This window comes from Myodes glareolus, chromosome 24, assembly GCF_982192425.1.
Source record: "Myodes glareolus chromosome 24, mMyoGla1.1, whole genome shotgun sequence".
In the NCBI taxonomy this organism is placed as follows: domain Eukaryota; kingdom Metazoa; phylum Chordata; class Mammalia; order Rodentia; family Cricetidae; genus Myodes; species Myodes glareolus.
In genome coordinates, this window is record NC_142049.1 from 48,686,138 (window position 1) to 48,830,316 (window position 144,179).

The window sequence follows — 144,179 nt, forward strand, 5'->3', positions numbered from 1 at the left end:
GTTAGAGCAAAGAGTAGGGGAGTATTCTGGGAAATAGGAAGCTCCCTCCGTTGTTCTGCCCAGACCACCGGAGAGGCAAGACGTAAGCTGCCCTGCTGAGAAAGGTACTGAGCCATGTGGCTAACATAGATAAAATAATGGGCTAACATAAGTTATAAGAGCTAATAAGTAGCCTGAGCTAATGGGCCAATCAGTTTATAACCTTATGGAGTTCTCTGTATGATTTTCTTTGGGGCTTGTTGGCTGTGGGATACCGGGCGGGAGAGATAACCCAATAAGCAGGCCCCTTCATGTTACATGGTTCTATGAGAAAGTCAACAAGATTCCTTTGAGTACCCTTCGGGTTAGTCCCTGCAGTGTTTGGTTATATAAAGAGGAAGTAGGACATCTCTTTATAATCTCCTTAGCTTGTTGCCATGTAATGAAAAACTCTTTCTTCAAAACTTTGTTATTGACGTGATCTTTTAAAATGAAATCCTGAGGCCTGCAACACGTTTCCAATCAATAATTGATCAATTTTTGCATTACCTTGTGCTAGAGGACCTGGCAAACCTGTATGGGATCGGATGTGTGTTATGTACATAGGACAAAGCCTATTCCTGATTATGTCTTGTACCTGAATAAACAATGAAATCAACTAAGTGTCATCTCATATAAATTCAGTGGTTTCAATATGCAAGATAACTCTTTCTGCATATTGTGAATCTGTAAATATATTAAGAGGTTCTTTGAAATCCTTTAGCACCATGAAAATGGCATATAGTTCTGCCTTCTGGACAGAATTACAATGGCTTTGTTCCACCTTACTCAATTCATCTGATTTATAACCAGCCTTCCCTGATTTATTAGCATCAGTATAAAATGTACGAGCTCCAGGTATTGGAGCATCACATACAATTCGAGGAAGAATCCAAGAAGTTCTCTTTATAAGGGGATAGTTGCTATTAATTTCTCCCAAAAAATTAGCACAAGCCCTTTGCCATGTGTCCCACGCTACCATCTCGCCAGCAAGAACGACGCGGGGCACTTAGGATCCTTCTGCAGTAAAGCTTTAATGCCCCTTGGGAGAGCGAGCATCAGCCAACATGGCGGAGACCCAGAATGAGGGGAACCCAGCCCTTATAAAGGAAACAGTCCTCGCTTCTGACGTGTCACTCTTGGATTGGTCCGCTGCCCATTAACCCAGATGATGCCTCGGGAGTAGGCAGGGACGCAGCGGGAGAGAGTTAACAAGCACATGCGCTGGGATTAAAGGCGTGTGCTACATCACCTTGAACTCACAGAGATCTGTCTCTGCCTCCCAGGCATTGGGATTAAAGGCGTGTACCGCCACACCTTGGGGTCACAGAGGTCAATCTCTACTTTTGTTCCTTGAAGCAATGGAGAATGTGGTCGCGGCCCTCCACATATCACCCTTTTTTTACTTCTTTGCAGAAAGGCAACTCCCTCAGAAGGCAAAGATAGAGGTCGCACTTCCCAGAGCGAAAAACATTACAATGGGCTTGCACGGAATCTGCCCCTAGGTTCATGACACCTGGAACCTATCCGGCCTGCCCTCTGCCATTTTTCTGGGAAAGGGAATATACGACAGGAAACCCTTATGCAGGACGACATATCTCTCAGAGAGGGCCATTCTCTGTGCGATGCTCTTCAGCTCGACAGCCTTCAGGGCTAGCTAAGCCAAGCACTCCACCCTGTGCAATGGACCATTGTCCTAGGTGTGCAGGAGCTGGTTGGCATAAACCTTACTGCTTCAGCATAGATAACCACACATCGGTAGAGGCCCCTGTTTCAGGGCAGCCAACGCTTGTGCAATAACCACTTTGTCCCTACGATTTTGGGATTTGAGTCAGCAGACCATCCAGAGGAGAAACACTCTTCCATAGCATAGGACTGTTCCAAAACATTTCCACCCCCACCCATTCTTTGAAGTAGGGGAAAGAAAGACACGACCCAGGACTGGAATCCTACGGCCAAGCTTAAAAATCATCTCTAGGACGGTATGAGGGGCCCCAGAATCTCATTAGTTGTAAAAAATCGAGGAAACACCGCCATCCTATGGCTGACTGGTAACAGCTTCGGGAAAGCTAAGAGTGTCCTCCATCGGTACTCTGTCATCCATCTGCAAAATGGCAGGAGGAACAGCAGCCAGGTCCTCAGGCGAATCCGTGTGTTGTGGATCACTCTTCACTGTTCGGGTCAATCACTCTGGCAGCCAGAATGGGCTTTCTTGATCCTGTGGGAAGACACAAACAGCTCCCCTGGATCTCAATAAAATGGGATCCGGGCCTTTCCATTCATTAGAAAGCATGTCTTTTCACTTCATCAAGTCTTTGGGCCACTGCGGATCCGAACAATGTTGTGTTGCAGCATTTTGGCCATTATCATCCAGATTTAAAAAATTTATGGTGAACAGAGCCATGGCGATGGCCACCCTTGGCGTCGTGGGCAGCTCTGTCAATATTCCCCCTTTCTGTTTAAGTAGATAAGATTTGAGTGTGCGATGCGCCCACTCTATGATACCTTGTCCCTGGGGGTTATAAGGCAGGCCTGTAATGTGGGTGACCTGCATCTGTGCACAGAATTGTTTAAACTTTTGAGAAGTATAGGCAGGCCCATTATCTGTTTTTAAAGATGTGGGCTTGCCCCAAGCATTCCATGTCTCAAGGCAATGTTGAATGACATAAGAGGTTTTTTCTCCTGTAAGTGGCATGGCATGAATAATGCCAGAGCATGTGTCAATTGACACATGCACATACTGAAGTTTTCCAAAGGCAGTGATATGAGTTACGTCCATCTGCCATATTTGCAAGGGCGTAATTCCTCTGGGGTTCACGCCAGTGTGTCTGATAGGAAGAAACCGGCAACAGCTGTGACATTGGGTTACAATGTCGCAAGCCTCTTTTCTGGTAAGTGAAAAACGTTTGCGCAGGGTTTCAGCTGTAACATGAAACTTATCATGAAAAGTTTTAGCGGTCTGCAATGGGGAGGCAAGAGCTACCGCAGCAAGCTGAGTAGCACAATCAGCCAGGTCATTGCCCAGACTCATTGGGCCTGGAAGCCCCGAATGTGTCCTTATGTGAGTGATAAAAAATGGAGCTCTCCTACTTAGTAAGCACTCCTGTATCCTCTGGAAGAGAACTGCCACTGTACTAGTAGGTTTTATAATTCCAGCAGCTTCTAATAATTTAACAGCGTTAACCACATAGGCAGAATCAGAAACAATATTAAGGGGACAAGGAAATCTTTGAAGAACCTCTAAAACCACCATGCATTCCACCACCTGGGGCGAGGTGGCAGAAAAGTTCTTTATGTATGTTTTAGAACCGACAACATAGGCTCTCGTATTCCTTGCCGGTATAGTGGCCTTGGGTTCCAGAGCCCGCCCGCCATCCAAGGGCTGTGCGCGGCCCTGGGCCTGCTCGCTGCACGGCTCCACGTGTCCTAGGCTAGGAAGTGGCAGCTCCACCCCCAGGCGCCCCCGCCTTCCCCGCGGGGCCAGCCCAGTCTTCCGCGGCTGTGGGCTGTGTTGGTGGGGGAGTGTGGTGGGAGCCGACACCCAGACCGAGGCCGGCAATATCTCAAGGTCTGCGCCAGATCTGCTGTGGCTCAAGGGGCCCATGGGAGAGGCGGCGAACAGGGCCGCTTCCTTACTAGCAAACTCTCAACACCTGTGCCATAGCAAAAGCGGCTGTAAACTCTCACAGATCCAGCCAACGACCCAATCATCCCAAAATCCAAGGGCCCTTCACATCCATCTCCCTGCAGAACCCAAAACACCAGACAAGCCAAGCGTATATACAGCAATCTTTCAGGAGGACTTGAGTTCTTAAAATGCTAAGCAGTTCTTAAAAACTTAAGTCGCACTATGTAGATGTAATACGGTACTGCCTGTTTATTGCCTCTAAACCTTAATTGCGCTTTTATTATGATAATTACGACCAGCCCTGCCTGAAGTCAGCATAGTTTAGCGTAGCCAAATGGAACCAGAGCCATTTAAGCCTCAGAGACCCTCACAGTTTTAGGTACATTGCAAGCCTTCTGCATGCCTGGCTGCTTGTGGCACCGCTCTCATTCTCGGTACTGCTGTGACATCCTCCAGGCCAGGCACCAACTGAGCTGGTGCAACGAGCCCCCCACCATAGCCACCGAGCAAAGCTCCGCTCCAGCCGCCCTCCAGCCATAGCTGCACCCATTCCGAGCCCAAATCGGTGTACGGAGCAAAGCGGAATTCAGAGAAGCAGGCTTGCTGCTCTGCAATCATTGAAAGGACCTCATTTAATCTTTTAGGGAATTTGGGCGCCGTTAGTCTCTCTGGCTGCTTCCTGCTGTATTGGGACGCTGCATTTTAGGGGTAAACACTACAACATTTCAGGAGGTCTCGGTGATTCAAACCACATAAATCCCAAGTACACCCTTAGGCTCTCCTTTTCTGTGGAGACGAAAACAGAACCTCTTTTCCAAAACAGCATATCCTTAGCAGTTTCTAAATTTAAATATCTTTCTCCTATCCAGTACACAAAAGACAACACACATAACATAACATAAAGCTTTTGACCTTGTAAATCAGCCTTCTCCCCCATTTTTACTTTCTTAGAATCACTGGGGGGTCCTTTTTAACTTATTTTCTTTTCTGTCTCCCCTATTCTTTACCGGAGGGTCATTTTTAACTTATCTGTGTGCGCGCACAACCTCCCACTGCTGCTCAGTTTCTGATATGCTCTCTGGACTTTAGAGCGTACCTCTCTGAGCATGCATGCCTGCAGTTCTGAATCCTCCTTGTGTCCAAGGGGTCTCCGGCGGTGCGAGTAGTTGTCAGGGTCCCCCGGCGTCCTGGGGTTTCGAGCACCAGTTGTCCCACGCTACCGTCTCGCCAGCAAGAACGACGCAGGGCACTTAGGATCCTTCTGCAGTAAAGCTTTAATGCCCCTTGGGAGAGCGAGCATCAGCCAACATGGCGAAGACCCAGAATGAGGGGAACCCAGCCCTTATAAAGGAAACAGTCCTCGCTTCTGACGTGTCACTCTTGGATTGGTCCGCTGCCCATTAACCCAGATGATGCCTCGGGAGTAGGCAGGGACGCAGCGGGAGAGAGTAAACAAGCACATGCGCTGGGATTAAAGGCGTGTGCTACATCACCTTGAACTCACAGAGATCTGTCTCTGCCTCCCAGGCATTGGGATTAAAGGCGTGTACCGCCACACCTTGGGGTCACAGAGGTCAATCTCTACTTTTGTTCCTTGAAGCAATGGAGAATGTGGTCGCGGCCCTCCACAGCCATGGTTCATTGTCTTCCCATACCTTTTTAATTTCATCAGAAGTGAAAAACACTATAATTTCTGCTGGGTCTGTACCTGCCAGTTAGTTCAGAGACCTTTTCTACATAAGTTTTTAATTTTTTACTTGGTTTGTGTGGTAAAAAGATCCATTCTAAATTAGCATCTTCCCACCGCATTAAAATTCCTGCAGGAGAAATTCTGGAAGGCAATATGACTAGAATACAACTAAGATTTGGATCCAACCTATCCACATGTGTCTCCTGTAATTTTTCCTCAACCATCATCAGTTCCTTTTCTGCTTCAGCTGTTAATTCTCTGGGACTATTCAAATCTTTGTTACCATCTAAGGTTTTATTTAAATGAATTATTAGATCAGGTGTTATCCCATCAGCCAGTCATAGACTGGAAATGTCTCCTAACAATCTTTGAAAGTCATTAAGAGTCCGTAACTGGTCTCCTCTAATTTGTGCCTTTTGTGTTCTAATTTTCTGTAATCCTATTCTGTAACCTAGGTAATTAACAGAATCTCCTCTTTGAATCTTTTCAGGAGCAATTTGTAATCCCCATTTAGGCAAAACTATCTTACTTCCTCAAACATTCTTTCTTTTTTTCTGTGGTTAAATGAGCCTTTATTAAGAGGAGGCAGGGGCGTGTCTGCAGAGGGTTGATGGTCTGCAGAACAAGGGTTTAAATTAAAGTCCCTAACTACTGTGTTGAAGGAAGCCAGGGCTGCTCGGGATTCGACAGCAACCAATCACTGTAGATTGCTGCAGGCCGCCCTGTGTGAGCTGCTTCTGCCCTTTCACCATGAAACCAATTTTTAAAGAGTAGGGGGTGGGAGAGGAAAGAAAATAAAACTAAAGTAGACCTGGCCTTTCAAAGACATCCCTGTGGACTGAGGAGACAGAGGTGAACCCACCCGGCTGACCCCAGGGTAGACAGGTCTGTTTGCGCCTACCTGGGTGCCTATTGGGCACCCTGAGATTGTGCCCTTCAAAATGAAGAGTGAAAGGAAAGAAATTTTAATAAAATAAAGCACAAAAATAACCCAGCAGCCAGCTCTGGTTCCAGCGGTGGGTCCAGCATCCCTCTGGAACCTCAGAGTCTCTGGGAAAGTCTGGGCTGTGATTTGTTCTAAGTGTGGAAGCCAGGGGCCGCAGCAAGCACACCATAGTGGCCACCACAAGGCTAAATAGCCAAGGCCTGAGCTGTCTCAGGCAACTTGTTAGGAGGGCAGTCTGTGTGTCCTAGACCAGGAGCCATGGAGAGCCGAGGGCCTGTCCTCAGCTGGGCTGGCCTCCCATTATTTCCATGTGGCTGATTGGGGAATGGAGTGTGGAGGGATCATGTCCAGGAGGTATTCTCGCCAACGGTCTACAGCTGAAGAGGTCTTGTGCATTGCCAAACTCAGGCTGACAAAGGCAAGGGTCCCACCTGTGCTCAGGGGTGTCTTTTTCCAGTTGGAGGTGGTGCCCTTGCTGGTGCCCACAGCTCTCTAGGAATGTCTGCCAGTCCCGCTTACCAGGGCCGTAGCTGAGGCCGCATTTTGCAGTTTGGGTCACTGGCTGAATGTGTGCAGAACACCACGAGGTGTTGTGGCTGAGCCCCGGGACAGTTGGCTGGAAGCCTGTAGCACAGCCCCGTTACTCCAGTCACGGGCCTCTCCTGAGCGGAGCGCCAATTTACGTCGGGGCTTTATGACCTGCTTCAGAGTGGGATGTGGGGCTGCAGCCTCAGCCTTGGTGCTGGCGGTACCCACACCCTGCTGCAGCAGCCGCTCCTCCATTTCCTGTTCTTGCTGCAGTGCCTTCACGAAGGCAGCCTTCAGCCGACTGGTGTGCTCCACCTTGAGTGCCTTTTTTTGGTTGGATGTCATGCAAGTCTCACACATAACGGCTCCACCCTTCTCCCGCCAGCGGCATATGAAGTCCGTCTTGCACTGAACACACATGTAGGGCTCCCGGGATAACATAGCAGAAGCTGTGCTGGCAGAGATCCTTCCCGCTTGCGTCTCCAGCAAATTCTGCACCACCTCCTCCAGACCAACCAGGTAGATGAAATCGTTGTTGGCAGCGCTGGGCAGGAAGTTCATTTCTGGAGCAGGGGGCTTGGGAGGTGGAATCTCAAGCAGGGTCTTCTCCAGCTGCTTGCTTAGTGCTAGCTTGGCAGCAGCCTGTCGGCTGGCTGGAAACTCCACAGATGCAACCACAGAGGCCACACTGCTTGGGGTGGAGCTGACCTGAGCAGAGGCAACCGTTGTCCCCTTCAGTGAGGCTGCACTGGGCTGAGGGATGTTGACAAGCAGACTGGTATTAGAGACATTGGCAACACGGATAAGTCCCTGCTGGATGATCCTCTGTCCCTGAATCTGCATGCTGGGCACTGAGGCGCGGGGGGCTAGGAGGAGGGGTGGTGGCCCTGTGGAGGGGTGCTGTCTGACCTTGTGAATCTGGGCCCCCCTGACAAGTGGTGGCATGACTACTTGGGAACTGGCCTGTGGTCCCAGCTTGGCAGACACCTGTTGCCCACCCCGGACCAGTGGCGGTGGGATGCTGCTGCCGGGCATTCGAGCAGAAGAGGTCTGAAGTGATGTCTTGCCAGCAGGAATGTTCTGAGTACCCCGGACGAGTGGGGAAGGGGTGGTCACGGAGCTCCCTGAGGAAGCTGCAGGCTTCTGCGCTATGGCTTCCTTTTGTATTTGACTCTGACGTAGCTTCTTCAACAGAACCAGCTTTGCTTCCTCCAGCCTCAAGTCCTCCTTCAGCTGCTTGATCATCCCCTCTCGGTCTTCTGGGCTGCTTTTCAGGAGCGCCTCAGTGCTGGTATCCTTCAAGGATGCTGTGGTCAACCCATTCACCCTTTGGCTTGATGGCTGCTCACTGTCAGAGAGCACGATCACATCAGGAGGGAGGTCTCTTCTCAGACTTAATGTCACTGTGTGAGGTGCGCATGTCCACAGGCCCATCTCCTACCAGCCCTTCGCCTGATCCTGTGGCTGTGGTCTCTGTTGTCCTCAGCAACCCCTGGGCCGGGCCTACACCTGGCTCAGGCATCACCCTGGTGTCTCCGTCCACAGTCAGCTCTGATGGTGCTCTCTCCATTTTCATTTTCTTGCTCTCCACATCATCCTCCGTTAGGTCAGGGTCAAGGGCTCGCTTCTGACTGCAGGTTCAACATGCTTCTTCACTCATTCTGGCCTCAGGGTCCGGGGTGCTGGTCCTACTATGCGGCTATGGCCACAGCTCTGTCAAAAGGCAACTTGTGTGGATGTGCTGGCTCAATGTGCAGGCCAACCGGGCCATGCTCCGACCGGGTCCGGGGGCAGCGCACGTGTCCACGGGGGGGGGGGTGGCGCACCAGCCACGCGTGCTCCCTGTGCCTGATGGGCCACCCTGGCCCGCTGTGCTTGCTCCACCACTCCCCCGCCCGCGCCACCGGCCAGATCTCAGACATTCTTTCTAAAGTATCTATGTTTGAATCGGATAGCAAAATGTCAACCATGTAATGGAAAATTATAGACTTAGGGAATTGCTTACATATCATTTCCAATGGCTGACTAACAAAGTATTGACACATGCTGGGGCTGTTGTGCATTCCCTGTGGGAAGATAGTCCACTGGTATCTCCTAGTAGGCTGAGAGTTATTATAAGTAGCCACTGTGAAGGCAAATTTTTCTCTATCTTTTTCTTGTAAATGTATAGTGAAGAAGCAATCCTTCAAGTCAATAACTATAAGAAGCCATCCTTTTGGCAAAAGAGAAGGCAGAGGAATCCCCGACTGTAGAGGGCCCATAGGTTGTATTCCCTTGTTGACAGCCCTTATATCTGTCAACATTCTGCCAGATTTCTTTTTTTACAGCAAACACAAGAGAATTCCAAGGGCTAGTTGACTCCTCAATATGTTGAGCGTCTAATTGTTTCTGTACCAATTGTTCCAAAGCCTGCAATTTATCTTCAGCTAGAGGCCATTGCTTAATCCATATTGGCTTCTCAGTTAGCCATTTTAAAGGTAGGCCTGTTGGTACCTCTAAAGGTTTTTTTAGTTGCTTTATGTTCTTGTACAGCCTGAATGGCTGGTGACTTTCGTACATAATACCTTACTATATACTTCCCAGAATTATGAGTTCCTGGGACTGCAGGAATGTTAATCTGAGTATTCCATTGCTGTAGCAGGTCATGGCTGCATAAATTTATTGCAATATCAGCTACATATGGCCTTAGCTTTCCCCTTTGACCTCTGGTCCAATACAGTTGTCTTGTGCTTTGTTTAACTTGAGATATGATTCCAATTCCTAGTAATTGAACATCTGCCTCTTGAAGAGGCCAATTTGATGCCAAGATTCTGGAGTGATGATACTCACATCTGCTCCTGTGTCTATCAAGTCAACAATCACAATTTCATGTATACATACTCTCAGCTTTGGTCTCTGATCATTTATAGAAGTTTAACAAAATATATATTTCTTATTCCCTATTTGAATTTCTGACTTACCCTCTAAATTTGAGCCATAATTTAGAACCTTATGATCTTGTACAGAAGCTTCTAGATTTTTTAAATTTCCTGGTGCGACATGTCCTTCATGGTTACTAGGAAAGACTGGACCTCTTTGGGCTTGGGGGCCTGTGAGAGGCCCCTCAAGGAGTTTCCCAATGATTTCAGGTTGCCTTGTCTGTCTGTTGTTGATCTGCATTCATTGGTCCTATGAAATCCTTTACCACACCTCCTGCATATATCTGAAGGCCGAGGTTTCTTATTCCTGCCATTCCCAGATGAAGAGTTATTCCTAGAAATTCCATGCCTGCAATTTCTTCTTAGGTGTCCTAATTTACCAAAAGTAAAACATTTGGCAGGTTGATGTCCCCTCATTGCTTTGGAAATCACTTCTCCTACTCAAGATTCATCATCGTAATTAAAGGTCTGAAAATTCATGGTATGCTGGATCCATTCATACATAGGTGCTGATCTAGACCTTAAAAGCCCAATTATCTTTTTATAAATAAATAAATAAATAAATAAATAAATAAATAGATTTAAAAAAAAGCCCAAGTATCTTTTTGTAGTCTAATTTTGCATTATCAAAGGCCAGTGATTTAAGAAATAGTCATCTAGCTTCTGGGTCTGTTACTCCTGTGTTCAGAGTCTTAATTTATCTTTGCAAGAAGTCATTATAGGGTTCTCCCTGACCCTGTCTAACCCTGGTATGTTACTCAACCTTTCTCTCTTGTAGGGAGCCACCAGGATGTGGCCTTGGCCAGATAGTGCCAGCAGTCCTACAACCTGGAGGTATACATATCCTTTGATGTTGCCGCCTTAGGCCGGTTTGCTCGGAACCTTGTTTTGCATTTCAATAGACTCGGTCTCCTGACCTGCCCTGTGGCCTTGGGCCCTAGCAGAATGGCATCAACCAATCAGCGTTCGAGCCTCTCACCCTAGAAAAGCGGCTGTCTTTGGATTTTTCGCTCTCTCTCGTCATCCCTGTTCCCCATTCCCCCTTTCAATCAAGGAGCTCTAATAAATTGTGATTGAGAAGGATTCTTGATTTTGTGATCGTCCATTCCTGCTGGTCAGGAAGCGCGTCACATTTTGGTGCTGAAAACCGGGACGCCGGATTTGAACAAGCCAAGGAGGGAGCAGAATTCAGAACTCAACGCAAAGAGCGGTGACTGACGTCAGGAAATCCTCCAGATGTATGCTGATTGCTAAGGCTGGTCCAGAGTGGTAATGTTTGCATTTGTTCTTCTCTGTTGCTTTGGGTTGCGCTGTGATTAACCAGGTGGTGAGTGCCTTTGCTGCTGAGACTGCAGTTCTAGTCAAAAGTAAAACTAAGTCCGCAGTAGATCAAGCGGCATTTTTCTAAAAGGACTTCCTTGTAAGTAAAAAGGAGGTTTTTTTCTTTAGCCCAGGGGGTAAGTGCGCATCATGGGCAATTCTTATGGAGCCAGCTCGAACCCCAGGGAGATTTATCGCTCAATCCAGGCATTTTTGTGACAGCGTGATTTAAAGATCTCTTCTAGCACTGTCGCTAACATCGTAAAAGACATTGTTGATGTCTCACCTTGGTTTGCAGCTTCAGGTGACCTAACTTTGCCATCTTGGAATAAGCTAGGCAGGGATTTGGAATAAGCAGAAGGAAATATTGGGAGAGGCACACTTCCTTTTTGGAGGATGGTGCGGGACTGCTTGAAGGAAGAACGTAATATAGAGATATTAAAACAGGGTCACAAGGCATTACAGAAACATCAGGACAGCTTTTCAGAATCAGATCAGAAGGAGGAACAAGAGTGTAGGCCTAGAAAGAAAAAGGAAAAATTAAAAGATAAGGATCCGGAAATAAAAAAAGGAGAAAAGGGGAAGAGAAGCCCCATAGCTTTAGTAGTGAAAGAATTTGTAGATTTAGATTTATCAGAGGAGGAAGAACAACTAGAGGAAGCGGCTGCTAAATCTGAGAAAGAGCAGCAAGGTAGCCGAAGGCGGGGCGATGTTGATGTGTTTACTACAAAGGGCAGAAGAGACGAGGCGCCAGTACCTTCTGCCCCTCCCCCATCCGCCCCTCCACCCATGTACCAGCAGGTAGCTACAGAAGGCCACAGCTTCATAGGAAGGCAAACTTGGTCGCAACTGGCTGCTGCCTTTCCTGTTTTTGAGGAGCCACAGAATTATAATAGGTGGTATGAACCAATCCCATACAGACAGCTGAAGGACTTGGTTGAAGCTGCGAGAAATTATGGAGCAAATGCCAGTTATACAATCGCATTATTGAGAAGGATTGTTACAGTAGCGCTGACTCCTACAGACTGGCAGGAGATTGCAAGAGCAGCTCTTCCAGCAGGGCAGTTCCTGGATTTTAAATCTATAGTCCAGGACAAGGCTTAGATCCAAGAGCGCATTAACATACAAGGCGGCCACCCAGAGTGGACGGCTGATATGCTTCTTGGACAGGGGGCATTTGCTGGAAATCAGAATCATTATCCTTGGGAGGTTTATAGGCAGGTTAGTGAGATTCATTATAGAGCATGGAAATCACTCCCTAATAAAGGTGAAACAGCTGGTAACTTAACCAAGATTATTCAAGGTGCTGCAGAACCATTCTCTGATTATGTGGCTAGAATGACAGAGGCAGCTGAAAGAATGTTTGGGAATTTAGATATTTCATTGCCTTTTGTCCAGCAAATAATATTTGAGCAGAGCACCAAGGAATGTCAAAGAGCAATAGGTCCAGTAAAGGGAAAGGGATTAGAAGCCTGGATCAAAGCCTGTCGTGAAGTTGGGGGGCCTCTAACCAATGCAGGGCTGGCGGCTGCTGTGCTTGCTGCTGCCAGAGGTGTCAGAGGAGATAAGGGAAAGGCATGCTTTAAATGTGGACAGTTGGGGCATTTCAAAAAACAATGTCCCAATAGTCATAATGCCTCAGATTCTTCAGGGCTCTCAGCTGCAACATCGCAGAGGCAGCCAGACACTTGTCCCAGATGCAAGAAAGGGAAACATTGGGCTAATGAGTACAGATCAGTTAGGGATATAAATGGACAACTTATTCCTATGCCTGTTCAGTCATTGTCAAAAAATGGATTGAGGGGCCCATGCACCCAGGGCCCAAAAATATTTGGGGCAATTCAGAACACGATGGCAGTCCCCGAGATGACTCCATCGTCCCAACAAGAAGGGCAGCCAAAGGCTCCGGAGGGCTGGACCTCTGTGCCACCTCCGAACTGCTATTAACTCAGGATATGGGAGTTCAGGTCATAGAAACAGATGTGTCTGGGCCATTAGAAAAAGATACTGTTGGCATAGTCTTGGGACATTCATCCTCAATCATGAAAGGCCTGATAGTCCATCCTGGAGTCATAGACCCTGCCTATGAAGGCTGCATTAAAATTCTTTGCCATTCTCCATATGGGGTAGTTTCCATCGCCCCAGGAGACAGAATAGCTCAACTCTTAGTTCTGCCTTCAGGGCGTAATAAGCTTCCAGCTGAAGGGCTTGTCTTAAAGGACAAAAGCCTTGCTCCCATGGGAGTAGATTTGGCTTGTTTATCCTTGGAGCTTGATCAGCGACCAATCTTAAATTTAGAAATAGAAGGAAAGATTTTTTCAGGCCTGGTGGATACTGGAGCAGATAAAAGTATCATCAGATCCCAAGCATGGCCAAAACGCTGGCCCTTACAACAGGCCTCCCAGTCCCTTCAAGGGCTGGGGTATGCACAAACACCGCATATAAGTGCTAAGGAGTTAGTCTGGAGAACAGAAGATCAGAGAGGGACTTTTCAGCCTTTTGTGGTTGATTTGCCCATCAACCTATGGGGCAGGGATGTGCAGTCTCAAATGAGATTGAGACTTACAAATGATTATTCTCATACCAGTAAGCAAATGATGGCACGTCAGGGCTATGTTCCCAATAAGGGACTTGGTAAATGTCTCCAAGGTAGACAGAATCCTATTGAGACTGTCTCCAAGTTAGATAGAAAAGGCTTGGGTTTTTCATAGGGGCCACTGAAGCTGTAGCTTCCACACAAAAGACAATGCCCATCCCTTGGCTAGTAGATAAGCCGGTATGGGTCCCTCAGTGGCCCCTTTCCTTGGAAAAGCTGGAAGCTGCAAGACAATTAGTACAAGAACAGTTAGAACTAGGACATTTAGAACATTCTGTATCGCGTTGGAATACGCCTATTTTTGTGATTAAAAAGGCTTCTGGAGGTTGGAGGTTACTGCATGACCTTAGGGCAGTCAATGCTCAGATGCAGGTCATGGGCCCAGCCCAGCAGGGCCTCCCATTGCTTTCAGCAATACCAAAGAATTGGCCTGTAATTTCCTTGGACATCAAGGACTGTTTCTTTTCAATTCCCGTGTGCCCTCAGGACCGGGAAAGGTTTGCATTTACTCTTCCATCTGTTAACAATGAGCAACCCAATGCTCGGTTTCAATGGAAAACTTTGCCCCAGGGAATGGCCAATAGCGCCCTCATGTGTCAGTTATATGTAGATGCAGCATTGAGTCCTGTTAGGAGACAATTTCCTACTGTGAAAATTGTTCACTACATGGATGATTTATTGTTATCTGCCCCCCATCAGGAAACCCTAAAGGAAGTTTTCCAAAAGGTTACATCCCTTTTGGAGGAGCAAGGACTCCACATAGCCTCAAATAAAGTACAAGCATCTTCCATGGTGAAATTTTTGGGGACTATAATCACCCCTGAAAACATCAGGCCTCAGAAAGTGCTTATTCGCACCCATCACCTTAAAACTTTTAATGATTTCCAGCAGTTGCTGGGAGATATAAGTTGGATAAGAGGATATTTAAATATACCTCGATCTGAGCTCTTGCCTTTGTTTTCCATCTTAGAAGGCAATCCTGATATCTGTTCACCTAGAGCCATGACCCCGGCTGCAATGCAGGCCCTTAAGAGGGTAGAATCTGCTATTACTACAGCTCAATTACAGCGAGTGAATCCATCCTTACCAATTTTGCTATGCATTCTCAAAACAAAGAATTATCCCACTGGAGTGTTATGGCAAGATGGACCCCTCTGGTGGATGCATGGAAATTCCATAGGAGCAAGATCTGTTCAATATTATCCAGAATTGGTGGCTGGCCAAGCATTAATGGGAATAAAGCTTTGCTTAGCCCACTTTGCGAGAATGCCTGACAAGTTGATAATTCCCTATACGAGGGAACAGGTAGAAGTTTTGACAGCCACAGTAGATGGCTGGGCTATCCTGCTTTGTGCATTCCCTAATGTTATTGACAATCATGTGCCAAGGCACCCCTTAATAAATTTTGTGGAGAAAAATTTGGTGTATTTTCCCAGGATTACCTCGCCCCACCCATTAGAAGGAACCTTAACTATCTATACAGATGGCTCAAAGACCGGAAAAGGGGCTCTGGTGGCAGGAAATGCTAAACCTGTGGTCTTTCAATTTCGGCCTGATTCCCCCCAAGTCACTGAGTGCTTGGTGGTTTTGGAGGTGTTTCAGAGATTTCTTGACCCATTTAATTTAATTTCAGATTCACAATATGTGGTCAATGCTGTGGCCTCTCTTGAGGTTGCAGCCTCAATTCGCAGCTCAAGTACAGTGTCTAATATTCTTTTACAAATACAAAAACATATTTTAAAAAGAGAAAATCTCTTTTATGTTGCTCATATTCGAGCCCATTCTCTCTTGCCAGGACCTATGGCAGAGGCCAATGCTCAAGCTGATGGTGCTACTCGAGCACTCGCCCTTGTGGCTACAGATTCACTCCAGCTAGCTAGAGATTTCCATCAGCTTTATCATGTTCCAGCGAATACACTTCGCTTAAAGTTTAAGATCTCTAGGGAGAATGCCAGGAGGATAGTAAAAGCCTGTCCCTCTTGCGTGACCATGTTACATCCCCCACATATTGGGGTAAATCCCAGGGGGTTAGAGCCAAACTCACTCTGGCAAATGGATGTGACTCACATCTTGGAATTTGGCAGACAAAAGTATGTTCATGTGTCGGTGGACACATGCTCTGGAATAATTCATGCCACCCCACTGGCAGGGGAAAAGGTAATTCATGTAAAAATGCATTGCTTGGAGGCCTGGGCAGCTTGGGGAAAGCCAAGTCGTTCAAAAACCGACAATGGCCCGGCATATGCCTCACAGGGCTTTAAAGCCTTTTGCAAGCAATTGCAAGTTGAACATACCACTGGCCTACCATACAATCCTCAAAGCCAGGGTATCGTAGAAAGAGCAAATAGAAATTTAAAGGAAATTTTGTGAAAGCAAAAAGGGGGAATAGCTGTAGCAGCTTCCCCCAGAGAAAGGATTTCTCTTGCACTCTTTACACTTAATTTTTTAATTCAAAATATTGCTGGAAAAACAGCAGCAGACAGGCATGCCCTGTTTGAAAGCTCTACAGAGCGAGATTTGGTCATTTGGAAGGATGTATTGATTAATAAATGGTGTGGACCGGATCCGGTAATTACCAGATCCAGGGGAGCAATTTGCATTTTCCCTCAGAATCGTGAAGATCCAATCTGGGTGCCAGCGAGACTGACAAGAGAAATAAAGAAGAAAGATGATCCAGTGGATGCTGAGTGTCCTGCTGTGGAAGATTCGTGCGGAGGCAGCAGAGATGGGCGGTGTCAAGAGCAACTGTTTCACGTTATCACCTTGAGCAGCACCCTGTGCAACCTCTTATCTCTTAACAATTTTCTGACTGACTCTATTCTGCCTTTCTCCCTCCTTGGGAATGGGTGGGAGCAGAGATATTCTTGGCATGCTGTGTCTAGGTGGAAGTGCTGTATGTCTTTGATTGGTGTGCTACCTGCTAGCCCAAGTGAGGAGGGACAAGGTCTTTGTGGCACAGGCCTTGGCAGCCTTGGAATGTGTATCCCCAAGTTTGGCTCTCAGCCTCAAAAGAGCTCATAGGCAATTAGCCATGCATAGCCTTTGCACCCTCTAGGGACCAGATAGTCCCATGGCACAGAGGAAGGTATGCATAGGCGGAGGGTGTGCAGACACAGCCCTAGCACTCCCAGGGAAGTAGTTGTCCCATTGCACGGGAAGGGTGTGTCTTGCTTTTCTTTTCTTTAATCAGTCCACACATCATGAGGTGGGGACCAGATTGGAAAATAGTTTTGCCTTATTGCTCTTAAAGACAATAAAAGGAGGAGCTGTAGGGAGCCACCAGGATGTGGCCTTGGCCAGATAGTGCCAGCAGTCCTACAGCCTGGAGGTATACATATCCTTTGATGTTGCCGCCTTAGGCCAGTTTGCTCGGAGCCTTGTTTTGCATTTCAAGAGACTCGGTCTCCTGACCTGCCCTGTGGCCTTGGGCCCTAGCAGAATGGCATCAACCAATCAGCGTTCGAGCCTCTCACCCTAGAAAAGCGGCTGTCTTTGGATTTTTCGCTCTCTCTCGTCATCCCTGTTCCCCATTCCCCCTTTCAATCAAGGAGCTCTAATAAATTGTGATTGAGAAGGATTCTTGATTTTGTGATCGTCCATTCCTGCTGGTCAGGAAGCGCGTCACACTCTCTGGCTCTGGTATCCTATCCCAGGCATTCAGGGCTGCTTTATGACATAGGGACAATACTTCATCATCATAATGAGCTTGGACCTGTGGATCAGTGTATGCTCCTACACCAAGAATTTGATCCTGCGAAACCTCTATACCTTTTGCTCTTCATTGTTGTTCCATATGTTTGGATTCTTCTCTGAATAAACTCCAAACATCAAGAAAGGTCCATCTTAAAGCACTGAAGAAGCTAACTGTGAGAAATCGTGGAGGATCGCCTTAACAACTGAAGAATGCAAGCCATAATTAACGATGGCTTGCTTAATTTCCTTTAGGTCATTTATTCCTACTGGACTCCATCTAGCTTCTTTGGCTCCTTTTAAGCCTTTAGAAGTTGACGCTTTGTCAAAATAAATCACAGGGTATGTTGTTAAAATCCGAGGTAAGCTGGATCTGATAGCTGGTGGTGGCATAGTATCCTGCTCTTGTATCTTCGCACCTGGCTCACCTCCAATAATTTCTTCAATCATTTCAAATCTCTTAATCATTGTCTCATGTAAGGCCTGAATCTCCTGACCTGCAAAGGTTTCTAGTGATTTCACTATGGTATTAATCCTATCAATTAATGTCATATACTTCCATATTGACATAATATGAAGAAGGAACCTGAAACCTAGTAACCAGGAAATTAAAGTATCTCCATAGGCATAGAAGACTCTTGTGATTTCTTCCAAAGTGTCAGCCAAAACCACAGCAAGAGTCCCTTTAAAAATGAAACCTGTCATTTTGCCTGTTAACCAGCAGATGACGCTGTTTCCGAGTCACGACTTGAACTGTAGGCATCATTACAAATCCTGTTTTAAAATATGCTCTGTTCTTTGTTTAAAAACTGGGGGAAATGAGTCACTTGAGAGGTTAGATGTGCGCAGAAGGAAAATCCAGAGGCCGGGCAGAGAGCACAAAGTCAGAGAGCTTCTAGAGGCCAATAAACAAGGCAGCCTGGCCCACCCCAGCCCTGGTGTGTCTGCCCTGCCACTCTGCTCAACCTGTGCCTTTAGGTACCCTTGCTCTTGGCCAGGACACGGGAAAGAGTGGTGGGTGGCAGTGTGCGGCAGGGGCACAAGGTAGTGTGGCAGGGGAAGCCAATGCGAAAATGGCCAGTGACACTGACACAGCCTTTGTGCTGGGATTAAAATCAGTGTTCCCAATCAGTTATCATGAGGATTTCAAACAGCATTGCTGGGACTTCAAAGGGGAATTTTGCCCCAGGGGGTTTTTAGCTCCATCAACTGCTTGTACTTGCACTGTGAGCTCTGTGACTCACGTTGCAAGGGGGGATATAAAAGCCACTCAGAATAGATCAAATTAGGTCAACAGAGACTGTCCAGACCTATGAATACTGGGAGGCATGGATGTTACTACAGACTTAACGCACAGGTGGCAGCTGGGGGTGGGGGGTTGAGCCAAGCTGCCCAGGGGGCAGGCAGCCTAGCAGGGTAGGGGATGGGGGAATGAGAGGCATTTACCCAATGTTGGATGCCAATAAAAATAGTAAGTCACAAAACAAAACAATGTACTCTGTCATCAGGCACCACATGGATTATTTCCTAGTGAAGTTGTGTTATTCTTAAAAAAATACTGATTATTAAAAAAAATAGTTCATTGCCTCTGCTATTCATACAAGTAAATGAGCCTCAAGATAAAGCAGGCTAGCTGGTAATTTCATGCTGTCTTGGATAGCTGAGACATCTGTTAAATAACCATGACTTCCCCACACCCAGGCATAAAATGAATTAATTTGGATCCCCTAAATTATAGCTTTGTGGATTTTGCCTTTGTAATCCTCTGACTAACAGTAGTCAAACCTTACCTAGAGAATTCTCTCTGGTTAGGTCCTTGCCAGTCTATTTTATTTATTTATTCTCAAAGTTTATTAAAATACAAAAGTCTCCGTTTCCGCCCCTCCTCCCAACCCCCTCCCACTCCCCCACTCCCTCCCCTCCTCACTCTCCATCCCCAAGAGCAGTTAGAGTCTCCCGCCCTGTGGGTAGTTCAAGCTCTTCCCCCCTCCCTCCAGGTCCAGGAAGGTGGGCAACCAAACAGACTGGATCCCAGAAATCCAGTATATGCAGAGGAAACAAGTCCCAGTGTCATTGTCGATGGCTTTTCAGAAAGACTCCGGGACAGCCACATTCAGAGAATTCGGCCACATTCAGAGAATCTGGCTGGATCACGTGCTTGCTCAGTCTCAGTCACTGGCCTTGGTGAACTCTCATTAGATCCATTCCATTGTATCAGTGGGTGATCGCACACTTCGCGGTCCTGATTTCCTTTTTCATGTTCTTCCTCCTTCTGCTCCTCATTTGGACCTTGGGGGACTCCGTCCGGTGCTCCAATGTGGGTCTCCGTCTGTATAGCCATCCATCATCGGATGAAGGTTCCCTCTGATCTTGTCTTCTTTGCTCACATTCTCTTTCCTTCTGCTTCTCATTTGGACCTAGGGAGTTAAGTCCAGTGCTCCAACGTGGGTCTCCATCTCTATCTTCATCTATCATCAGATGAAGGTTCCCTCTGATCCTGCCTTTCTTGCTCATGTTCTTCCTCCTTCTTATTCTCATTTGGACCTAGGGATTTAAGTCCAGTGTTCCAATGTATGTCTCTGTCTCTATCTCCATCCATCGCCAGCTGAAGGTTCTATGGTGATATGCAAAAGATTCATCAGTATGGTTATGGGCCAAGGCCAGTTCAGGCACCCTCTCCTCTGTCCAGAGAGCAATCTGGGGATCTCTCCTTGGACCTGGGATCCATTTATAATCAAGTCTCTAGTAAACCCTAAACTGACTCCCTTAGTTGAGAAATATTCTTCCCTGATCCCATATCTATCCTTCCTCCCTCCCCCCTCCCAGTCCCCCGAGCATTCCCCATTCCTCCCCTGCTCCCTTCTCTCTAACTCTCTCCCCTTCCAACAACCCTCCTACCCCCCCATGCACCCGAGGTTACCTGGAACTCTTGTCTATTTCCAATCTCCAGGAGGAAAACTACCTGAATTTTCTTCAGGTTCACCCTACTATCCAGCTTCAATAGGATCACGAATAATAGGCTCAAAGACCTTTAATTATGGCTAGAATCCATTTATGAGTGAATACATACCATATTCATCTTTTTGGGTCTGGCTTAACTGACTCAGCAAAGCGTTTTCTTTTCTTTTTTTATTCTTTTTTTAATTTAATTTTTTTATTTTTTTATTTAATTTTTACTGGGAACTCCTCCAGAATCAAGTCTCTTGCAAACCCTAAAATGGCTCCCTTAGCTGAGATATAAACTTCCCTGCTCCCCCAACCATCCTTCCTCCCTCCCACCCTCCCATTCACCCAAGCCTTTCCCAATCCTCCCCCTCTCACTGACCATCTTCTCTTACTTTCACCCCCCCAACCCCCATGCACCCGAGTTTGTCTGGCAATCTTGCCTAGTTCCACTATCCAGGAGGATAACTATATGATTTTCTTCAGGTTCACCTTCTTATTTAGCTTCTCTAGGATCACAAATTATAGACTCAAAGACCTTTAACTATAGCTAGAATCCACTTATGAGTGAGTACATACCATATTCCTCTTTTTGGGTCTGGGTTGCCTCACTAAGTAAAGCGTTGTCTATTTCCATCCATTTGCATGCAAAATTCAAGATGTCATTGTTTTTTACCGCTGAGTAAAACTCTAATGTGGATATGTTCCACACCTTCTTTAACCATTCTTCTATTGAGGGACACCTAGGTTGTTTCCAGGTTCTGGCTATTACAAATAGTGCTGCTATGAACATAGTTGAACAAATGCTTTTGTAGTATGATAGGGCCTCTCTTGGGTATATTCCCAAGAGTGGAATTGCTGGGTCCTGAGTGAGGTTGACTCCCAGTTTCCTGAGAAACTGCCACACTGATTTTCACAGTGGCTGCACAAGTTCGCATTCCCACCAACAATGGATGAGTGTTCCCCTCACTCCACATCCTCTCCAGCATAGGCTATCGTTGGTGTTTTTGACTTTAGCTATTCTGACAGGTGTAAGATGGTATCTCAAAGTGGTTTTGATTTGCATTTCCCTGATCGCTAAGGAGGTTGAGCATGACCTTAAGTGTCTTCTGGCCATTTGAAGTTCATCTGTTGTGAATTCTCTGTTCCATTCAGTACCCCATATTTTAATTGAGTTAATTAGAGTTTTAGTGACTAGTTTCTTGAGTTCTTTGTATATTTTGGAGATCAGACCTTTGTCTGATGAGGGGTTGGTGAAGATCTTCTCTCAGTCAGAAGGCAGCCTTTTTGTCTTACTGATGGTGTCCTTTGCTTTACAGAAGCTTCTCAGTTTCAGTAGGTCCCATTTATTCATTGTTTCTCTTATTGTCTGTGCTACTGGGGTCCTACTTAGGAAGTGGCCTCCTGTGCCTATATCTTGTAGAATACTTCCCACTTTCTCTTCTATCAGGTTCAAAGTGGACAGATTAATGTTGATGTCTTTAATCGATTTGGACTTGAGTTTTGTGCATGGTTATAGATATGGATCTACTTTCATTCTTCTACAGGTTGACATCCAGTTATGCCAGCACCTTTTGTTGAATATGCTTTCCTTCTTCCATTGTATACCTTTAGCTCCCTTGTCGAAAATCAGGTGTTCATACATTTGTGGGTTAATACCCGGGTCTTCTGTTCGGTTTCATAGGTCGACTTCTCTGTTCTTATGCCAATACCAAGCTGTTTTCAATACTGTTGCTCTAATAGAGTTTGAAGTCAGGGATGGTAATGCCTCCAGAAGTTCCTTTATTGTATAAGATTGTTTTGGCTATCCTGGGTTTTTGTTTTGCCATATAAACATGATTATTGTTCTCTCAAGGTCTGTGAAGAAGTTTGATGGGATTTTGATGGGGATTGCATTCAATCTATAGATTGCTTTTGGTAGAATTGCCATTTTTACTATGTTGATTCGCCCAATGCAAGAGCAGCGGAGGTCTTTCCCTTTTCTGGTATCCTCCTCAATTTCTTTCTTCAAGGACTTCAAGTTCTTGTCAAATAGGTCTTTCACTTCCTTGGTGAGAGTTACCCCAAGATATTTTATGCTATTTGTGGCCATCATGAAAGGTGATGTTTCTCTGATTTCCCTCTCTGCTTCTTTATCCTTTGTGTATAGGAGGGCAACTGATTTTTTGGAGTTGATCTTGTATCCTGCCACATTACTAAAGGTGTTTATCACCTGTAGGAGTTCTTTGGTAGAGTTTTTGGGGTCACTTATGCACACTATCATAGCGTCAGCAAATAAAGAACGTTTAACTTCATCCTTTCCAATTCGAATCCCCTTGATCTCCTTATGTTGTCTTATTGCTCTTACTAGAACTTCAAGCACTATATTGAAGAGGTATGGAGAGAGTGGACAGCCTTGTCGTGTTCCTGATTTTAGTGGAAAGGCTTTGAGTTTCTCTCCATTCAATTTGATGTTAGCTTTCGGCTTGCTATATATTGCTTTTATTATATTTAGGTATGATCCTTGTATCCCCACTCTCTCCAACACCTTTATCATAAATGGGTGTTGAATTTTGTCAAATGCTTTTTCAGCATCCAATGAAATGATCATATGGTTTTTTTCTTTCAGTTTATTTATATGATGGATTACATTGATAGATTTGTGTATGTAGAATCAGCCCTGCATCTCTGGGATGAGGCCTACCTGATCATAATGGATAAATTTTCTAATGTGTTCTTGGATTTTGTTTGCCAGTACATTTTTGAGAATTTTCGCGTCGATGTTCATGAGTGACATTGGCCTGTAATTCTCTTTCTTGGTTGTGTCTTTGTATGGTTTTGGTATCAGGGTAACTGTAGCTTCATAAAAGGAGTTTGGCAATGATTCTTCTGCTTCTATATTGTGGAATACATTAAGGAGTATAGGTATTAGCTCTTCCTGGAAGTTCTGGTAGAATTCTGCATTGAAACCATCTGGTCCTGGACTTTTTTGGTAGGGAGATTTTTGATAACAGCTTCTAATTCTTCACGACTGACAGGTCTATTTAGATTGTTCACCTGGTCTTGGTTCAACTTTGGTATATGGTACTTATCTAAAAGAATGTCCATTTCTTTTACATTTTCCAACTTTGTGGCATATAAGCTTTCGTAGTAAGATCTGATGATTCTCTGAATTTCCTCTGTGTCTGTGGTTATGTCCCCCTTTTCATTTCTGATCTTATTAATTTGGGTGTTCTCTCTCTGCCGTTTGATTAGTTTGGATAGGGGTTTGTCGATCTTGTTGATTTTCTCCAAGAACCAGCATTTTGCTTCATTGATTCTTTGAATTGTTTTCTGTGTTTCTATTTTGTTGATTTCAGCCCTCAGTTTGATTATTTCCAGTCTTCTACTCCTCCTGGGTGAATCAGCTTCTTTTTTTTTCTAGAGCTTTCAAGTGTGCTGTTAAGTCTCCAATGTGTGCTTTCTCCGTTTTCTTTAATTGGGCACTTAGTGCTATGAACTTTCCCCTTAGCACTGCTTTCATAGTGTCCCATAGGTTTGAGTATGTTGTGTCTTTATTTTCATTAAATTCAAGGAAGATTTTAATTTCTTTCTGTATTTCTTCCTTGGCCCAGGGGTGATTTAACAGTTGACAGTTCAACTTCCATGAATTTGTTGACTTCCTGGGGGTAGCATTGTTGTTGAATTCTAACTTTAATCCATGATGATCTGACAAGACACAGGTGGTTACTAATAATTTTTTGTATCTGTGGAAGTTTGCTTTGTTACCAAGTATGTGGTCAATTTTTGAGAAGGTTCCATGGGCAGCAGAGAAGAAGGTATATTCTTTCCTATTTGGGTGGAATGTTCTATAGATATCGGTTACGTCCATTTGATTCAATACCTCCAATAATTCTCTTATTTCTCTGTTGCATTTCTGTCTGACTGATCTTTCCTTTGTTGAGAGAGGTGTGTTGAAGTCTTCTACTATTAGTGTGTGTGGTTTGATGATTGCCTTGAGTTCTAGAAGTGCTTCTTTTACATAAGTGAGTGCCTTTATATTAGGGGCATAGATATTCAGGATTGAGACTTCCTCCAGATGAATTGTTCCTGTTATGAGTATAAAATGTCCATCACAATCTCTTCTGATAGATTTTAGTTAGAAGTCAGTTTTGTTAGCTATTAGAATGGCCACACCTGCTTGTTTCTTAGGTCAGTTTGCTTGGAAAACCTTTCCCAGCCCTTTACTCTGAGTAGATGTCTGTCTTTGTGGCTGAGGTGTGTTTCTTGTAAACAGCAGAATGTTGGATCCTGTTTTCGTATCCAATCTCTAAGTCTGTGCCTCTTTATAGGTGAATTGAGTCCATTGATATTAAGTGATATTAATGACCAGTGGTTGTTGACTCCGGTTATTTTATATATTTATTTATTTATTTTTTGGGTAGTAGAGTGTATGTTTTTCCCTTCTTTGAGTTGTGCTTGTGAAGAATCGCTAGATGTATAAGTTATTTTAGGCATTGTTGGGATTGTTGGATTACTTGGGCTGTGATTTGCCTTCTAATACTTTCTGTAAGTCTGGATTTGTAGCTACATATTTTTTAAATTTGTTTTTATCCTGGAATATTTTGTTTTCTCCATTGATAGTGAACTAAAGCTTGGCTGGGTATAGTAGTCTGGGCTTGCATCCATGGTCCCATAGTTTCTGCAGTACCTCTATCCAGGACCTTCTGGTTTTCATGGTTTCCATAGAGAAGTCCAGTGTAAGTCTGATAGGTTTACCTTTATACGTTACTTGACCTTTTTCCTTTGCAGCTCTTAATATTCTTTCTTTAATCTGAATGCTTTGTGTTTTGATTATTATATGGCAAGGGGATGTTTTTCTTTGATCCAGTCTATTCGGTGTTCTGTATGCTTCTTGAACCTTCATAGGTATATCGTTCTTTAGGTTGGGGAAGTTTTCTTCTTTAATTTTGTTGAATATATTTTCTGGACCTTTGATCTGCAATTCTTCTCCTTCTTCTACCCCAATTATTCTTGGATTTTGTTTTTTTTTGTGTGTGTCCCACATTTCCTGAATGTTTTGTGATGAGAATTTGTTGGATTTGCTGTTTTCTTTGGTCAGAGCGTTTAATTTCTCTATGGTTTCTTCAGAGTCTGAGATTCTTTCTTCTATCTCTTGTATTCTGTTGGTTATGCTTGTTTCTGAAGTCTCTGTTTGTTTACCTAGATTTTCCATAGCCAGCCGGCCCTCAGTTTGTGATTTCTTCATTGACTCCATTTCAGTTTTCAAATCTTGAACTGTTTCCATTACCTGTTTGATTGTTTTTTCTTGGTTTTCAAGAATTTCATTTACAGGTTTACTCATTTCTTCAACCTTTTTGGTATATTTCTTCTTCCATTTCTTTACTCATTTCCTCAATCTTTTTATTATATTTATCTTCCATTTCTTTATGACAGATTTTCACCTCCTGTTTAAGTTCCTCTATTATTTTCATAAAGAAGTGCTTAGAGTCAATTTCTTCTATTTCTTCTGGAGTAGGGTGTTCAATTATTCTAGTTTCGTGATCCCTGGATTCTGGAGATGTCATATTGCCTTTCAGGTTGTTGGAGGAATTCTTGCATTGGTGCCTGCCCATCTCCTCCTCTCTGGATGAAACTCCTCAGCACTCTCTGGTTAGAACTCCTCAGCACTCTCTGGGTAAAACCCCTCAGCACTGCAGCAGGGATAGCTCTCTGGATAGAACTCCTCAGCACTGCAGCAGGGATAGCTGGTGTTTCCAGGACCCAGGAGACAAAAGGGCAGCAGCAGTGGGGGCAGGGAGGGGTCCCGTGGAACACCGAAGCCCCTGCTGCAGAAGCCAAGGGGGGAGGGGCTGTGCTTTCTTTGGGGACAGACCGCCCCTGGGCGAGCACCCACTCACCTCTCTGGATAGAACTCCTCAGCTCTGCAGCAGGGATAGCTAGTGTTTCCAGGACCCAGGAGACAAAAGGGCAGCAGTAGTTGGGGCAAGGAGGGGTCCCGTGGAACACCGAAGCCCCTGCCTCAGAAGCTGAGGGAGGAGGGGCTGTGCTCCCCTTGTGGACATACAGCCCTGGTGAGCACCCACTCACCTCTCTGGATAGAACTCCTCAGCTCTCGCCAGTCTATTTTAAATAAAGAGCCTCTAATTTACTAAAACCAAACTTGAGTCATATTGGTGAACCTTTGAACACTGCAGAACTACAACATCCTGATGAGCCGCTGTGTTCTGTGTTCAAATCAGCTTCTCTGGTACAAGGGTACAATGTGAGAGCCAGGCATGTGCCTTGTGCTCAGTTATAACCATCCTGGTCCACCTTTCTCTTTCAGTACAAATGTCAGTTTGTACAGGGCTATCATTTGAAGAGTGTGCTATTTCTTAAGAGGTCTGGGAGACTCGGGATTTATACCTATCTGTTGTGAGAGGCTGCTTTTTGGTTCCTGGCTTCTCAGTCCCCAAATAATCACACAGAAACTGTATTAATTAAATCACTACTTGGCCCATTAACTCTAGCTTCAATTGGCTAACTTTTACATCTTAAATTAGCTCATCTCCATTAATCTGTGCATCACCGTGTGACTGTGGTTTACTTGGTAAAGTTTCAGCATCTGTCTCCCACAGGGCTACATGGCTGCTCTCTGAATCTGTCTCCTTTCTCACAATATTCAGTTTAGTTTTCCCCACCTAGTCTGTTATATCCTATCAGGCCAAATCAGTTTCTTTATTAACCAATGACATTCACAGTATACAGAGGTGATCTCACATCACCCATCTTAGGCAAATAGATTTTTATCTTACAGCCTCCCCATGGCCAAGGCACACAATAAGCCAACTTTCAACAGCCTCAGCATGCACACATCTAACAGGGGAAGGTGAGAAATGCTGCCTTGCTGAAATGTAAAGTTTACATTGGGACTTCTTCCCAGAGCAAAAGAAGAAAAATCAAAAAGCAGCCAAATACTTTAAGGTCAGAGGAAACCATGCATATGTGAAAAGGGAACTCAATGAGGCTATCAGATAGTCAATTGACAATCCCAGTGGCAGATGAAGGGTCCAAGAATGAGAATATAAAAATGTAGATTCCAAAAATAAGAATATATAAATAAATACAAAGTTCTAAGTCTAGGAAAATTAGAATAGACTGTCAGCAGCTTTCTCAGCGACTTAAGGATTAACCATCAACAGAGGGTTATTCTGCTTTACAACCCACAGATCTATTTACAAGGCCAAAGCATCTGTCTCCAAACTGAGACCCTAACACCCACGGCCATCCTTGATTAATACAGATATGAGTTAAGTTTTAGGAGATAGGTATATGACTTTTGAGTTACGCATTACCCCTGCTATGTGAAACTGGCAGCATCAAAGGGGAGAGCACAGGGCTTCAGTAAATACTACCTGGAAGTACCAAGGAAGACAATAAATTAAGTACAAACACTAGTTTAACTGACAACTGTGTTAATGAAGATTGTAAAATAAGGCAATCTGTATCTGAGTTTTACCTCAAAATTGCAAAAATTCCTTTATTCAGACCTAATACCTGGTGCCCTAATATAAAAAGGTAAGTTCAGAAACTGGTCTTTACCACAGCCTTACAGAATTCATCTCTGACTGTGCCCCATGGAGATTTATTTTATTTTATTTTTCCTGGAATCTGGTCTCTGGAATAAACTTTGGTTCTTGTTTATTAGATTTTGGTGGTCTGTCCCCATCTGTGCGCAACCCCCCTGGACACAACATTAGACATGTTGTTAGCCAAGGAGGTCCTCAAAACCCTACATACCATAGAGGCTACTTGCACTGCTATGTGATTTAAACCAGAAGTAACAGCAACACCGTTTGTTGAAACTTCCACAAGGTTTGGTTAATGATAGGGAGAGATGTAATTGGAGACTGAGTGGGATTGTGCTGGACATTCCCTATTTGCTGAGTGGCATTCACAGTGTCAGGACTGCTCATGTCATGTGCAGGAATAGATTTATAATCAACCATTCTGTTTGGCTGCTAACATTATGTGTGACAGTACCAGAATTCCAGGCAAGACATGCCTATTGTTGCATAGAGGCCCAACTCTCCCGAATAACACCAACATTTTCTGATGAGATTTCAGGTCGGTCCTATAAAGCACTGTAGCAGGGAATTCACATCTGGTAATATATAATCCAGGACAAAAAGTTTGTAGTTAGAAAGATTATAGACCGTAGTGTTGAGTCTTTTGTCACTTTGATTAATGGTTTGATGTGCCTATCAAGCTGCCTTCTCAACATTTGTGCTTTTGCTACTTGCCCTAAAAGGAAACTTAATTTTTGCAGTAGATGGTGTGCTTCAGTGACATTCAATCACTGACATCGTCCTTAAGAACAAGTCACTGTGGCTGTGCCATACATAGGAATTCTTATCACTAACTCTAAGGCTGAGAATATCACAGAAAGAGGGTGGAGAGAAAACAAGAGCCATCAAAGGAATGGAATGTAACAGTTCCTCTAAATAAAAACATTGTCTTATTGAAGAAGCTGCTGAGGCTCAGTAAGTAAACAACCTTACAAGTCCCGGGGGTGCTGAATCAAGAGTCAACAAAAGCCTTCCTCAAGCTTTATGGACTAGCAAAGCTTCCTGGAGGAGATTCTCTAACCTGAAGAGCTTCCTGTATGTCTAACAGAGAGCTCTAAGGCTATAGCATTCAACTGAGGCTGACTTTCTGGTGATATAGCAACATTAGAATCATCATAGTTGATGGGACACTAGTCCACTTCAGCATGTGGCACTGGCAAGTCTTGCCATTCTCCATAATTAATTCTCACTGCCTCGCTAAAAAATGTTGGGTTACATTCCTCAAACTAGTCACCAAGGTCTATTCCCTTACTTGGCCACTTTGTCCTCCTAAGGTCTAGCTATCAAAGTATCAAAGTCCAGCAATCAAAAGTCCTCCTTGGTTCACCCAATTAACAGGCCCCATCAGAATATATCACCGCCTCATTCAGCCCATTCTAACAGAGACCTTACCTTTTTCTCTTTTTAAAAATGTTCCTTCATCTGGCGTTGGATGGCGATACAGATGGAGGCCCGCGTTGGAGCACCGAACTGAGCCCCCCAAGATCCAAATGAGGAGCAGAAGGAGGAAGAAAATGACGAAGAACTGCGAGGGATACTATCACCCACTGATACAAGGGGTCGGATCTAATGAGAGTTTACCAAGGCCAGATGAACCGTGACTGAACGAGCATGTGATCCAACCAGATTCTCTGAATGTGGCCGGATTTTCTGAATGTGGCTGGCCTGCAGTCTTTCTGAGAAGCCATTGACAATGACACTGGTACTGGTTTCCTCTGCATATACTGGATTTTTGGGATCCAGTCTGTTAGGATGCTCACCTTCCTGGACCTGGAGGGAGGGGGGAGGAACTAGAACTTCCCACAGGGCAGGAGACCCTGATTGCCCTTGGGGACAAAGAGGGAGGAGGAGAGGGAGGGGGGGAGTGGGAGGGCGTTGGGAGGAGGGGCGTAAATGGAAACTTTTTTTTTTAGTAAATTTTATTAAATTATAAAAGTTTCCATTTCCGCCCCCCCTCCCAACACCCTCCCACTCCACCCACTCCCCCCCTCCTTCCCCTCCGTCCCCCAGGGCAGTCAGGGTTTCCTGCCCTGTGGGAAGCTCCAGCTCCCTCCCCCTCCCTCCAGGTCCAGGAAGGCGAGCGTCCAAACAGACTGGATCCCCAAAATCCAGCATATGCAGAGGAAACAGGTCCCAGTGTCATAGTCAATGGCTTTTCAGAAAGACCCCGGGCCAGCCACAGTCAGAGAATTCGGCCAAATTCCGAGAATCTGGCTAGATCACGTCCTCGTTCAGTCCCAGTCCAACTGGCCCTGGTAAACTCTCATCGGATCCGTTCCCTTGTATCAGTGGGTGATAGCATCCCTCACAGTACTGATTTCGTCTTTCATATTCCTCCTCCTTCCGCTCCCCCTCCGGACCTCGGGGGGCTCAATCCGGTGCTCCAATGTGGGCCTCCGACTGCATAGCCGTCCTTCGCCAGACGAAGGATCTATGGTGATAAGCAAAATATACATCAGTATGGTCATGGGCCACGGCCGATTCAGGCACCCTCTCCTCTGTCCAGAGAGCAATCTGGGGGATTTCTCCTTGGACCTGGGATCCCATATATAATCAAGTCTCCTGTAAACCCTAAAATGGCTCCCTTAGTTGAAATATATTGTTCCCTGATCCCATATTCATCCTACCTCCCTCCCCCCCCATCCCCGGCCACCAAGCTTTCCCCATTCCTCCCCTACTCCCTTCTCTCTAGCCCTCTCCCCCTCCATCGACCCTCCCACCCCCCCATGCACCCGAGGTTACCTGGGACTCTTGTCTATTTCCTACCTCCTGGTGGATAGCTAAATAATCTTCATCAGGTTCATCTTCTTATTTAGCTTCTCTAGGATCACGAATAATAGGCTCAAAGACCTTTAATTATGGTTAGAATCCACTTATGAGTGAATATATACCGTGTTCCTCTTTTTGGGTCTGGCTTACCTCACTCAGTAAAGCGTTTTCTATTTCCATCCATTTGCATGCAAAATTCAAGATGTCATTGTTTTTTACCGCCGAGTAAAACTCTAATGTATATATGTTCCACACCTTTTTTAACCATTCTTCTATTGAGGGGCACCTAGGTTGTTTCCATGTTCTGGCTATTACAAATAGTGCAGCTATGAACATAGTTGAACAAATGCTTTTGTAGTATGTTAGGGAATCTTTAGGGTATATTCCCAAGAGTGGTATTGCTGGGTCCTGAGGGAGGTTGACTCTCAGTTTCCTGAGAAACTGCCACACTGATTTCCACAGTGGCTGCACGAGTTTGCATTCCCACCAACAATGGATGAGTGTTCCCCTCACCCCACATCCTCTCCAGCATAGGCTATCGTTGGTGTTTTTGACTTTAGCTATTCTGACAGGTGTAAGATGGTATCTCAAAGTGGTTTTGATTTGCATTTCCCTGATCACTAAGGAGGTTGAGCATGACCTTAAGTGTCTTCTGGCCATTCGAAGTTCATCTGTTGTGAAATCTCTGTTAAGTTCAGTACCCCATTTTTTAATTGGGTTAATTAGAGTTTTAGTGCCTAGTTTCTTGAGTTCTTTGTATATTTTGGAGATCAGACCTTTGTCTGATGAGGGATTGGTGAAGATCTTCTCCCAGTCAGAAAGCAGCCTTTTTGTACTACTGACAGTGTCCTTTGCTTTACAGAAGTTTCCCAGTTTCAGTAGATCCCATTTATTCATTGTTTCTCTTATTGTCTGTGCTGCTGGGGTCCTACTTAGGAAGAGGCCTCCTGTGCCTAAATCTTGTAGACTACTTCCCACTTTCTCTTCTATCAGGTTCAAAGTGGACAGATTAACTTTTTATAATTTAATAAAATTACTTTCAAAAAAATGACACCTGCAAGGTCATTTGCTACTGTTTATCCTTGCATCAGAGAGCAGCAACTTTAACTTTTCTTCCTGACTCTACAAAGGAAGGCACTTGAATCCAAAACAGGTTTAGGATGTGGTTTTTGTCAAACTTGGAACCCACAGGTAGCTTCCCTGTGCTGTGGTCTCCTTTTTAAGCTCCTGTAAATAACCCTGACAAACTCATTGACTCCCCAAGTTGGACATGAATGGAACCATTATTTTGTCTACTACTGATCCTGGTAATTGATAGTCTGTCAGGAAGCCTATCACACAACATTTTTCTAATGGTTTTTCATTTTAAGTGCTTAATTTTCGGAGTTTGCTTCGGACCTGTGGCAGGGTCCCAGTGAGGAGGAGCTCGGGCGTTCCCCGACCCCATAGACATCCAGGTCACTCTGCAGTGCTGGCTCCCCCCTCCCGCCTGCCATCCCAGCTCCCATCCAGGTACGAATTCCTATATTTCTCCCTTCCCCCTGGGGCCATAAAATTTCCCCAGCTCAGCTACCTTGCGAGCTGGGCCTGCATTGTAAACACATCCCGGAAATAGGGTAGTGCCTGTGCTTCAATAGCCTGCCTTAGGAAAGGTGGGCATTCTGTCAGTGAAGTCCCTGTCCAAGAAGGGAACCTGACCCAGTACCAGAAGTTCCAATAGAGAGAATTTGAAATAAGAGATGGGCAGACGCCAAGGCAAGACCTCATCCAACAATCAGAAAAACAACATGAAAACACCAGATCCCAAGGACCCTACAATAGAAGGACTTGAACACATTAACCCAGAAGAAGTGGAAAAAAGTGCCATTATGAAAGCAATAGAGTCCCTTAAACAGGATATGAATAACTCCCTTAAAGAATTGGATGAGAAATATAACAAAAAGTTTGAAGAAATGAGTATAGAAACAGATGAGAAATATAACAAAAAGTTTGAAGAAATAAGTAAATCCGTGAATGATACCCTGAGAAACCAAGAAAAAACAATCAAACAGGTAAAGGAAACAGTTCAAGAATTGAAAACTGAAATGGAGGAAATGAAGAAAAGGCAAACTGAGAACCGGCTGGATATGGAAAACCTAGGTAACCGAACAGAGACTACAGAATCAAGCATAACCAATAGAATACAAGAGATAGAAGAACGAATCTCAGATTCTGAAGATACCATAGAGAAAATAAATGCTCTGGTGAAAGAAAACTGCAAATCCAACAAATTCTCTTCACAAAACATTCAGGAAATCTGGGACACAATAAAAAAACCAAATCTAAGAATAACAGGGATTGAAGAAGAAGAAGAACTGCAGATCAAAGGTCCAGAAAATATATTCAACAAAATTATAGAAGAAAACTTTCCCAACCTAAAGAACGATATTCCTACGAAGGTTCAAGAAGCATACAGAACACCGAATAGACTGGATCAGAAAAAAACATCCCCTCACCATATAATAATCAAAAAACAAAACATACAGATTAAGGAAAAAATTTTAAGAGCTGCAAAGGAAAAAGGTCAAGTAACTTATAAAGGTAAACCTATCAGGCTTACACCGGACTTCTCTATGGAAACCATGAAAGCTAGAAGATCCTGGATAGAGGTACTGCAGAAACTAAGAGACCATGGATGCAAACCCAGACTACTATACCCAGCCAAGCTATCGTTCACTATCAATGGAGAAAACAAAATATTCCAGGATAAAAATAAATTTAAACAATTCGTAGCCACAAATCCAGCCTTACAGAAAGAAATAGAAGGAAAATCGCAACCCAAGGAATCCAACATTGCCATCACTGCATACAATAATCCAAGACATCTAGCGACCCTTCACAACCACAACTCAAAGAAGAAAAACACACAAACTCTACTACACAAACACACACACACACAAAATAATAACCGGAATCAACAACCACTGGTCATTAATATCACTTAATATTAATGGTCTCAATTCACCTATAAAAAGGCACAGACTGAGAGATTGGATACGAAAACAGGATCCAACATTCTGCTGTTTACAAGAAACACACCTCAACCACAAAGATAGACATCTACTCAGAGTAAAGGGTTGGGAAAAGGTTTTCCAAGCAAATGGACCTAAGAAACAAGCGGGTGTGGCCATTCTAATATCTAACAAAACTGACTTCTAACTAAAATCAATCAGAAGAGATGGAGATGGACATTTTTTACTCATAACAGGAAAAATTAATCAGGAGGAAGTCTCAATCCTGAATATCTATGCCCCTAATATAAAAGCACCCACTTATGTAAAAGACAAACTTTTAGAACTTAAGGCAGTCATCAAACCACACACACTAATAGTAGGAGACTTCAACAAACCTCTCTCACCAATGGACAGGTCAATCAAACAGAAACTCAACAGAGAAATAAGAGAATTACTAGAGGTAATGAATCAAATGGACTTAACAGATATCTATAGAACATTCCACCCAAATAGGAAAGAATATACCTTCTTCTCTGCAGCTCATGGAACCTTCTCAAAAATTGATCACATACTTGGAAACAAAGCAAACTTCCATAGATACAAATAAATATTAGTAACGACCTGTGTCTTGTCGGATCACCATGGAATAAAGTTAGAATTCAATAACAATTCTAACACCAGAAAGCCTACAAATGTGTGGAAGTTGAACTGTCAACTACTGAATCATCCCTGGGTCAAGGAAGAAATAAAGAAAGAAGTTAAATTCTTCCTTGAATTTAATGAAAATAAAGACACAACATACTCAAACCTATGGGACACAATGAAAGCAGTGCTAAGAGGAAAGTTCATAGCACTAAGTGCCCAATTAAAGAAAACGGAGAAAGCACATATTGGAGACTTAACAGCACACCTCAAAGCTTGGGGAAAAAAAAGCAGACTCTCCCAGGAGGAGTAGAAGATTGGAAATAATCAAACTGAGGGCTGAAATCAAAAAAATACAAACACAGAAAACAATCCAAAAATCAACGAAACAAAAAGTTGGTTCTTGGAGAAAATCAACATGATTGACAAACCCCTATCCAAACTAATCAAACGGCAGAGAGAGAACACCCAAATTAATAAGATCAGAAATGAAAAGGGGGACATAACAACAAACATAGAGGAAATTCAGAGAATCATTAGATCTTACTACGAAAGTTTATATGCCACAAAGTTGGAAAATGTACGAGAAATGGATTGGTTTTTAGATAAATACCATATACCAAAGTTAAATCAAGACCAGGTGAACAATCTAAAAAGACCTGTTAGTTGCGAAGAATCAGAAGTGGTTATCAAAAACCTCCCAACCAAAAAAAGCCCAAGGCCAGATGGTTTCAATACAGAATTTTACCAGAACTTTCAAGAAGAGCTGATACCTATACTCCTTAAGGTATTTCACAATATAGAAACAGAAGAGTCATTGCCAAACTCTTTTTATGAAGCTACAGTTACCCTGATACCAAAACCACATAAACACACAACCAAGAATGAGAATTACAGGCCAATCTCACTCATGAACATCAACGCAAAAATTCTCAACAAAATCCTGGCAAACCATTTCCAAGAACACATTAGTAAAATTATCCATTATAATCAAGTTGGCTTCATTCCAGAGATGCAGGGCTGGTTCAACATACGCAAATCCATCAATGTAATCCATCATATAAATAAACTGAAAGAAAAAAACCATATGATCATCTCATTAGATGCTGAAAAAGCATTTGACAAAATCCAGCATCCCTTTATGATAAAGGTGTTGGAGAGATTGGGGATACAAGGATCATACCTAAATATAATAAAAGCCATTTACAGCAAGCCGACAGCTAACATCAACCTGAACGGAGAGAAACTCAAAGCCATTCCATTGAAATCAGGAACAAGACAAGGCTGTCCACTCTCCCCATACCTCTTCAATATAGTGCTAGAAGTTCTAGCAATAGCAATACGACAACATAAGGGGATCAAGGGGATTCGAATTGGAAAGGAAGAAGTTAAACTCTTGTTATTTGCAGACAATATGATAGTATACATGAGTGACCCCAAAAACTCTACCAAAGAACTCCTACAGGTGATAAACACCTTTAGAAATGTGGCAGAATACAAGATCAACTCCAAAAAATCAGATGCCCTCCTATACACAAAGGATAAAGAAGCAGGGAGGGAAATCAGAGATAGCCACAAATAGCATAAAATATCTTGGGATAATTCTGACCAAGGAAGTGAAAGACCTATTTGACAAGATCTTTAAGTCTTTGAAGAAAGAAATTGAGGAGGATACCAGAAAATGGAAAGAGCTTCCTTGCTCTTGGATTGGGAGGATCAACATAGTAAAAATGGCAATTCTACCAAGAGCAATCTATAGATTCAATGCAATCCCCATCAAAATCCCATCAAACTTCTTCACAGACCTTGAGAGAATAATAATTAATTTTATATGGAAAAACAAAAAACCCAGGATAGCCAAAACAATCTTATATAATAACGGAACGTCTGGAGGTATAACCATCCCTGACTTCAAACTCTATTACACAGCTACAGTATTGAAAACAGCTTGGTACTGGCATAAGAACAGAGAAGTCGACCTATGGAATCGAATAGAAGACCCAGATATTAACCCACAAACCTATGAACACTTGATTTTTGACAAGGGGGCTAAAGGTATGCAATGGAAGAAGTAAAGCATCTTTAACAAATGGTGCTGGCATAACTGGATGTCAACCTGTAGAAGAATGAAAGTAGATCCATATCTATCACCATGCACAAAAATCAAGTCCAAATGGATTAAAGACCTCAACATTAATCTGACCACTTTGAACCAGATAGAAGAGAAAGTGGGAAGTAGTCTACAAGACATAGGCACAGGAGAACACTTCCTAGGTAGAACCCCAGTAGAACAGACAATAAGAGAATCAATGAATAAATGGGACCTTCTGAAGCTGAGAAGCTTCTGTAAAGCAAAGGACACTGTCAGTAAGACAAAAAGGCTACCTTCTGTCTGGGAGAAGATCTTTACCAACCCCTCATCAGATAAAGGCCTGATCTCCAAAATATACAAAGAACTCAAGAAAATAGACAATAAAACTCTAATTAACCCAATTAAAAAATGGGGTGCTTATCTGAACAGAGAATTCTCAACAGAAGAACTTCGAATGGCCAAAAGACACTTAAGGTCATATTCAACATCCTTAGCAATCAGGGAAATGCAAATCAAAACAACTATGAGATACCATTTTACACCGGTCAGATTAGCTAAAGTCAAAAACACCAATGATAGCCTATGCTGGAGAGGATGTGGAGAGAGGGGAACTCTCATCCATTGTTGGTGGGAATGCAAACTTGTACAGCCACTGTGGAAATCAGTGTGGCGGTTTCTCAGGAAACTGGGAGTCAACCTCCCTCAGGTCCCAGCAATTCCACTCTTGGGAATATGCCCAAGAGATGCCCTATCATACTACAAAAGTATTTGTTCAACTATGTTCATAGCAGCACTATTTGTAATAGCCAGAACCTGGAAACAACCTAGGTGCCCCTCAGTAGAAGAATGGTTAAAGAAGGTGTGGAACATATATACACTAGAGTTTTACTCAGCGGTAAAAAACAATGACATCTTGAATTTTGCATGCAAATGGATGGACATAGAAAACACTTTACTGAGTGAGGTAAGCCAGACCCAAAAAGAGGAATATGGTATGTATTCACTCATAAGTGGATTCTAGCCATAATTAAAGGTCTTTGAGCCTATTATTCGAGATCCTAGAGAAGGTAAATAAGAAGGTGAACCTGAAGAAAATCATGTACTTATCCTCCTGGAGATTGGAAATAGACAAGAGTCCCAGGTAACCTTGGGTGCATGGGGGTGTGGGTGGGAGAGTTGTTGAAAGGGGAGAGGGTTAGAGAGAAGGGTGTAGGGGAGGAATGACAAAAACTCGGGGGACTGAGATGTGAGGAGGGAGGAAGGATGGATATGGGATCAGGGAAGAATATATCTCAACTAAGGGAGTCATTTTAGGGTTCACAAGAGACTTGATTATAAATGGGATCCCAGGTCCAAGGAGAGATCCCCAGACTGTTCTCTAGACAGAGGAGAGGGTGCCTGAACCGGCCTTGGCCTATAACCATACTGATGAATATTTTGCTTATCATCATAGATCCTTTATCCGACGATGGATGGTGATACAGACGGAGAGCCACATTGGAGCACTGGACTGAGCCCCCCATGGTCCAAATGAGGGGCAGAAGGAGGAAGAACATGAAAAAAAAACTCAAGACCGCGAGGGGTGCGATCACCCACTGATACAAGGGACTGATCTAATGAGAGTTTACCAAGGCCAGTTGGACTGGGACTGAACGAGCATGTGATCCAACAAGATTTTCTGAATGTGGCCGGATTCTCTGAATGTGGCTGGCCTGGAGCCTTTCTGAAAAGCCACTGACAATGACACTGGGACTTGTTTCCTCTGCATATACTGGATTTTTGGGATCCAGTCTGTTTGGATACTCACCTTCCTGGACCTGGAGGGAGGGGGGAGGAACTTGAACTTCCCACAGGGCTGGAAGCCCTGACTGCTCTTAGGGATGGAGAGGGAGGATGAGGGGGAGGAGGGGAGTGGGTGGGTGTTGGGAGGAGGGGCGGAAATGGAAACTTTCATAATTTAATAAACTTTGAAAAAAGAAGTGCTTATTTTCCCCTTAAATTTATCATGCCAAACTTAATGAGAAGACTTGGCAAGAATTTAAATACAACAGTCTACCCTTAGTTTTGTTTTTTTGGTTTTTGAGACTGGGTTTCTCTGTGTAAAAGTCTTGGCTGCCCTGGAGCTTACTATGTAGACCAGGCTGCCTTCAAACTCACTAAGATCCACCTGCCTTTGTCTCCCAAATGCTGTCACTATAGGTGCGCACTACCACAACTGATCATAGTTCTGTTTTTACTTGATACTGTTATTTATGGTCCCAAAAGAGTTAAAAATAATCTCAATTATTTATTTATTTATCACTTTATTTATTTATTTATAGCACCTTCTAGACTAGTTTAATATGGACATCAGAAGAAATTTGTCTTGTTTAACCAGTGAGTTAATATAATTCAATGAAAAATCATTTATTTACAATCATTCAAATAGAGACAACACACTTAAGTCCCCAGTCTAGAGTAATTTAAAGTTGTTAAGTAAAAATGATAAGAAAAGGGCAGCTCTGCTGGCACAAGAAATACAATTAGGTCAAAACAAACCAAATCAAAATGCCCATCATTTTATTAAGAGTGCATAGCGGGAGACAGAAAAGCAGGGATCCATGCAGACCCGAAAACCACATGTTTCACCTCTGGGGGCTTACTTAAATACCCTGACCCGGGGGAAGGTCAGGATTTGGAGTCCATGCTGGGATTTGGAGTTCAGATCAATACAACTCCCAGGCCTGGGGCTGGGATGGTTGTCAGGGTCTGGGGGATATGTTGCCAACTTAACATTCCAGAGTCCTTGGATATAGGGGTGACAGAAAATTGAAGTGATGGTTATGACAAACATTTTGGCTCTCTTTGTTAAAGGGCATAGACTCAAGTCTGGCTACTTCCTGAGAGCATAGGGCGATGTGGGGAGGGGAGAGCTGGGTCTTGGTGGATACACTTTGGCAGGTGGTGTGGCTGGAAAAGCATCCTGTCAGCTGTCCTCCCAGAAACATCAGGCATTTGTTTCTTGAGGGAGATAAGAAGGCAGGTGTCTAGGAGAAAAAAGTATTGTTAGTACAGGGGCTCTATGAAATGGGGCTAGCCATGGTATAAGACATACTAGCAGATGAAACCAGATTTTAGTTGGCAGGTGTCCATGATCCAGAAAAGCTGGTGTCAATGGTGAAGTCCCAGGAAAGAGGTGCTTTTGATGTTGTCCTGGGAGCATTTTGTAGGTTGGTCTTGGCTTATGCAGTAGGAGTAACCTGAAAAATATGCTTAAAACTGACTGGGGTTAGTGTAGTAGTAAAACAATTGAATGAATTAGAAACCCTGGATTTTACCAGACCTGACTTTGGTGTAGCGATGGAACTTTTTCAGGAACCTGTAAGAGAACTGGTAGAAAGCTATTAGAGGACATTGGGAACTTTGAACCTCTGAAGGTTGAAACTTGTTAATCCTGGACTATGAAGCCTGTTAAAGAACAGTTACCTTGAGTTGTCAAATGCCTTTAGACAGATCTGGGAGGAATAGATGAGCAAAAAACAAGAGAGCTATTGGCCAGCAGGCAATCCCAAGTCCTCTCCTGGTCCTTGGAGAACATCAGGCTTAGAAGCAGTATTTGCCATTAGCTGTTGAGTGTGAGAGACCCAGAGATTTTTGCCTGTGAGGGGAAGAATGTCTTACCTGGCTTGGCAGATAAGCTGATCAATTCCCCGAGAAAAGGCCTGTTTTGCTTTTGCATGGGTGCTTTGCAAACCCAGATGAAGCATGGAGACACAGGTGTTCATCTTCTAGGAGGAGATGCAGAAGAAACTGACATGTCTCTGTGTTAAAAGCTCTTTTAAAATGAAATGCCATGATCTCAGGTCTGTAAAGGCATTTGAGAACCAAGTACCATTATCTGGTACTTTAAACTGGGCATATAAACTAAAATTTTAAAGCTGTTGTAATCTGGAAGCACAGATAAACACAAAACTCGAACTTACATTATGAAAACACAGTTATATATTTATATAAACACATATTGTGGCCACATTATTCTAACAGAGAAACAGGACAGACTTAGAGACCTGTGTCAGCTGACTAGGCATTGAAAGAGAGAACAGAAACATAAGAGGAAATACTTTTGTAGAGTTTAGAGTGGAAGGTTGGCAGGGGGGAGAAGCAGATTTGTCAGCAGGGAAGGGCAGGGGGGACCAGGGAAACAGCTATGGAGTAAGCACCTGGCCTGTGCTGGGCCCAGAAGCTGATGGGCAAATGCGGCTCCACAAACCGCCAGCACATGGGCAAGTGTGCTCCAGGAACTGCTCATGCAGCATTTTAATTGGACTTTGCCGCTTTTAGGGGCACAGTGCGGTACATGGCTTCGGATAAAGGTAATGTACAGGGGCAGAGGGAGGCCACAGAGGGGCAGAAGTCCGGGCTGTATAAAGAGAGGTCAGCAAATAAAGACAGAGAGAGACGGAAGTAGGGGTGGAACAAAGCGCATGGACAGAGATCGAACACACCTAGATGCAAGTGCAGTCAGGACAATGCATGTGGACGACAATGAAAAGAGAATAAAACAGCAGAAGGAGTGGGCAGAAGCACCAAACTTGCACAATGCAGACATGGAGTGTAATTTGGTTTGAGTTAGATTGTTTTATATATATTTGAGATAGGATTTCTCTGAAGCTTTGGAGATTATCCTGAAACTAGCTCTTGTAGACCAGGCAGGGCTCAAACTCACAGATACCCACCTGCCTCTGCCTCCCTAGTGCTGGGATTAAAGGTGTGCACCACTACCGGCTAGATTGTTATAATTAAAAAAGGTTTTAAATACCTGCTTAAGGGCATTTGAATTTGAGTAGTAATTACAAGAAACCCACTTTAAATGCATGCCTCTGACACGGGCCTGTCAAAATGCATCCACCAGAGTGGTGGCACCAAATCAATCGAAATATAATCTAGATGGGGTACATGAGAAATTGGGAGGGAATGTCTTCCAGCACCAAAATCCTATCTCAGCAGGAGGCCCTGCCCCTGCCACCTGTCGGACCTTCGACATGCCCACTACTCCAACAAAGGCCTGAAAAAATAAACGGGTCACCCCAAAAACCTACCCGCATGACGTTTAAAACGAAAACTCACCAAGAGAAGCTGAACATCCCTGGCGGAGTCCATGGACACAAAGGTACTTTTTCCAGCATGGTCCTGGACCCCAGTGCCCTGGGGTCTGAACCCTGCATGGAAAAACTAAGGCCCCTCGGTGGAATATTCAATGTGTTAATTAAAAATAATAAGAAGAGGGTAGCTCCGCCGGCACAAGAAATCCAATTAGGTCAAATAAAACCAAATCAAAATGCCCATCATTTTATTAAGAATGATGTTCTCGGGTGGCCGAGTGCATTGTGAGAAGACAGGACAGTGGGGAGCCCATGCAGACCCGCAAACCATGTGTTTATTCTAAGGGAGCCCACATAAATACTTTGTGGGAGTGGCCCTGACTCCCCAGAGAGGGGTCAGGGCCTGGCATGCTGGGATTTGGGGACCAGACCAATAAACCTTAGAGGCCAGGGAGTCTGGGATGGATGCCAGAGGCTAGGGGCTATGATCCTATCTTAACAAAAGTAACTACTTAAAAATCTCAGTTTTGTAAATTTGATTTCAATTTCCCAAGATACAAGATACTATTGATGTCTTTATTAGTTTGTTAAAAACACAATTCTAGGAGCAGTTCTTCCCAGAGAGGTGAGTGGGTGCTAGCCTGGGCAGCCTGCCTGCCTGTCTGGGAAAGGAGCACAGCCCTCCCCCTCTCAGCTTCTGCGGCAGGGTCTTCGGTGTTCCAAGGGACCCCTCCCCTCCCCCCACTGCTGCGGGCCCTTTGTCTCCTGAGTCCTGGGAAGACCAGCTAGCCCTGTTGCCCTGCTGAGCAGTTCTTCCCAGAGAGGTGAGTGGGTGCTAGCCTGGGCAGCCTGCCTGCCTGTCTGGGAAGGGAGCACAGCCCTCCCCCCCTCAGCTTCTGCGGCAGGGTCTTCGGTGTTCCAAGGGACCCCTCCCCTTCCCCCACTGCTGCGGGCCCTTTGTCTCCTGAGTCCTGGGATGACCAGCTAGCCCTGTTGCCCTGCTGAGCAGTTCTTCCCAGAGAGGTGAGTGGGTGCTCACCACTGCCCAGGAAGAGAGCACAGCCCCCCCCCAGCATCTGCAGCAGGGTCTTTGGTGTTCCAAGGGACCCCTCCCCTCCCCCCACTGCTGCGGGCCCTTTGTCTCCTGAGTCCTGGGAAGACCAGCTAGCCCTGTTGCCCTGCTGAGCAGTTCTTCCCAGAGAGGGCTGAGGAGCTCTATCCAGAGAGTGCTGTGAAGTCCTACCCAGAGAGTGCTGAGGAGTTCTATCCAGAAAGTGCTGAGGAGTTTCATCCAGAGTGGAAGAGATGGGCAGGCGCCAATGCAAGAATTCCTCCAACAACCTGAAAGGCAACATGAAACCGCCAGAATCCAGGGAGCTCGAAACTAGAAGAATTGAACACCCTACGCCAGAAGAAATAGAAGAAATTGACTCAAAGTGCTTCTTTATGAAAATAATAGAGGAAATTAAACAGGAGGTGAAAATCTGCCGTAAAGAAATGGAAGATAAGTATAACAAAAAATTGAGGAAATGAGTAAAGAAATGGAAGAGAAATATACCAAAAAGTTTGAAGAAATGAGTAAATCCGTAAATGAAATTCTGGGAAACCAAGAAAAAACAATCAAACAGGTAATAGAAACAGTTCAAGAATTGAAAACTGAAATGGAGTCAATGAAGAAATCACAAACCGAGGGCCAGCTGGCTATGGAAAATCTGGGTAAACGAACAGAGACTTCAGAAACAAGCTTAACCAATAGAATACAAGAGATAGAAGAAAGAATCTCAGACTCTGAGGACAACATAGAGAAATTAAACACTCTGTCCAAAGAAAACAGCAAATCCAACAAATTCTCATCACAAAACATTCAGGAACTGTGGGACACAATAAAAAAACCAAATCTAAGAATAATAGGAGTAGAAGAAGGAGAAGAATTGCATTTCAAAGGTCCAGAAAATATACTCAACAAAATTATAGAAGAAAACTTTCCCATCCTAAAGAACGATATTCCTATGAAGGTTCAAGAAGCATACAGAACACCGAATAGACTGGATCAGAAAAAAACATCCCCTCGTCATATAGTAATCAAAACACAAAGCATTCAGACTAAAGAAAGGATATTGAAAGCTGCAAAGGAAAAAGGTCAAGTAACTTATAAAGGTAAACCTATCAGACTTACACCAGACTTCTCTATGGAAACCATGAAAGCCAGAAGGTCCTGGATAGAGGTACTGCAGAAACTAAGAGACAATGGAGGCAAACCCAGACTACTTTACCCAGCCAAGCTATTGTTCACTATCAACGGAGAAAACAAAATATTCCAGGATAAAAACAAATTTAAACAATACGTAGCTACTAATCCAGCCTTACAGAGAATACTAGAAGGAAAATCACAACCCAAGGAATCCAACATTCCCAACACTGCCTACATTAACTCAGACATTTAGCGACCCTCCACAAGCACAACTCAAAGAAGGAAAACACATACACGCTACTACCCAAAAAAATGACCGGAGTCATCGATCACTGGTCATTAATATCACTTAATATCAATGGTCTCAACTCACCTATAAAGAGGCACAGACTTAGAGATTGGATACGAAAACAGGATCCAACATTCTGCTGTCTACAAGAAACACACCTCAACCACAAAGACAGACACCTACTCAGAGTAAAGGGTTGGGAAAAGGTTTTCCAAGCAAATGGACCTAAGAAACAAGCGGGTGTGGCCATTCTAATATCTAACAAAATCGACTTCAAACTAAAATCAATCAGAAGAGATGGAGATGGACATTTCATACTCATAACAGGAACAATTCATCAGGAAGAAGTCTCAATCTTGAATATCTATGCCCCTAATATAAAGGCACCCACATATGTAAAAGAAACTCTTCTAGAACTCAAGGCGGTCATCAAACCACACACACTAATAGTAGGAGACTTCAACACTCCTCTCTCACCAATGGACAGGTCAATCAGACAGAAACCTAACAGAGAAATAAGAGATTTACTGGAGGTACTGAATCAAATGGACTTAACAGACATCTATAGAACACTCCACCCAAATAGGAAAGAGTATACCTTCTTCTCTGCAGCCCATGGAACCTTCTCGAAAATTGACCACATACTTGGTAACAAAGCAAACTTCCACAGATACAAAAAAATATTAGTAACCACCTGTGTCTTGTCAGATCACCATGGATTAAAATTAGAATTCAACAACAATGGTACCCCCATGAAGCCAACAAACTCATGGAAGTTGAACAGTCAACTACTAAATCACCCCTGGGTCAAGGAAGAAATAAAGAAAGAAATTAAACTCTTCCTTGAATATAATGAAAACAAAGACACAACGTATTCAAACCTATGGGACACAATGAAAGCAGTGCTAAGAGGAAAGTTCATAGCACTAAGTGCCCACCTAAAGAAAACAGAGAAAGCACACATTGGAGACTTAACAACACACTTGAAAGCTCTAGAAAAAAAAGAAGCTGATTTACCCAGGAGGAGTAGAAGACTGGAAATAATCAAACTGAGGGCTGAAATCAACAAAATAGAAACACAGAAAACAATTCAAAGAATCAATGAAGCAAAAAGCTGGTTCTTGGAGAAAATTAACAAGATTGACAAACCCCTATCCAAACTAATCAAACGGCAGAGAGAGAACTTGCAAATTAATAGGATCAGAAATGAAAAGGGGGACATAACCACAGACACAGAGGAAATACAGAGAATCATTAGATCTTACTACGAAAGTTTATATGCCACAAAGTTGGAAAATGTAAAAGAAATGGACATTTTTTTAGATAAGTACCATATACCAAAGTTGAACCAAGACCAGGTGAACAATCTAAATAGACCTGTCAGTCGTGAAGAACTAGAAGCTGTAATCAAAAATCTCCCTACCAAAAAAAGCCCAGGACCAGATGGTTTCAATGCAGAATTCTACCAGAACTTCCAGGAAGAGCTAATACCTATACTCCTTAATGTATTCCACAATATAGAAAAAGAAAAGTCACTGCCAAACTCCTTTTATGAAGCTACAGTCACCCTAATACCAAAACCACACAAAGACACAACCAAGAAAGAGAATTACAGGCCAATCTCACTCATGAACATCGATGCGAAAATTCTCAATAAAATACTGGCAAACCGAATCCAAGAACACATTAGAAAAATCATCCATTATGATCAAGTAGGCTTCATCCCAGAGATGCAGGGATGGTTCAACATACGCAAATCTATCAATGTAATCCATCATATAAATAAACGGAAAGAAAAAAATATGATCATTTCATTGGATGCTGAAAAAGCGTTTGACAAAATTCAACACCCTTTTATGATAAAGGTGTTGGAGAGACTGGGGATACAAGGATCATACCTAAATATAATAAAAGCAATATACAGCAAGCCGACAGCTAACATCAAATTGAATGGAGAGAAACTCAAAGCCTTTCCACTAAAATCAGGAACACGACAAGGCTGTCCACTCTCTCCATACCTCTTCAATATAGTGCTTGAAGTTCTAGCAATAGCAATAAGACAACATAAGGGGACCAAGGGGATTCGAATTGGAAAGGATGAAGTTAAACTTTCGTTATTTGCAGACGATATGATAGTGTACATAAGAGACCCCAAAAACTCTACCAAAGAACTCCTACAGCTGATAAACACCTTTAGTTACGTGGCAGGATACAAGATCAACTCCAAAAAATCAGTGGCACTCCTATACACAAAGGATAAAGAAACGGAGAGGGAAATCAGAGAAACATCACCTTTCACGATAGCCACAAACACCATAAAATATCTTGGGGTTACTCTAACCAAGGATGTGAAAGACCTATTTGACAAGAACTTTAAGCCTTTGAAAAGAGAAATTGAGGAGGATACCAGAAAATGGAAAGACCTCCCCTGCTCTTGGATTGGGAGAATCAACATAGTAAAAATGGCAATTCTACCAAAAGCAATCTACAGATTCAATGCAATCCCCATCAAAATCCCATCAAACTTCTTTACAGACCTTGAGAGAACAATAATTAAGTTTATATGGAAAAACAAAAAACCCAGGATAGCCAAAACAATCTTATACAATAAAGGAACTTCTGGAGGCATTACTATCCCTGACTTCAAACTCTATTACAGAGCTACAGTATTGAAAACAGCTTGGTATTGGCATAAGAACAGAGAAGTCGACCTATGGAATCGAATAGAAGACCCAGATACTAACCCTCAAACCTACGAACACCTAATTTTTGACAAGGGAGCTAAAGGTATACAATGGAAGAAGGAAAGCGTCTTTAACAAATGGTGCTGGCATAACTGGATGTCAACCTGTAGAAGAATGAAAATAGATCCATATCTATCACCATGCACAAAACTCAAGTCCAAATGGATTAAAGACATCAACATCAATCTGTCCACTTTGAACCTGATAGAAGAGAAAGTGGGAAGTAGTCTACAAGATATAGGCACAGGAGGCCACTTCCTAAGTAGGACCCCAGCAGCACAGACAATAAGAGAAACAATGAATAAATGGGACCTGCTGAAACTGAGAAGCTTCTGTAAAGCAAAGGACACTGTCAGTAGGACAAAAAGGCTGCCTTCTGACTGGGAGAAGATCTTCACCAACCCCTCATCAGACAAAGGTCTGATCTCCAAAATATACAAAGAACTCAAGAAACTAGGCACTAAAACTCTAATTAACCCAATTAAAAAATGGGGTACTGAACTTAACAGAGAATTCACAACAGATGAACTTCGAATGGCCAGAAGACACTTAAGGTCATGCTCAACCTCCCTAGCGATCAGGGAAATGCAAATCAAAACCACTTTGAGATACCATCTTACACCTGTCAGAATAGCTAAAGTCAAAAACACCAACGATAGCCTATGCTGGAGAGGATGTGGGGTGAGGGGAACACTCATCCATTGTTGGTGGGAATGCAAACTCGTGCAGCCACTGTGGAAATCAGTGTGGCGGTTTCTCAGGAAACTGGGAGTCAACCTCCCTCAGGACCCAGCAATACCACTCTTGGGAATATACCCTAAAGATTCCCTAACATACTACAAAAGCATTTGTTCAACTATGTTCATAGCTGCACTATTTGTAATAGCCAGATCATGGAAACAACCTAGGTGCCCCTCAATAGAAGAATGGTTAAAAAAGGTGTGGAACATATATACATTAGAGTTTTACTCGGCGGTAAAAAACAATGACATCTTGAATTTTGCATGCAAATGGATGGAAATAGAAAACGCTTTACTGAGTGAGGTAAGCCAGACCCAAAAAGAGGAACACGGTATGTATTCACTCATAAGTGGATTCTAACCATAATTAAAGGTCTTTGAGCCTATTATTCGTGATCCTAGAGAAGCTAAATAAGAAGATGAACCTGATGAAGATTATTTAGCTATCCACCAGGAGGTAGGAAATATACATGAGTCCCAGGTAACCTCGGGTGCATGGGGGGGGTGGGAGGGTCGATGGAGGGGGAGAGGACTAGAGAGAAGGGAGTAGGGGAGGAAAGGGGAAAGCTTGGTGGCCGGGGAGGGGGGGAGGAGGGAGGTAGGATGAATATGGGATCAGGGAACAATATATTTCAACTAAGGGAGCCATTTTAGGGTTTACAGGAGACTTGATTATATATGGGATCCCAGGTCCAAGGAGAAATCCCCCAGATTGCTCTCTGGACAGAGGAGAGGGTGCCTGAATCGGCCGTGGCCCATGACCATACTGATGTATATTTTGCTTATCACCATAGATCCTTCCTCTGGCGAAGGACGGCTATGCAGTCGAAGGCCCACATTGGAGCACCGGATTGAGCCCCCCGAGGTCCGGATGGGGAGCGGAAGGAGGAGGAACATGAAAAACGAAATCAATACTGCGAGGGATGCTATCACCCACTGATACAAGGGAACGGATCTGATGAGAGTTTACCAGGGCCAGCCGGACTGGGACTGAACGAGGACGTGATCTAGCCAGATCCTCGGAATTTGGCCGGATTCTCTGACTGTGGCTGGCCCGGGGTCTTTCTGAAAAGCCATTGACTATGACACTGGGACCTGTTTCCTCTGCATATGCTGGATTTTGGGGATCCAGTCTGTTTGGACGCTCGCCTTCCTGGACCTGGAGGGAGGGGGAGGGAGCTGGAGCTTCCCACAGGGCAGGAAACCCTGACTGCCCTGGGGGACGGAGGGGAAGGAGGGGGGGAGTGGGGGGAGTGGGAGGGTGTTGGGAGGGGGGGCGGAAATGGAAACTTTTATAATCTAATAAAAATTTACTAAAAAAAAAAAAAATAAAAAAAAAAAAAAAAAAAAAAGAATTAGTTTCCAATGCAGTTGTCTAATTGAAGCACTGCTCACCTACATAAAGAAGCTATGACTGCACCGTCATGGACCCTGTAATTACTGTATGACTGCATTAGTAACTAGAAGTGCTAAAGGAAACTACAGGAATTAAGGAGAATCAAACAGCTGTGAACTAATAACTAAATTAAATTTATTCAATAACTTTGGACAATAAAAATGTTGTCTTCTAAAAAGAGTCATACTACAAAACACATAAACTTATATACATATTTACATATATACATATGTACATAAACTATTTACATCAAGGGAAGGAAGGAAAACATAAAATAAACACCAAAGATAACATATTAATATAATATAACATAATCAAATAAAAGATAAAATAAACACATGAAAATAAACACTGAAGATAAAGTACTAGTATAATAAACAGCAACATAATAAGATCAAATAAACAATTGGAAATAACACTGATGATTATGTAATATAATATATGCTGAAACGTAAACACGTGGCTTTTCTTGAAGCAATTATTGTGGAAGGCACAGATTTTCTTCTGCATTGTCTTGTTGAAGATGGTCAGAGAAGTTGTCAGGCAATTGTGGCAGGCTTGTCCAAGTCCAGGATGAGAATAATCCATTCAAAATGCTCAGTGATCTTGTCTGCTTTATAAACTATACCATGCAAAGTGCTAGTTAGAGCATTCATAAATTTGTTCCTACAGCATGTGTGTCAATAAATTTGTTTTGTAAGATCTACCTTACATCTATAATGAACGTTTTATTTAATAATTATCAGTTTCTTTCATGTTCCTGACAGACCTACATACACAGTGACAACTGTGAACCTTAATGTTAACACCAAATTCTAACCTTAAATCTTCTCTAAATATATAAACTGAAGCCTATTCATGAAATTCAACCTAACCTTAAACTCTAAACAGGATCCTAACTGTAGTATGTAAAAGCAGAAAGGAAAACCTGAAGAGTGGTCAGGAATATCTTTTCTTATTAAGAATGAAAGCTGTGTTTTAGAAACTCATTTATATGCTTATTATATTTACAACACCTTGCCATTCCATTTCTAAAGAAGTTATTCTCTCACCTCTACCAGACACACCGCCACATTTTCCTCCTTTATGTCCAGCATTTGAAACTGCCTATATTCTTTACCTCCCAACTTTCTCTCTTCTGTCATTTTTCCTACTATTGCTGAACTCTTAAAATGTGGCCAAAACATACAAGCACACACATTGTCTATAACTATAACTATATAAATATGCATTCCCTCTATAAATCTGGGTGCATGATTTATGATACTCTTGACTTATTCTATTGTTGATTAATGAGATAAACATTCCATTGATAGTTAACTCTTTTTTCCTTCATGATGTACTAAAATATTAATATTCCTGAGCTAGAAGATTGAGCAAGTGTTTTAGATAAACCTTCTTACCATTCCTCTTAAAACAGAATATAACTCTTACCATCCCCCTTCGGTGTTTTCTCTTCTATTTCTTGTGGTGGGGAGAAGAGCTCAATTTTTTGGTGAAACATGAACAAAAACAAGCTCTTAGAGCATCAATCTGAAAGAGATTGTGTATAAAGGAACTTATAGACTGAAAATTTAAACAACATCATGAAATATATCAACCATCCGATCTGATATGGGCAACTGTGGTGACTGCATATTTTAAGTATATTCACAATCTCAGAATATTGTAAGGATTAAGTATTTAGGCTCCAGTGTATAGTCTACTAGAACTCCTTCACTAAGGGAGATCGTCTGGATTTTAGGCTCAATTCTACCTCTGCTTTTGCAGAAACTCCAGAACCAGATGTAAGATCCTGGCTTCTCCTTAGGTCCACATAAGATACCTGTGAACTTTGTCTTGGGGCCTGGTCTGAAAGTTCTCCTAAAACATCATAGGACCCAGGGATTTTCCTTCAGGATCCCCAGCAGCATGACCTCCCAAACTAAGTGAAGAGCCCTGCCTTATAGAGATTAGGCTCACTGATGACATTGGGCAACCTCCTCAAAATTGAGTCGCTCTCATTTTGCACTGCTTTTGATCACTCCTGCAGGTGGTGAGGTTTCACGGGTCAGACATCACCTGGATTGACAGAGGAGCCCTGCTCAAGGCTTAGAAAGAGGCAGACTCTCAGAATAAGGACAAGGTTAGCACTTGTATCTCTCAAAATTGGTGGAACTGAGGAAAAATCATTCTAACCCTACCAAAAATTAGGCTCTCCTGATGATTTAAAATGTGTCCACTGAAATGAGTGTCTTTTAGAAAGGGGAAGGAGGAAGAAAAATCCAACTAACAATCTAAACCATCTTCTGAAAAATTACTCATCACATAATAAAAACCTATAAAGAGAATAATCTCAATGAACTTCAGGACACAGAGTTCAAGGGACTAATTGTGACTATGCTCAAGCAGTCCTGAAATAATCAAAAGCAGGACTGAAAATAATAAAATAGAAATTAAAACATGTCACTTCTGACTCTGGCACTATGAGTGAGGGTGAACTGGCCCTCCTCCTCGCTATAGGCTGCATAGGATGAGCTAGCCTAGAGAGTCCCAGAGAATAGTATAGTATAGAGTATATACTATTGGGATTGAAGGAGTAAGTAGTGAAACGCCGTTTAACCAAAAACTAGTAGAAGGATCAAATTCTAAAGAATTGCTGAATTCCATTTGATTCTGTCTGATTGACCTGTCCATTGGTGAGAGAAGAGTGTTGAAGTCTCCTACTATTAGTGTGTGTGGTTTGATGACTGCCTTGAGTTCTAGAAGAGTTTCTTTTACATATGTGGGTGCCTTTATATTAGGGCCACAGATATTCAAGATTGAGACTTCTTCCTGATGAATTGTTCCTGTTATGAGTATGAAATGTCCATCTCCATCTCTTCTGATTGATTTTAGTTTGAAGTCGATTTTGTTAGATATTAGAATGGCGACACCTGCTTGTTTCTTAGGCCCATTTGCTTGGAAAACCTTTTCCCAACCCTTTACTCTGAGTAGGTGTCTGTCTTTTTGGTTGAGGTGTGTTTCTTATAAACAGCAGAATGTTGGATCCTGTTTTCGTATCCAATCTCTAAGGGGATAAAGGGGATTCGAATTGGAAAGGATGAAGTTAAACTTTCGTTATTTCCAGACGATATGATAGTGTACATAAGCGACCCCAAAAACTCTACCAAAGAACTCCTACAGTTGATAAACACCTTTAGTAATGTAGCAGGATACAAGATCAACTCCAAAAAATCGGTAGCCCTCCTATACACAAAGGATAAAGAAGCAGAGAGGGAAATCAGAGAAACATCACCTTTCATGATAGCCACAAATAGCATAAAATATCTTGGGGTAACTCTAACCAAGGAAGTGAAAGACCTATTTGACAAGAACTTTAAGACTTTGAAGAAAGACATTGAGGAGGATACCAGAAAATGGAAAGACTTTCCCTGCTCTTGGATAGGGAGAATCAACATAGTAAAAATGGCAATTCTACCAAAAGCAATCTATAGATTCAATGCAATTCCCATCAAAATCCCATCAAACTTCTTTACAGACCTTGAGAGAACAATAATCAAGTTTATATGGCAAAACAAAAAACCCAGGATAGCCAAAACAATCTTATACAATAAAGGAACCTCTGGAGGCATTACCATCCCTGACTTCAAACTATATTACAGAGCAACAGTATTGAAAACAGCTTGGTATTGGCATAACAACAGAGAAGTCGACCTATGGAATCGAATAGAAGACCCGGGTATTAACCCACAAACTTATGAACACCTGATTTTCGACAAGGGAGCTAAAGCTATACAATGGAAGAAAGATAGCATCTTTAACAAATGGTGCTGGCATAACTGGATGTCAACCTGTAGAAGAATGAAAATAGATCCATATCTATCACCATGCACAAAACTCAGGTCCAAATGGATAAAAGACATCAACATTAATCCGACCACTTTGAACCTGATAGAAGAGAAAGTGGGAAGTAGTCTACAAGATATAGGCACAGGAGATCACTTCCTAAGCAGAACCCCAGGAGCGCAGACAATAAGAGAAACAATGAATAAATGGGACCTACTGAAACTGAGAAGCTTCTGTAAAGCAAAGGACACTGTCAGTAAGACAAAAAGGCTACCTTCTGACTGGGAAAAGATCTTCACAAACCCTTCAACAGATAAAGGTCTGATCTCCAAAATATACAAAGAACTCAAGAAACTAGACACTAAAACTCTAATTAACCCAATTAAAAAATGGGGTACTGAACTGAACAGAGAATTCACAACAGATGAACTTCGAAGGGCTAAAAAGCACTTAAGGTCATGCTCAACCTCCTTAGCGATCAGGGAAATGCAAATCAAAACAACTTGGAGATACCATCTTACACCTGTCAGAATAGCCAAACTCAAAAACACCAATGATAGACTATGCTGGAGAGGATGTGGAATGAGGGGAACACTCATCCATTGTTGGTGGGAATGCAAACTTGTGCAGCCACTGTGGAAATCAGTGTGGCAGTTTCTCAGGAAACTGGGAGTCAACCTCCCTCAGGACCCAGCAATTCCACTCTTGGGAATATACCCTAGAGATTCCCTAACATACTACAAAAGCATTTGTTCTACTATGTTCATAGCAGCACTATTTGTAATAGCCAGAACCTGGAAACAGCCTAGGTGCCCCTCAATAGAAGAATGGTTAAAAAAGGTGTGGAACATATACACATTAGAGTTTTACTCAGCGGTAAAAAACAATGACATCTTGAATTTTGCATGCAAATGGATGGAAATAGAAAACGCTTTACTGAGTGAGGTAACCCAGACCCAAAAAGAGGAACATGGTATGTATTCACTCATAAGTGGATTCTAACCACAATTAAAGGTCTTTGAGCCTATTATTCGTGATCCTAGAGAAGCTAAATAAGAAGATGAACCTGATGAAGATTATTTAGCTATCCGCCAGGAGGTAGGAAATAGACAAGAGTCCCAGGTAACCTCGGGTGCATGGGGGGGTGGGAGGGTTGTCAGAAAGGGAGAGGGTTAGAGAGAAGGGAGTAGGGGAGGATTGGGGAAAGATCGGGGGACTAGGATGGGGGGGAGGGAGGAAGGATGGATATGGGATCAGGCAAGTATATACCTCAACTAAGGGAATCATTTTAGGGTCTACAAGAGACTTGATTATAAAGGGGATCCCCGGTCCAAGGAGTGATCCCCAGATGGTTCTCTGGACAGAGGAGAGGGGGCCTGAACCGGCCTTGGCCCACAACCATACTGATGATTATTTTGCATGTCACCATAGAACCCTCATCTGGCGATGGATGGAGATGGAAGCGGAGAACCACGTTGGAACACGGGACCTAGCTCCCTAGGTCCAAATAAGAGGCAGAAGGAAAGAGAACGTGAGTAAAGAAGGCAAGGGCAGGGGAAACCTTCATCTGAGGTTGGATGGCGATACAGATGGAGACCCATATTGGAACACCGAACTGAGCACTCCACGGTCCAAATGAGGAACAGAAAGATGAAGAAAATAAAAAAAGTAACCAGGACTGCGAGGGATGCGAGCACCCACTGATACAAGGGAACTGATATAATGAGAGTTCACCAAGGCCTGTTGTACTGGGACTGAACGAGGTCGTGATCCAACCAGATTCTCTGAATGTGGCTGGCCCGGAGCCTTTTTGAAAAGCCATTAACAATGACACTGGGACTTGCTTCCTCTGCATATACTGGATTTTGGCGCTCCAGTCTGTTTGGACTCTCACCTTTCCTGGACCTGGAGGGAGGGGGGAGGAACTTGAACTTCCCACAGGGCAGGAAACCCTGACTGCTCTAGGGGATGAAGAGGGAGGAGGAGTGGGAGTGGGGGGAGTGGGAGGGTGTTGGGAGGAGGGGCTGAAATGGAAACTTTTATAATTTAATAAAAAAAAAGAAAAGAAAAAAAAAGATCATAACAGAAAGATTACTCATTATGACCATTTTTGTATCAAACAAGAATTCAGGAAACGACAAAGGTACATAAATCAATTAAATCATATATTACATAAGTAGAATGAAAGAGTCACATGATCATCTCAGTATATGCACTAATGACCACTAACACAGTTGAACATTTGAACCTTCATGATAAATATTATAGAGAAGCAAGGTATGAACAGAGAAAATAGCACAATTATAGAAGCAATAAACAACAAGTCTATGGCCTACATCTACTTAAATGGAGAAAAACTCTTAATATAACCACTATGATGAGAACGAGGCAAACATTGTTCACTCTCTCCATACTTTTTCAATAAAGAGCTGAAGTCCTAGATAGACCAATAAGACAACAAGTTTATTAAAGCATACAAACTGTAAAAGAACTCTTAGTGTCCCTTCTCACACATGGTAGGATTTTCTCATCTGTAAAAACGCTTAGGACTGCACAGAAAGTCTTTCACCTGATAAGCACTATAGCAAATTAGCAGTCTATAAATTTAGCACCAAAATCAGTGCTGACAAACTGAATAAAAAACATATCAAGGAAAGAATCCCACTCAAAAAAATAGGATATAGAAACAACCTAGATAGCCATCATCAGATGAATGGATAAGCAAATTGGTATATACACACAATGGAATATTACTCAATGTAAAGAAAAATGAAATAACAAAAACTGCAAGTAAATTGATAGATCTAGAAAATGTCTTACTTGCTGAGGGCAGCCAGGATCAGAAAAACAAATGTGACATGTTGTCTTCATTTTTATCCTAGAATCTTGTATTTTTAACTTGGATTATATGAGCAAGCCAAGAAGTTTGATGTGTTCGATTGTAGATGGACCCATTGAGAAGGGCAGAGTAAAATATATGGAAAATTAAATCAGAGAAAAGGATACTGAATGTTGATAGTCTCAATCATGGAGGGGTTAGAGGATGAAGGAGTGAAGGGTGAATCCTTAATAAACATGAAGGGCTATGGAAAAATTTTATAGAAATTTATGATCTTACAAACTAAATAAAATATATTTTGTGGGTAGGAAGAATGCAGGTCACAGGAAGTAACACCGGGCTAAAGTTTAAGTGTCAATGAAGGTAGAAGAATAAGTCAGAGCTGGGACTAAAGTGTAAATGGGGGTAATATAAGGATATATGAAGTCTTGTGGAAGTTACAAGTTTGCAAACCCATTTAAAAGATGAAATAAATAGAGTTTAGTCAAGGTACCAGGAAAGTGTTTACTTCCCCCAGAAGACATAGATTTTTGGTGATACTTCAAGAATCAGAGACAGTATACCTCTTTATGAATTATTGATCAGTTAGGCCTCCATTCCACCTCTACTAAAACAAGCTATTACTACACATTATGCCTGGTTGTCATGGCTAAATAGTAAGTCTCCCTTTGCTGAAGACACCACACAGTCTAGTTACAAAACATTTAGAATGCAATCTCTAATTGACATGGAAACTCTGGCTTTCATAACAATAAAAGTTGTAGTTCAGGCCACTGGAGGTGAAATACTGTTGTTGAAACACAGGTTCTGTCCAGTCCTGAACATTTCATTTAACAACACTGACTAGCCAGGCAAACTGTGCACAATGGTTGCATACTGTTTATTTAAATGACCAAACTTTTTATGAATAGATATGATACCTGCTCCACAGAATAGATTTAATGTCTGATGTTGTAAACCTTATCAAAAGCTTATGTATGGGATAGTCATATGATATAGAAGGAGAATAAACTAGTGGTATCATTATTTCTCTTTATTTTTGTAGTTTGCTCTACTCTCAACTTTGTTCAGAGAATACTTTTTACAAAGGGTAGTGGTTAGTGCAGAGACTCATGACTAGTCCGCATGATAACATTAAGCTACTGTGAGGGCTCGTCTACGGATGGGTCATTTGTATTAACCTCCCACTACTGAAGGCTCATAAAACAATGAGAAAGAATGGTCAGAAAAAATATGAGTCTTAATTTAAAGAGAAGTACATTACAATGCTCTTTTTTGTGAAAGGAAGGAGATATCTTGAGTGAGGAAGCAATTATGGGATTAGCAAGAAACCAGGCTCTAGAGAAAATCCCAGCAATCCACGAAGATGACCCCAGTTAAGATCCTAAGCAATAAAGGAGGGGGGACCCAATCTTGACATGCCCTGTAGTCAGACTGACAAATACCTTAAATATCACCATAGAACCTTCATCCAGAAACTGATGGAAACAGGGAGAGACCCACACCAAGACACTGGACTGAGCTCCCAAATTCCAGTTGAAGAGTGGGAGGAGTGAGAATATGAGTAAAGAGGTCAAGACCATGATGGGTTCACCCACTGGAACAGTTTACATGAGCTAATGGAAGCTCAACAACTCTAGCTGAACATGCAAGAAATAAGCATAGGACCAAACTAGTTTCTCTGAATTAGTTGATAGTTGCATGGCAAGAGCAGACTGAGGAGCCACTGGTAGTGGCACCAGGATTTATCCTACAGCTTGTACTAGATTTTTGGAAACCCATTTTCTTTGAAAAGATATCTTGCTCAGCCTAGATATAGTAGGAAGTGCCTTGGACCTTCTCCAAAGCAATGAGCCTTACTCTCTCTGAGGAGTGGATGGGGATGGGATAGAGGGGTAAGTGGAGCGATGGGGAGGAGCGGAGGAAATGGGAACTTGGATTGTTATGTATATAATGAAAAAAGATAGTTTGTTTTCTTTTTTAAAGAAATAAAAATTAAAAAGAAAACAAAACAATGCTCTTTTTTAGGGCATGACATACCTGATATGTACATAAACTAGACAATCAAGCCAATCAAGATTCCAGCAGGAGTGAGCAAATGTCTCCAAGGCCCCAGCACTAGCTGAGGAGCAGTTGTCAACTGATGGTTGTGAAAGGAGGAGACTCATTTATCTAAGGGCTTGTGGTTGCTGGCAGGTTGTTCATATCCAGTAGCTGTACTCACAAACATTCACAGACACTCAGCCTTATTGCACTCAGTGGGCTATTAATAATTATTTTAAGAGATGTTAAGCCAAGAGAAAGAAGTTTGACGAGTATCGGACTGAGGAAGTCAGTGGTGAATGTAAGTTTCAAAGAATAAAAAACAATACTATTTCAAAAAACATTTGCTTTTGATGTATTTTTTTTAAAGTTATATTAAATTTAACCTTATTTGTCCTATGAAACATTATTGGGGAAGCATCATAAACTAGCCAATGTAAATTTAAGAATTTACTTACGAATGTCCTTTTATTTTTTTTACCACTATCTTGTATCTGCTCTTCTTCTGAGGTCTGCTTCTGGTATTCCATGACAGACTCAGTTAGGAAGTGCACATGTTTCCCTAAGGAAAGTATAATGACCACTTAGGTAAAAAAAAAACCCTATTCATTGTTATAATTAATACAAATTAGAAATGATAAAATACTTATTTTCCATTTACCAAGCAATAATTTGAATTAAGTGGAAATATTTAACTTTACTTGCCTGCTAATTAAAGGATCTCTGTGTGAAAACAAGTATTTGAGTGTAGTTTTGACTAATCAGGGGTCTGCCTAGTTGTGTGGGAGACCTATTTACTTAAATATTCATGTTTATCTCATATATTTCTGGAGATAAAGCTAATTAAATATGGAAATTGAGAGATGTGAGAGAAAGGACTTCTTCAATGACAATTTAAATTTTACCTGGTGCTCAGATTTATAATGTGTGTGTGCATTATCACCATTATACTTGTTCTTTTGCTTTCTATATATTCAGTTGGTAATATTTTGTTTACTTACAACAGATAGGGTTCTGTTCTGCATACCCACATTGTAAATAGCAAGTATATTTTAAAATGTACGACTTACTTTTCTCTAGATGCCTTTGTACATTTTTTTCTTCACCAATGTCCATAGTGGATGATTGGGGGGTGTCTGTTGAAGCACTCTGTAGTCCTTCATTGTCCATATTGAATGATTGGGGGGTGTCTGTTGAAGCTTCCTGCAGTTCATCAATGTCCATATTGGATGATTGGGGGGTGCCTGCTGACACTTCCTGCAGTCCATTATTGTCCATATTGGATGATTGGGGGGAGTCTGTTGAAGCATTCTGTAGTCCATCATTGTCCATATTGGATGATTGAGGAGTGTCTGTTGATGCTTCCTGCAGTCCATTAGGATCAGACACACTCTGCCAAATGAGTATTGGTAACAAGTTTTAGAAAGGTCTATTTTATTTCTAGGAACATACTTGAATTCCTAATTTTATAAAAATTGTACTTGAAAAGATATGGTGTATATTGGAGACAATTGAAGGCATTTTAATACAAAACTATTAAATAAGTAAAGTTTAAATCTATATTTCATTTCTCATGATACTTCATTATGTAAGAGAAATACAGAAGAGAAGAAACACTCATATTGTAGGACTTAATATGCAAAATTAACAAAAGTAATTATTTGAGATTACATTTTGTTAATACCATTTTTACTTGGAAATGAATTTGGATGATATTTATAAAATTTAAAAAAATGCTTATACTATTATCAGGAAAATTTCTTCAAACACTGTGCTAATTTGAATGCAATTGGCCCCATAACCTCATAGGAAGTGTCACTATGAGGAGGTATGGCCTTGCTAGAGTAGGTGGGACCTTGTTGAAGGAAGTAGGCCACTGTGGGAGATGGCTTTGTGATATGGGGTTCACGTCTGTATGCTGTGAATATGTTTTATTACCATTGATTAATAAAGAGGCTTCTTTGCCTTATGGCAGTGCAGAATAGAGCTGGCTGTAAAAACTAAACCGAGGGCAAGGATCCCCCAAGCCCAAACTCATCCAGCTGCCATCCAAACTACTAGCCACACCAAAACACCTATCCTCCTGCAACCTCAGTGGAACTCTGAGACAAAGCTTGCTCCAATACTGAGGGGACATAAGAGGTGAGTGAACAGCCACACAGTGGGACACCTCAATCTCTAGGACCTCCCCAGTGAGACAAAACCCCTGATCCCTCCTCCAACTCCCTTGGCTTTTCTAGCCAGCCATTTGAACTTTCCTGTGGCTAAGCATTCCCCCAAATCCAAACTCATCCAGCTGTCATCCAAATTACTAGCCACATGAAGCCCCAAACCTGCATATCCTCCTGAAACCTCGGTGGATCTCTGAAACACAGCTTGCTCAAATGCTGAGGGGACTTAAGAAGGACCAAGAGTTTGCTACAACACCGAAGGGATTAAGAGAGAGCATCAAGAAAGCAAACCAGGAGAGAAGACCGAGAGAGAGCTTATAGAGACCTCAGAGGCTTTCTGAGACAGACATTGACAGTAGAGAGCAGACCAAGGAAAACTCCCAAACACTCAGACAGCCACTATAAGGATTGGACCAAGACATAAAGACACTGCTAGCCTCATTTGAAGGAAGAGATGAGCAGACACCAAGGCAAGAATTCCTCCAACAATCTAAAAAGCAACATGGTAACACCAGAACCCAGAGGTCACACAAAAGGAAGACTTGATCATCCTGACCCAGAAGAAATAGAAGAAAATGACTTTAAATGTAACCTTAGGAAAGTTATGGAGATATTTAAAGAGGAAATGGAAAACTCTCTTAAATACATGGAGGAGAAGACAAACAAAAATGGAAGAAATTAATAAATCCCTCAAAGAAAAATCAAGAAAAGACATTCAAACAGTGAAGGAAACAGTTCAAGACATGAAGACTGAAATTCAGGTAATAAAGAAAACGCAAACCAAGGGAATTCTGGATATGGAAAATCTGGGTAAACAAACAGGAACTACAGAAACAAGTATAACCAACAGAATACAAGAGATGGAAGAAAGAATCTCAGGCACTGAAGATACTATAGTGGAAATAGACTCATTGGTCAAAGAAAACATTACATTCAACAAATTTTTAAGACAAAATATCCAGGAAATATGGGACACCATGAAGAGATCAAACCTAAGAATAACAGGCATAGAAGAGGAAGAAGGACTCCAACTGAAAGGCACAGAAAACATATTCAAGAAAAATCATAGAAGAAAGCATTTCCAACCTAAAGAAGGATATCCCTATGAAGGTACAAGAAGCTTATAGAACAACAAATAGACTGTATCAAAAATAATCTCCTTGCCATATAGTAATCAAAACACAAAACATACAGAATAGAGAAAAATATTAAGAGCTGCAAAGGAAAAAGTCAAGTGACATATAAATGTAGACCTATCAGAACTACACCCGACTTCTCAATGGAAACCATGAAAGCCAGGTCTTGGATAGATGGGCTTCAGACACTAAGAGACCATAGATGCAATCCTAGACTACTATACCCAGCAAAGCATTCATTCATCATTGATGGAGAAAACAAGATATTCCATGACAAAAACAAATTTTAACATATGTATCCCCAAACCCAGTCTTACAGAAAGTATTAGAAGGAAAACCCCACCCAAGGAAGCCAACTAAACTCACAAAAACATAGGTATCTGATAACCCACCACAAGAATAACCCAATGGAAGTGAAACATACAAAAACTACTACTGAAAAACAACCAGAATTAACAACCACTGGTCACTAATATCACTTAATATCAATGGACTCAATTCATCTACAAAAAGACACAGGCTAAGAAAATGGATAGGAAAGCAGGATCCAGCTTTCTACTGTTTACAAGAAAAATACCTCAACCTCCAAGACAGATACTACCTCAGAGTAAATGGTTGGGAAATGGTTTTCCAATCAAATGAACCAAAGAAACAAGCAGGTGTAGCTATCCTAATATCTAAAACAAAATTCATTTCAAACTAAAATCAGTCAGAAGAGATGGAGAAGGACATTTTATATTTATAACAGGAGCATTTCATCAATATGCAGTCTCAATCATGAACATCATCTATGCTCCCAATACAAGAGCACCTACATATGTAAAAGAAATATTACTAAAACTCAAATCACACAAGAAACCCCACAAATTAATAGTAGGAGATTTCAACACAACGTTTTTGCCAATGGACAGGTCAACCAGACAGAAACTTAACAGAGAAATAAAAGAACTAACAGCTGTTATGAATTAAATGGACTTAACTGACATCTATAGAACATTCCACCCAAGCACAAAAAATATACTTTCTCAGCACCTCATGGAACCTTCTCTAAAATTGATCACATACTCAGTAACAAAGCAAACCTCCAAAGATGCAAAAAAATTGGAGTAACCCCCTGTGTCTTATCGGATCACCATGCATTCAAGTTAGAATTTAACAAAAATACTACTCTCGTAAAGCCTACTAACTCATGGAAACTGAATAGTGAACTACTGAATTACCCTGGGTCAAGGATGAAATAAAGAAAGAAATTAAAGATTTCTTTGAATTCAATGAAAATGAAGGCACAGCATATCCAAATCAGTGGGACACCATAAAAGCAGTGCTAAGAGAAAAGTTCATAGCACTAAGTGCCCATATAAAGAAAATGTAGAAAGCTCACATTACTGACTTAACAGCACACCTGAAAGATATAGAATAAAAAGAAGCAGACTCACCCAAGAGGAGTAAAAGACAGGAAATAATCAAATAGAGGGCTGAAAACAATATAAAGAATCAATTAAAAAAAGAGCTAGTTCAATGAGAAAATCAACAAGATGGACAAACTCTTATCCAAACTAATCAAAAGGCAGAAAGCGATCATCCAAATTAACAAAATCAAAAATGAAAAGGGGGACATAACAACAGACACTGAAGAAATTCAGAAAATCATAAGGTCATACGACAAAAAACCTGTACTCCACAAAATTGAAAAATGTAAAAGAAATGAACAATTTTTTATATAGATACCATATACCAAAATTAAGTCAAGACGAGGTGAGCAATATAAATAGAGCTATAAACTGTTAGGAAATAGAAGCTGTCATCAAAAACCTTCCAACCAAAAAAAGACCAGGGCCCGATGGTTTTAGTGCAGAATTCTAACAGAACTTCCAAGATCTAACACCTACACTCCTCAAAGTGTTCCACATAATAGAAACAGAAGGGACATTGCCCAACTCTTTTTATGAGACTACAGTTACTCTGATACCAAAACCAGGCAAAAACTCAACCAAGAAAGAGAAGTACAGACCAGATTCACTCATGAATATGGATGTAAAAACATTCCATAAAACACAGACAAACTGAATCCAAGAACACATCAAAAAATATCATCCATCATCAACAAGTTGGCTTTATCCCAGAGACACATCCACTGTGTCAGCTCAGCGATATTTCTAACCAGCAAGGGGCACTGAGTTCTAGTAGACATCCATCAGAGGGGTGAGTTTGCTTTTGGCCCGCTGGCAGAGGCCCAGCGAGGAAGAGTTCAGACTTTCCCCGAACCCCTAGACTCCCAGGTAACCCTGTAGTTTTGGCTCCCCCCTGATAAGCTCTCCCACCTGCCATCCCAGCTTCCATCCAGGTACACCTTCCTATATTTCTCCCTTCCCCCTGGGGCCATAAAATTTCCCCAGCTCAGCTGCCTTGTGCACTGGGCCTGGGCTGTAGGTGCATCCCCACAGGAGGCAGTTCCTGTGTTTTAAAAGCCTGCCTGAGGACAGGTGGGCCCTGTGCCAGCTCAGCGACATTCCTGACCAGCAAGGGTCACTGACTTCCAGCCGACATCCATCTGAGGGGTGAGTTTGCTTCTGGCCAATGGCAGAAGCCCGTCGAGGAAGACTACAGACTTTCCCCAAACCCCTTGACTCCCAGGTCACCCTGTAGTGGTGGCTCCAACCTGCTAAGCTCTCCTGCCTCCTACCCAGCTTCCATCCAGGTACACCTTCCTATATTTCTCCCTTCCTCCTGGGGCCATAAAATTTTCCCAGCTCAGCTGCTTTGTGCACTGGGCCTGGGCTGTAGGCGCAACCAAAAAGGAGGGAGTGCCTGTGTTTCAATAGCCTGCCTGAGGAAAGGTAGGCCTTCTGTCAGTGAAGTCCCTACCCAACAAGGGAACCTGTCCCGGTACCAGAAGTTCCAATAGAGAGAATTTGAAGGAAGAGATGGGCAGACGCCAAGGCAAGACCTCCTCCAACAATCTGAAAAACAACATGAAAACACCAGATACCAACGACCCAGCAGTAGAAGGAATTGAACACCTTAATCCAGAAGAAGTGGAAAAAAGGGCCATTATAAAAACAATAGAGTCCCTTAAACAGGATATGAATAACTCCCTTAAAGAATTGAATGAGATTGGCCTGTAATTCTCTTTCTTGGTTGTGTCTTTGTGTGGTTTTGGTATCAGGGTAACTGTAGCTTCATAAAAAGAGTTAGGCAATGATTCTTCTGTTTCTATATTGTGAAATACATTAAGGAGTATAGGTATTAGCTCTTCCTGGAAGTTCTGGTAGAATTCTGCATTGAAACCATCTGGTCCTGGGCTTCTTTTGGTAGGGAGATTTTTGATAACAGCTTCCAATTCTTCAAAACTAGCAGGTCTATTTAGATTGTTCACCTGTTCTTGGTTCAACTTTGGTATATGGTACTTATCTAAAAAAAATGTCCATTTCTTTTACATTTTCCAACTTTGTGGCATATAAACTTTCGTAGTAAGATCTAACGAATCTCTGAATTTTCTCTGTGTCTGTGGTTATGTCCCTCTTTTCATTTCTGATCCTATTAATTTCCATGTTCTCTCTCTGCCGTTTGATTAGTTTGGATAGGGGTTTGTCAATCTTGTTGATTTTCTCCAAGAACCAGCTTTTTGTTTCATTGATTCTTTGGATTGTTTTCTGTGTTTGTATTTTGTTGATTTCAGCCCTCAGTTTGATTATTTCCAGTCTTCTACTCTTCCTGGGTGAATCAGCTTCCTTTTTTTCTAGAGCTTTCAAGTGTGCTGTTAAGTCTCCAATGTGTGCTTGCTCCGTTTTCTTTAATTGGGCACTTAGTGCTATGAACTTTCCTCTTAGCACTGCTTTCATAGTGTCCCATAGGTTTGAATACGTTGTGTCTTTATTTTCAGTAAATTCAAGGAAGAGTTTAATTTCTTTCTTTATTTCTTCCTTGACCCAGGGGTGATTTAGTAGTTGACTGTTCAACTTCCTTGAGTTTGTTGGCTTCCTGGGGGAAGCATTGTTGTTGAATTCTAATTTTAATCCATGGTGATCTGACAAGACACAGGTTATTACTAATATTTTTTTTTGTATCTGTGGAAGTTTTCTTTGTTACCGAGTATGTGGTCAATTTTCGAGAAGGTTCCATGAGCTGCAGAGAAAAAGGTATATTCTTTCCTATATGGGTGAAGTGTTCTATAGATGTCTGTTAAGTCCATTTGATTCAATACCTCCAATAAATCTCTTATTTCGCTGTTAGGTTTCTGTCTGATTGACCTGTCCATTGGTGAAAGAGGAGTGTTGAAGTCTCCTACTATTAGTGTGTGTGGTTTGATGACTGCCTTGAGTTCTAGAAGAGTTTCTTTTACATATGCGGGTGCCTTTATATTAGGAGCATAGATATTCAGAGACATTCAATCTCAGAAGATTGAGACTTCCTCCTGATAAATTGTTCCAGTTATGAGTATGAAATATCCATCTCCATTTCTTCTGATTGATTTTAGTTTGAAGTCGATTTTCTTAGATATTAGAATGGCCACACCCGCTTGTTTCTTAGGTCCATTTGCTTGGAAAACCTTTTCCCTACCCTTTACTCTGAGTAGGTGTCTGTCTTTGTGTTTGAGGTGTGTTTCTTGTAAACAGCAGAATGTTGGATCCTGTTTTCGTATCCAATCTCTAAGTCTGTGCCTCTTTATAGGTGAATCGAGTCCATTGATATTAAGTGATATTAATGACCAGTGGTTGTTGACTCTGGTCATTTTTTTTTTAGGTAGCAGAGTGTATGTGCTTTCCTTCTTTGATTTGTGCTTGTGAATGGTCGTTAGATGTTTGAGTTTTTGTAGGCAGTGTTGGAAATGTTGGACTCCTTCGGTTGTGATTTTCCTTCTAATATTCTCTGTAAGGCTGGATTAGTAGCTACGTATTGTTTAAATTTGTTTTTATCCTGGAATATTTTGTTTTCTCCATTGATAGTGAACAATAGCTTGGCTGGGTATAGTAGTCTGGGCTTGCATCCATGGTCTCTTAGTTTCTGCAGTACATCTACCCAGGACCTTTTGGCTTTCCTGGTTTCCATAGTGATGTCTAATTAACCCAATTAAAAAATGGGGTACTGAACTGAACAGAGAATTCACAACAGATGAACTTCGAATGGCCAGAAGACACTTAAGGTCATGCTTAACCTCTTTAGCGATCAGGGAAATGCAAATCAAAACCACTTTGAGATACCATCTTACACCTGTCAGAATAGCTAAAGTCAAAAACACCAATGATAGCCTATGCTGGAGAGGATGTGGAGTGAGGGGAACACTCATCCATTGTTGGTGGGAATGCAAACTTGTGCAGCCACTGTGGAAATCAGTGTGGCGGTTTCTCAGGAAACTGGGAGTCAACCTCCCTCAGGACCCAGCAATTCCACTCTTGGGAATATACCCAAGAGATGCCCTATCATACTACAAGAGTATTTGTTCAATTATGTTCATAGCTGCACTATTTGTAATAGCCAGAACCTGGAAACAACCTAGGTGCCCCTCAATAGAAGAATGGTTAAAGAAGGTGTGGAACATATATACATTAGAGTTTTACTCAGCGGTAAAGAACAATGACATCTTGAATTTTGCATGCAAATGGATGGAAATAGAAAACGCTTTACTGAGTGAGGTAACCCAGACCCGAAAATAGGAATATGGTATGTACTAACTCATTAGTGGATTCTAGCCATAGTTAAAGGTCTTTGAGTCTATAATTTGTAATCTAGAAAATTGGACATTTTCCTGAAGAAAATTTATATAGTTATCCTCCTGGATAATAGAACTAGGCAAGATTGCCAAGCAAACTTGGGTGCATGGGGCGTGGGGGGTTGAAGTAAGGGAAGATGGTTAGGGAGAGGGGAAAGGGTGAGAATTGGGGATGGCTTGGGGGAATGGGAGGGGGGAGGGAGGAATGATGGTTATGGGAGCAGGGAAGTTTATATCGCAACTACGGGAGCCATTCTAGGGTTTGAAGAGACTTGATTCTGGAGGGGTTCCCAGTAAAAATTAAATAAACAAAGAAATAAAAAGAAAAATAAAAAAAGAAAAAGAAAACGTTTTACAGAGTCAGGTGAGTCAGAACCAAAAAGAGGATTAAGGTATGTATTCACTCATAAGTGGATTCTAGCCATAATTAAAGGTCTTTGAGCCTATTATTCGTGACACTAGAGAAGCTAAATAAGAAGTTGAACCTGAAGAAAATTCAGATAGTTTTCCTCCTGGAGATTGGAAATAGACAAGAGTCCCAGGTAACCACGGGTGCATGGGGAGGAGGGAGGGTAGTTGGAAGAGGAGAGGGTTAAAGAGAAGGGAGCAGGGGAGGAATGGGGAATGCTCGGGGGACTGGGAGGGGAGATGGAGGAAGGATAGATATGGGTTCAGGGAAGAACATATCTCAACTATGGAAATCAGTTTAGGGTTTACTAGAGACTTGATTGTAAATGGGATCCCAGGTCCAAGGAGAGATCCCCAGATTGTTCTCTGGACAGAGGAGAGGGTCTCTGAACTGGCCTTGGCCCATAACCATACTGATGAATATTTCGCTTATCATCATAGATCCTTCATCTGGCAATGGATGGAGATAGAGACGGGAACCCATGTTGGAACACTGGACTTAACTCACTAGGTCCAAGCAAGAAGCAGAAGGAAGGAGAACGTGAGCAGGGAGGGCAAGATCAGAGGGAACCTTCATCCGGCGATGAATGGCGATACAGACGGAGAACCACATTGGAGCTCCGGACTGAGCCCCCCAAGGTACAAAGGAGGAGCAGAAGGAGGAAGAATAAGAAAAAGGAAATCAGGACCGCAAGGGGAGCGATCACCCACTGATACAAGGGGACTGATCTAATGAGATTTCACCAAGGCCAGTTAGACTGGGACTGAACAAGCACATGATACAACTGGATTCTCTGAATGTGGTCCTATTCACTGAATGTGGCTGGCCAGGAATCTTTCTGAAAAGCCATTGACAATGACTCTGGGACTTGTTTCCTCTGCATATACTGGATTTTTGGGGATCCAGTCTGTTTGGATACTCACCTTCTTGGACCTGGAGGGAGCAGGGAGGAACTTGAACTTCCCACAGGGCAAGAAACCCTGACTGCTCTTAGGGATGGAGAGGGAGGAGAGGGAAGAGGAGAGGGAGTGGAGGGAGTGGGTGGGTGTTGGGAGGAGGGTCGAAAATGGAAACTTTCATATTTTAATAAAAAAAAAAAGAATTGGATGAGAAGTATAAAAAAGTTTGAAGAGATGAGTAAAGAAATGGATGAGAAGTATAACAAAAAGTGTGAAGAAATGAGTAAATCCATAAATGATACCCTGGGAAACCAAGAAAAAACAATCAAACAGGTAAAGAAAACAGTTCAAGAATTGAAAACTAAAATGGAGGCAATGAAGAAAACACAAACCGAGAACCGGCTGGATATGGAAAACCTAGGTAAATGAAAGGAGACTACAAAATCAAGCATAACCAATAGAGATCAAAGAAAACAGCAAATCCAACAAATTCTTGGATTGGTATTGTTTTTTTTAAATTTAATAAATTTTAACAAGAACCATAAAATCACAGATTAAGATCATTTTTAATGTTAACATTGCAAAATTGAAGGAAAAGAAAAATTTAATTTTAAATCTGATTTTTCAAAGTAAATAAATCAGATATAATTAACAGCAATATCAAAAACTGAATTGAATGCAGGGAAAAGAAGGCAGTGTCAGAAAGATGCCATTCCCAAGGAAAAAGATCCACAGAACCTTATTGGTAAACCATGACCCCCGTGATAAAATGCAAATTAGTAGAAATGGCTTAATTTGAGATATAAAAGTTTTTTTTAATATGAAATCCAAGCTTATGGACCAAACATTGCTGTAATAAATATAGCTTCTGTGAGATTATTTGAGTATGGGCAGCTAAGAAATCAATGTGCAATCTCTAATTACAAAATGATGCCCATCATCTGGTATGGATCCACATACAACCTAAAAAAAAACTTTTAAGAAAGAGGGATATAGATTCACAAAAAATGGGAGCCAAGGTATCCTTTTTTTCAGATAGTCTATTTGAAGACTACAAGCAGAGATATAGCTCCTTTAAGAAATGGCTTCCTGGTTTGTACTGGCAGTGTTAATGCCTCTGGCTCTTTTTAGAGGTCCTTCTACAAAGCACTAGGTGTTTGGTAGCAGAGTGATATAAATTTCTCAATGGTGATATAGACCCACTGCATCCCTTTAGCTGGGGTGGTGATCATGGCTCACAGAGGCAGTGAACATGCTTCTGCCATGTGGGATGGGGTAGAGCCAATGGGAAAAGCTGCAGCATTAGTCTTAGCCACACCTGTTTAGCATTAAAAAAGTACTCCTGGTCAGAAAATGATTACAAGTATGCAATAAAGAGAGATTCAGACAAAAATTAACCTTTAAACGGGACACAGAGTGTCTGGAAAATGTATATAGGATTAAGAAAAAGAAAAAAAAATGAAAATGGATATAGGCAGTTATAGAAATAAATAGTTTTATAAAATAAAACAAAGACTTAAAAGGGGACAGGAAAAGTCATATAAAAGTACAGTCATAGATTAAATGAGTACAGAAAATAAGATAAATATTAAAAGGTAATAGAGTTTTAAAAAGCTACATAAAAATAGAACATATACAGAGAGTCTGGATTATGTATACTATTGTGTTTTCTTTGAATTTTGGACTGTTAATGAGCTAGCTGCAGAGAGATATCTGATTCTGGAGGCTGCAAAATTAAACCTACATATATATTTTAAAGGTATCTTGACTTAAAACTTTGAGTCTAAGTATATATTAGTTTGAAAAAGAACTTCTGCTCTTGTTTCCACAGAAAATGAGAACCTGTGAATTCCTTGAAGGCTAATGTGGTTTTATGGAACAAGATACCCTGAAAGGTCTCTGTGAACCCCCCAAATACTTTGCTCAACAAACAGTATGAAGTAGTTTGAAGAATACTACACCTAAGTTCCCAAAATGTTTATTATCATTGTAAAACTGTTGATTATAAATGCTTAATGGTCCCAGTCAATCAATTTTTTTTTTTACAAAATAGGGGGATATCATATAGTGATGAATACTTTGCATTGGTATGGATCTTGGTCTATTGATACAAATTTAAGATCAATTTTGTTACACTGTCTATATGTATTTCTGCTCTTGTTTAAGGTATTGTGTTTGTGAAGCTCATTTTAAAATGTAATGTATAGTTATAAATACAGATTAATAGATAATCATCTTTAATACACTTTTAGTCATGTTATTTAGGTTTATTAGATATACAGAGATATATTTCAGATGGATCGCTATTTTTCAAACCTTTTAAAGACCTATAAAATATTGCATTAAAAAGGTTTTAAGAACTTAGATTTTTCTCTATGGTAATACATGTCTTCTGGCAGCACCAATTGCTTCAAGAGGATGATTGGCATCTAAGAGACTCCTTATGGAGTTTGCTAGCCATTTTGGCAGAAATTGCTCTTGCCTGGACTACTTGAAGGTATGTTATATGAATTGGACATTTAGGACACACAAAAAATGACTGCTAAACTTGCCAAAAGAAAGTGAAACAGTATTTTAGGGTTTCTGCTTCATGGAAGAGTTTGCCAGACATTCTGCAGGACACAGAAAAAAGTGACTGACAAACTGTCAATACAGGGAAAACAGTCTTTCAAAATTTCTGCTTCATAAAAAAGTCTTCCACATACTATGGTCCTGTAGCCTGAAGATGCATGCTCCAATTTTACAGAAGAACTTTGGGTTACTGTCCAGGCATCAAGATGTCTCTGTCAATTCTAAAGCTCTGAAAGTTACTTACAATGTGTTTCCTGTTTACTTAGCTAATTTTATATCCTTCTGGTGTCTTTAATGGAGCTGAAGACTAGATAGTTATAGTTTTCCTTAGTTACAATAAAAGGTAAATTAGATAAAACTTTAGACTCAAAAAGGTAAAATAGATAATAAAATGTTTTCTTTAACTTAGCTAGATACAAATAGACTAAATATTTTAACTATAATTTTTGCTTGATAACTGTTTTGTTATATGTAATTTTACTATGTTAAAGTTAATATCTTCCTTTTTATTTATATAGAAAAGGGAAGATGATGTGGAATTCCCCTCTGTATGCTGTGAATATGTTTTAGTACTATTGGTTAATAAAGAAGCTACTTTGGCCTATGGCAGGGCGTAATAGTGAAAGCTAGGGAGGAAAACTAAACTGAAGGCAGAGAGAAAGAAGTTGACCTCAGGCAGATACCATGTAGCTGCTCAGGAGAAAGGTGCCAGAACCTTACTGGTAAACCATGAGCCTTGTGGTAAAATACAAATTAATAGAAATGGGCTAATTTAAGATGTAAGAATTAGTTAATAAGAAACTTGACCTCGTAGGCCAAAGTGTTATAATTAATATAGTTTCTGTGTGATTATTCAGGTCTGCGGGACCAGGAAACCAAGGCCATCTCTTTTTACAGCTTTGAAGTCTTCTGTGCTCAAGCTATGCCCGGAGCAGACACACAACAGGCTTTTTCCTACCTGTTGATAAAGATGTAGAACTCTCAGTTCCTAATACACACCCCTGTCTCCCCATGCTGTCATGTTCCACAATCTGGCTCTTTGGAGCCTATTCCCTCTATGGAAAGATACCTTGTTCAGCCTAGATACAGGGGAAATGACTTTGGTCCTGCCTCAATGATGTGACAGACTTTGTTGACTCCTCATGGAAGACCTCACCCTCTCTGAAGAGTAGATGGGAGTGAGGTGGGGAAAAGCTGGAAGAAGTCAGAGACTGGGAACAGAAGGAACTGGGATTGGTATGTAAAATAATACTGTGTTAAAAATTAAAATTAAAAAATTCTGAATCTGGAATCAACCCCAATTAAAAGTTTTTCTTTATAAAAATGTCCACATTGTGGTATTTCTTCTCAGCAATAGATGTCCTGACTAACACGAATAGTATTGACTTATATTTTTCCAATTTGTTTCCCTTTTATTTTCTTCTTCTGATTTATTGCTCCAGGTAATACTTTGAGCACAATATTGAAAATGAGTGAGGCCGATTGACAACCCTGTCTTTTCATGACCTAAATGAGTAACATATTTTCTACCATTTAGGACGATGTTGGCTGTGAGTTTCTCATTATATAACTTTAATTCTGTTGAGGTATGTTCCTTCTTGTCCTCCTCTCTTTGGCACTGTTATCAGGAAGATACACTGGATTTTGGCAAAGGCCTTATCTGTATCTATTGAGAAGATAAGGTGATTTTTGTCTGCAGTCCATTTTTGTGTTTTGTTAAATATATTTATGTACATATTTCAAAGCATCTCTGCATTTCTAAGACAGAAACAATTTGATCATGATGTTTCATCTTTTTGACATGCGTCTGTTTTCACTTTGTAAGCTATTTTACTGAGTAACTTTGAATCTTTGTTCAAAGGCTATTGTGAAGATATTGACTGCTTTCCTCAAATATAATATCCAGAGCTTACTATATCAGCATCATGCCAGTATTCACTAAAGGAAACTCTATGAGTTCAAAACATTTTAAAATACCTTCACAATGTACCAACACTACAGTGAGCATAATATTTTATGCTGTTTCTGTGAACAGATTGTATAAATTGGAAATATATTGTGCATTGCATTGTGTGAACTCTTTTCCTTAGTCACTTCTTAAAAATGTGTCTAATATGTAAGTGGATGATTAAAAGAAAATAATTATTTTTTTGAAATAAGCAAAAGAATATTTTAGTTGTATATTCATGACAATGCCAGAATTGTAGAAGTGAACATTCTCTTATAGTCTATTAGTCTATTAATTGGATTATATGATCAAATTTCCTCTTCAAGCAAAGACCTTGAAAACATCCAATGACCCAATGAAAACTGTGAACTTTCAATCTTGCTGTGATTGACTGCAAATAGGAAACTACAGTTTTTCGTTTTTTCCTTTGATTTACTATGGGAATTACAACTTTTTTATACCACTTATTTTTTCTTGGATTTTGGGAATTTATTCCTCATCTTTTAATATACATATATTTTATTAATAAATATAATGTGGCTTACTTATCATGAGCAGTTGAACCATTGAGCATAGTGGCATCAATATAATGGATCACTGTGGTACTTTGTGGGAGAAATAAGTGATCGAGTACTTTACAACTCACGTAAGACATGGGTCCATAGAATTAATATATTTATGAGGTAGAATAGTCAAAACATATTGATGGTCATACTAACTTAAAACCAATTATTTTTCATGACCTTTATGAGTAAGTACAGTGGAAATATTTATAAGAGCAATAGCTGCATACCAGGTATAAGGGATGTGTTAGTTTACCCAAGTAAAGAAACCACATGTGGTATTGGAGTTGCAATTGGTGTCACTACTTGATTAAATTGTGGTAAGCAGCCTTTGTTCTTTAAAATCCATCCATCTATAGACAGAAATAGAGGAGATAAATAGAGTTGTGGTGAATACCATCATCATTGCATTCTTCAAACCCAGGTCTACACAAAATGCTAGAAGGAAATCTCCAACCCAAGGAAGTTGGCTACATCAACAAAAACACAGACAATAGATGATCTCATAGCAGCAAATCCCAAAGAAGTGAAAAATTCACAAATTAACATCACTAACAATGAAAAGTAAATTAACAGGAGATAGCAATCACTGGTCATTTATATCCCTTAATATAAATGGACTCAACTCACCTATAAAAAGGCACAGGGTAACAGATTGGATACAAAAGCAGAATTCATCCTTCTTCTGCATACAAGAAACATATCTCCACCTCAAAGACAAACATTGCCTCAGAGTAAAGGGTTGGGACAAATATACCAATCAAATGAACCTAAGAAACAAGCAGGTGTAGCTATCCAAATATCTAACATTATAAACTTCAAGCTAAAATCCATCAAAAAAGATAAAGTAGGCCATTTCATAATAGTTACAGGAACAATCCATCAGGAGGAAATCACAATACTGAACATCTATACCCCAAATACAAGGGCACCCTCATATGTAAAAGAAACACATCTAAAGCTTAAATCATACATTAAACCACACACACTAATAGTATGAGACTTCAACACTCCCCCCTCACTACTGGACAGGTCAGTCAGACAAAAAATGAACAGAGAAATGGGAGATTTAACAAATGCTATGACTCATAAGGACTTAACAGATATCTATAGACTATTCCATAAAAACATAAAAGAAAAAAGTTTCTTATCAGCACCTTATGGAACCTTCTTTTAAATTGACCACATATTTGGAAACAAAAAATTCAACATATACAAAAAAATTGGAATAACCCCATGTATCTTATCACATCACCATGGCTGAAAACTAGAATTCAACAGCAACACTAATTCCAGAAGGCCCACAGACACATGAAAAATAAACAATGCTCACCTCCATCCTCAATGGGTCAGGGAAGAAATAAAGGCAAGACTTCCTAAAATTCAATGAAAATGACAACACAACATATCCAAATTTATGGGACACAAAGCACTTAAGAGAAAAGTTCATAGCACTAAATACCTACATAAAGAAACCGGAAAAATCCCACACTAGTCAATTAAGAGAACATTTGAAAGCTTTAGAACAAAAAGAACCAAACTCACCTAAGAGAACTAGATGGCAGGAAATAATCAAATTGAGAGCTGAAATCAACAAAATAGAAACAAAGAAAACAATACAAAGAATCAATGAGACAATGAGTTGGTTCTTTGAGAGAATCAACAAAATAGACAAACCTTTATCCAAACTAACCAAAAGGAAGAGAAAGAATATCCAAATGAACAAAATCAGAAATGAAAAAGGGGGGCATAACAACAGACACAAAGGAAATACAGAGAATCATTAGGTTATTTTGAAAACCTTTATTCCACAAAATTGGAAAACATAAAGAAAATGGACAACTTTCTGGATAAATATCACTTGCCAAAATTAAATCAAGACCAGATAAGAAAATTGAACAGATCTATAACTGATGAAGAAATAGAAAGAGTCATCAAAAGCCTCCCAACCAAAAAAAGCCTTGGACCAGATGGTTTCAACTCAGAATTCTACAAGACTTCCAAAGAACTAATACTAACACTCCTCAAATTATTTCACACAATAGTAACACAAAAGAACAGAAGTTCTTTTAATGAGGCTTCAATTACCCTGATACCCAAACCACAGAAAGACTTTACTAAGAAAGAGAATTACAGACCAATCTCACTCATGAACATTGATGTAAAAATACTACATAAAATACTGGCAAATCGAATCCAAGAACACATCAGAACCATCATCCACCATGATCAAGTCGGATTCATCTTAGAAATGCAGGGATGGTTTAACATACAAAAATCTGTCAACATAATTCTCCGTACAAACAAACTGAAAAATAAAAACCACATGATCATCTCATTAGATGCTGAAAAACTTTCAACAAAATACAACATCCCTTCATGATAAAGGTCTTGGAGAGAGAAGTGATACAAGGAACATACCTAAACAGAATAAAGACAATATACAGAAAGCCAACAGACAGCATCAAAATGAATGGAGAGAAACTCTGAGCAATTCCACTGAAATCAGGAACAAGACAAGGTTGTCCATTCTTTCCATATCTATGAAATACAGTTCTTGAGGTTTTAGATAAAGTGATAAGACAATAAAAGGTGATCAAGGGAATAGTAATCAGAAAAGAAGAAGTTAAACTCTCACTGTTTGCTGATGATATGATAGTTTACATAAGCAATCCCAAAAACTCTACCAAGGAACTTCTACAACTCAGAAACGCTTTAAGTAATGTAGCAGGTTACAAGATCAAGTAAAAAAAAATCAGAAGTCCTCCTGTACATAGATGATAAAAGGGCTGGAGAGAAATTTGAGGCTTCACAATAGCCTCAAATAGCATAAAATATCTCGGAGTAACTCTAACCAAACAAATGGAAGACTTGCATGACAAGAACTTTAAATACTTGATGAAAGAAATTGAAGAAACTCGTGTGTTTAAGTACATTAAAAATGAAGCAATTACACTTATCAGACATTTGCTTACTATACACCAAGGAAAAATATGTCATGGGATTCTAAGAATATTTTATAATTAGTAAGTGATTAAATACTGTCATTTTAATACTAAATTATTGATATGTTGACTGTATAAGGTGGTTTAAACTATATCATGTAGGCCTGTGGCAATATTATTGAAGTAAATAATAGGAAATGAGAAATTGAAATTGAAATTTTACATACAAATTCTTGATTTTCTTCAATCTTATCAAGACTTTCTTCTTTTTCCATTTCATATTCCTGTATTTCTTCAACTAGTTCTCCTGAGAAATCTGTATCATTTACATAAAAATATGAAACAATTAGGCAAAATAATACTCAATAAAAAGAAATAGTTTTAAAAAAGGAATTATTTAAAGTTAACTATTTTATTTTTTATATGTTATTCCCATTAACCACATAGATTATGGTTATATTTATATCCTCAGGAAATCTTGTAATTGTAGAAATATTAACATTTCATAGGTACTATATATTGCTAGTTTTGAGTCATACTTGCTTTATATGATTTGTTAGAGAACTCATAAATGACATATATGCTTACATCCACTATGAAGATAATGGAGGAAAATAACATGCTCATCATGTACACTTTTCTTGCCTTGTAAGAGTAACTTTAAATAACTCAGTGATCACTTCATCAAAATTATACTTAGTTTTCCAAACATTTTTCTGTGAACAAGATTACATACTTATGGTCTACACTGAAAACTTGCTCTTTTATGACACATTTTAGCATATGGAGTCATTATGTTCTATACACCTTATTTTTCCAAGAAAAATGAGCATTGCTATCTTTTTGGCTAACTTAATTCAAGATAATGCTTAAGCCCTTCTTTGTCACTTCAGCTGAAACCCATTTTATTTACAGGTGTATCCATTTTTCTCCTTGAAATGCAGGAATTATATTTAAGTTTAACCTTAGATCAAAAGATTTCATTTGATTTTGTTTTTTATTTCCCTTTAATTTCTTAGTGTGATCCTGACAGGCTTTGACATTAGCTTTTGAAAGTCAGACTCTCCAGACGTGGTTTCTTTACTGATATAACGCCTGTTCTGATGCAGACAGATTGAGTTCAGACAACAGAGTACAGAGAAATAAAAAGAATGGAAAAACAAACAAGATATGCATATAAGCTATGAGATTTTTCTTTTCTTTTTTTTTAAAGACTAGTCAAGTGCAGTAGTGAGAAGGGGGGAAAGTGTAGAACAGGAGTTCAATCTGTAACTAACTGTGAACAATCAATTGAGATAACTCACTACCTTCGGACCAGCCAATTATGGGATTTTTCAATGACTACTCTGTCATATGATATTGTGCCTTAATTTATTGAAACAGATTATAGATATGATTTAAAAATACCGGTAATTTTGCCTGTCAATCAATTACAATGCACTACAGCTGTGTTATATATTATACTTTTCCAGTCAGGTAGTTTATTTTAAGTGTGAATTCTGAGACCCATGTATCCAGAAATCATATTCAAACACTGTGGAAGACTTATTAGTCTCATGATTGACTTCTGTAAGTCACTAAAACAAAGAAAATACATGCTTGAAAATTTAAGTGATTGAACCTGATTATTAAATATTGCTACCATATTGTCGGAGGCTGCTCGTTTGTTCCCAGTCACTCAGACCCAAAATAATTATACAGAAATTATATTAATTAAATCACTGCTTGGCTTTTTAACTTTTGCATATTTCTAGTTAACCCTTACATCTTAACTTAGCTCATTTCTATTAATCTGTTATTGCCACGTGGTTGTGCTCTACTGGAAAGGTTCCGGCCAGTGTCCGGCATCTGTCTCCTGTGGCGACTGTATGGCATCTCTCTGAGTCTGCCTACTTTCTCCAAGTATTCATTTAGTTTTGCTGCCTAGCTCCATTCTCCACATCACAAAGTTCAAAGAAGCTGCTTTATTCAATAACCAATAAAAGTAACACATACACAGAAGGGATACCCACATCAAAGCCATGCTTACATTTACAAATAATTCATACGGTCCTTGTGAATATTTTGAAGCACATATGCTACCAGTGAAATGACATTGCTTATGCCAAATCCAACTGTCACTATCATCAAGATATAGTTGGTATTATTAAGACTATGTGCACTTGAAATGTATTAAAATGCGTTGCTCAGAAGAACGTGACTCATGAAATTTACCTCCTTGCAATTGCTGTGGTTCACCCTTGGGTATGGAGATTTGATGAACATGATCTCGCAGCTAAAAGAATTTTGAAATGAGATATTTAATCAATATTTTGAACTTCAATCAACATATAATTATTCAATATAAATATTAAATGAAATTTACCTCTGGATGCAGACATTTGTAGGCCCACACTGAAAGGAAAAGAATATCTAATCAATATCATATTTAATGGGAACTCCAAAACTGTCTTTATGAAGGATTTGAAGGCAATGAGTTCTCATTCCTTTCTTTTAAAATAACACCTATTATTTTACTGTTTATGACAGCTGTTGACAGGAATTAAACACAGCTCTCATACAGGGTGCTGACCAAACATGATGGCTGCATGAAGAAGAATGCACATAGACCTTTATCTCTTACTCAACTGCAAATGAATCAAAGGTCTCAGAATAAGACAAGATACCCTGAATATGCCAGAAGGGAAAGTGTGGAATAGGCTGGAAGTCACTTGTACAGGAAAAGACTTTAGAAGAGACCAACTGTAGTAAAGACCCACATTTAATAAGTGGAACCCCATGAAACTGAAGCCTTCTTTAAGGCAGGATATGTATACAAGGAATAGGATTCTCAATGGCTGCTCCACCATATCATAGTGCTTTTTTAATGTCTTGGCAATGATGAAGCACACATGGGCAGTTCGTATATGGTGGTTCTGTTGAATTTGTCTTTTGGGGTTTTATGGTCTAAGTTGATGAGGATGACTGACCAAGTCTCTTCCTCAAAAGGACCTAAGATTTCATTGCAGATGGTTGTGAATCCCCACGTGATTGTTGGTATTTGAACTCAGGACCTTTGGAAGACCAGAAAGTGCTCTTCACTGCTGAACCATACTTTCAGGGATCAAATGATAGTGTAGGCTGTGTTAAATTACATAGATTTGATATATGATTTATAAATATATTTTCTAATCCTTGTAAAAAATGCAATGCACTATAGATGAAGGTAAGGAGGGCATTCTGAGTTCTAGAACAAGAAAAAAACTGATTTTCTTTTCCGAAGATGTGGTATATTGTAGGATGTTTGGATTAAATAAAATCAGTTAGCTCAAATATGTGTTCTTTGGAAACTTTGAATATAGGTTTGCATTCTGAGAAGTAGATATCAAAAAATCATGTTCAAATATTAGAGAAGTATCATTATTCTTCTGATTGACTTGTATAAGTCACTAATAAACAGAGAGGTTGTACACTGGGAAGGTGAAGGCATGTAAACATTTGTAAATATTTTATAAGACATTGTGAATAGTTTGAGGCATGAATGCCACTAGAGTAATGGCATTGCCTATGAGAAACCCTACCATTGTTAACATCAAGATCTAACAGTTATCAGGATGACTATATGCATTGGAAATATACTAAAATACAATGATCAAGAGAGTGTGACTTGCAAAACTTACCCGGTTGAGATTGTGTGGTTCAGTCTCAGGTTTGGAGATTTGATGACTATAATCCCTCAGCTGAATGAATTTTGAAATGACATATTTATTTAATGTTTTAGACTTCACTCTGCATGTAAGTTTTTAGCATAAATATTAAAAGGCATTTACCTCTGGATGCAGACATTTTTCGGCCCAAACTGTAACAAAAAGAATATATAGTCAGTCTCAAGTAAAATGACAACTCCAAAGCTACCTTTATGAAGGCTGGGAATGACAATGAGTTCTCATTTCTTTTTTTTCAAAATGAACACCTATTATTTACTGTTTAGGACAGCAGGTAACGAAAATATACCAAAATGTATATCTAATGACATATCTGATCTAATGAGAGTTTACCAAGGCCAGTTGGACTGGGACTGAACGAGCACGTGATCCAACCAGATTCTCTGAATGTGGCCGGATTCTCTGAATGTGGCTGGCCAGGAGTCTTTCTGAAAAGCCATTGACAATAACACTGGGACTTGTTTCCTCTGCATATATTGGATTTTTAGGATCCAGTCTATTTGGATACTCACCTTCCTGTACCTGGAGGGAGAGGGGAGGAACTTGAACTTCCCACAGGGCAGGAAACCCTGACTGCTCTTAGCGATGGAGAGGGAGGAGGATGGGGAGTGGGGAGAGTGAGGGGGAGTGGGGAGAGTGAGAGGGTGTTGGGAGGAGGGGCGGAAATGGAAACTTTTATAATTTAATAAACTTTGAAAAAAATAACTTAAAAAAAAGATCAATTAAGGAAATGTCAATTCATGCTTGTGAGATAATGGCAAAAGTGGAACACTTAATCATTACTGTGAGAATGCAAACCAGTACATTTTTTATGGAAATCCCCAGAGGATTTTCTTCAGAAGATGAATATTGATACCCTCTCAATGTCCACCTATACATCTCTCTGGCATATTCCCAAAGGACTCTATATTCTACTACATAAATACCTGCTCATACATGTGCATAATTGGTCTAGTTACAATAGTCACATTTAGGAAACAGCCTAGAGGTCCTTTGACTTTTGAGTATATAATTCAAATGTCATACATTTACATTATTTTGCTTCTATCAAAAAAGTAAAGTATGAAATTTACATATAAATGTACAAAGTTAGAAAAAAACATCGTGAGTGTAGAGGTCAGATTCCAAAATCAAATATTGCATGTATTCCCTTTTATGTGAGTGTTAGCATTTAAGCCTTCAACATATATGCTAAAATCTATACTACAACTATGATTCTGTATCAAGTAAAGGATTTCTGGAGAGGATCACTCAAGTAATAGGAAATAGAATATATAGGAATAGAGAAACAGTATGAGGATAAAATAAGAAGGGCAATGGAAGAGAGAGGGGCATAGTGGGAGTATGGGGATGTAGAATTTACTAAAAGTCTACATGAAAACCATATGGAATCATACTATGCTATTCTATTTGGCTAAAATATCTGTCTCCATGTTTTAAGCCCCTGATCAATGATCTTACAAGATAAGTGTGTACATTACCTTCTTGTGCTTCTGTATTTTCATACTGTTTGGAAGCCATTGTTTGGAAGTCATCTGTACCATTTTGCAGAATATTCTCAGGAATGTCTTGCTAAAATTCATAACAATAATGAAACATAATAATGAGAACATAGCTGAATTTCAATTAAATTAAATTTTTTGTGAATTCAATTAAAGTTAAAAATAAGAGAATGTTTCAAAATCAGAATATTTTCATAGCTAAGCTTATCATGTTCTTTTGATCAACCTGTCTGTTTCTTTCATATAATCACATATGCTAAAAACCAAGGATGGAAGCAGAAATAGAGAATGCTCATCTATAGAATTCAACAAGGAACAAAACTCATGAAATGGAGCTTATATTCCTAACCAAAACTGAATCATACCTTTACAAAACATATTTAAATAATCATGATGTGTCCTTCCTATACTAAAGCACTTTATTTTAAGAACCATTCTTTGACAAAATAAATTTAGTATGAGTATAAGATGCTTAGAGTGAGAAAATAAAGACTATGTCATGGGGAGAAAAACTGAATTATTTTAGAATCAGTTTTGTTTACAAAAAGTTGGATATACAAAGGAAAACTAGTTTTGTCAAATTTTAGAGAGAGAAAATAGATTTAGAAAATTAAAAAGCAAAAATACTCTTTTTAAACAATTAGAGATAGAGAAAAATAGTTTCACAAAATTTTAAAGGAATCAGTGGATCTTTTTTGTTTCTATAAACCATATTTCTATAAAACATTCAATAAAATCATAAATTCTTCCACAGTGAATAGAGGGTATCATTAGAGCATAACAAGCATCAATATGAAGGAAAGCATTAGAATATTTACTTGATGTCAGGAATCATCCAGGTACTTACTTATACTTGACAATAGGAGAGGAGATATCCTTTTGCAATTATACACTCACCCTTTTAATGCATCAATATGAGGTAGGAAAGACAATTTAAAATTCAAGCAGATTCCCTAGTCTTTAAATATCATAACAATGAAATAGCATAACATTGGTGGTTATCATATTATATTTAAGTCACATGAACTGGTAGCCTTAAACAGAAAGATTTTGTGATGAAACATCAGTGTTATTATGACAGTGGAGGACTTGTAAGTCTTAGATACTGTTGAAATACACATCAGTCTGCCCCTAACATTTATCAAATAGATAAAGAAATCAATAATAAAGTCTATATTGACTGTATCCTGAAATCAACCTTAAAGAATTTATGGATAGCTATTCACAATAAGCCTAGAAGGACAGCATGTATGGTTGAATGGTAGAGAATTTGATTGAATTCACTAATTCCAAAGCTGACTCAATAATTAACAAAACAAAAAGGAAGAAACCTGCACACTATAATCATAGGTGACCTAGTACACCCAGAATCAGGATACCTAAATTCCTGGATCTCACAGTGATGCTTGAGATTTAAATGAGCACTGAAACTTCTTTGTATACATTTTTTAAAACTTGAAATGTTAAATATGATGTAAAGAATTTGAGGATAAATATTCTAAGTGCAAAATAAGATGAAATTGAAATTAGGTACCAGGGGCCTGTTTCTAGAACTGGGTATAATTGGTGCAAACCATGTATTCTTCAAATATCTGAAGAGTTTTCCTCCAGTTGTGCTTTAAAAATTTTACATGTACAATATATTTTGATATTTTCCAATCCAATGTCTTCTAGATTGTTCCCTATATTCCTACACATCCAAGTTCATAATCTTTCTCTCTTAAATCTATACCCAAATTGAAAGTACAAACTTATAACCAATAGACAAAAATGCTACAAGCAAAAACAACAGCCCCCAATGATACCACAATCACAAAATCCAACAGTGTTTGCTTTGTGTTGTTCTACCACTGCTGGTCATAGTGTCTGTTCTTGAGTGTCTTTGACTTACTCAGTTGTTAGCTGCTCCTGCATTTCCTGGCCACCCAGACCCAAAATAATTACACAGAATCTATAGCCACAGCGCTGCTTGGCCTATTAGGTTAGGTTTCTTATTGACTATTTCTTACATCTTGAATTAAACCATTTCTATGAATCTGTGCATCACCACGAGGTCATGGCCTACTGGCAAGGTTCTAGCGTCTGTCCTTTTCAGCAATTACATGGCATCTCTCTGACTCTGCCTTCTTTCTCCCAGCATTCAGTTAACTTTTCCTGTCTAGTTCTATTCTGCCCTATCACAGGACAAAGTGGCTTCTTCATTCATTAACTAAAAGTATTCACAGCATACTGACAGGAATCACAAATCACCTCTCCTTTTCTGTCTAAATAAAGAGGAAGGTTTTAACTTTAGCATAGTAAAATTATATATAAAACTGGTATCAAGCAAGATTATAATTACTATGTTTATAGATTTTATTGTTTATCATAACTAAGGAAAATTATAATTGTAACTATCTTCAATTCCATCAAAGACTCCAGAAAGATATAAAATTACCTAAATTAACAGGAAGTGCTTTGTAAACAACTTCCAACACTCTAGAATTGATAGAGTCATTTTGGGACAGTCACCCAAGATTCTTCTGTAATCTTGTGTCATCCATTTTTAAACTACAGGCAAGTGTATCTGGCAGACTTTTCCATGAAGCAGGAAATTTGAAGATCTGTTCTTCCTTGTAATGGCAAAGTCCATCAGTTGCTTCTTTCTTTCTCCTGCAGAATGTCTGACAGACTCTTTCATGAAGCAGGAACCCTGAAGAACTATCTTACCCTCTTTACTCAAGTTCACCAGTCATTTTTCTATGAATACTTTTGTTCAGGTCATACAGCATAACATCAAGCAGTACAGGCAAAGGCAGTTTCTTGTCCAAATGGCTAACAAAGTCTGTAAGGAGCTTTTTTGATGCCCATTATCTTTTTGAAGTAGATTAATGTTGCCAGGAGCAGATGTTTCTCATGTCATGAAAAGTCTTAAGTTCTTAAAACATTTTAAATGCCATATTCTATTAGTCTTTGAAAGGTTTGAAGAATATCTGGTCATTTGAAATACATCTCTGTATATACACAAACATATATATGTGTGTGTATATACAGATATATATATGTGTGTGTGTGTGTGTGTGTGTGTCTTTCAACATGTGTTTATTACAAATTACATTTTAAATGAGCTGTACAAACAAAATACCTTAATCGAGAGCAGAAATATACATACAACAAAATTGACCTTAAATTTGTAGCAATAAACCAAGATCCATACCAAGGCAAAGTATTCATCTCTATAGCATATCTCCCTTTAAATGTTATATATATATATATAATTATATAATAAATTGTATAATAAAATATATATTATTTATATATATTATTTATATGTATAAACATGACAGATGCCAGGCCCATTGTCCCATTTTCAGGTCTATGTTGCAGTTAAGCAAGTTGTAGCCCTCTGCTCACAAACGCCATTTAAATGCTCCATAGTCAGGCCTCCTGAAATTATCAGAGCCATTGTGCTGGTGAACCAGGAAGACATTGTTTTTAAAGAAGCCAAGCAGCTTTATTACATGTCTCTTAATGGAGCCGCAGCACCCTTACTCACCGAGAGACCATAGGAAATAATTGTGTCTACCAAGAAACTGTGCTAAAATCTCTGCGTGAGTGTGTGTGTGTGTGTGTGTGTGTGTGTGTGTGTGTATACATGTATGCATTTGTGTGTATGTGTGTGTAGAATTCCTTTTCAAGTTTTCTTTGGTTTTTGTGTGGGTGTAGTTACCCATGTTGGCACCAATTTGTTGGTGGAGCCTGCTTGTTCGTTCCTAGCTGCCCAGACTCGAAATGATCACAGAAACTATATTAATTAAATCACTGCTTGTCCAATATCAAGATAGCTCTTAAATCTTAAATTAACCCATTTTTATTAATCTGTGTATTGCCACGTGGCACCCATCTCCTCTGACAGCTACGTGGTGTCTTTGACTCTGCATTCTTTCTCACAGCATTCAGTTTAGTTTCCTTGCCTAGCTCTATTTTGCCCTATCACAGGTCAAAGCAGCTTCTTTTTTCCATTAATCAATGGTATTCACAACATAATGAGGGGAGTCACACATCACCCAGTGATACTCCCAGTAGAAGGCTGAATTTCCTTTTGCCAACAAGTATCAATTGCAAAGAGTATCCTGGTAATGTGTAGCAACCTGTACCATCTACCACCTCTCCATGCTGGTACCTTGCTTGGTCAGAACCTGTGCAGGTCAACTGTGTACTGACACAGTCTCTGAGCTCTTATGTTCATTGGTCTTGGTCATGTCTTTCATGGATGACACTGGTTCTTTGACCTTCTCCATAACCACTGCCTCTTAGAATCATCCCACTTCCTTTATTACACAAAAGCTGAGCCTTGAAACTTCAGGTTTGATTAAAACATCCAATTTACACTAGGTAGTCTAAAGTCTCTCACTCTCTGCATTCTGACCAGTTGTTGGTCTCTCTGCTGATTTCCCATTACTGCAAGAGAAAACTTCTCTGAAAAGGATTGGGCAACGCAATGAATATGGGTTTAGTGATATGACTTGGTTTCATGTTATATTCCTTTAGCAGAATGGTAGTAGTAAGTTTGAATGTAGGGCCATACCCCTTCTAGTTACAAGTTCATGGCCTCTTTAAGAGTAGCAGGTTTGTATTCCATCTCATGCAGTCCTTATATCCAACCAAAATGTGATTCATTACACCCATAACATTTGTGTTGCTATGGGACCATCATATGTTGCTGGAAGGTTACTGTTGTATGTCACAGGGTTGTAGCTGGTGATAATGATGATAATATTTCTCCTCTGGAAGAATGAAGTGCACCTTCCAGCTCATGAACATTTGTTGGCAAGTGTGGGGATTCTAGATGAGCACCAATCCATCTTTTCTATGTAAAATAAATTACTATGTGGTTTATTAAGCAATAGAACCTTCCTGTTAGTTTGTGGACTATGACCAATGGCCTTGTCCATAGCCTGTTATGTCTTAAGAATTCTATGTGGCTACAGCATCTTCAACAAATGGTTCAGGTCAAATTGGATGGCTGCACACAGAAGATCTAAAATGATCCATATATATCACCTTGCATGCATTTCAATTGCAAATGGATCAAGGGCTTAAACATAAGACCATAAATTCTGATTGAGAAGGAATAAAATGTCTGGAAAAAGCTTTTCTGTTTCAGGCAATGAGCTCTGTACTCTGGTACAATAGCAATAGCACGGTTATTAAGACCCAAAACAAGCAATTGGAACCTTGTGAAGCTGAAACGCTTCTGAAAGTAAAGGACAGCATCATGCAAACAAAGTAGAATAATAATGAACAGACCATTGCCAATTATACATCTGATAGGGAAATTAGCATCTAAACCACCAAGAACTAAGTAATTGCACATTTTAAAAACAGGGTGCAGATCTAAGCAGAGTTCTCAAAATATGGAACACAAAGGGCTGAAAAATTCTTCAGGAAATCTTCAACGTACTTAGTCATCAAATAAATGTAATTCTAAGCCACTTTGAATTTCATTTTACCTAAGTCACAATGGCTAAGATCAATAAAACAAATGACAGCTCATTTGGGGCTGATGCAAGGAAAGGGAAACGCTTGTTCCTTGCTGAAGGACATGCAAACTTGTGCAAGTATATGAAGAGCTGTAAAGCATTCTCTTTTGTACCTCATTATATATCCACAGAAAACCTGAGATGGAGCTCATTATGTCCAGGCAGTACTGGACCTCATGGAATGTTAAACCTGCCTCTGTTATCTGAATTCAAGGATAAAGAGTGTGTGCCATGATGTCTGGCTCTCACATATCATGAAAGCAAATAACGAAAAGCTATCATTACACTAACTTTGAGAGAAAGATACTGAATTTCTAAATTTTGCAGACTTTAGTACTTTTTTCTAAATGAGGTATCAAGACACAGAAAACTCTTTAAAAGTTAGTATCATAAGCAAAAGATTTTTTTACAAAGAACTTTAAGTAATGTTAATTTCTGTCCTCTTTGATACATGGTTTTAAAATATGAGCTATTGATGAGATATGTTAAGTAACAAAACAGACTATTCCACGTATTTAGAAGAGCCTAAAAATTATGAAAGTCATGCTATGAGAAATAAAAATCAAACCACTACTGTTTATTTGTCCAAATATCCTGAAAGTTAAAATTCCCATCACCGTAGTTATACTATACAAGTATAATTTTTCTGTGGATACTTATCTCATTTTGGCTTAATTATCTTAAGGTGTTCATTAAGTTTTGGCCTTTTTAACAGTCAATACATTAATACTGTCATAAATTTACTAAAAGTCTAGTCAATTATCCATCTAAATTTTGACAACTGCTATGTTCTAACTTGTCAAACTCCACAAAGGAGAAATTCAGCACAAGAATTTATCACAAAAAGGTGTGATTACCTGAGTTTCCAAATTAACTCTGTCCTCAGTTCTTGAACACATAGAAATCGGTGACTCCGAATTGAAGTGATGTCTTCAAAACAAAGGTACACAGCAAAATATGTGAGTAGTGGTCAAACACTTCCCCCAACTGTTTAGTTATTACAATAGTAAATGGTATTTCTATTGTTATTACACATCTGGTTTATAAAATTTGTTCAGTTGCTACTTTGTGCCTCCACTTCCCCTAATCTCTGTACTTGTTAAGAAAGATTCTTCTACATCAAATAGTGTCAGTCAACCTATTTCTGGAACCTCAAAATCGTTTGTTTTAAAAACTGTCTGCCCTGATGCTTGCACACAAATTACAATCAATTGTTCATATACTCTTTCATCATTATTTTAAGTAAAACTAATAGCCCCAAATAAAGCAAAATAACAAAGTGCCCTCATTCTACTCTATTAACAAAGCACCAAGCTATTTAACTAATAAATGGAAGCCTTCATTACTCAGCATGGAAAATAATCATTAAAAGGAAACCATCCCATCCGTTCATTGTAAAACAGCTAATGAAGTCATGAAAAACATGTAAAATCCTTGACCACTAAAGTTATAAGCAAGCAAACAAATGTACACATCGAGGTTAGGGATGTTTTTATAGGGGTGTAAGAAGATTGCAATATAAATATTCAGTTGTGATTCCTCCATGGTGCAGGCTTATTCCAAAACTACCAAGCACTTAAAAACCTTCATATGTACTTGGTTGATGGCAGAGACTTCTAGAAAAACAGATGCCTTGTACTTTTGCCTCTGTTTCCCTCTATATTCTCTAAACAGCTTCCTTCCATACAATACCACTTCCTTGTTCCCTCTTCTGCAGTCTTCAGTGATGCTCTCCAGCTATTACATATTCATCCCAGGAAGGCACAGTTTTCTGAAAGTATAGGCTCAAAGAAACTGAAAGGCAGCAAGTTCTCTGGTTCCAGCAAATAAGCCAAAGGATCAGCAACATATATCCCAAGTCTATACATGTTACTAATTTCTAAAATTACATTTCTCCACATTCCAATCTGGAAAAGATACATAAGACTTTGGCAAAGATAACAAAAAGAAGCAGCAGAGAATTTTTATTCAGCTCTTTGAAGCCCTTGGTACTGATCTTTCTCTAGCATGCCTTCTGTGACACCACATTCCTCTTTTCCATAAAGACTCATGTTGCCCAAGTAAGGTTCACTAGGAGAACCTGGATAGTGGCATTTCTATCAATTAAGCACTAAAGGTTTCATAGTTTTCAAATTGCTTTCATGCCTATCCAGTCCTAGATGATTTTCATCATTCTTTGTCCTATGTAAATGATTTTGTGGTAAAAAGATCATCATGAGTTCAAACTCTTAGTAGTATTGATCTCCATGATGCTCATTTTGAAATTGTCCTTCCACTGAAAAGACATTTAAATCATCCACCACTGGACTCACTTTTTAATGCCATTCTTGTTCTTTTTCACTGGGAACACTTGACCCACTCCCATATTTTGTACTGAAATATCAGCCAAATACTGATCAGCAAGGACAGGTCTTTTAGTGAAGGAACACATGTGGATCTAAAATGGGTCATTTGTATATCCACCATCACAGAATTTGTTTTTTAACTTTAGATTCTCCATAAAAATAACTGTTTTCATACAAAGGTGAATCTAGGTTGCTGTGCTCAGATTTTTTTTTTATTTGAGATCTGGGATTCTCTAGTAAAACAATAAGCAACATCTGGCAGTTAAAAATTCTAAACTACACATCCAGAAACATGAAGAAAAATAAATGTACAGTAAAAATTTCAAGGTGCGTAAAGTCACAGGGAAACAAAGACTTGACAAAAAGAACAAACGTTCCTCACTCAAAAGGTCCAGTAATTTGATGAAAAAAATACATGAGTTAAAAATGTCCTTTAAAAAGATGCTCAATGTGATAAACAGAACTTGGTGAAGGTGGACATGCACTACCATTCTTATAAGCCTTCTCTCTTCTTGCTCATTTCAAAACTATGGCACAATGGACATAATTATGAGAGGTTTTCCCCTCTAATCTTTGACAGCAGTACAATGTACTCATGTAGTGTCTACCAGCAACTTTCAAAAGGTTAACACAAACTATGGAGTTATGGGTATGTTTCTCAGGAAAACTCTAACCCAGATTTGAGTCATAAGAAAACTGGCTTTCTATGTGTGACCAACTCAAAATAGTCAGAGGAGGAAGAGAATGAATAGGTTGACAGTTCAGTCATGAGTTGGAAATTTGTTAACTAAGAGATCATGGAATTAATAAAACTCTCTAGATGTCCTCTGCTACAGTAATAAGACACTTAGTCATAAGGATATAAATCCATTAAACATGTGATTTTATTAATACATCATGTACATTAATTGAGTCAGATGGAATCTAGTGAATAACATTCAGTAAACACTAGCTTTCTTTAACCTGGTTCTAATTACAATTTAATATTGATATTCAAAGACCTTAAAATCTTACCCTGTTGAAAAGATGTCATTAGGTTGATTTCCTATGATTGAATCAATAGTAAAAACATAAATCAGTAAATTAGTTTATAAAATATAATATTTATAAATATAGAATGTTCTTGAGTAAATTGATATCTATAGTACTGAAATATACAAAATGCATCAAGAAATCTTTATCTCTATTGTACTCTTTTACTTTGAGTAAAAGAATGAAAGAAATTAGTATTTGATACCATAAAGTATGTGGCCATGTACAGTGACAACAATTCTGATCAACGACAAAGCGGGCCATTACTCAGATCAGTGCCTGTCATAAATAAGTAGCAAAGAGACTATTTTTTCTGGAATAATGATAGTATAATTAATCCGAAGACAGTATAAGTATTTTGTTATGACACAACAAGTCTTTCCCAGATAAAAGGGTGCACTTCTTCAGGTAGGGATTGAACAGTATATCAGAGAGAACGTGAATCAATGATCATCATAACTTTCAATCTTTTCTAAAATGATGGAAATCTACAATGTTTCTCCTAAAGACTTGCAATGTATCAGAAAAGAAAGGTTAGAGGTACAAGGAGAGGTGAAATCAATGCTGCCTGCCCTCTCTGGTTGCCTCTGAGGTTAGGTCGTGATGAGCTATTTTTAGATCTGACTGCAATTCCCATTCTTACCTATGATGCAGTGAGGTAAAACCTAAATTGCTATTGTCATCACCCGTGGACATAACCACTAGTTAAATCATCTCCTGAATAAACTATCTACTCTGCACATTGCTCATATACAGTACTGGGAAAGCTAGGCCTGAGAAAGTCACTATGGAGGTTGGTTTATTATAAAATTATAACTACATATGTAGATATGCACATATATCACTTAATAACTCGCTCAAGGTCTTTCTACTGGGACAGAAAACTACTTTTCCACTTCTTGAAGCATCACAATTCCTGACTTCACGCTCTTCTAATGAGCTACAGTACTAAAAGTAGCCTGGTATTGGCATAAAAATAGACAGGACGACTAATGAAATTGAATTGAAGACTCAGATATCAATCCACACACCTACAAACACCTAATTTTTGATAAAGAAGCTAAAAATATAAAATGGAAAAAAGAAAGCATATTCAGGAAATGGTCCAAGCACAATGTGGACATCAAGATGTCAAAGAATGCAAATAGAACCATATCTATTGCCATGCACAAAGCTCAAGTCCAAATGGATCAAAGACCGCTATATAAAACAAACCACAGTGAACCTTATAGAAGAACCTTATAGAAGAGAAAGTGGCAAGTACACTTGAATGCTTTGGCATGGGAGACCACTTTCTAAATATAATCCAAATAACACAGACATTGAGAGCAACAATAAATAAATGGGAACTCCTGAAACCAAGAAGCTTCTTTAAAGCAAAAGACATTGCCAACAAGACAAAATGGTAGCCTACAGATTGGGAAAAATTCTTCACCAACCCCACATCAGACAGAGGACTGATCTCCAAAATATACAAAAAGCTCGAGAAACTTGACATCAAAAGAACAAATAATTCAATAAAAAAAACAGGGTACAGACCTAAACAGAGAACTCTCAACAGATGAAACACAAAAGGCTAAAAGACACTTAAGGAAATGCTCAACATCCTTAGCCCTCAGAGAAATGCAAAGCTAAAAAACTGAAATTACACCTCATACCTGTCAGAATGGGCAAGTTCAAAAACACTGACAACAGACTGTACTGGAGATGATATGGGGCAAAGTGAATGCACCTCCATTGCTTGTGGGTGTGAAAATTTGTACAACTGCTTTGGAAATCAGTATGGCAATTTCTTAGAGAATTAGAAACAATCTACTTCAAGACATGTCAATACCACTGTTGGGTATATAACCAAAGGATGCTCAATCAATCCACAAGAAAATGTCAACTATGTTCATTGCACCATTATTCATAATGGCTAGAACCTGGAAACAAACTGAAGAATAGATAAAGAAAATGTGGAACATTTAAGCAATGGAGTACTACACAGTGGTAAAAACTAACGACATCTTGAAATTTGCAGGCAACTGGATGGATCTAGGAAAAAAAGCAAATTGAGTGAGTTAACCCAGAAAGATATATATAATATGTATTCACTCATAAGTGACTTTTAAAGATGAAGCAAAGGAAAAAAACCACAGCTTCAGAGAACCTAGACAACAAAAAGTACCCAATGAGAGATATACATGGATTTAAATAGAAAGGAGAAAAAGACAAGGTCTCCTGAGTAAATTGAGAATGTGGTGGTCATGGGAGAGGGTAGGAGGAGGTAGGTGGTGAAGAGTGGGAAGAGGAGAAAAATGTGTAGCTCAATAAAACCATAAAAAGAGGAAATTTAAATAAAAAAGAAAAGAGAAAAATGAATATATATACATATATATACATATATATGTACATATATATACATACACACACACACACATATATATATATGTGTGTGTGTGTATGTATATATATAAAACCACCAAAAAAGAAAGAAAAGGAAACTAGTTCTCCTTTCATATAAAACAAGAAAGAAAACACATGGGATATTATCGATATTGCCCTTCCTATGGAAAAATGAGGATTGAAAATGTTCCCAAGTGATAGAGCCCCTGTCTTATAAAAATGGATTGAATAGTGATATATACCACAGATATCACTCACAACAAAAGCAGAATTTAAATCTGGCATGGTTAAACTGACTTCAACTTTTCTTTTTCATAAAAAGCAGAGGTTCATTTTTGCATCACCTATAGTATTCACATTCTAAACGTTATTGCACATGGAAAACTCATGTGAGAGACTTGACTGCAGTTTAGAAAACTATGATCATGTTAGATTGACTTTCAGGGCTCAAGAGTCTATATGGCAACACAGAGCAGGAAGATCTAGTTAGTGGTATGTTGCAAAAACATGTAACCACTGTTGTCCACCCTTCTTATGAATGAGATATCTAAAGAACTAAGAATTTTGTATCATGGAAAGTTCACCTTATTTTTGATGATAAGCAAAAAGAAAAAGGAAAATAGTGTCACTGGAGTAGCAGATGCATAGAACCCCTTCCTCTTAAAAATGAAACCTTGGGTTCAATGCCTCACAGATAGAAATATTAATTTTTTAGTTATACATTTAGGAACCCTATCACTACCATATAGAAGAGCAGGGGGGTAATTACCATGTTTTTAAACATTTTAGTAATAATAAATGTTATGTTTGTCTAAATACAAAATTGCAATAGTTTTAGGTTTGTTTGCCACCTTTCTTGATTAAGTCTCTCTACACCTTTGCCCCAACCAACACCATCTATAAACCCAGATCCCAGCTTACAACCCTCTGGGTTTGTGAGTCTCCATTGCTGGGTAAGTCTCTTCTTCCTTGTCCCACTCCACTATGCCTCACTTCTGTTTTTGACCCCACATGTTTTACTTTAGACATTCAAGAAGCATGGTTTCCATTTTTTCCCATATACCTTTGCTGACTAGATTGTTACTTCATTCTCTCTAGAAGCCAACAAGCTTGTTCCAGACCCAATGCTGTGACCCTCTATTTGATCATGATCTTGGATGGCTAAGTCACTTATTCCCCTTTCTGTCCCCTCACACTTTCCCTTTGGGTCCATCATCATACACAAAGAAGTAGATCCAGAACAATGGCTGAAAAAATGATATTACTGAAAGCTTCAATATCCCAATTAGAAAGATCAGAGGAAAGTCTTACCAATCTAATGAATCAAATAAAAGACAGAATATGAGGATGTAAGTAAAAAGTAGAAAATTTAGACAAAATTATCAAAAATATGAAAAAATAAAAAGGCACACTAAAGGATCAGGCACAAAATTTGAGATATCTTCAAAGGATCAAATCTTTGAATTATATATGCATAAAAGAGCAAAAAGAATTCTATATCAATATCATAGACCTGATTTATGAAAATATCATAGAGGGCTTTTTCACCCAGGTAAGGCAAGATACACACATACTGAAATGAGAATTAAACAAAATCCAAATCAGACAAGATCAGAAAAGAAGAATACAAAACATATAGTAGTAAAACCTCTAAAATACGGGACTAGTAAAAATATTTAAAGATACAAGTAAAGAGAGCATGCAAATCATTGAGAAATGAAAAGTGACCTGAGCAACCTCTGATTTATCAAATGGAACTCTGAAAACCAGAAGAACCTGAAGTAATGAACATTAAATATTAAAGGACCGTGTATGGCAACCAGTACTCATGTGCCCAGTGAAACTGTCTGCCTTAGCTGAAGGAGAAACAAAAATTTTGCATGATATCAGCAACCAAAAATATTCATATCAAATAAAAAAATTCTAAACAGACTACCGAGCCAACACTTCTAACTGAAGAGAGGAAGAAGTGTAAGAGGAGACTTTCAGAAAGGAAACAAACAAAGGGATAATTTAAGGAAATACAAAGGACACTGAGCATCATAAAACAGAAAGGAAAGAAAATATTCCAGTTGAGGCACAGCTTTCAAATATCAATGGCCTCAACACTCCAACCACTCCTATCAAAAGACAAAGGTTACCTAAACAAATTAAGAAACAAAATCCAAATATCTATTGTCTACACAAAAGCTCATCTTAGTTTTATAGTCAGGTACTATCTTATAATGAATGTACAGAAAAAGTTTCATAAGTAAATGATATCAGCAAACAAGCAGGTATTGCTGTCCTAATATCTGGAATATAGTTATCATACTAAAATGAATCAGGAAAGACAAATGTGTACTTCATACTCATTAAAGTGCCAATTAAGAAAAATTAGAAGACTTTACAAATATATACACTTATCAAATTTGGGTGCACCCAATTTCATAAGAAAAATCTAATGGAATGAAAGGTGCAGATCAATACAGATTCAATAAGAGCAGATTATTTCAAATATCATTTTTTCAATAAATGGGTATAAAGAGAAAATATAAATGAAGAAACCTCAGAACTAAATGATATTCTCATTCAAGAACCTAACAGATAATTAAAAGAATATTCCACCTAAACATCAAATAATATTTAATTCACCCAGCAGCTCATAGAGGGTTGTTTTAAATAGAGCATATGTTTAGAGACAAAGGAAACCTTAAAAAGTGCAGAAAATTGAAAAATGCCATGTATTCCTTATGACCATTGGATAATAAAAGATAAAATTGACAACAAAGGAAACTCTAGTATGCATTTATACAAATAAATGGTCTAGTGATGCAGCTCAAGAATTTGGAAAAAGAAAAACAAGCAAGCCCTTAAACAGAAGATGGCAAAGAATAATAAGAAATAAAGTAAATAAAAGCAAAGAAAACAATGCAAAGAACCAAGAGCTGTTTTTCTAAGAAGATTAAACATGATCCACAGACTCACTCACAAGAATCTTCTCTTCTTTGTAGCAAACAGACCATCACCAGAATGTACGAGTGGATATAAAACAGAGTTCAACAGAGACCAAGTGTGTGTGTGTGTGTGTGTGTGTGTGTGTGTGTGTGTGTGTGCGCGTGTGCGTGTGTGTGTGTGTGTGTACACTTACCAATAACAATGGAATAAGAGACTATCAATTTTATCAATCTGAGATTTGAGAGAACATGGAAGAATCCTGAGCATGGTGAGTGCTGGAGGGAAGAAGAGGAAGTGGGGAAGTGACGTAATTATACTTTATTTAAAATGCATAGAATAAAACTTTCCTTTAAATAACATACATAGGAAAGAAAGTCATGAGATGATTTAATATTTTGTCTTATTTTACTTGTACAAATCAGATTTTCTGTGATATGTATAACAGAACAGTCATGCTCACTTACTGCAATAAACTCATTCAAACTGTGAAACAAAAATGTGTTCTTTATAGGAGTATAATGTGTGTGAGTGGCTGAAAAGACAACTTAGAAGTTAACAGCACATGTTACTCTTTGAAAGAACCTGGGTTTAGTTCCCAGAATCTATGCGGTATTTTACAATCATCTGTGACTCCATTTCCACAGAATACAACAGCATCTTCTCAGTGTCACAAGAACCAGACATGAACAAGGTATACATGCCTTATGTACCTGCAGGCAAACCCTCACACATAAGATTAAATCAATAAATAAAATGAAGAATTCTAATATAGTATACTATTAAGGACATAGACACTATGTCAATATTTTTATAATAAAAATGTATAATGTACACTAAAATGTGCTGGTGTTGGATAGAGGCAGGCTTCTCATCACAAAATGGTAATTTAAAAATATTTCTACACATGAGTATATAATTCCAGTGCAAAACTGATAAATGTAGTATAAAACACATTTTCATATAACTATTTCCTAAATAATTCAGACTTCAATAGACACTGGTTTTTAAAAATGCCTAGGAATAGCTGGAAAGAAGAAAGGAAAGGAGACCATGAAATAATTATATCATAATTAAAATGCATTTGGTAAATAAAATCTGCTCTTTGAAGATATAGGGTAAGGGGATCACTCATCCACTGGTGCTGGAAATACAAATTTATATAGAGCCATTATGGAAAGCTATATGGCTGTTATTCAGGAAGCTGTTTAAAGATCTACCTCAAGGACCAATTAAACCACTATTGGACATATACAAACAATGCTAATTTACAGAGAATCAAAAATTCTGAATCCAACACTTTTAATCTAAGAAATGACTACAGAGAAGAAAGCTACAAGAATACTTACCTATGAAGGTGTTGTGTGTCCTTGAGAGGAGTGAGTCCACATGGTTGAAAATCAGCCTCTTTCTGCCACATACAGAAATGGGTGTAGAAAAAAGATAAATATGGATAGGAAGCTATTAATCAGAATAGTGAATACTCAAGAATGTTTCATAAATTTTGAGCAATTGTGTCAGGTCAGTTGGACATATACTTCATATATTTGAGTTTTAAAAGGTTTTTATAAAGTTTCAAATTTTTGAGGAAAAGTACAAAGTGAAATGGTGTTGAGTCAAGAGCATTATAGTTCAAACCATCTAGATTGTCTCGACAGGATGAAAAGTGCCCTGATATTGGAAAAAGTCCTAAGTTGGCTTGTTCAGGGACAGTGTTTACTTAAGCTTCAACTTGGGCTTCCAAAACTCAGGATTTTACTACTTTAGTTTACCAGGTAACTATGAAAATTTCACCAACTAAAAACATACACGGAACTAGTAAAGTAGTATTCTATTTACTTCTCAATCTTGAACTCATTAGAATCCTAAATGAAAACCATTATATAATTCATGAATGGCCCTATTATCAAATGCTGCTGAATTCAGAAATTGGTATTACTGAACTAAAAAGTAGACTCAACGTGAGAAGACTAATGAATTCCAAGATACAGTTCTTTTGCTGGTCTTCCTTTAGCCAAGAAGAGAAACACGGAGTTGAGTTTTGTCATAATGATCCTGAATCTCCATGCTTACAGAACACGGGAAGAAGAGACTATCAATTTTATCAATTTGAGATTTAAGGGAACCTGAAAGATGCTTGAGCATGGGGAGTGCGGGAAGGAAGATGGGGAGGTGGGGAAATGATCTAATTATACTTATGTAAAATGCATAAAAGCAAACATTTCCTTAAATGACATACTTAGGAAGGCATAAAATGATTTAATGCTTTGTTGAGTAAAAACTCATACAAATCACATTTTCACAAATTACATACAGAAGAGAATAAAAAATAATCTTTACTAAATGCATTAAGTATACTCATGAGCTGTGATGAGATTTAGTTATTAAATAGAGTTAATACAATTTAGATTCAGAGAGTTATACTCAGTGTCTATCTTCTGAGGAAGAGTTGTGGTATATCCTGAACTCTTGAGGTACAAACTCAAGGGTTTTAAAATGTTCCTTGATAGGGAAGAAGCACTTGGTACCAATCACTCCCTTTCACATTCCCTAAGGAGGGAGCTAGAGCTCTGTCACACACACAGATTGTGGACAGAGGCTGATGTGAGGGCGCCCTTGCATACAGAGTACTAAAAAGAGAGAGAGAATCTGTCTTCTGCTGCAAGTGTTTGAACTCGTGTGATAATTAGTATATCCATAAACCTGTTTGATGGTTTCAAAGAAAGACTTCTCCAAAGTACCATGCTGGAGATACTGAAATGTTTTGGATACATAATAAGGTTCAGATAACTAGCAATGGCTTTGGGGAATCTTAAGAATCCCACCTGCCACCTGTTATATTAGGAGAAAGCCTGAATTTACAAACACATGAGCATGTGGACTACACAGCTCTCACGGCTCCATGATTATTATGATAGAGACACAGAGATCATAATCAGTAGGTGAAACCTGATAGTGAAGTTTCATAAACAACAGACTGAAGCACAGACATAATCACCTAATTCCCATGAATAGGTGCTTTCTAAGTTTTCCTCATGTCTGCCACACCCAACTGATATATGTAAGAGTTTTTACTTTCTTGTACTGAGGGACCATGTTGGGTTGTTGGGCACTATAATCATCATCACAGATCAGCCTTGAGATAGTCTCCTGCATCCATTGCTTTTTCTGACCAATCCATCCCTTTTCCCTTCCCATGGGAAGTCGAGTTGACTAAAATGCTTCCATTCCAAAAGAATTAAAATAATGAACTCACACCTGGTTAAAATATGACATTGGTATATATTTCATGCCTACATATAGCTTCAATTAGCACTTTAACTTTCTTACTTACATTTTGCGTTTCCCCACAACAGCATACTGCAGTGCACTCCATCTGAATTCATCCCTTAAGGTGTGGTCAACACCTCTCTTCAATAAAAGCTCAACAATGTCCTGACAATCCCACTTAACTCCATACATGAGTGTTGTTCTAGAATGACAGAGATGATTAAATTATTTAAACAGTGACTTTATATATTTTACCAAATCTCTATAAGACCTTCATGTCTATAACTGACCATTAACTAAGTATATTTAAGCACCATGAAAGCACAGAGTTAAGATTCATAAAGTATTTCCAAAGCTAAAAGGAGAAAACAAGCATGAAAGTTTGTTGCCCCCTTCTGGTAATTTATACAGCAGGATTCCTATTTTAAGTTGTTTCTGATGAATAACTGTGTGGAGACCATTTCTCAGAAAAATAGAAAGATTTATATGATGAATGTCATTTCCTTTCTTAGTCTAATTCACTGTCCAATAAGGAATTTCCACTTGCATGAAAATAGTAATATAATTATCAAATAACTTTAATGGTAAAAATAATGAGTGTTTTCAAATACTGACACTAATATGTCACATAACTTCATAACTACAATTCATGTTGCTCACCACCAAAAAGCATTTGGAATTTTAAAAGTGTTCACAAGGTGAATTTTTTGTGATTGCAAAATGGAAAAATTCGCAACTGATGTTGTAAATGTAAAATCAGATGCAACCTCTATCAACTCATATAAGATCAGATGGCAATCAAAATATAAAAAATTAAGTTAAAGTGCACAGTGTCATTTATTCTGTCTTACTGCATCCCTTTAGGAAGCAGAGGAATCAAATATTAGCACCAGTACTTCTTGATAGATGCAAGACCAGGCTTAAAGAAGTGAAGCAATTACCTGTCTAGAAGCACTTTCAGAGCCTGCACAATATTGCATGAAGAGCACATCACTATTCTCTGCCACCCTGGTATCCAATGAATGATTTATGCGTTTAATTCATTTATGTTGATGTTATGATGTCTGACAAGAAGTTTACAGTAAATGTCAACTTGAGAGTCCTTTGGTCACCCGCTTGACTTGCCAGGGTAACATGTAAAGGCTAAAACACACATCCCACCGGGGAGACAGGTAGGTGCATGACACTTTTCTTTTTATGATGTTGTTAAAAAGAGATTTTTTTTGTGTGACATTCATAAGCACAAAAAAAGAATGGTTTTATGAGCAAACCTAAGACAAATTGGTAAGAGAAATATATGTTGTCAGCAAAGCAGTAAGAATTTGAGACTAATTGGCCTCTAATTACTAAGACTCATTGGAGGTTGACAGGACTTGTTGGGGTTTTTTTCTCCCACTACAATCTGGCAAGTAGATGATTTATGTATTGAAGAAAGAGGTATTTTCCTTTTATGACATATGGTTTCCAGGTTAGGTTTCTATGTTTACCCCATTTCCATTAAGAAGCATGGTTCCCCCTTATTTAGGAAAGCTGCAACAACAAATGCATTAAGTTGATTTTCTTACTTTTCTTCTGTGTAGACAGAACTATGTAGGTGTTTACATATCTCAGAATTATTTTGATCAGGATTGAGAACGGTTCAAATAGAGAATTCCCTGGAGTTTATATTGATATCATATTTTAGCTCTGGTTATGATTTTAACCTCTGTAGATAGTTGGTAACTGATACTTGAGTCACGGAATATTTTGTTAAAAGCACGAGATAAGTAATCTATAATCAAGGCTATTTTAAGCTCAGAAAAATGTTTTTAGGATTGATCTATATGGTTTTCTCTCACAATACTCGGAAAGGAGAAAGAAGAACCACAAGCTTCAAACTCAAATGGCAAGATATTTCCTCTGAGGCACTAATGCGCGAAATAATCCCACACCAGTTAGGTTTTAAAGGGGTATTTATTTTGGGGGGTAAAACTTACAAGACGCAGACTGTCAGGAAAGGAGCGTGATCACTGGAGCAGGATCCTGAACCACGCGCTGGAAGCAAAAGTGCAGGCCGAGGCTTGCCACTCTTTTTTAAATAGAAATATACCACGCCCCAGTGGGCTGGTATTTCAGCAGCTAAGGAGCGGAAGGCGCTCCGCAGCACCGTGGGCTTGTACTTCAGCGACTATTGGCTGAAGGAGCGGAAGGTACTCCCACAGCAAGACACTTAAATAGGATGGCTGTGACGAACTGAAGAGAGACAGACACAGGTAGCTGGTGTCTTCATCCTAGGCTTAGCAGAGTTTCTTTTAGTGGAGTAGAGGATGAAGGTTCCTGCCAGCTCTCTAACTAGGAACAGTGGAGCCCACCTTTGCATTGCTGATGGAGGACATACTGTATCTCGGACAATAGATGCTCTTTTCTCCATTTTTCTATCCCTCTGCTATTTCCACTGGATTTTCTTTAATCTCACATAGTTAGTTCACAGGGACTTCTATAAGTCATGCCTTGTGAAACTTCTCTCTCTTTTATGTTAGCTCTTAATGTACTTTGCTTTTGTTTGTTAGTTCTCATCTGTCAACAAGGTTGTCTAAAATGAATCTCTGGGTCATTTTCTGGGAACACCAGAATAGACCTGGCTAGAGCCCATCATCCTGGCCAGTATTGAATTAAAGATTGCTTCAAACTTCATTCAAAAAAATTAATCTCTAATATAAAGGATTATTTAGATTTTTGATATTGCATTCCACAGGCATGATACCCACTTGTTCCAAAACGAAAATCATTTGTAAAGGTTTCATGCTTATCCTAGTCAGTTTATTCCATTGATGGAGGTCTGAGGAGCAGGCAAGAAGATGGACTTCATCTGCTACAGTGTGCACACAGCAAGTCAGAGGACAACTTGTGGAAATTATTTCTTTTTCTAACCACGTCCAACCTGTGGCTTGAACCCAGACCATCAGTCATGGCGGTGGGTGCCTTTACCATCTTGCCTGCCCATGTTTAGTTCATTTTAAATGCATCTCCATCTACTATAAGCCGTAAGTGGGAAATGGGGTGTGAAGTCCCTCATGTATTCCTTTCAGATCTTCTGTGTCAAGGGCATGGATTCATCTGCCCTTGTGTTTCCATTCAAGCTGCCCTAATGAGGATAACATTTCAGAAAATGTGAAGTGTAGTAATTTGCATCTTCTTTTGTGCCATCCCCAAGAGATGTAGTCCTGATTCTTGATCTCATGCAATATTTGCTCTTTAAATTGCCAGCTGAGAGTCACTCACAGTTCTTCTGCCCAGACATTGGAGCTTCACTTGTGTTGGGGTTAACATGCATGTCTTTTAGACAATTTGCGGAAGATGGTAATTTCTTCTAAGAGGCATTTGTAAGGGAGGACATTTGCCAATCCAATTACATTTTCATCTTCTCATTTCTTTTTCTGTAACCTCCAATAATTTTGCTGCGCTTGAAAGAAAAACATGATCTCATGCTATTTTTATGTCTTCTCCCAGTCAATGGTAGTTTCAATTTTAATGTTCTCTCTTTGGTATCACCTCTTCTATTGATTTGGTGAGAGTTACCTTTAATCACTTAAGAATAAGTAGTGCATTAAGACCGCCCAAGGCTAGCCTATATTTGTGGAGGAAAATCGCTCCATTTAAGAATTAATTTAGCAAGAGTCTATTACACATTTTGCTTTGGAACTTCACCAGGGTCCCTTCCATCTGTGTGAAAGCACTTACTATTCAAAAGAAATTCAACCTAACTTTAGAGACTACCACAGAGACTTAAACCTCCAGAAGTTACCAGACATCTTTATGACTGTGACTATAATCATCATATTTAACATGTTCAGAATTTTAATGGTGAAGGAAAAATGGATGGGTAGCATTCATCATGAGAATACCTCCCACCTACCTTCATATATTATAAAACCAGCCATTTAGACAATAAAATGAGCCACATGAAAGACACTGTTGATAACTTATGCCGAGAGAGCAATATTCCTTGATCGATGTATTCATCTAGCTATATTTATTTGCTTGTTGTTTATTGTGTGTGTGCATGTATGTTGTATGCACATGTGTGTGCACGTGGAGACTAGAGGTTAATGCTGGGTGGTTTCTTTTATTTCTCTCCAACATGTATCCTGGAGACAAAGGTTCTCACTGAACCTGGAGCTCAGCAGTTAGCTAGTCTGTCTGGTCAGGATTCACCTATGTCCATCTAACCCTGGGATTACAGAGAGCTCTTTTTATCTGTGCACTGGTTGCACAGAAACTACTTTACCACTGAACCTTCTGCCGAGCACCTGGATATATTTTATGTTCATGTGCACATTTGTCAGTGGTCAAAGCAGAGGTCTGGGAAGGCACCCACTAATCAGACTGTGTTGTGTGAGGAAGAAAATGGAGCAAAGACTCCACGCGAAATTTTGACCATGGGTTGCTGACGGTGAGAGGAGAAAAATAAAATAATAGCTACAGGGTGTTGTGTATCAGTAAACCCTTGTTCTTATTTGTGATGTGAAGAAACTGATATAAATAAACTGTGGGGAGAGAGGTTAATGATACCAGAATGTGAAGCCCTGTGGAGGGAAGAAAGAGCTAACAATAAGGAAGTGTACATCAGCATTCCCTCAGTTCCAGGTGATCTTTTCACACTCTTGGTTAAGATGGTTTCCTTGCTAGAAACTACCTCACTCTAGATACCTATGGGGTAGGTCCACCCACACGCACCTTTGTAACAGTTAATGGAACTTTGGGGTTAAAGCAATACAGAATGTCACAGCTGGTCACCTGAAGCTTCACAACAGTCACAGGTGTCCAAGTGAGTTGGATCAGGCACTGAAACATTAGTCACTGTCTTCAACAGTAATTCTAAAGTTTTCAGTCATTTCCTCCAACAGCAAAAGCAGTCTAGACAATGGCATCTCTGCTCTTCTTTTTTTAAAAAATTTTAATTACAAAATTTTCTTTTCCTTTCCTCTCTACAAACCCCTCCCATACATCTTCCTCCACTCTTTTTCATATTCATGGTCTCTCTTTTCACTGATTGCTTTTGCATGTTTCTATGTACTTGTATATACCTATATATTCCTAAATACAAGCTGTTCAGTCTATATACTGTCAATTGTATATTATATTGTAATTGTATATAAGTTATCATGTTGTCCACTTGGCACTAGACAACCTGATATACTCTTTCCTGGAAAAGGTCGCCCCTCCCATTCCCAGCTTTTCTCAGTTGCCTATTGAGCTTTGTGTACTATTGAGGCCCCGTGGGATTTCCCCCATCCAGTTTTGGCATGTCTACTACTGTTATCCTTGTTTACTTCATGTTTGGGCAGTCATGTTGGTGGCATTTTATGGGTGTAGCTTCTGACATAACTAGGAGACACAATCTCACAGCAAATCCCCAATCTTCTGGTTCTTACAGTCCTTCTGCTCCGTCTTCTGCAAGGTGTATAGATAAGTTACAAGGGCCAAGGCAGAAATACTGCAGGATTTTCACCAGGATTACCCAGTGATCAATATATTATTCCATTTGCTTATTCTTGCCTCAAATTTTTGTTTCTGTGTGCTGCGGGAGCACCTTCCGCTCCTTCAGCCAATAGCCACTGAAATACCAGCCCACTGGGGCATAGTCTATTTCTCTTTAAAAAAGAGTGGCAAGCCTCAACTCGCTATCTTGGTTCCGGCTCCTGCTCCAGCAACTAGACTCCTTTCTTGTCGGTTGGTGTTTTTGTAGGTTTTACCCCTAAAATAATTACCCCTTTAAATCCTAACTAGTGTGGGAATACAGTACCAGTATTTTGCTTCCTTTTCATTTCCCTCTCATCTTCTCTCTCTCTTTCTCTAGCCCCATCACATCTCGGTTTTTGAAGGACTGAGAATAAAATGGAATTAATTCGTCTTTGTGTACATTTCCAAATGTAACTACTGTGCGGTGTGAGAGTGTAGCAGTCAAATACAAGGCAGGCCCAGGGACAGACACCCATAATCTCTGCATCTGAGAGAATGAAGCAGAGGGATGAAAAGACCACTATAAGCTACCCAGAAAGTCTCAGGTCAGTTTATCGTACAGATTGAGCAAAACCCTGTATTTAAAAAAGCCAAGGTTATCAAGTCTCCTTCCAACACTTCAGTTACATACATTCTAACCACAGGCCCAAGCACATTACTGTGTGTCAACCACGTCAAACACAGAGACTCTTAAATTGCTACAATTCTACTATATAATCTACAGTCCATATAAAATCTCCTTGGTGAAGGGCTTACAATTCTCTTCAGAGTTTGTTGTTTAACTTGGCTTGTCAGTGTAATCATAATAGTATTTGCATCCCCACATTCAGGCTTCTAAAGAAGACACTGGGGAAGCTTCAGAGAGAAGAAAGGTCACTAATATACAGTATTAAATTCAAGACTGTGGACATCCTATGTGGTCATTTTCCGCAAAGTCCTCTCCATAAAATAGTTGCTCCAGGAACTGGGAAAGAAATGGGTTGAGTTCAAAGTTGAGGAAAGTTTATACGGCACTCACCCCATTGTTCCACTCAGAGCTGTGGCAGGCCCTGGCTTGTGAAAGACTGAGCACTTGCTTGCGTAGACTGCAGCTAGACCTTGTTATTTGAATAGCCTAGAATTCCTGTAGTTGAACATGAACCATCCATCTGATTTCCTCATCTTCCAATGTAGCTCCACTTCATATTTCCACAGTATTTATTTTTTAATTTGTTTTCAGTTTTGTTCAGTTTGCAAAATTGTCTCATGCAGCCAAGACTAGTCTTAAATTCACTAAATAGATAGCCAGTACTAATCTTGAACTCCTCATTTTTCCAGGTACTGGGTTTATGGGCAGGTGCCCATAAATTAGAATTAGAATGAATTTTAATTCCTTTTTAAATTTTGAACTAATCACATTTCTTTGGGGGATACTGAAAATTGTTGCCATATCTTATAACAAAAATCTACCTATGACTAAATCATTCTTATTTCTCATGCACAGACCCTTGAAGATACAAGGTATGAATCTTCTTAGTAGTAAGTGGTATAAAAGGTAGACTAGAGAATAAATGAACCCAGATAACATTTACCAAAATAGCCTGTGACTCACTCACCCTAATTGTTTAGCAGGGCCAGATGAGTGCTCTGCTTGACACAGCTATTCAGGAACCTAATCTTAAAAAAAAGATTGGCCAAGTTTTATCATTTCTCATCTCGAGTGTTATTACTGCCTAGATATCAACAGGAGTGTAGCAGAGTAGGAAGTGTGAGTAAATAGTGTGGGGTTGGCCTACATTATTTTCCCAAACATTCCCTTGATACATTCGATCATTGCAGAAATGAGTGGAGGAAAGGGATGAAAGGAGAACTTTCCCTTAGTGGGATACCTGCTTCATTGTAGCAGACGTCGAACTATGAAGAGTGAATGTAAGGCTAAGGTGAACAGCTGGACATCCCGAGACATCATTATTCACGCCTATTTTTTAAGTTTGATTTTTCTTATTTTGTAACAGCCGTACTACCTCATTGGGATAATCCACTCACTCTGTTATACTGGGAGCGCAAGCCCACACAGACACTTCTTAGAAAGGTAGTAACTAAATCCAAACCTCAGAGGCTGAGGAAGACTAAAACAGCTTGCACTCTGTCTGTAGTTGTTTATCAAGTTTAGTTGTTGGGCCTTTGAGCTCTAAGAAGCTTGTTTCCTAGGATCCAACCAAACTTCATTAAGAGATAATCGAGAAAAACTTTGCATCTCCAGTGAACACGTACAGACTTATATTTCTCATCACTGTTCCCTAAAGCTTACAGTATAGCAATGGTTTGCATAAAGCTCACATTCCTTCAGGTGTTGGAAGTAGTCTGCAGCTCTTGAGTGTGTGGGAAGATGTGTACAGGTTACATGCAAATTTTGCACATCTTACAGAAGGACCTGGAGCATCTGCGTATTGTTTGTTGTACCCAGAGTGGTCCTAGAAGTGATTCCCACAGTGTACTAGAGGTGACTATGTTGTCTGTCTACATGTGTAGTACTGTAAAGTCTGATTTTGTACTTCAAGGGGGAATATTGAACTTAGTATATTAACTGGCCTCAAAATTAACTGACAGTGCGGTTAAAATAGTGAAATAAATAAAGAACTTTTGAAAAGTTAAAAAAAAATTAAGTTAAAAAACATTTCATTACAACAGGTAATATGAACCTGACTATATATCATTTTTTCCTATAATTATTTATGAAATACATATTTTTCAAATAAGCAACTGATTTTTTTGTTGACATTTTCTGGTATATTCTTTTAATACTTTTGAAGTCAATGATTTTTACTATTCTAGACTATTTTAAAACATAGATATTGTTTTACAAAAATCAAAATACAGTACCTTTGATGACCATCACGTACATGAATATTTGCCCCATGTGTGATTAGGAATTCTGCAATAAGGAGTTTCCTTTCTTGGAGTGCTAGCATCAGAGGGGTAAGTCCATCCTGTAATGATATCAATTAATCATTCACAATATTTCATATTCCATAACTGAACTAAAAATCATGTATGTAACCCTGGGAACATAATGTTTACCACAGACTTGACAACAATTCTCTTTTCCTCCTCAGTTTTATGCACATTCTCATGTTCCTCAAGATTGCAATACTCCAGCCCTGCCTACAGATGTCACACATCCTCCAGTCCATTCCAAAGTTCATGTGAAACCCATGAAATTTTGGTTTTTGTCATGGAATTTATCATGGTATTTTGGGGTCATAAAATGGCCCCAGAGATTGATCTGAAGAGACCTAAACCAACACACAGTAGCAAAGATGTTCAAACCTTAGTTGCATAAATGAGGAAAACATTATTCTCTAAGTCAGAAGTTCTCCTACATTTCCAGACACTTATGGGGAAGATGTACCATTTCCCAACAGAAAAATTTGGTTCAGAATTATGATAAAAATGGAATTGTCCAGTATTTTAAAACTTGTTTCTGAAGGAGTTTTTGTCAAATCTTCTGTGGGGCAACGATTAGCAATGGCAGAAGTTGTTGAAGAGATGTAAATCTCAGAGCATTGTAATGGCATGGAATTTGCTGAGGACACAGAGGAAGCTCTCTTGATTCTCCATTGAAGAAGGGACCAGGGTAGCAATGTCAGCCTCTTGACCAGAACAGGTTACCAATGTAACAAACTTAAAATGAGCAAGACCTCAAACAAAGTTTGACTGTTTACTTGAAATGGACTCTCTCCTTTTATAGTAGAAAACCGTCTTAGCATTTAGAAAATCAAATACATCATTTACAAAATATTTTTATTTAAATTATTTGTTGGATTAATTTCCTACATAAGACATAGTCTAAGCCCTCATTCCTTCAACTATCCCATGTGACCCAATTCCCTCTCCAAATTTAGGACATCTTCATTACTGTAACACACATACATGTCAATGAACAAATTTTTGTTGCTAATTTACCTGTCTATTTCTATATGTACCTGTCTCTCTTTGTTTCTTTGCCTCTCCCATCTCTCTCTCTCTCTCTCTGTGTTTTCACATATGTGTGTGTGTGTGCGTGTGTGTGTGTGTGTGTGTGTGTGTGTGTGTGTGTGTGTGTGTGTATGGCTGGTCATCATGGTTGGATAACCTACTGGGGAGTTTAGAATTTAACCCTGAAGAAAACTGACTTCTTCCATCCCTCATTAATAGTAGACAAAGAATAGACTTAGAAGTAGAGTTTTGAAGTATCCCCCATTAGTGTTTGCATGTCAACTGGTGTGGTGTTTTCATTGTGCAGATCTTGTTTAAACACCCATATTACTGAGATTTCATAGATGCAATATCCGTTTCGTATCAGAAGGCACTAACTTGCAAAATCATCCCGGTCACTAGATCTGAGAGTTATGTAGAGTCTTTTTTCTCAATGGCGCCTGAACCTTAACTTTGGACGTTATATTCTAGATGAACCTCTTATGGTCAGGCACCCATGGGGCTTTGCTTTCTGCTTTTTCTCCAGTTGTAGATTTCTGTTATATTCTGTACTTGCCAACTTTTAATCAGCATTGCATCTAAGTCCATGCTACTGACTGTACTGTACTATAGCCAGTGCATAGAGATCAATGTAATTGAGGTTTTAGAAATAAGCAAGGCATTGCTTTATTCCTGATTTGTATTTTTCTTAGAAAACAACTTTAAATTAAAATGGAACAATAATGTAAAAGTATTTCAAGTGTTAGATGATTCAGAATGAAGGCACAATTGCAGTTCCATTAAAAAGATGAAGGTTTTTAAAGAGACTCATGATTTCTATGTAAGTCTTGGCTACATACTGAGACCATAGCTAAAAAACTAATTTTGGTTATCTATCATGGTTTTAGGATAATCATTATCTGTGAAATTAAAACAAAATACTATAGTTTACATGGAGTTTGACACAAGGGTTTGAAAACCTTCCACAACTCCACAATTAACAAAGTACCTAGAGCAAGAAAAGGGAAAACTTCCTTGGAAAAATTTGGAGTTCCAGTGTTATAAGGTATTAACACTGCTTTTGGTTTCTTCCAAGCACCTAAGTGTAAGATCTTGTTACTAAATACAGCAAATAATTTATAGAAAGGATTGGAAAGAAATCCAATCTGGATTTCTTTGGAAATCTGGAATTTGGAAACTGGAACCAAACCAAGAATTTTTACCAAAGACTATCTCCCAAAGCATCAGAGGGTGTACTGAAAATTGTGAAGGAAGAAAAGGGATCTTCAAAAATCCTAAATTTCTATCAAAAGCACTAAGAAACAAGACTATTAGATGAAGAGAGCCATGGAGTACACATCACCCCAACAGATGAGTGGTTTCCTGTTGGGGAGCCACACCTGGAGAGGTCATGGGTTACTGGCTGTCTGTAATTTCTCTCATGAGCCACTTCATTTCTTCCATAAAAGCAGTTTTGGGTTTTGCCCACCGATTGTGTGTTTGTCATGAAAATATTCCATCTTTTGGGCACAAATATAGCTGTGTATGGACAGCAATATGATTTCTGCCAAAGCTGTAAATTTTAATGAATAGAAATAATAATACTAGGATATTTTGCATTATTCAGACTGACATAAGATTCTCAGGCACAAAGACAGCCTTTTACATAGACAGCTAATTTTAGACTATCAAACAAATTCCAAGCAGGCTGGTTACCTGTGGAGAAGAATATCTGGTTTCCCATAGAGACAAATACATGAAGTAATTTTCCCAGGTGTTGTTTGTTGTTGATTCAAAGTCAGAGTTTGAAGCAACTTTAGTGTGAATGTACTTCTTATCACTCAAAATCCAGATAACTAACTGTTATTGTTAAGTCTTGAATTTCAATGTCATTTTCTGTCTGGGAACCATAACCATTTGAGCTATGGCATGTCCAGGCATGGACATATTGACATTACAAGAATAAGAGAAGCTATGTGACTTATCCTGTGTTATGAGAATGCATCAGGCCCTGAAAATGTAATTTCTATTGTCCAGAGTTTGGCTGGGAGAGGAGCAGCGGCACTGTAGGGGAGTAGTGTGTAGAGCTATGAAGAGGGTGAGTGTGGAGAGAGAGAAGTGTAAGAGAGAGTGTGAGAGAGTGAGTGAGTGAGTGTGACACAGAGAGAGTAGTGTGAAAGAGCTGCTGCTATGTGGAGGAGCCGTGCCTAAGAACTGTGTAAAGTGCTGTATGGTGAGAGAGCTATGTAAATGAGATGTATAGCTATGGCTCTGGGGAGATTTGTAACTGTGTGGAAACAAGAAAAAGGAACCTGTATCAAAAAGAGATGTAGAAGAGGAATGTGTGTAAAAGAAAGATGTGTAGTCATGTGAAAAAGATGTATCTGAATATAGAAATATTTAACTGTGCAGGAGATAGTGTATGTATATGTAGCTGTATGTAAAGGGATAGAACTGTGTAGAGAGATTGTCAAGAGAGATTAAGTTGAAGTAAAGGAAAAGTTTACCACCAGGAAAGTGTGTGTTTTGTTACTTTTCTCCTCAAATAGAAAAAACCTCAAACTCAGATAGATAAGAATTTTTCAAGAAACAGTTATAATGAAAGTAATCTTCAGATCATGTGAGCCTGTTTTTTCCTAAAGGCCTTTTGAGGTAAGCAAAAATTTTTCTAAGTCCTTGCTACTCTGAGGTCTTCTTTTTACTACCCTCAGGCAGATCTGGGGACTGGTCTCCAGGGTCTGTGTCAAGTACACTGAAACACTTATATAGGCAAAGCAGGTGAAATGGGAAAATACTGCTCTTGTTTGTGAGTAAACAGAAAGCACTTGGATGTTGGATCATGAAAGTGCTTCCTACAGGGAACAATTCCATCAGAGGGGCTCAATAGAGAAAGGATTTGATTACTTAGAATCAGGATGAAGCCAGGGATTTTAAATTCTCCTGGAGATTTTGTATGCACTGGATTTGTGAAAGAAATTTAGGGTATGAATGCTGCGGGAAGGTGTATAGTTAGCGACTACTTGCCTACTCCATCATCTGATCTCTCCATCATCACTTTATGTGTTGCTTTCATTGGTTGAGTAAAGAAACTGCCTTGGCCTTTTGATAGGGCAGAGCCTAGGTAGGAGGAGTAGACAGAACTGAACGCTGGGGAAAAGGGTAGACAGAGAGCCGCCATGGAGATGCCAGGTCCGACATGTTGAATCTTTCCCGGTAAGCCATGGCCTTGTGGTGACATACAGATGAATAGAAATGGGTTAAATTAAGATGTAAGAATTAGCCAATAAGAAACTAGAGCTAATGGACCAAGCAGTGTTTAAATGAATACAGTTTCTGTGTGATTATTTTGGGTGTCAGCTAGCCGGGCAGCCAAAACAAAAGGGCCCTCTCCCTTCAACATATGAATGGACTGTGCTTTTCCATGGGCCTTTGGTTAATTCATTAAAAGTTAGCCTTTGCTGCATGCTTCCCAAGGGATGTGTGTAAATCAAGTGTTGATAGGGGAATCTACCATGCTTTAGTTGCACAAATTCAGCCCATGATAGCAGTCATGATAGCACTTTGAAGGTGAAATATCACCCACAGTCTCAAGCCATTTATATCCTCGAACAACTAGTAATAGTTTTTCGTAGTTGTTCAACCTGTGAATATAGAAACTTGCTGGGTGAGCTATTGGTGTGTAGGCAGTTTTGGGGTGCACCTGTTATGAGTTTCTCAAAAGGTTACTGATTCTCATTCTGTGAAGAGATAAAGAGGAAGGGTTACAAGTTCCTGATATCATGGATAAAGCTATATCCAGCTGCTGTGTTTCACAGCCAAGAAAAGACTCTATGCTCTGAACCAGAGCAAATTCTTTCTGACTTATGCTACTTCTACATTCCTTTCTGAGCATTAATGAGAAAAGTGACTAACATGATTTCCCAAATGTAATAAAACCATCATGGCGATTATTTTTAATGACCAGAGAAAGCAACCAGTGTGAGCTAGAAAGAGATTTTCTATTGAAGAATAGTCTACCTCTGTTTAATCCATGGACATGCCTGTGGGAAGTTACCTTGATGGCTAAGTGATGAACAGAGCCCAGGACCTGGTGGGTGGTACCATAGCCTGGTTTGGGAAGATGACTGTAAGGTTTTAGGAAGATGGCAGAGTACTAAGAAAACTAGCAGCCTAGGCTCATACGTTTTTCCCTCTCTTGAGGATAGACAATGGTGAATAGCTCTCTCAAGATCCTGCACCTGTGCTTTTTCCAGCAATATAAAGTAACCTGGAATTGTAAGTCAAATAAAACTTTCAGTCCCTTAGATATTTTTACAAATATTTGCCATGGCTTTATACAAGAAAGCTAATTTCTCTAATACTTCTTTCAATAAATCAACATTTAATTCTCCCCCCATGTGAAACCATTTTTGAGAGCTCCATTTAGTATTATTGGAACATGTTTGCCCATTTCCCTCAACTACTTTTCAAATGTACTCCACTTCTGTACCCACACATCTTCCTTCCTTGTTCCTAAAACTCTCCTCTCAGGTCTCTGGGGTCACTCTGGAAGATCAGGGTAAAGTCTGTAAGAGTTAGGAAAACTGCATGACAAAGAAGAAACAGTGTTTCCTGGGTACAAGAGAGTAGACGTTCATATGATGTCATAGTCACTGTGAAAGTATTCACAAGACCTATGGAAGCTCAAGTGATACAAGATTTTATTATGCAAACAGGAATTTATCATGAAGTTCCTCTCTTAGCTGAGGTCTTAGTGACAGCTGATAGCTGCTGAGAGGGGGTGGTCATTTCATTTAAAGGTGTGGCCTGAGTGGACTGAACAAGTTCCCCTGGATCATCTACACCCAAGAGTATATGGGCAGCATAAATATGACTGAAAGGGTTAAAAAGCAAATAAACAATACCAAATTATCAATATTTAAGTGAACACCACTCAGTTTACTTCAAACCATCAGTCAAGGAATCCTTGAACTTCTAAGCATGGAAACTGTCCCTGGACACAACACTGTGAAAGCACAGTTGTCAAATACTTGGGAATTCACTTTGAAAATTCTTTACCTCTGTAGTTTCTTCAATATTTCCCCCAAATTCAAGAAGACTGCTGGCAATTTCTAGGCTGTCTCCATAGACTGCGAGATGTATTGCAGTTTGTCCATTGCAGTTCTTAATATTGGGATCTGCTCCTTTATCAAGCAGGAGAGAGACAATCTCTGTCTCCAAACTCTGCACAGCCTGTGGATGTTGTAACAAGGAAAACATTGTAAATTCAGAGATCAACATAAACTTCCCCCTTCACCACGATTTATACTTAAGAGATATTGAATTTACTTTCATTCTAACCTCTTATATCAACTTAATTACTGAAATTGAATCTTTGACTTACCTTCATTAGTGGTGTGGAGTTTTCATCATCCAGGACGTTTATCTCGCATTTATTGAATAGGAGAAAATAAACCAAATGTAGATGACCATGAAAGCAGGCAAAGTGGAGCGCAGTTCTGTGAGAATGAGAGGTGTTTTAATGAAAACTCTAGGGCAGTATGCCAACATTCATAATCTCACATGTAATTATAAATAGTTTGTAACATTTAAGTCCCCTGACCCATAAACAAATATTTAACTTCATTCTAAACTTGTATTTTTTTAATAATTTGCTATATTAAAACTGTACTATACAGAGCTATTACTGCAGTTTGAATAAAACCCACAGCCATTGCAGCCTCAGTAAATGCTCCATCACTGAGCTGTGTAGTCAAGAGCAGACTATTTGAAGAAAAGGAATATGACTGTTGGGTTGTACTCCTTTTGATTTTGTATCCTATTCTAGACTCCACTACAACTACTTCTCAGTCTTACTGTGCTGTGATTTCTTCTCCATAAAATGAGTTGAAGAATACTTTTATTAAATTAAGATGCATCAGTTAGAACACTTTGCAATTATTCAGAAAATATTCTGAAACAACAGCTGAACATCTTTTAGAAATTTGTTATTAACAGTAACACCCAAATAAATGCATTTCAAGTCAGTGTTATATCTATTTTGTAAGTATATTATGGAGTATGTAGTTCACAAATTTTAAGACAATCTTTAAAACTTGAGACATATTCTGCTTTAAATTTAAGCTCCTGCTGCCTCAGTGTCCAGGTAGCCTGGACTGTATATATGACACATTACTAAGATTGAGATTTTGTGTTAGTCACATTTTAATTTACCTAAAATTAAAATGTCATTTGCAATTCATAATGTACAAAAAACATTACCAACACTTAGAAGCAATTCTTGGTACATAAAGTCATCATACCATCCATGGTATCTATTCTAAGTGAAGTGTGGTTTTATATATACACAAATATTTATATATTTTTATATTTATTATAATTTATATATTATATAAATTTATATTTATTAAATTAAATATAATTTATTATGTTTATTATATGTATTCATTCCCAGTCTTTATACTGTATACATATTTTATATGTATATATATACACACACACACACACACACACACACACATATGTATATCCTAGTCTTTATAGAATGTTTTAAAGATGGTTATGTAAAGTACTATTGCTTAAAACTGAAAAGTATCAACAGCAAAATCTAAATGCCTAGCAAATTTGCTTTGATTTATAAGCAAACTTTATAACTTCAAGTCAAAGAAACTAAGTATGGAGCTTCAAGTCAAATAAGTAAGTATGGTTCATGTTTGACAATAGTTAAATTCATTGAATATATAGAAATTCAATGTTTCTCTGCCTAATGTCAGTATCTAATATGAATTTCACAAGGGAGGTTTAGGATACTGTGGTCTTCCAAGTTAAGCAAAAACTGGGAAAGCAAGATAGTTTGTTGATTTGTAAATCATGCAATTCTCAGCAAGCTCTAGTCACCTCTATCAGAAATATGCAAAGATGTCAGAAGTAACTCTCCAAGAACTTGGAGCTCATCACCACATTGTGTTATGAAAAATGGTGACTGATCAGAACAAAGCTGAATTAGCCTTCAGGAAAACATGTAGTGAAGAGGGAAGAAACTTAAGAGAAATCAGGAAAATCTAGTGAGATGGGAGAGTGAGATCCCAGGTATCTAGTGGGAAGAAAACAAGAACATGAGAGAAGAGGAGGGGAAGGGAGAGCATATAGGCAACTTTCAAATTTTGATTTTTTTATTCTTCAGTAAGGAATATAAACGTTAGTGCACACTGATAAAAATACATTTCAAATGTATTTTGGCTATTTTAGGTGGAAGAAAAATTATGAGGAAGATTATTTGAGTTCTGCACTTTCTACCGTTTATGTAACATTGTGTTATGTATATAGAAATTAAATCTCATTTCTTTATATTTTGTTTTTTTATTCTATTCCATATTAAATGTTCCTTAAGAAAATGCCCGATGGAGCAATTATGGGTTGACAATAAACTTGCTGAAGCTTTGGTTTTACATTCCTCCTGCTCCAGAAGATCCGGACATGGACATCTGTGTGAGCACAGGTGCCAAGGAGCCGGGAGCACAGAAAGCATAGCTGAGCTCGCCTCACCCCGTTGGCCACAGAGCTGGGAAAGCTGGGGTTCTCCCATCACTCGATTTCATCAGGCCCCTCATCTTTAGCCCATATGTTCTCACCGTTTCCTTGGGTCCTCATCATTCACTTAAAAACCCTCCTTCGCAAGGAGACGCAGCGCCACTTTGAGGTTTCCTGCGCACACTGCTTGATGAAATTTATTCTCTGCCCCATATGGCTGTTGGTAGTGGTTAATTCTGCAGTTACCGCAGAACAAGGTCTCTCTCTCACCACTTGGGCCGTCACAAAACCCCAAGGGGGTTTTCGGCTCCTTCTTAGAGAAGAAGAGCTTTCTGAGGGTGGAGAACATCGCTGTGACCACCCTCCCGTCAGCTCAACTCGAAATAATTTTATAAAATGAACTTTTAACCACTGACTGCCTAACAGTTAGAGTCAAACTCCACGACTCTCCCAACTGTTAGACTCTGGTTTGACCGGTCAAACAGAAGCATTCAGTTATGGAACCGCCGTTGCTAAGTAACACTGGTAAACAAAGGCATGCTCGTTCTTCCTCAGGCATAACTGACAGTTCATTGAGCAAATCATGCTCACTGCGCACGTGTGCGGTAAGTGTTGCGGTTTTCCTTAGATTTATTTTTTTATTTTTTGACATATTTCTTCTTATTATTATTATTTATTAAAAATTTCCACCTCTTCCCCGCCTACCTTTTTCCTCCCACTCCCTACCTCCCCCACTCCCTCCCCTCCTTCCATTCCCTCCATCTACTCCTTCACTCCACCCGCCATCCACTCCTCAGAGAGAATAAGGCACATTGCTTTGGGGAAGGTCCAAGGCCCCCCTATTATATTTAGGCTGAGCAAGGTATCCATCTAAAAAGAACAGGTTCCCAAAAAGCCAGTACGAGCAGTAGGGATAAAACCTGGGGCTACTGCCAGTGGCCCCTCAGTCTGCCCCACCATACAACTGTCACCCACATTCAGAGGGACTAGTTTGGAACTATGTGGTTTCCTTCCCTTTCTGACTGGAGTTGGTGAGCTTCCATTAGTTCATGTAAACTGTTTAAGTGGGTGTACCCATCATGGTCCTGACCTCTTTGCTCATATTCTCACTCCTCCCACTATTCAGTTGGATTTGGGAGCTCAGTTCAGTGCTCCGATGCAGGTCTCTGTGTCTGTTTCCATCAGTTTCTGGATGAAGGTTCTATGGTGATGTTTAAGATATTCATCAGTCTGATTACAGGCCAGGTCCAGTCCAGGAACCCTCTACTCTATTGTTTAGAGTCTTAGGTGGGGTCATCCTTGTGGATTCCTGGGAATTTCTCTAGTGCTAGGTTTCTTGCTAGCCCAATAATATCTCCCTCAATCAAAATATCTCTTTCCTTGCTCTCATCTCTTTTCTTTCTCCATCTAAACTATCCAGTCCCTCAAGTTCTCCTCCCCCTTCTCCTTCTCTCCTTGTCTTCCTCTTCCATCCTCCTTATTTCTCCCACCCCAACCTCCCAATTTTGTCAGGTGGTCTATCTATTTCCCCCTTCCAGGTGAATCTATGTATGTTTTTCTTAGGGTTCACCTTGTTACTTAGCTTCTCTAGGATCATGAACTATATATAGGCTCACTGTCCTTTGCTTTACAACTCGTATCTACTTATGAGTAAGCACACACCATGTTCATTTTTCTGGGTCTGGACTACCTCACTCAGGATGTTTTTTTTTCTAGTTTCATACATTTACATGCAAATTTCAAGATGGCATTGTTTTTGTACTGCTGAGTAGTACTCTAAGGTGCAAATATGCCACATTTTCTATATTTGTTCTATGGTTGAGGGGCATCTAGGTTGTTTCCAGTTTCTGGCTATTACAAATAATGGTGCTATAAACAGAACTGAGCAAGTGTCCTTTTGGTAAGATTGAGCATCTTTTGGGGATATGCTTAAGAGTGGTATTGCTGGGTCCTGGGGCAGGTTGATTCCAAATTTTCTGAGAAACTGCCATACTGATTTCCAAAGTGGTATGCAAATTTGCATCCCCACCAGCAATGTAGGAGTGCTTCCCTTACTCCACATCCTCTCCAGCATGAGTTATCATTAGTGTTTTTGATCTTAGCCATTCTGACTATTGTAATATTGTATCTCAGAGTTGTTTTGATTTTCATTTCTCTGAAGGCTAAGGGTGTTGAACATTTACTTAAGTGTCTTTTGGCCACTTGTGATTCTTCTGTTGAGAATTCTCTATTTACTTGTGTACCCCATTTTTAATTGGATTATTTGGACTTTTGATGTCCAATTTCTTGAGTTCTTTATATATTTTGGAGATCAGGCCTTTGTGTAATGTGGAGTGAGTGAGGACCTTTTCCCATTCAGTAGGCTGCTTTTGTCTTATTGACTGTGTCTTTTGCTTTACAGAAGCTTCTCAGTTTCAGGAGGTGCCATTTATTTATTGTTGCTCTCAGGGTCTGATCTACTGGGGTTTTATGTAGGAAATGGTCTCCTATAGCCATGCATTGAAGACTACTTCCCACTTTCTCTTCTATCAGGTTCCAAGTGGAGAACTTTGTATTGAGGTTTTTAATCCATTTGAACTTGATTTTGTGCATGGGGATAGATATGGATCTACTTTCATTCTTCTACGTGTTGATATTCAGGTATATCCTAACATTTTTGGAGATGCTTTCTTTTTTCATTGTATAATTTTAGTTTTCAGAAAAAATCAGGTGCTCATATGTGTGGGCATTAATATCCAGGTCTTGGATTTGATTTGGTCAACCTCTCTTTTTATGCCAACACCAAGCTGTTTTCATTACTGTAGCTCTATAATAGAGCTTGATGTCAGGGATGGTGATGCCACTGGAAGTTCCTTTATTGTACAGGATTGTTTTGAGTATCCTGGGATTTTTGTTTTTCCATATGAAATTGATTATTTTTACTATGTTGATCCTTCCTATCCAAGAGTATGGGAGATCTTTCCATTTTCTGGCATATTTTTCAATTTCTTTCATCAAAGACTTAAAATTCTTGTCAAAAAGGTTGTTCACTTCTTCAGTTAGTATTATCAGAGGATATTTTATGTTATTTGTGGCTATTGTGAAGGGTGAGGTTTCTCTGATTTCTTTCTCAGTTTCTTTCTCATTTGTATATAGGAGGGCTACTGATATTTTTTTTGGGTTGATCTTGTATCCTGTCACTTTACTAAAGGTGTTTATCAGCTGTAGGAGCTCCCTAGTAGAGGGGTTTGGTCACTTTGTATACTATCATATCAACTGCAAATATGAAAGTTTACTTCTTTCTTTCCAATTGAATCTCCTTGATCTCATTTTTGTTGTCTTATTGCTCTAGCCAGAACTTCAAGAACTATGTTGAATAGATATATAGAGAAAGTGGACAGCCTTGTTTTGTTTCTGATTTTATTGGAATCACTTTGAGTCTCTCTCCATTTAATTTGATGCTGGCTGTTGGTTTGCTATATATTGTTTTTATTATGTTTAGATATATTCCTTGCATCACTGGTCTCCCCAAGACCTTTATCATGAAGGGGTGTTGGAATTTTTGAATGATTTCTCAGCAAATAAGATGATCATATGTTTTTTCTTTCAGTTTATTTCTAAGATAGATTACATTGATAGATTTTCATATGTTGAACCACCCCTGCATCTCTGGGATGAAGCTGACTTGATCATGGTGAATGATTTTTTTGATGTATTCTTGGATTTAGTTTGTCAGCATTTTATTGAGTATTTTTGCATCAATATTCATGAGTAAGATTGGTCTGAAATTCTGAGTCTTTGATGTATTCTTGGATTCAGTTTGTCAGTATTTTACTGAGTACTTAGGCATCTATATTCATGAGTAAAATTGGTCTGTAATTCTGAGTTGGTTTCGGTATCAGGATAACTGTAGCCTCATAAAAAGAGTTTGGCAGTGTTCCTTCTGTTTCTACTATGTGGAACACTTTGAAGAATATAGGTATTGTCATTTTCTTAAATAGTGACAGATGGCAAGGAGCCAGCCCATTGTGGGTGTTGATCCTGGGTGTTCCTGGGTTCTGTAAGAGAGCAGACTGAGCAAGCCATGGAGAAAAAGCCAGTAAGCAGCACCAATCAATGTCCTCTGAATCAGTTCATTGACTCCAGGTTCCTGCCCAGTTTGAGTTGCTGTCCTGACTTCCTTCAAGGATAAACATCAATATGGAAGTGTAAGTCAAACATACCCTTTACTCTTCAACTTTCATTTTTTCAGGGTATTTTCTTTAGCAAACAAAACCGTATCTAATTCAGGGAATTTGCAAACATGACCGGCAGCACAATAACATTTGAAGTTCAACTTTGTAGCATCTTCAAGATCAGGAACAACCATACTTTAGTAAGACTTTGAGCTTTAGGTTTGCAAGCTGTTAAAAAACTGTAATGGTCACATTGTCTTTTCTAGTTTGAACCATTTGGTCCATTCTTTTGGGACCAAGGCTTGCTTAGTTGGCATCAGCAACCACTTTGGCCGTAGAAATGTTTATCAACTGGATCTGTGGCAGCTTGTTACTGTCCTGGTAGGTGCCTTTTCCTCTGTTGACAGACTTTACAACAGGTGGCTGACTCCTGGTGATACTTGCTTCAGCATGGCAACTTCGGCTATGTCTGCACAGGATCAGGAGATGACAGACCCGGATTCCTAACCACTGTAAAGTAACGGTTTCTCAGTGCCTTATCCATAAACTTTCCAGAAGCTGTGCCAACAGAAGAACCTAGATTAATACATTTTTTTCTTTTTTTCTAGATTAATACTTTTAAGATAAAATATTCCATATTGTTACTTTTCTCTTTAATGTTAAAATTCAAATATAGGATATATAAATTATATGCATATAAATGTTTTTTATTTTATTACTTTAAAAAATACCAATCCAAATTCCCACTTCCTCCCCTCCACCCACTCCCCTCCCACTCCCTCCCGACACCCACCCCCAACTCTCTCCAATCTTGAAAAAGAGCAAGGCACCCTGCCCTGTGGAAAGTCCAAGGTTCTCCCTACTATATCAAGGTTGAGCATGGTATACATACAAAGAGAATATGAGCCCCCAAAGCCAGTACATGTATTAGAGATAAATCTCAGTGCCAGTGTCATTGGCCCCTTAGTCTGCCCCAACTGTGAACCACATTCAGAGGGACTCTTTTGATTCCATGCTCTTTAATTCTCAGCCCAGTTGGAGTTGGTGAGCTCCCATTAGCTCAGACACATTGTCTCAGTGGGTGAACCCCTCATGGTCTTGACTTCCTTGCTCATACTCTCCCTCATTCTACTCTTTAACTCGACTTTGAAAACTCAGTCCAGTGCTCTAATGTGGGTCTCTGCCTCTGTTTCCATCTGTTGTTGGACGAAGGTTCTATGGTGATATTTAAAATAATCATCAATCTGACTACAGGGCAAGGCCAGATCAGGCACCCTCTCCTCTATTGCTTAGGGTCTTAGCTGGGGTCATCCTTGTGGATTCTTAGGAAATTTTCTAGAGCCAGATTTCTTGCTAATCCCAAAATGGCTCCCTCAATCAAGATATCTCTTTCCTTGCTCTCATATCTGTCCTTCCTCCATCTCAACTATCCCATTCCCTCAATCTCTCCCCAACTCTCCCCTTCCGTTCCTCGCATATAAATGTTTTGAGAGTGTGTCTTATAATATGTGATTTATGTAAGGAATTGGAAATACAAATAGGAATATATAAATAATGTATATTGTAACATTTCTATATGTCCTATATCTTGGAATCTGGAAAAGGATTACAAGGTCCAGAATGCACTAGTTTTCCTAGATGCAAACACAAGGTCATACACTTTAATATTTTTCTATGCCTACTGTTCCCTAGTTAGGTTGTTTGTTTGCTTGTTAAGGTCAAATTTCTATCATGACTGAATATTGTAAGAAGGAGTTGGGACAAACATGATGAATAAAAAACATAATTTTTTTCAAAATACAATGTTAAATGTGTGATTTCTATGATTCCCATTTATATCTGCTAATACATTTGTCTGATGGTTTTAACTGGTGGATTCATTTTTCTTGATACGTGAGACCAAATTATTAATTTCCTTGAAATTATCATAGTCAACCTGTTACCATAGCAAATTAAGCTTTGGGGTTGTCTGTAACTAGGGTTTTTGCTTTTTATGTCTGTGATAATATATAATGACCAGAAGCTTCTTACAAAATAGTGTCTTTGGGCTTCCAATTCCAGAGGCAAAAGGGTCTATCATGGTGGGGAGACTCAGCACAAGTGGCTAGACGAGGATACCTAGAGATTCCATCTCTAGCACAGGCTGGAAGCAGAGAGAAAACACAGTGGGCAGAGACTATAACCATTCAAGGCTTGCCTCCAGGGACAGATGTCATCTATCATAGCCCCATTTCCCAGATGTTCCACATCCTCCCCAGTAAGCACCACCACCTGGGACTAACTTTTCAAATATCTGAACCTGTGGGAGACAGTCTCATTAAAAGCACCACAGAGACCAATATAAAGGTCTGACATAGTCTGGAGATACGCAGGAAACAGGAAACATTTTTTATGAAATAATAGCAGAAATTTCCTCATATCAAGGGAAATTCGTGAACTCATCTATAGACCACAACAGTCACGGTTGGATAATAATCTCTCTGCATAGCATTGTAGTTATGTTAAAAATTTAAAACTATTTCACATTTTTATTCTTGGGACACTATGTACCTCTGCCTCACTGTGAACACCAGACTGACCTCAAGCTTCCAGAGATGTACATATTCCTATGCCCTTCCTGGTGCTGGACTTAAAGGCATTGCTACTACTCCTTGCCTCACAAAAAATACATCAAGCCTTTGTACTACACTGAAAATCCAAGAACACAGAAGAAAATCTCCCAGATAGAAGCTTCAAGAGAGAATTAGTTTTCCTACAAAGGCAAGCCGATTCATGACCACTTAGTAAGGATAGATAGATAGTCAGACACAGAGACAGATAGACGTGGGGGAGAGAGAGACAGAATTTTAGAATGAAGTATTGCAGCTGTCAAACAGAACAAACGTCAAGCAAGATTCCTGTACAGAATAACGGAATCCATCAACCTTGAAGAAGCAATACAGAGACATTGCAGGATAAACATAAACTAAAGCCAAGGAAGACCAAGAGGTAACACTGCACATGCGCAGTGAGCACGCTTTCATGCGATCGTGTTGCTTAGCAATGGCTGTTCCATAACAAGCCCCATCCGTTTGTACTGGTCAAACTGAGCAAAGGAGGGCTCGTTACTTCTGGACCCTGCAGAGGTAGGGTGTACATTTTGGAAGGATTTTGTTTGTGGTTTAAAGTTCACATTGCTTTTCAAAAGATATTTAGTGTTGAGCTGAGAGTAACCTGACCATAGCGATGTTCTCCATCCTGAGGAAATTCTTCTGCTTTTTGAAAGAGCTGAAAACCCTGTAACCCTAACTCTTATGACCCAGAAAATGAATTTCATGAAGCAATGTGCATGGGAAACATTGAAGTGACGCTTTGTCTAATCCATAACAAGAAGTTTCATGTAAATAATGAGGACGAAGAGAAACGGTGAGAAACTTGGAAGCTAAGGGTGTGGGGCCTTGAGGAAATCAGGTGATGGGAGAAGCGTACCTCTCCTAGCTCCTCCATTGAGGGCCACAGAGGTGAGGCGAGCCCAGCTATGCTTTCTGTATTACAGTCTGCTTGGCACATGTGATCACAGAATTCCAGTGTCTGTATCATTTTCTGGAGCAGGAGTACTGTAAGACCAAACCTCCAGCAGGCTAGCTGTCACCCCCTAATCCCCATATGGAGTATTTTCTTATTGAGAGCATTAAATATGCAATAGAATAATACAACAAATATAAAACAATGAAGTTTAATTTAAATGTTCATAATAAATACAGGGTGTAAAAATTAAAAAGAGCAGAATGCAAGGCCCATTCCTTATAATGTGTCCTCTTCTCACTTAAAACTATACAAATATAATTCAATATAAACTTTACATTAATGTGTACTAACATTTCCATCCCTTACTGAACAGTAATAGAAAAATCCTAATTTGAAAAGGTGTCTGTGTGCTCCTCGCCCTCGTCCTCTTTCATGTTCTCACTTCTCAGTGGTGCCCTGGGGAAATCATTTTCATCTCAGCAGATTCCCGTGTGTCACTTAAGCTCCTCCACTTCGTATTGTTCTGAGGAGGAACTCAGCACCACCTTGTTCAGCCACCATTTTCATAACAATTTGCTGACAAGCTCCAAGTTCTCTGCAAGTTGCTTTTGACATCTTTCTTTCTGATTGAGCAAATAGAGTTTGCTGGGGGTTTCATGGTTTGCAAATCAATAAAGTCATTTTGCTTTCTCATTTCACTTAGCTAGAGATTTCTATATATTCTGTGATTTTAACTGTTGTCAAAGTGATCCATATTTGGTCATTTCACCTCCAAGATTTTTTTGACTTAAAAATCCTTAAAAATCAATCTAAAATTTTATGTGTATTTAGATTTTGCTGTTGATAGTTTTCACAGTTTTTACCCCTAGTGCTTCTTGCATAGCTAGCATTTTTCAAAATCCAGAATAAAGACTAGGAATTCCATGCATGTATGTCACATTTCAATTAGTGCAAGGCATCATGAGTTACATGATGACATTCTTCCTTGTGTATTGATTGATTTTAAGTGTTGACAATCATTTAGTACATTATGAGTTGTAAATGACATTGCAATTTTAGATGAGTTAAAATGTGACAAAAGAGAGCCTCAGGCTAGGTACTGTGCTGTATCCACAATTCCAACTACCTGAAGGCTGAAGAAGGAGGAGCATAAATTTAAAGCAGACTGTTTCTCCAAAATTAAAATGATTCTCATAGACTTTGTGAAATATACATTCCTTAATATACTGCTGAATTAGAAACAATGGGACTAATATTGACTTTAATTGTGTTTATTGCAGTGTTACCACCAATAACTTAAATATCTAAAAGATGTTCAACTGTTGTTCAAGTATATTTTTCCCAGTCATTGCAAAGGTTCATATTAATGCATCCTAATTTGTCAGCAGAGATATAATCCCTTTTACTCCCAACTTATGGACAAAGAAACCACAACACAGAAAGGCTGAGTGAGAAGTCAATAGCTGAGAATGGATCCTAGAACAGGATGCATATTCATTAGGAGTTCAGCGCAATAGTCACATTCTTTCTCTTTGTCTACCTAGCTCAGTAGTGGGACACTTATCTTGGCTATCCCAGGCTATGGTTGTAGTGTATGAGAGGAAAATAAAATAAAATAAAATAAAAACAGGAATTGTGTTGGAATTTTGATGGGGATTGCATTGAATCTGTAGATTGCTTTGATAAGATGGCCAGTGAAGTATAGAGTAAGTTTAAAATGAGAAGTCTTGTGACAACTGAAGACAGGATCGAAACATTGCAATGCTTAGAAACATGACAATGTGCAGTCAGCTGAGAAGTAAAATTCTACTGCTCTTTGGACTACGGTAAAAATTCTATTCACAGGACTAGCTGTGTGGTTTTCAGTTTAGTTGTGGAATAGACAGTATTGTGAATTAATAATTGATAGCACTGCAGGATGGTTTTGCACCTCAGTTTCTTGCACTATGAGAAAGGAAGTGCCTCATGGCAGAACAAATCATTCTGTGAATAGGCATGCCTCTCAAGATTATCTGAGGTAATGTACTTTCTAACCACTAATTGTGGTCTAGAACAGTAGGAGTCACTCAAATAAAAATATCATGGGAATATTCTAGAAAATATTAGCAAGGCATCAGTTACTTTAAAAGTATCTATTATGCCTGGGGTGGTGGCACAGACCTGTCATTCCAACACTTGGAAGGCAAAGGAAGGCGTATCTCTGTGAGTTTGATACCAGTTATGTCTACAAAGCAAGTTCCCGGATAACCAGAACTGTTACCAGAGCAGCCCTATGTCAAAAACCAAAAAATATATATTTTATATGAAATGAATATAGGACAGAATGATACATAATCAGATTAATGTTCCTAATAATATTGAGAGGACTTTCTAATTTAGAATATTATTTTGTCTGTCATATGATCTTCCAGGAGCTGATAGATATCATATTAGTATTTTGAAAATTATGAGCTTTTTATTTACTGACTGATCATGAAATTTTTAAACACTAAATAATGTATTCCTCATATTTAAGTATGTTAAACATGGATAGAACTTAAAGTTGTAGGCTGTTGTGTGACTCTTTATTTTAAATTGCCTTCTTTGAACACAAAAACATGATGTCATGTTTTCCTGAGTGACTATTACTCTTTGCCAGATACTGCTCAGGTTGTTACCCAATAATTCTTTTTTTTATTGTTTTACTTTTTCATTTTATTATTAAAAATGCTTTTCATTTTACATACCAATCCCAGTTCCCCTTTCCTCTCCTCCCATCCAGCACCTCACACTCTTCTGACCCCTTCCAAGCCTCCCCTCCCATATCAATGCAGAGCAAGGTATCCCACCAAAGGGAATGTGTTCCAAAATACCAGTTCATTCTCCTGGGATAGGTCCTAGTGCCACTTTCATCCCCCCCCCCCCCCCCCGCCTAAACAGATCAAGCCACTATCACCCACGTTCAGAGGGTGTAGTTGGTCCCATGCAGGTTCCCCAGCTGTCAGTCCATTATCAATGAACTCCCACTAGCTCCAGTCAGCTGTCTCTGTGGTTTTCCCCCAATATGCCCAACATCTCAAATAGCTGAAAAATGTTTAAGTAATTGTTCAACATCCTTTGCCATCAGGGAAATGTAAACCAAAACAACTCTGAGATACCATCTTACACCAGGCAGAATGGTTAAGATCAAAACCACTAATGTCAGTTTATGCTGGAGAAGATGTGGAGTAAGGAGAACACTCCTCCATTTCTAGTGGGAGTTCAAACTTTTTTTTAGTTTATTAAAATATAAAAGTTTGCCCGCGACAGGGGCCCGGCGAGGGGAAGCTAGGACTCTCCCCGACCCCATAGACTCCCAGGTGAGCCTGCTCTGCTGGCTCCACCCTGCTAGCTTCCCCGCCAGCCATCCCAGCTTCCATCCAGAGGGCCTTCGGAGTGGTGAGTTGATTCGGGCCCCCGCGGGCCCGGCGAGGGGGAGCTAGGACTCTCCCCGACCCCATAGACTCCCAGGTGAGCCTGCTCTGCTGGCTCCACCCTGCTAGCTTCCCCGCCAGCCATCCCAGCTTCCATCCAGAGGGCCTTCGGAGTGGTGAGTTGATTCGGGTCCCCGCGGGCCCAGCGAGGGGAAGGTAGGACTCTCCCCGACCCCATAGACTCCCAGGTCAGCTTGCTCTGCTGGCTCCACCCTGCTAGCTTCCCCGCCAGCCATCCCAGCTTCCATCCAGAGGGCCTTCGGAGTGGTGAGTTGATTCGGGCCCGCAACAGGGGCCCTGCGAGGGGAAGCTAGGACTCTCCCCGACACCATAGACTCCCAGGTCAGCCTGCTCTGCTGGCTCCACCCTGCTAGCTTCCCCGCCAGCCATCCCAGCTTCCATCCAGAGGGCCTTCGGAGTGGTGAATTGATTCGGGCCCACGACAGGGGCCTGGCGAGGGGGAGCTAGGACTCTCCCCGACCCCATAGACTCCTAGGTCAGCCTGCAGTGCTGTTTCCACCCTGCTAGGCTCTCCCACCTGCCATCCCAGCTTCCATCCAGGTACAAATTTCTATATTTCTCCCCTCCCACTGAGCCCAAAAAATTTCCCCAGCTCAGCTGCCTTGCACACTGGGCCTGCTCTATAGGGGCATCCCGGAAAGAGACAGTGCCTGTGGTTCAATACCCTGCTTGGGGAAAGGTAGGCAATCTATCAGTGAACTCCCTGCCCAACAAGGGAACCTGACCCGATACCAGAAGTTCCAATAGAGAGCATTTGATCGAAGAGATGGGCAGACGCCAAGGCAAGACCTCCTCCAACAATCTGAAAAACAACATGAAAATATCAGATCCCAATGACCCTACAACAGAAGGACTTGAACACTCTAACCCAGATGAAGTGGAAAAAAGTGCCATTATGAAAGCAATAGAGTCCCTTAAACAGGATATGAATAACTCCCTTAAGGAACTGGTCGAGAAGTATAACAAAAAGTTTGAAGAAATGAGTATAGAAATGGATGAGAAATATAACAAAAAGTTTGAAGAAATAAGTAAATCCGTGAGTGATACCCTGAGAAACCAAGAAAAAACAATCAAACAAGTAAAGGAAACAGTCCAAGAACTGAAAACTGAAATGGAGGCAATGAAGAAAACACAAAACGAGAACCGGCTGGATATGGAAAACCTAGGTAAACGATCGGAGACTACAGAATCAAGCATAACCAATAGAATACAAGAGATAGAAGAACGAATCTCAGATTCTGAAGATACCATAGAGAAAATAAATGCTCTGGTCAGAGAAAACGGCAAATCCAACAAATTCTCTTCACAAAACATTCAGGAAATCTGGGACACAATAAAAAAACCAAATCTAAGAATAATAGGGATTGAAGAAGGAGAAGAACTGCAGATCAAAGGCCCAGAAAATATATTCAACAAAATTATAGAAGAAAACTTTCCCAACTTAAAGAACGATATTCCTATGAAGGTTCAAGAAGCATACAGAACACCGAATAGATTGGATCAGAAAAAAACATCCCCGCGTCATATAATAATCAAAACACAAAACATAAATATTAAAGAAAAAATTTTAAGAGCTGCAAAGGAAAAAGGTCAAGTAACTTATAAAGGTAAACCTATCAGGCTTACACCGGATTTCTCTATGGAAACCATGAAAGCCAGAAGATCCTGGATAGAGGTACTGCAGAAACTAAGAGACCATGGATGCAAACCCAGACTACTATACCCAGCCAAGCTATTGTTCACTATCAACGGAGAAAACAAAATATTCCAGGATAAAAACAAATTTAAACAATACGTAGCTACTAATCCAGCCTTACAGAGAATATTAGAAGGAAAATCACTACCGAAGGAATCCAACATTCCCAACACGATCTACAATAACTCGAACATCTAGCGACCATTCACAAGCACAAATCAAAGAAGAAAAACACATACACTCTACTACTTAAAAAAAAAATGACCGGAGTCAACAACCACTGGTCATTAATATCACTTAATATCAATGGACTCAATTCACCTATAAAGAGGCACAGACTTAGAGATTGGATACGAAAACAGGATCCAACATTCTGCTGTTTACAAGAAACACACCTCAACCACAAAGACAGACACTTACTCAGAGTAAAGGGTTGGGAAAAGGTTTTCCAAGCAAATGGACCTAAGAAACAAGCGGGCGTGGCCATTCTAATATCTAACAAAATCGACTTCAAACTAAAATCAATCAGAAGAAATGGAGATGGACATTTCATACTCATAACCGGAACAATTCATCAGGAGGAAGTCTCAATCCTGAATATCTATGCTCCTAATATAAAGGCACCCACATATGTAAAAGAAACTCTTCTAGAACTCAAGGCGGTCATCAAACCACACACACTAATAGTAGGAGACTTCAACACTCCTCTCTCACCAATGGACAGGTCAATCAGACAGAAACCAAACAGAGAATTGAGAGACCTATTGGAGGTATTGAATCAAATGGACTTAACAGACATCTATAGAACACTCCACCCAAATAAAAAAGAATATACCTTTTTCTCTGCAGCTCATGGAACCTTCTCGAAAATTGACCACATACTCGGTAACAAAGCAAACTTCCACAGATACAAAAAAATATTAGTAACTACCTGTGTCTTGTCAGATCACCATGGATTAAAATTAGAATTCAACAACAATGCTCCCCCCAGGAAGCCAACAAACTCATGGAAACTGAACAGTCAACTACTAAATCACCCCTGGGTCAAGGAAGAAATAAAGAAAGAAATTAATCTCTTCCTTGAATTTAATGAAAACAAAGACACAACATACTCAAACCTATGGGACACTATGAAAGCAGTGCTAAGAGGAAAGTTCATAGCACTAAGTGCCCAATTAAAGAAAACGGAGCAAGCACACATTGGAGACTTAACAGCACACTTGAAAGATCTAGAAAAAAAAGAAGCTGATTCACCCAGGAGGTCTAGAAGACTGGAAATAATCAAACTGAGGGCTGAAATCAACAAAATAGAAACAGAGAAAACAATCCAAAGAATCAATGAATCAAAAAGCTGGTTCTTGGAGAAAATCAACAAGATTGACAAACCCCTATCCAAGTTAATCAAACAGCAGAGAGAGAACATGCAAATTAATAAGATCAGAAATGAAAAGGGGGACATAACCACAGACACAGAGGAAATTCAGAGAATCATTAGATCTTACTATGAAAGTTTATATGCCACAAAGTTGGAAAATGTAAAAGAAATGGACATTTTTTTAGATAAATACCATATACCAAAGTTGAACCAAGAACATGTGAACAATCTAAATAGACCTGTTAGTCGCGAAGAGTTAGAAGCTGTTATCAAAAATCTCCCTACCAAAAAAAGCCCAGGACCAGATGGTTTCAATGCAGAATTCTACCAGAACTTCCAGGAAGAGCTAATACCTATACTCCTTAACGTATTCCACAATATAGAAACAGAAGAGTCACTGCCTAACTCCTTTTATGAAGCTACAGTTACCCTAATACCAAAACCACACAAAGACACAACCAAGAAAGAGAATTACAGGCCAATCTCACTCATGAACATCGACGCGAAAATTCTCAATAAAATACTGGCAAACCGAATCCAAGAGCACATTAGAAAAATTATCCATTATGATCAAGTCGGCTTCATTCCAGAGATGCAGGGCTGGTTCAACATACGCAAATCTATCAATGTAATCCATCATATAAATAAACTGAAAGAAAAAAACCATATGATCATCTCACTAGATGCTGAAAAAGCATTTGACAAAATTCAACACCCATTTATGATAAAGGTGTTGGAGAGACTGGGGATACAAGGATCATACCTAAATATAATAAAAGCAATATACACCAAGCCGACAGCTAACATCAAACTGAATGGAGAGAAACTCAAAGCCTTTCCACTAAAATCAGGAACGCGACAAGGCTGTCCACTCTCTCCATACCTCTTCAATATAGTGCTTGAAGTTCTAGCAATAGCAATAAGACAACATAAGGAGATCACGGGGATTCGAATTGGAAAGGATGAAGTTAAACTTTCGTTATTTGCTGACGATATGATAGTGTACATAAGCGACCCCAAAAACTCTACCAAAGAACTCCTACAGCTGATAAACACCTTTAGTAACGTGGCAGGATACAAGATCAACTCCAAAAAATCATTGGCCCTCCTATACACAAAGGATAAAGAAGCGGAGAGGGAAATCAGAGAAACATCACCTTTCACGATAGCCACAAATAGCATAAAATATCTTGGGGTTACTCTAACCAAGGAAGTGAAAGACCTATTTGACAAGAACTTTAAGCCTTTGAAAAGAGAAATTGAGAAGGATACCAGAAAATGGAAAGACCTCCCCTGCTCTTGGATTGGGAGAATCAACATAGTAAAAATGGCAATTCTACCAAAAGCAATCTATAGATTCAATGCAATCCCCATCAAAATCCCATCAAACTTCTTCACAGACCTTGAGAGAACAATAATCAAGTTTATATGGAAAAACAAAAAACCCAGGATAGCCAAAACAATCTTATACAATAAAGGAACTTCTGGAGGCATTACCATCCCTGACTTCAAACTCTATTATAGAGCTACAGTATTGAAAACAGCTTGGTATTGGCATAAGAACAGAGAAGTCGACATATGGAATCGAATAGAAGACCCAGATATTAACCCACAAACTTATGAACACCTAATTTTCGACAAGGGAGCTAAAGGTATACAATGGAAGAAGGAAAGCATCTTCAACAAATGGTGCTGGCATAATTGGATGTCAACCTGTAAAAAAAATGAAAGTAGATCCATATCTATCACCATGCACAAAAATCAAGTCCAAATGGATTAAAGACATCAACATTAATCCGTCCACTTTGAACCTGATAGAAGAGAAAGTGGGAAGTAGTCTACAAGATTTAGGCACAGGAGGCCTCTTCCTAAGTAGGACCCCAGCAGCACAGACAATAAGAGAAACAATGAATAAATGGGATCTACTGAAACCTGGAAGCTTCTGTAAAGCAAAGGACACTGTCAGTAGGACAAAAAGGCTGCCTTCTGACTGGGAGAAGATCTTCACCAACCCCTCATCAGACAAAGGTCTGATCTCCAAAATATACAAAGAACTCAAGAAACTAGGCACTAAAACTCTAATTAACCCAATTAAAAAATGGGGTACTGAACTTAACAGAGAATTCACAACAGATGAACTTCGAATGGCCAGAAGACACTTAAGGTCATGCTCAACCTCCTTAGCGATCAGGGAAATGCAAATCAAAACCACTTTGAGATACCATCTTACACCTGTCAGAATAGCTAAAGTCAAAAACACCAACGATAGCCTATGCTGGAGAGGATGTGGGGTGAGGGGAACACTCATCCATTGTTGGTGGGAATGCAAACTCGTGCAGCCACTGTGGAAATCAGTGTGGCGGTTTCTCAGGAAACTGGGAGTCAACCTCCCTCAGGACCCAGCAATACCACTCTTGGGAATATACCCTAAAGATTCCCTAACATACTACAAAAGCATTTGTTCAACTATGTTCATAGCTGCACTATTTGTAATAGCCAGAACATGGAAACAACCTAGGTGCCCCTCAATAGAAGAATGGTTAAAAAAGGTGTGGAACATATATACATTAGAGTTTTACTCGGCGGTTAAAAACAATGACATCTTGAATTTTTCATGCAAATGGATGGAAATAGAAAACGCTTTACTGAGTGAGGTAAGCCAGACCCAAAAAGAGGAACACGGTATGTATTCACTCATAAGTGGATTCTAACCATAATTAAAGGTCTTTGAGCCTATTATTCGTGATCCTAGAGAAGCTAAATAAGAAGATGAACCTGATGAAGATTATTTAGCTATCCACCAGGAGGTAGGAAATAGACAAGAGTCCCAGGTAACCTCGGGTGCATGGGGGGGTGGGAGGGTCGATGGAGGGGGAGAGGGCTAGAGAGAAGGGAGTAGGGGAGGAACGGGAAAGCTTGGTGACCGGGGATGGGGGGGAGGGAGGTAGGATGAATATGGGATCAGGGAACAATATATTTCAACTAAGGGAGCCATTTTAGGGTTTACAGGAGACTTGATTATATATGGGATCCCAGGTCCAAGGAGAAATCCCCCAGATTGCTCTCTGGACAGAGGAGAGGGTGCCTGAATCGGCCGTGGCCCATGACCATACTGATGTATATTTTGCTTATCACCATAGATCCTTTGTCTGGAGAAGGACGGCTATGCAGTCGGAGGCCCACATTGGAGCAACGGATTGAGCCCCCCGAGGTCCGGAGGGGGAGCGGAAGGAGGAGGAACATGAAAGACGAAATCAGTACTGCGAGGGATGCTATCACCCACTGATACAAGGGAACGGATCTGATGAGAATTTACCAGGGCCAGTCGGACTGGGACTGAACGAGGATGTGATCTAGCCAGATTCTCGGAATTTGGCCGGATTCTCTGACTGTGGCTGGCCCGGGGTCTTTCTGAAAAGCCATTGACTATGACACTGGGACCTGTTTCCTCTGCATATGCTGGATTTTGGGGATCCAGTCTGTTTGGACGCTCGCCTTCCTGGACTTGGAGGGATGGGGAGGGAGCTGGAGCTTCCCACAGGGCAGGAAACCCTGACTGCCCTGGGGGACGGAGGGGAAGGAGGGGGGGAGTGGGTGGAGTGGGAGGGTTTTGGGAGGGGGGGCGGAAATGGAAACTTTTATAATTTAATAAAATTTACTAAAAAAAAATAAAATAAAATATAAAAGTTTCCATTTTCGCCCCTCCTCCCAACACCCTCCCACTCCCCCCACTCCCTCTCCTCTTCCCTCTCCATCCCTAAGAACAGTCAGGGTCTCCTGCCCTGTGGGTAGTTCAAGTTCCTCCCCGCTCCCTCCAGGACCAGGAAGGTGAGTATCCAATCAGACTGGATCCCCAAAAATCCAGAATATGCAGAGGAAACAAGTCCCAGAGTCATTGTCAATGGCTTTTTAGAAAGATTTCGGGCCAGCCACATTCAGAGAATCCAGCCTCCTCCAGAGAATCTGGTTGGATCAAGCGCTCCTTCAGTCCCAGTCAATTGGCCCTGGTGAACTCTCATTAGATCAGTCCCCTTGTATCAGTGGGTGATCGCTCCCCTTGCGGTTCTGATTTCCTTTTTCATGTTCTTCCTCCTTCTGCTCCTCCTTTGGACCTTGGGGGGCTCAGTCCGGTGCTCCAATGTGGGTCTCCGTCTGCATCGCCATCCATCGTCGGATGAAGGTTCCCTCTGATCTTGCCCTCCCTGCTCACGTTCTTCTTCCTTCTGCTTCTCAGTTGGACCTAGGGAGTTAAGTCCAGTGTTCCAACGTGGGTCCCTGTCTCTATCTCCATCTATTGCCAGATGAAGGATCTATGGTGATAAGCAAAATATTCATCAGTATGGTTATGGGCCAAGGCCAGTTCAGGCACCCTCTCCTCTGTCCAGAGAGCAATCTGGGGATCTCTCCTTGGACCTGGGATCCCATTTACAGTCAAGTCTCTAGTAAACCCTAAACTGACTTCCATAGTTGAGATATATTCTTCCCTGAACCCATATCTATCCTTCCTCCCACCCCCTCCCAGTCCCCCGAGCATTTCCCATTCCTCCCCTGCTCCCTTCTCTCTAACCTCCTCCCCTTCCAACTACCCTCCCAACCCCCCATGCACCTTTGGTTACCTGGAACTCTTGTCTATTTCCAATCTCCAGGAGGAAAACTACCTGAATTTTCTTCAGGTTCACCTTCTTATTTAGCTTCTCTAGGATCACGAATAATAGGCTCAAAGACCTTTAATTATGGCTAGAATCCACTTATGAGTGAATACATACCTTATTCCTCTTTTTGGGTCTGGCTTACCTGACTCAGTAAAGCGTTTTCTTTTTCTTTTTTTATTTTTCTTTTTATTTATTTATTTATTCATTTTATTTAATTTTTACTGGGAACCCCTCAAGAATCAAGTCTCCTGCAAACCCTAGAATGGCTCTCTTAGTTGCGATATAAACTTTCCTGCTCCCATAACCATCCTTCCTCCCTCCCCCCTCCCATTCCCCCAAGCCATCCCCAATTCTCGCCCTCTCCCCTCTCCCTAACCATCTTCCCTTACTTCCATCCCCCCACCCCCCATGCACCCGACTTTGCTTGGCAATCTTGCCTAGTTCTATTATCCAGGAGGATAACTATATAAATTTTCTTCAGGTTCACTTCCTTATCTAGCTTCTCTAGGATCACAAATTATAGACCCAAAGACCTTTAACTATGGCTAGAATCCACTTATGAGTCAGTACATACCATATTCCTATTTTCGGGTCTGGGTTACCTCACTCAGTAAAGCGTTTTCTATTTCCATCCATTTGCATGCAAAATTCAAGATGTCATTGTTCTTTACTGCTGAGTAAAACTCTAATGTATATGTGTTCCACACCTTCTTTAACCATTCTTCTATTGAGGGGCACCTAGGCTGTTTCCAGGTTCTTACTATTACAAATAGTGCAGCTATGAACATAGTTGAACAAATACTTTTGTAGTATGATAGGACATCTCTTGGGTATATTCCCAAGAGTGGAATTGCTGGGTCCTGAGGGAGGTTGACTCCCAGTTTCCTGAGAAACCGCCACACTGATTTCCACAGTGGCTGCACAAGTTTGCATTCCCACCAACAATGGATGAGTGTTCCCCTCATTCCACATCCTCTCCAGCATAGGCTATCATTGGTGTTCTTGACTTTAGCTATTCTGACAGGTGTAAGATGGTATCTCAAAGTTGTTTTGATTTGCATTTCCCTGATCGCTAAGGAGGTTGAGCATGACCTTAAGTGTCTTCTGGCCATTCGAAGTTCATCTGTTGTGAGTTCTCTGTTCAGATCAGTACCCCAATTTTTAATTGGGTTAATTAGAGTTTTAGTGTCTAGTTTCCTGAGTTGTTTGTATATTCTGGAGATCAGACCTTTGTCTGATGAGGGATTGGTGAAGATCTTCTCCCAGTCAGAAGGCAGCCTTTTTGTCTTACTGACAGTGTCCTTTGCTTTACAGAAGCTTCTCAGTTTCAGCAGGTCCCATTTATTCATTGATTCTCTTATTGTCTGTGCTACTGGGGTCCTACTTAGGAAGTGGCCTCCTGTGCCTATATCTTGTAGACTACTTCCCACTTTCTCTTCTATCAGGTTCAAAGTGGACAGATTGATGTTGATGTCTTTAATCCATTTGGACTTGATTTTTGTGCATGGTGACAGATATGGATCTATTTTCATTCTTCTACAGGTTGACATCCAGTTATGCCAGCACCATTTGTTAAAGACGCTTTCCTTCTTCCATTGTATACCTTTAGCTCCCTTGTCGAAAATTAGATGTTCATAGGTTTGAGGGTTAGTATATGGGTCTTCTATTCGATTCCATAGGTCGACTTCTCTGTTCTTATGCCAATACCAAGCTGTTTTCAATACTGTAGCTCTGTAATAGAGTTTGAAGTCAGGGATAGTAATGCCTCCAGAAGTTCCTTTATTGTATAAGATTGTTTTGGCTATCCTGGGTTTTTTGTTTTTCCATATAAACTTGATTATTGTTCTCTCAAGGTCTGTGAAGAAGTTTGATGGGATTTTGATGGGGATTGCATTGAATCTATAGATTGCTTTTGGTAGAATTGCCATTTTTACTATGTTGATTCTCCCAATCCAAGAGCAGGGGAGGTCTTTCCATTTTCTGGTATCCTTCTCAATTTCTCTTTTCAAAGGCTTAAAGTTCTTGTCAAATAGGTCTTTCACTTCCTTGGTTAGAGTAACCCCAAGATATTTTATGCTATTTGTGGCTATCGTGAAAGGTGATGTTTCTCTGATTTCCCTCTCCGCTTCTTTATCCTTTGTGTATAGGAGGGCCAATGATTTTTTGGAGTTGATCTTGTATCCTACCACGTTACTAAAGGTGTTTATCAGCTGTAGGAGTTCTTTGGTAGAGTTTTTGGGGTCTCTTATGTACACTATCATATCGTCAGCAAATAATGAAAGTTTAACTTCATCCTTTCCAATTTGAATCCCCTTGATCTCATTATGTTGTCTTATTGCTATTGCTAGAACTTCAAGCACTATATTGAAGAAGTATGGAGAGAGTGGACAGCCTTGTCGTGTTCCTGATTTTAGTGGAAAGGCTTTGAGTTTCTCTCCATTTAATTTGATGTTAGCTGTAGGCTTGCTGTATATTGCTTTTATTATATTTAGGTATGATCCTTGTATCCCCAGTCTCTTCAACACCTTTATCAGAAATGGGTGTTGAATTTTGTCAAATGCTTTTTCAGCATCCAATGAAATGATCATATGGTGTTTTTCTTTCAGTTTATTTATATGATGGATTACATTGATAGATTTGCGTATGTTGAACCATCCCTGCATCTCTGGGATGAAGCCTACTTGATCATAATGGATAATTTTTCTAATGTGTTCTTGGATTCGGTTTGCCAGTATTTTATTGAGAATTTTCGCATCGATGTTCATGAGTGAGATTGGCCTCTAATTCTCTTTCTTGGTTGTGTCTTTGTGTGGTTTTGGTATTAGGGTGACTGTAGCTTCGTAAAAGGAGTTAGGCAGTGACTCTTCTGTTTCTATATTGTGGAATACATTAAGGAGTATAGGTATTAGCTCTTCCTTGAAGTTTTGGTAGAATTCTGCATTGAAACCATCTGGTCCTGGGCTTTTTTTGGTAGGGAGATTTTTGATAACAGCTTCTAATTCTTCACGACTAACAGGTGTATTTAGATTGTTCACCTGGTCTTGGTTCAATTTTGGTATATGGTACTCATCTAAAAAAATGTCCATTTCTTTTACATTTTCCAACTTTGTGGCATATAAACTTTCATAGTAAGATCTAATGATTCTCTGAGTTTCCTCTGTGTCTGTGGTTATGTCTCCCTTTTCATTTCTGATCCTATTAATTTGCAAGTTCTCTCTCTGCCATTTGATTAGTTTGGATAGGGGTTTGTCAATCTTGTTGATTTTCTCCAAGATCCAGCTTTTTGCTTCATTGTTTCTTTGGATTGTTTTCTGTGTTTCTATTTTGTTGATTTCAGCCCTCAGTTTGAGTATTTCCAGTCTTCTACTCCTCCTGGGTAAATCAGCTTCTTTTTTTTCTAGAGTTTTCAAGTGTGCTGTTAAGTCTCCAATGTGTGCTTGCTCCGTTTTCTTTAATTGGGCACTTAGTGCTATGAACTTTCCTCTTAGCACTGCTTTCATAGTGTCCCATAGGTTTGAATATGTTGTGTCTTTGTTTTCATTAAATTCAAGGAAGAGTTTAATTTCTTTCTTTATTTTTTCCTTGACCCAGGGGTGATTTAGTAGTTGACTGTTCAACTTCCATGAGTTTGTTGGCTTCCTGGGGGAAGCATTGTTGTTGAATTCTAATTTTAATCCATGGTGATCTGACAAGACACAGTTGTTTACTAATATTTTTTTGTATCTGTGGAAGTTTTCTTTGTTACCAAGTATGTGGTCAATTTTCGAGAAGGTTCCATGATTGCAGAGAAGAAGGTATATTCTTTCCTATTTGGGTGAAGTGTTCTATAGATGTCTGTTAAGTCCATTTGATTCAGTACCTCCAATATATCTTTTATTTCTCTGTTAGGTTTCTGTCTGATTGACCTGTCCATTGTTGAGAGAGGAGTGTTGAAGTCTCCTACTATTAGTGTGTGTGGTTTGATGACTGCCTTGAGTTCTAAAAGTTTTTCTTTTACATAAGTGGGTGCTTTTATGTTAGGAGCATAGATATTCAGGATTGAGATTTCTTCCTGATGAATTGTTCCTGTTATGAGTATGAAATATTCATCTCCATCTCTTCTGATTGATTTTAGTTTGAAGTCGATTTTGTTAGATATTAGAATGGCCACACCCACTTGTTTCTTAGGTCCATTTGCTTGAAAAACCTTTTCCCAACCCTTTACTCTGAGTAGGTGTTTGTCTTTGTGGTTGAGGTGTGTTTCTTGTAAACAGCAGAATGTTGGATCCTGTTTTCGTATCCAATCTCTAAGGCTGTGCCTCTTTATAGGTGAGTTGAGTCCATTGATATTAAGTGATATTAATGACCAGTGATTGATGAGTCCGGTCATTTTTTTGGGTAGTAGAGTGTATGTGTTTTCCTTCTTTGAGTTGTGCTTGTGAAGGGTCGCTAGATGTCTGAATTAATGTAGGCAGTGTTGGGAATGTTGGATTCCTTGGGTTGTGATTTTCCTTCTAATATTCTCTGTAAGGCTGGATTAGTAGCTACGTATTGTTTAAATTTGTTTTTATCCTGGAATATTTTGTTTTCTCCGTTGATAGTGAACAATAGCTTGGCTGGGTAAAGTAGTCTGGGCTTGCATCCATGGTCTCTTAGTTTCTGCAGTACCTCTATCCAGGACCTTCTGGCTTTCATGGTTTCCATAGAGAAGTCTGGTGTAAGTCTGACAGGTTTACCTTTATAAGTTACTTGACCTTTTTCCTTTGCAGCTCTCAATATCCTTTCTTTAGTCTGAATGCTTTGTGTTTTGATTATTATATGGCGAGGGGATGTTTTTTTTCTGATCCAGTCTATTCGGTGTTCTGTATGCTTCTTGTACCTTCATAGGAATTTCTTTCTTTAGGATGGGAAAGTTTACTTCTATAATTTTGTTGAGTATATTTTCTGGACCTTTGAAATGCAATTCTTCTCCTTCTTCTACTCTTATTATTCTTAGATTTGGCTTTTTTTTATTGTGTCCCACAGTTCCTGAATGTTTTGTGATGAGAATTTGTTGGATTTGCTGTTTTCTTTGGTCAGAGTGTTTAATTTCTCTATGGTATCCTCAGAGTCTGAGATTCTTTCTTCTATCTCTTGTATTCTGTTGGTTATGCTTGTTTCTGAAGTCTCTGTTCGTTTACCTAGATTTTCCATAGCCAGCCGGCCCTCGGTTTGTGATTTCTTCATTGACTCCATTTCAGTTTTCAAATCTTGAACTGTTTCTATTACCTGTTTGATTGTTTTTTTCTTGGTTTCCCAGAATTTCATTTACGGATTTACTCATTTCTTCAAACTTTTTGGTATATCTCTCTTCCATTTCTTTACTCATTTCCTCAATCTTTTTGTTATACTTATCTTCCATTTCTTTATGGCAGATTTTCACCTCTGTTTAAGTTCCTCTATTATTTTCATAAAGAAGCGCTTTGAGTCAATTTCTTCTATTTCTTCTGGAGTAGGGTGTTCAATTCTTCTAGTTTCGAGCTCCCTGGATTTTGGAGATGTCATGTTGCCTTTCAGGTTGTTGGAGGAATTCTTGCATTGGCGCCTGCCCATCTCCTCCACTTTGGATGAAACTCCTCAGCACTTTCTGGATAGAATTCCTCAACACTCTCTGGGTAGGACTTCTCAGCACTCTCTGGGAAGAGCTCCTCAGCAGTGCAACAGGGCTAGCTGGTCTTCCCAGGACCCAGGAGACAAAGGGCCCGCAGCAGTGGGGGGAGGGAGGGGTCCCGTACCAATAATTCTTCTTTAAGTCTCACTTCTGCTAAGGACAGCAAGTCATCTTTAACTACATAAACTTTACTGAAGATGAAACTAGGTGAGTTGTAGAGAAGCTTTGGAGTGACACAGTGGTGTTCGTTCCTATTTCCCCACTTTCGAGGTGTGCAAGCCCTGAACATGATTTAATCACCACATGTGCTTTTGAATGTGCGGAGAAGAAAAGTGGCAAATTTACTTATATAGCACACAGTTCAATGCTGAATGAGTGTCAGCATTGTGCTTATTAGTGTCAATATTTGAAATCTCTATGGATTCTTTTAAACAAAGAGTATTATTTTTATAAAATCACTAGCATTACTTTAATCATACAAATGGCTATTTCTTACTTGACAGGAAGGAATGGAATGTTTCTTATGTAAATCTTTGAATAAATCTAATAAATGATATCATAAGCACACAAATTCCCACATTAAATTGCACTCATGCCCTCAAGATACTTAAGTCTGTTAAAAACTGATCAATTATACACAAACAGACCAGCCATTTGAGTGGTAAAATACGTTCACTGAACATTTTAATCAGTTATTCCATTGGTCTGTCATTCCAGAACAACACTACATGTGGAGATAAATGGGATTCTAAAGGTGTTGTTGAACTTCTATTGAAACAAGGCATGGCTCACTTCTTATGGAGTGCATTTGGATGAAGTGCACTGCACTATGCTAGCAGGAAATCACAATGTAGGTATACACATCACAGTGCTAATGAAGACAAAATTGTGCACAAAATACTTACAGCTGTTGTATTTACACAAGGTGAGAGTGAAGTGAAAGGGTTTTATTCAACTCCTTTTGGCCAAAGAGCAAGCAAAAGGGAAGTCCATGGGAAGCAGCCATGGGTGAAGGATAAATGTCTCAGGACTAATTTATGGTGATTCCAAAATCAATGCCAGGGACATTAACATATTAGGCAAGTGTTCTACCACTGAATTGCCTCCTTAGCTTCTGTTCTGAAGCTTTGACATCTTTAACCTTTGAAAGATACAGCATTTTCCATTTTATTCCAAATCAGCCCCATGTGTGGGAGAGAATTGGTGTCATGTATTCATTTTTCCAAATATTCCTTTGATTCTCACATGTATAGTTTTAAAAAATCTTAAATCTTAGATTTTTGCATAAATTATTTTTATTAGCAAGTTGGAATGGAAAATATCCTGCTTCCATCCTGCTCACTACATGTTTTAGTGTACTGAAAAATTTTCTGAAGAACTTGGTATGTTATGTATTTTCTCAGTAGACACAGTATACCATGGTTAATACCTATTATTTATGTGTATGTGTGTCTTTTCTACCTTTGTATATGCATATAGATATGCATATGTGGCTCTCAGACCCCAGAAGGACACATTGTAGGCACTGGAACTGAAGTTATGCATGGCTATGAACCATTATGTGTGTGCTGATAATTTCTGTCCTGGTCCTCTCTGAGAGCAAAATGTGCTCTTAACTGTTAAGCCATCTTTACAGTTTCTGACATTATATTTTTTTCTTTTTTTCCATTTGAATAAACACTTTTATTTATTTTTATTTGTTTATAAAAATTTCCACTTCCTCCCCTCCTCTCCACACCCTCCCATTCCCCCCATTCCCTCTCCTCCCCCCCAACTCCTTCTCCTCCTCCCTCTCCAGTCCAAAGAGCAGTCAGGGTTTCGTGCCCTGTGGGAAGTTCAAGTTCTTCCCCCCTCCCTCCAGGCCAAGGAAGGTGAGCATCCAAACATACTAGGATCCCAAACAGCCAGTACATGCAGATGAAACAAGACCCAGTGCCATTGTCAATGGCTTCTCAGTCAGCCCCCATGTCAGCCACAGTCAGAGAATCCGGTTTGATCACATGCTCGTTCAGTCCCAGTCCAGCTGGCCTTGGTGAGCTCTCATTCGATCAGTCCTCTTGTATCAGTGGGTGAACGCACCCCTCGCGGTCCTGATTTTCTTTTTCATGTTCTTCCTCCTTCTGCTCCTCATTTGGACCTTGGGGGGCTCAGTCCGGTGCTCCAGTGTGGGTCTCCGTCTGTATCGTCATTGTATTGAATGTACTGATACAAATACCAATCTCAATCTGGGAATATTCATATTCACTTATTGAAATCCAGTCATTATAAATGTTAAATCAGAATTAGAGGTTTGAAAATGCTGTTATAATGACTGGATTTCAATAAGCGAATATGAATATTCCCAGATTGAGATTGGCATTTGTATCAGTACATTCAATACACTTTGTAAGTCTTTCCTAAACAAAGCTGATTCTAAACTACTTTAATCATTCTGTATTTTATATAATCTGTATTCTCTTGGCAAATCAAATGTCTTATTCAAATATAAAAGGATTGTTTTCAATAGAAATCTTTTAGAAACAGGGCATTAGAGTAGCAAGTATACTAATAAGTGTCTATGTAAATATACATTTTTAAAACTCACACTTCAGTTTTGATGAAGAATAAGTTTCATAGTATAAACTAGTTCATTTGTCAAAATCTGTAGTTGATCATTTTCCATTTAAATTTCTAGGCTTGGTTTCTGCACATATGATTCATGAAGGTAAGAGTTAGTGTTTACCTCAAGAGTATGGTTGGGTTATCGATGCAATTAATTTTTACTTGTTCTCTGATGTTTATGTTTAATTCAATTATAATTAGAGAATCCTACTCTGTTCTTAATATTAGATTCTACTATTAATTTTTGCTGGATGCTTCTGAAAGTATTCAAGAAATTGTGCTTTTAATATAACTGTAGCATCAAAGCATGGATTTTAAGATATAATAGAAACAAGCATGCACAGTTGAAAGTATAATAGAAACAAACAGTGATATGAATGATTTATTTACAAGACCATTAGACAGATATTTGATTACAACATTATCCCAGGTACACCAGCCAAATAAAATAAAATTATCTGGTAAACGCCTAGCAATTAAGATGTAAGTGAAGTAGCACTAAGGAAGCCAGAACAACTTTTATCTAACAGTTAAACTGAGATTGTCAATGAAATGAGTTATGTTCTCTCTCACTTCCCCCACCTCTCTCTCTCTCATCTTTCTGCCCCCTGTCTATATCTATATGTATGTGTGTATGTATATGCATGTGTATATATACACATATACACACGTGTATACACATATATACATGTATACATTTACATACACATATATGTAGATATATTTGGCTCTCCTCATTTCCAACTCCCCACATTCCCTATTCCCTCTCAAATTTACAACTTCTCATTATTATTACAGAAACACAAAAGTCCGTTTCCTGTTGCATGTTTATAACTGATCACCTGGGATTGGAAACCTTTTTGGGAGCTCATCCCTTCTAAACACTGCTTCACACTCCCTCATCAGCCATGAATCGCCTGCAGTTCTTTAACTAGAGACTGTGCCACCCAAACTTAGGTATGTCAACTTGTGCAAATGTCTTTATGCAGGTCCTGTTTAGGTACTGTTGAAATTTTTATGGACTACATTCTTTTTTTTTTCTTTTGAAAGTAATTTTATTAAATTATAAAAAGTTTCCACTTACAACCCTCTTCCCAATGCCCTCCCACTCCCCCCCTCCCTCTCCTCCTCCCTCTTCGTCCCTAAGGGCAGTCAGGGTTTCCTGCCCTGTGGGAAGTTCAAGCTCCCCCCCCCTCCCTCCAGGTCCAGGAAGGTGAGTATCCAAACAGACTGGATCCCAAAAATCCAGTATATGCAGAGGAAACTAGTCCCAGTGTCATTGTCAATGGGTTCTCAGAAAGACTCCAGGCCAGCCACATTCAGAGAATCCGGCCACATTCAGAGAATCTGGTTGGATCACGTGCTCGTTCAGTCGCAGTCCAACTGGCCTTGGTAAATTCTCATTAGATCCGACCCCTTGTATCAGTGGGTGATAGCATCCCTCGCAGTCCTTCGTCATTTTCTTCCTCCTTCTGCTCCTCATTTGGATCTTGGGGGGCTCAGTCCGGTGCTCCAATGTGGGTCTCCGTCTGTATCGCCATCCAACGCCAGATGAAGGATCT

At 39.7% G+C, this 144,179-nt stretch overlaps 1 protein-coding gene and 1 pseudogene across 1 annotated transcript; both read right to left on the reverse strand.

Moving 5' to 3' along the window:
- Nucleotides 1-6,548: 6,548 nt before the first annotated feature.
- On the reverse strand, nt 6,549-8,596 carry LOC148118235 (transcriptional repressor p66 alpha pseudogene; annotated as a pseudogene).
- A 40,376-nt stretch (nt 8,597-48,972) lies between these two features.
- LOC146893408 (uncharacterized) lies at nt 48,973-113,493 on the reverse strand. Its single transcript, XM_087901366.1, has 18 exons — nt 113,384-113,493; nt 113,059-113,232; nt 106,927-107,033; nt 98,627-98,764; nt 96,642-96,703; nt 89,953-89,983; nt 87,451-87,523; nt 81,051-81,141; nt 79,675-79,703; nt 79,525-79,584; nt 78,489-78,492; nt 78,231-78,259; nt 78,080-78,140; nt 76,093-76,181; nt 58,584-58,905; nt 57,972-58,075; nt 50,238-50,336; nt 48,973-49,425 (listed from the first exon to the last, which is right to left on the reverse strand). Exons 1-17 carry the CDS (start codon nt 113,387-113,389, stop codon nt 50,262-50,264), a joined length of 1,455 nt encoding a protein of 484 aa, XP_087757492.1. The 5' UTR covers nt 113,390-113,493; the 3' UTR covers nt 48,973-49,425; nt 50,238-50,261.
- Nucleotides 113,494-144,179: the final 30,686 nt, after the last annotated feature.

Coding starts and splice junctions, on each gene's coding strand:
- LOC146893408 (XM_087901366.1), bottom strand. Junction 107,034..113,058: donor ATATTGAAGAAACTACAGAG/GTAAAGAATTTT, acceptor ATATCATTACAG/GATGGACTTACCCCTCTGAT. Junction 79,585..79,674: donor AAAAATGTCTGCATCCAGAG/GTAAATGCCTTT, acceptor AAATTCATTCAG/CTGAGGGATTATAGTCATCA.